The 144179-nt window shown below is 37.4% G+C and overlaps 1 protein-coding gene across 6 annotated transcripts; it reads left to right on the plus strand.

The window, feature by feature from the left end:
* The first annotated feature begins 22760 nt into the window (after positions 1-22760).
* On the plus strand, positions 22761-102279 carry GOLIM4 (golgi integral membrane protein 4). 6 transcript variants are annotated; one of them, XM_009201399.3, is made up of 16 exons: positions 22761-23632; positions 69024-69098; positions 70387-70436; positions 72248-72301; positions 73602-73752; positions 75620-75702; positions 76224-76307; positions 80128-80286; positions 83769-84101; positions 86577-86860; positions 87336-87418; positions 88820-88929; positions 91867-92034; positions 92368-92436; positions 100127-100207; positions 100536-102279. In XM_009201399.3, exons 1-16 carry the CDS (start codon positions 23446-23448, stop codon positions 100680-100682), a joined length of 2118 nt encoding a protein of 705 aa, XP_009199663.1. In that variant the 5' UTR covers positions 22761-23445; the 3' UTR covers positions 100683-102279. The 6 variants fall into 6 exon arrangements, with proteins under 6 accessions (XP_009199663.1, XP_003894911.1, XP_017811218.1 ...); XM_003894862.4 differs by having other exon boundaries at positions 87336-87415; XM_017955729.2 differs by lacking the exon at positions 76224-76307.
* The last annotated feature ends 41900 nt before the right edge of the window (positions 102280-144179 follow it).

Genomic DNA, 144179 nt, shown 5'->3' on the forward strand with positions numbered 1-144179 from the left:
AAAAGAAAGTTACAGAAAGTTTAAAAAGTTAAAAAAAATCTAAAACATAAACAAAAGATATAAATATCACAAACAAATTTTTCATTTCAAACCCCTAACTTCAATTATAAAATGTTACTGTTGAAAAACACACAAGAGATGATCTAATTCATTTTTCTCATTTCACAGGTGAGGAAACAAGGACAGGAAAGGCGAGATTACTCATTCAAGGCCACCAAGTGTACAGAGTTGGTTGGAGTTAGGCAGGCCAGATCCTGATGAGTCCGTGAATAGGACGAGAGCCTTGACATGGGTAAGCTTACGTTTCTGGAGAAAGTCCTTCCCTATTTCCTGACTTCTTCCTGTGGGCTAGGTACTTGTCAGCTTGCATATCACCAGCCCTTAGGTTCTCTCCATATGCTCTTACTGACAGTCCAAAGGGTCCACATTTGTTTGATTTCTAGAAACCAGATGGCCAACTAACAGGAAACCCTAGAAAACCTTTACTTATCTATGTGCATCCAACAATTGCAAAGATACGCTTCCTTTGTTTACAGTATTTGATTGCTTGATGAGAATCCAGAGGTTTTTAATTCCCTTTCGTTAGTATTTTCTTCTTGTCCAGTTAAAATTCTGCATTGTCCAAAAAGAAATGTACTTTAAAATGTATATGAAACAAACTGAGGTTTAATTTAATGAACTAGGTTCGTTTGATTTAACTGTCACCATTACGGTGGGTTTGTTTTCTAAGTGTTTATTTATTTATTTTTTTTCTATCTATTGCCCATAGCTATTTAAAAAAAAAAAAAAGTAAAGGATTTTTAAATTCAGCATCATCAATATGATAAAATAAGGGCACAGGCACAGGGCTGGTGTGTTTTGAGGACCCTGGCTTGATAGGTGTCTTGTCGTCTCACTTCTCCCGAGGCTTGGGCTTTGAAGAGAACAAAGTAGTTCTGGAGTTTCTCTCCCTTCCCCAGAGTCATTATTATGTGAAGAGCAAAGAAAATAAAGGAGAATGTTGCTTCACCGCAGCACTTCTCAATCTTTCGTGCTTGTTTCATCTTGTGGTAGTGGTGGCAATGTTCCAGGCTATGGGGAAAATAGGCTCTTACATGGTGTGCTTAAGCAAAGAGTAATTCATTAATACTAACACAGATGAGTACATAGGAACTAAAAGAAATAAACAAAAGGAAGAAGCCTTTTAGGCCTGCTAGCAACAATAAAGCTACTATTCCCTGAAGAACCACTCCTAAGAAACAGCATTCTCTCTCAGGTACCTTGTCCCTAAAATTTCACACCCTCTCTTGCTTTTTTCCCCAGCCTCAGTGTAATCGTAAGTGAACTAAAATCTTAAGTCACAACAGAAGATTAGAATAAGATGTACATAATATATGTTATTTACTGAACTCACATCAGATATAATTGCTTTATGGAGATTCTCAAATTTGAAACATGTTCAGCTTTTCAGGCTTGCATTACAAATTCAATATAAAAATTCCTATTTGGTGATTTTTATTCAGTCAGTCTTTAAGGAGAGAAGATTAGCAGCAGCTGTTTTTTTTTGTTTGTTTGTTTTGCTTTTTTTTTTTTTCTTTCTCAGATACCTGACAGTTACCCTTTCCACACAAAACTTTTCTTTAATTTTAACATTCTTTAAGTGGAAGTCTTTCTAAAGTGCATATAATAAGTTTCCATGACTCTACCAGTAGGGAAAACAAAATGTAATTTAATTCTTCACTCTTCTCATGATTATTAAAGCAGGTCCTGGTTCTCTATATGAAGACATTTCTTTGTCACAGAGCAGCATGGCTGTTGATAAGTGAATTGGGGCCAGACAAGCAGCTGCTAGGTAGAAGAGATCTTTCTGAGTCTCTGAGTCACTGGTCATCAACTACTTGGCATCAGGATGGACAAGTGGAGCCCTGATATGGCTGTTCTCAGAAGTTTTGGGAAGGAGCCCTATTTAACTCCTCCAGAGCAAAGGCTTGGCATGTGACCACGGCTACACCCAGAATTACAGATGGGGCTGTCTCATGATTTTGTGGTAAGTTTGCTTCTTTACTTGGCTGCTGCTTCACAGTGTGTCATTTACTAATCACAATGAAGTGAAAGAGGACTTCTCCTGGCTCCTTTCTAAGTGTGTGCATATAATGCAAAACCAAGTCTTCTGAGTGCCAAGTATGACTGGATAAAGGACAATGAAATAAGATAATCTATTTTCTAAAAATACCTGAATAATACAACCCAAAGAATGTGCTCTACCTTCAAGCCTATGGAAATTCCAAGTAAATGTAATAAACCCCACCCTTGAGTTAAATGGGTAAAGTTACAAACATATTTTAAAGTAGTAAAAAATGATCCAAACTTAGTCATAGCACTGATTGCTTTATGGTTTGGGGCAAAGGATTAATCTTTGAAGAATACAGATACTATAAATAATTAAAATCTTTACAAGGCAGACACTAATTTAAATTTCTTCATATTTGTGGATATAATTCTCTAGAAATATATTTTGTTACAGATGTTGATACTGATATCAATATCAGTAAGAAAATATTTATAAGAAAACATAAACAAAGGAGATTTGTTCATAACATTTACAAATGTTACAATTCACACTATCAAATCTTCCTTTCCCAAGTTCTGGAATTACATACTAGTTTCAATTTTATTTTTTCAATATTATGTGCATTTTACAATATTTTTTACCATTTTCCTATCTTGGCTCCTTTTTCCCTAATGAATGAACCTCATATGCCTTATCTTAGTGTTGTTAACCTTATCCATTCTTTGGCCCTAACTTATGTTTCTAACTTAATTTCTAATCCTCACTTTACAAAACCAAAATTCCCATATTATTAGACCTTTCATCATTTGTTGAGAAAGCTTTGCACTGTCCTTGCACCATTTCTAACGTCACCTTCTATATGGAGCCTCCGTGACCCCTCCAGGCAAAAGGGATTAGTCCTTTATCCAAATTTCCGTAACCTTTTGTACTTACCATGTGGCATCCATCATGTGTTGTGCTATGTTATTATTTGCACACATCCTATCGCATTAGATTGTAAGTAACTTGAGGGCAGAATATGGGCTATTTGCCCACATGGATGAGTATCATTCATGTTACCTAGCATAGTGCCTTCTACATACAAAATGCAAGATAATAGGATGATACTATATATGTATGAGTCAGATCCCTTTTAGTTGCAAAATAACAGAAATGCAGTCCAAGCTGGCTTAGTCTCTAAACGAGGAATATACTGGATCATATAAATGCATAGTTTAGGGATGCAGTTGATCTCAGGTATAAAAAGATTGAGGAGCTCAAAGAATGTCCTTACAGTTCCCTCTCTCTTCATCTCTCTACTCTTTCTATATCCATTTCACTTCATTTTTCAAGGAGATATTTTTCACATGGTGGTCAAGAAAGGCAAAAGCAGCCTCGTCTCTCATATTCCAAGAAAGACAATCATTGGCTCTGCTTGGATTTCATATAGTCATACCAGATAAAGAATGAGAGCCTAGTTTCCCATGAAATACAAATACAAATGATAATAGTTTATAGTTTTTGTAGTAAAAAACTAAAATTACACTATAAATTACAGATTAAATTAACTTTTTAAGGACCTTCACAGATTAACGTAAGAGTTACCTTTACAATTTTTTAAATCTCAGTGAAAATATCAAATCAACCAACATGTATTATATGGCTTTGTATTATGTTCAAGGGATACAACTGATAGAAAAGTCGATATTTCAACCACTGAGGACTCATGGTCTAGTTGGTGGTTGACAAAATGTAAGGCATAACGAATGAATGAATATAAGAAATGATATTGTCCAAGTGTTAAATATTTCAGCACAGATTATAACCTTAATAATAACTCAAGAAAGAAAGAATGATTGTGGAATAATAATCATTGAAGATTTTGTGGAGACAGTGAAAGCTGTTTTGATTAAAGAACGATGAATTGTTTTTGAATTGTTGGAAAATGTTGGGAAGAAAACATTGAAGGAAGGAAAGAGAATGAAGTCGTCTAGAGGTAAGCATTCTACCTGCAAAGACTTGATTGTAAGCTCACTTATAATGGATAATTTATGTTGAGAATAGGGTTAGATGGTTGCAGTAGGTAAGCTTAAAGAAGCCTTTGAATCCTGGGTTGATAAGTTTAAATTTGATATCGTTATTACAACTTTATTATATGCAGGTTTAAAAAAAAAATGGAAATAGCAATTCAGCTGCAGGTCATGATGTCAAAGGAGGACAGAAGCTATAATATTTCTGCTGTGAAATAGGGGACACTACTTACATTTCTACAGGTTGTGCAGTGCACAACCCTACTGGGCAGCAATCACATTGCAGCCTAATGGTTTCTCCTAATATTGTGCAGTGCCTGACTTTTTAAACAATATATGGCCCATCCATATGACTTTCAAGAAAAAAAGAACACACCAATTTGACCAATGTGGAAGATAGGTAGATGTTATGTAGAAGTTGGAGAGAAGGCTGAAAAGAAAAGTGAAGACTAGATTATAGAATACCTTGAATGTTAGGCTGAGAAATATGAACTTTATCTTCTGTTTAATGCAGGGCAGAGTTTGGGAAAGTCACTGGGAAATTGTAAATATAATAGTGAAGTTACAATTAGTGTTTCAAGAAAATTAAATTTAGGCTACAGTATTCAGGGTAGATTCTAGGGACAGAAATTGGCAAAGTAGAGAACTGTTAAAAGATTGTTAGAGTAGTGCAGAAAAAAGTGGGCCATAGGACAGAAAGCACAAGAGTGATTTGAAGGGTATTTTGAAGAAATAGAAGGAGAAAGAAAGGCAAAAAGAGTGAATGTCTTACAAAAGAAACACATAACCTGGGACCTATTATCACTATTTAGGTAGAGAGTAAAGGACAAAATTTCATATTTTTTCAAATCATTCTCAGTGACTATACTGCTGGAAGTTATATAACTCTTTACATTTTACAGCATTTTCAAATATATTATCCCATTTGGATATAGATAATTTTTGAAATCATGGAGTAAAGCAATTTCCTAAGCTTATATAAAAGGGTCACGTATCTAAAAAATAGAAATTGTTATCACCTACAATAGAATATTGTAATGACAAACTTACCTATGTTTATCTAGACAAAAAAAAAAAATGAATGGGTAGTGATCCCAGCATGTCTAAAACCCATCTTTTTATAAGCCCCGGATTTGATTCCTTATAACACTCCAGGGAGCTGTTCCTTGTCATTCCTCTTCCCATCACTGATCTTCCCCTCAGCACTTTCGAAAAGCTTTCTTTGACTCTATTTCCATCCTGTGTCATCTCTTTACTTCCCATCAATCTAAGCTGCTGACAGAGTAGTGTATGTTTCATGTCTCTATCTCCTCTGCACTAAGTCACTTCTCAGCCCTTTTTACCTCTGCAATTGCTCTCCCTGAATATAACATGAATCTTCTCTTTGCTATGTCTGTTGAACACTTTTGAGTATTTACCATGTATAACCTCTCTGCAGTGAATGATACAATTTTCCTTTGTCTCATTTTTGAAACTCCTACCTTGGCTTCCTGGTCTCATTCTGTCTTATTCGCCTCTGTGCCATTAACATTCTTTTCTTTTCATGTTAACAATTTTCCATAGCTCCATTATTCACCATCTATTCTTCTTATTGTGCATACTTTTTCTGATAAATTTTATCCACTCCCTCTAAAGCTTATATATTAAGAGCTCTCAATTCTGTATCTTTAATCCAGATCTAAAGCCATAGATGTATAATTGGATACCCTGTACAGGCTTCATAAAACATGCCTAGCACCTAACTTCTTAGATGTGCCTCAAATCTGTTCTTCCTTCCATATTCTTTTTAGAATGTATGGAGCCACCATTCATACAAGGATCTAAAGTAGAAAACAGAAAGCTGTCTTTGATGCTTTCTTTCATTTTTATCCTCCATGTGATGGTCAATTTTATGCGTCAATTTGACTGAGCCACAGGGTGTCCAGATATTTGATTAAACGTTTCTCTGGGTGTGTTTCTGCCTGACTCTCTTCAAACCAGAATATCAGTGTTCACATAAGACATCACTCTTCTGCCTTCAGACTTCGACTTAGACAGGAACTTGTACCATTAGCCCTCCTGATTCTCAAGCTTTTGAGCTCAGACTGGAACTATACCATCAGCTCTCTTGGGTATCCGACTTGCAGACTGCAGATCTTGGGCATTTCTGCCTCCACAGTCCCATGAGCCAATTCTTTCTAGTAAATGTATTTCTATAAGGAATAACATATATCCTATTTCTTCTGTTTCTTCGGAAAACCCAGACTAACACAGATTTTGGTATCAAGAGTGATTGTAGAGGCACTGAATTTTAAGAATGAGTTTTCTGAATTGGCTCTGGGTTTTCTGGAGTTGGCTCTTGCTATGGCCTGAATGTATCACCCCAAATGTTGAAACTTAATCCTCAGTGTAATAGTATCAAGAGGTAGGGACTTGAAAAAAGTGATTAAGTCATGAGGGCTCCACCCCTATCAATAGGATTAGTGCCCTCATGATACGAACTGAAAGGCACATGTTTTCTCCTACGTTATGTGAAGATGCAGCAAGAAGATGCCATCTTTAAAGGAGAGAGAAAGCCCTCACAAGAAACTGAATCTGTTGGTGCTTTGGTTTAGAACTTCCCAGTCTACAGAACTGTGAGCAATAAATTTCTGTTGTTTATAAATTACTCAGTCTAAGGTATTTTGTTATAGCAGCCTGAATGAACTAAAACAACTCTCTAATATTATTAGATTTAAATATTTTAATGACCATGTCCAGTAGTAAAGTAATCGATGATAGTTCACATGATCTGGCAACAGATACATGCAACATACCTCCATTGGATACTCCTAGTCAACTACTCATAAGAAGCAAGGAGCTAGGTGACTGTGTCTATGATGCTTACAAACATTTTGGAAATCTAACAGATATAATAAGGCTAACTGATTTTTTCCTAATGCAGCTGGACAAAGTGGTGAAAGAAAATGATGAGCTCAGGGATTCCAATGCTCAGCTCAGGTGCATTTATATGATCTGAAAAGCTTCTATGTGTGCCCTAAGGAGACTCTTATCTCAGTTCCAGGGCTGAGATTGCTGAAAATCAAATGCAGAATTTCATGCTGTGATTGGCTAAATGACAACACAAGTTGAACTCCCAGTCTTGAAGGGTGTCAACTGTTAAAGTGAGGGCATTGATTAGGAAAAACAGGGGTTCTATCAGTTGGAATGTGCATATGTGGAAAGAAGATCCTAATGAAGCTGGGGACATTGAGTCCCTAAATTCTGATAAATCTTCTCTTCAGAAGACTGTGGAAACAGCTTCTCTAGTAGAAGCGGCTTCCCCACCCTCAGGGGGTAGTGACTCCCACCCCTCATGTTTTTGGTCTTTCCACCTGAATCTGAAGGGATCAATCCTGCATTGCCTGAAGAAACTGAAACTCCGCTGCAGCAGCTACCATGAAAGATAATACTGACTCTCCTCAGGACCCCATCAACACCTCACTTTGTTTCTAGACTAGATTCAAGTCCTAGTAAGTCCCTAATAGGAAAATACCAGTTGTATCTCATGAGGAAGTATGCTACACTCCAAAAGAACTATTTTATATTTACACAACAAAAATCGGGGGAACATGTGTAGGAATGAATATTGAGGAAGTGGGATAATGATAATAGAAACATAAAGTTGGATCAGTATGAACTTATTTTGGTCTCACTAAGCAGAGAATCTCCATTTAATATTGCAGCCCATGGAGTGAGGAAAGGCTCTACCACCAGTGTGGCCCATTGGTTGTTTAAAACATGGACCAAAATGGGGCCCATCATGAGTGAAATAGAAATGCCAGACCTGCCTTAGTTTAATGTATTAGAAGGAATTCAAATGCTTAGGGAGATTGAAACAGTAGAGTGAATTTGTCATTTAATACCTACTCTCCCCACTGGAAGGGTCCAGAAGACAAACCTTTCACCACTACTCTGAGAAATGATTTCATAAAAGGAGCCCTGACATCCTGGAAGAGCTCTGTAATCATTCTTCTCTGTAGGCTGAACACTGTAGTGGGGACTGTGGTCACTAAATTGAAAAATCTAAATGCAACGGGAATAATTGAATCCCAGGGTGGCAGGAGCAAAGTGACAGCTCTCAACCACCAAAGGCAAAGTGGATATGGTTACTGTAATGAACAGCAGAGTCAAAGCAGCAATCAGAATAGTCTGACTTGCACAGACTATGACATTGGATAGTTAATCATGACGTTCCTAAAAATAAAATAGGAAACATACTAAATTATTATTTGATCTGTATAAGCCAAAAAGTTTTAGGACAGGTGGACAAGAATCTAACCTAACTAATAAAAGGAAAACTGCCAAAAATTTATACTGTTAATCTTCTCCCAGTCTTCACCAAAGGGATCTATGTCTTTTATTAGAGTAACTATTCATTGAGGAGAAGGAAATAATCAGACCTTTGGGGACTACTGGACACTGGCTCTGAATTGACACTAATTCTAGAAGACTCAAACATCGCTGTGGTCCACCAGTCACATTACAGGCCAATAGATGTCAGGTATTCAATAAACTTTTAGCTCAGGTTCATCTGAGTCTTCTCCTCTGTCAACTGATCATAGGAACTCTCTAGGATGCCACAGATACAGAGTAGGAGAGAGCAGGTAATGTGTCAGTTTGATTACACCGGCCTGCTTTCATTATGGAATGGGCAGCATTTTGTTCTTAGTGGAACAAAAACTTATTCTGGGTACATGTTTTTTCTTGCTTGCATGCAATGCTTCTGCCAAAACAGCAATTCATTAACTTAAAGAATGCCTTATCCATCATAATGGTCCTCCACACAGCATTTCTTATAATCAAGAAACTCAGTTCACAGGAAATGAACTGTGGCAATGACCCATGTTCATGAAATTCACTGGTCTTATCATGTTTCCCACCATTCTGAAGCAGTTTGTTTGATAGAACAGTGGAATGGCCTTTTGAATAATTAGTAATAGTGCTAGTTAGGTGGCAATAACTTGCAGGGATGCAGCGAGATTTTCCAGAAAGTTGTATATGATCTGAATCAGCTTCTCCCATAGCCAGGATTCCAAAGTCCGGGAATCAAGTCATGGAAAGGAAGTGGCACCACTCACCATTATCACTATTGGACTATTGGCAAAATTTTTGCTTCCTGTTCCCACACTTATGCTCTGCTGGCCTACAGGTCTTGGTTCCAAAGGGAGAAAATTTTCCACCAGGACACAAAACAATGATTGCATTGAACTGGAAGTTAGGATTGCTATCCGGCCAGTTTAAACTCATGCATCTGAACCAACAGTATAAGAAGGGAGTTTTTAGGCTGGCTGGGGTGATTGATCTTGACTACCAAAGGGAATTAGACTACTTCACAATGGAATTAAAAGTAAGAGAATGTCTGGAATACTGGAGATCCCTTGGGGCGTCCCTTAGAATTACTATGACTTGTGATTAAGGTTGATGGAAAACTATAATAACCCAGTCCAGGAAAGACTTCTAATGAATCAGATCTTTCAGAAATGAAGGTTTGGACCACTCTACCAGGTAAAGGACCATGATCAGCCTTGATGTTTGCTGAAAGCAAATAAAAAATACAGAATGGATAATGGAAATAGTCATAAATATAAGCAATGACCACATGACCAGTTATAGAAATGAGGACTGAAATTGTCCTTATGAGTGTTTCTACTTCTTTTGTTATGAATATGTTTGTGTGTATGAATATGCATATATACATAAACATGACATATATACACACACAAAAATATATACTAAACATTTTTATTTTCTTCTGTCTCTCATTCTTTTATCATGTAACATAAGTTGAATTGACTTTATGTCATAGTATTTAAGTATTTTTAATTTTATATTAATGTATTTAAGTTATGCAATACCAGGAGAAAAATAAACATCACTCAAGGACTTTACCCCCTCTTCTGGGGAAGAGGTTAGTGCGCTTTTGGTTGTTTACATGATAGTTGTATCATGTAAATGGAATTATAACCTTGTTATTATCTATACTTGGAGACTATGTTTAAAGAGATCCCTATGGGTGCCACATTGACAAGGTGTGAACTTGTGATGATTTATTTTTTGTGTCAACTTGGCTAGGTCACAGGCTTCCCAGATATTTGGTTAAACATATTTCTGGGTGTGTCAGGGAAGGTGCTTCCAGATGAGATTAACATTAGAATTGGCAAATTGGCAAACATAGAATTGGCAAAAGCAGACTGCCCTCCCTAACGTTTGTGGGCCTCATCCAAGTTGTAGAAGAACTGAATAGAAATAAAGACCCAGGGAGAAAGAATTCTTTCTCACTGCCTGACTTCTTCAAACAGACATCAATCTTCAGATAGACATGGGTCTTCTCTAGCATTTGGACTTGGACTCAGACTGGATTTTACACCGTCATCTATCCTAGTTTTCAGTCCTGTAGGTTTGAACTGGAAGTAAAATATCATCTCTATTGTGTCTCCGAACTTCCAACTGCAGATCTTGGATTTCTCATCTTCCATAACTGCATGAGCCAATTCCTTAGATTTTTTTCTGTTTCTCTGGAAAACACAGACTAATACATTCCACATAATGAACCATCAATTCAATTCTACCTGGAGTTTTTCTGGAATCTATACACACGTTTCATCTCAATTCTCACTGCCACCATCCTTATTAGTCATTGACAGTATAAGTTTAATGACGTTCTAATACCCACCCCGCCCCCGGTTTTGCCACTCTCAGATCTGGTGTTCACACCACTCTCAAGGGAAAGATTCTAAATTAAAGACATTATGTCCCTCCCTGTTTAATATTTGTCAATAACTTCCCAATGCTTTAAAGAAAAAATATAAACTTTTTAGGATGACTTCCATAAACTATATGTTCTTTATTATCTGGTTTACTTTACTTGACATAATTGTTTTGAGATACATTCATGTTATTTTGTGTATGAATATGTTCATCCCTTTTTATTGCTAAGCAATATTCCACTGTGTAGCTATACCAAACTTTGTTTATTGATTCACCTGATGAAGGACTTTTGGGTTATTTTAAGTTTTTGGCTATTACAAATAAAGTTGCTATAAATATTTGCATACAGTCTTTTCACGGGCATAAATCTTTGCTTTTTGTGTAAATACCCAGAAGAGAAATGGCTACGGCACATGGAAGGTATACTTCTTAAGAAACTAGGCTGAGTGCAGTGGCTTATGCCTGTAATCCTAGCACTTTGGGAGGCCGAGGCGGGTGGATCATTTGAGGATGGGAGTTCAAGACCAGCCTGGCCAACATGGCAAAACCCTGCCTCTACTAAAAATATAAAAATTAGTCAGGCATGGTGGCACACGCTTGTAATCCCAGCTACTTGGGAGGCTGAAGCAGGAGAATTGCTTGAGACTGAGAGACGGAAGTTGCAGTGAGCCAAGATTGTGTCACTGCACTCTAGCCTGGGCAACAGAGCGAGACTGTCTCAAATAAAGGAAAGAACAGAAACTGCTATTTTCCAAATTTGTTGCCATCATGTTACATACCCACCAACAGTGTATGAGAATTCCAGTTGCTCCACATCTTCACTAGCACTTGGTATGGTTTGAATATATTGGGACTCATTTAATGGCCTATAATATGGTCCATCTTGATAAAGGATCCATGTGCATTTTAAAAGAATGTGCATTCTGCTGTTGAGGAGAATGTTCTACAAATCTGATTTAGGTCATGTTAAGTGATAGTGTTTTCCAGTCTTTTATATCCTTACTGATTTTCTGGCTTATGTGTTTTACTACATAGAGAGAAAAATGTTATAAACTTCAACTGTAACTGTGGATTCAAGTATAAGCTTCAACTCTTAGTTCTATTGGTTTTTCCATCATTTATTCAGGAGTCCTGCTATTAGATTTATATACTTTTAGTATTATTATGTCCTTTTGATAAATAGATCCATTTATTGTTATGAAATGACCTTCTTTATTCTTGATAATATTATTTTCTCTACAATCTACCTTGATATTAATATAGCCACTCCATGTTTCTTTGAATTTGTGTTACCATGTGCCATTTTTTTCCTTTTCTTTGGGAAACTTTAAAAAACTTTAAAATTTTTAAAGTAATGTTAAACTTCCAGAAAAATTGCCGAAATAGTAGAGTTTCTGTATACCCTTCCTCCAGCTTCCCCTAATGCAAAATGCCTCCTTGTTCTCCCAGGTTATATCCTCTATTAGAGAGATTGCCATGCTCCACCTGGATTCCCCATCTAAATGCTGCATCCTCCTCTCCAGGAAGTAGGTAGAAAACAAACATAAGCTCTGCTGCTTTTGTTTCCTGTCTCTCTAGGATTACTTTTGCTTTTTGTCTAATGTTTGAAATCATTGTTTCATATGTTTGGTACAGTTTTTTAGTTGTTCCAAGCTGTAGTGTAAATCTGGTCCCCCTATATAGTATTTTGAACCTACTTTTTTTCTCAGCATTCAACATATTATTTAGTATTCATTGAAAGCATTGCTTCAGTGGATAATGTAAGCACTCCATGCATATTCACTTGAACACCTTTACCATTTTCCTGCACACAGGCTTTCAGTGTGCTTTCACTCTCAACAGCCAGTAACAGGCTTTTTTGGAGGACTACCCTCAGTCTGTTTCCACATAAACGGCAGGGAAGTTTCTGGGAATTTACTCCGTTTGCCCTATCCCTTAATCAATGACTTCAAGGAACAAGAACATAAATACTGCAGCTTCCTTGCTCCTAATGGGACCAACTCTGAGGTATGATCTATACTTTCTCTATAGCTCTTCTGAGAGATTGAGCAAAAGTTACTTTCTAAGGGATTTTGTTTGTTTGCCATCCCTCCCACCACCTTATTGTTTTTTAAAATAGGAATTCCTCTTAATAATCCTCTTTCACATTAATCATTTCTTTTGTCCATTTCTGAGGATCCCACACTAGAATAACCAGTTGAAATTGCCAGTTAATATTCTACTCTTTATAACTTTTCTTCCACAGTTCAACCTTTAGGTTGTTTCTATTTATTTTTCCTACAATAACTAGATTTGTAATGATAATCTTTGCATGAAAAATGTTTCTCTGAGATCCAGATTACTTTCTATGTATAGATTCCTAGAAGGGAAATTACTAAATAAGAGACTGAATGAATATTTTATGGTTCTTGATCGTATCGCCAATTTGCTTTCCAGAAAATGTGTATCAATCTATAGTTCTCTTTTCTGCATATCTTTTAAAATTTTTTACCATATTGAGTTATTTTTAATATAAACTTTTTAAACATTTTGCTAATTTTATTAGTGATAAAAGATTATTAGTAGTGTTTCCATTTCTTTAATTGCTAATGAGACTGAAAACTTTCTTACATAGTTTTCAGTTGTTTCTACTTTATGAATTATCTGTTTATGAACTTTGTAATTCTTTAATTATCTTAGTGTTTTCAACGATGTACACAAATTTATTTAAAGTTGTAATTTATGCAATCTATTTAATGTGTATAAATATTTCCCTATGTGTTCGCTTTTAAATTTTTCAGTATTGTTTGAAATTCAAAAGTTTAATTTTCAAGTAGTCTAATCTGTTTGTTTTCTGTTGCCATTTTTTCTAATGCTTCTCTACTTAGAAAGTTGCACTACATTTTAAATCAGATAAATGTTATCCTACATTTTCCTCTAGATCTTTTTTTCTTATCTCTCTTTCTAACGTTTATCTTATGAATTCCTCTGCTTTTTATTTTGACATATGGCAGGAGTGGAAAATAGATTCCATCTTGTGTGCCAAGTTGATTCACTTACTCAGTAAAAATTTATTCAGTGTTTACTATGTACCAGGCACAGTGCTAGACATGATTAGTAAAATAAATGTTGAGATGCCTATTTTTTAAAGTGTTTTAAAGAGATTTATTAGATGTTGTTTGTGAAGCTTTTTAAATTTCTCAAACAAAAATAAATACAAATAGAGCACATCATGCTAGTCACATCTGAGATCAACTAGAAAGTGCACTTAATTGATTACTGAAGATGGAGGAGAAAGAGGATGGGAGAAATGTGTGCAATGGCAGTTCCAGAGCTGGGAATCTTGCCCTCCTTTGATATGGTGTGATATCAACTCACTCCTCTTAGAAAACAGAGCTTATGATCATAGATATGCTCAACAATGTTAAAGACTGCAAATGAGTAAAAAGCATCATTATCCTGAAGAGAATAAATTGATTATCATGGGTTATTAAAAATACCTTTTTTCCTCTCTTCATCTAATTACCTAAAAGTAGTAAGATATAATAAAAGCTTTTCTATAAATATTTTAACATTCTTGTAGTTATATTGTTTATACCACTTTACATTCTATATCCATTTAACACTATGAAATATTTGCATATGTCATAAACTACTTAGTAAGCATCATATCTAACAATTAGCATAAAAAGAATTTTAATGGACCAATTACTCTTTTCAAAGAAGAAATAGTTTCTCTTCTTAAATATTATGCATAGGTATTGTCTTGCAGATTCTTTATTGGGGATATTATCATAAACTCATGCCCATTTTTTGAATGTACCCCATTTTAATCAAAGTAAATTAATACAAGCACACAAGACGTTAGGCCCTCAAACAAATTTCTTGTTCACTTATCTAGGCAATCTGTTCAAATTCCTTCTTTTTAGTAACTCTTCAGATCATTTGTTTAATAATTTATTGAGCCTTTAATATGGAAAATGAACTACTGTATGATAGGATATTGCCATAAGAAATAATGGTCCATACATTCTAATGACTGAGGCAGATCCTTCTTTGCTCCTAGAATCTATTCTTAAATGTAGCACTTCACATCTTTAACCTATCCCTCTCCACCAGTTCCTTTCCAAACACTGCTAAGTATATGCTATCCAAACAAGCCACAAACCAAAAATCAAATGAAGCCAAGACTCAAAACCAAAAAGCAAACTTTATTTTAACCTGGTTTCCTCTACTGAAGCTACACCCAATTTTATCTCCCTTCTCAGCCAAACATATTACCACCAAAGTTCACCCTTACCACACCTCTTTTCATATTTACTTTTACCCATTATCTGCCATACTCTTGCAATTTTCTACCTCATCCCTACTCTGTTATGGCCTATTTGGCTTTATTTTACTCACCTTCTCAGTGTCCTATCAGTAACATTCTCCTCTCTTGAAGAAATCTCTTCTGGATTCCGTTGGTTTCCTGGTCACTTTTCTCACATAACTGTTCTTCACCAACAATTCCTCCTTTTACCTTTCTAGTCATTTGAATGTATAGTAGAAGCAATTAATGTTACTTATGCAACTCACTGGATTAGAGGAGGCTCTCCTCTTCTCTGTCAATCAGATCATCAGAAGCCTCCCTGTCCTTCCCCTCCAGATTTCAGGGCTGAAGGCTCCTGGCATGTAAGCTAATCTCGAATAGGTATGTACATGTCAATTGAGCTGTGTGCTTAGCAGAGTCAAGTGGTTTATTCTAAGACTGTTCATGCAATTGTTCTTGCTGTTTTAATTATGCAGTTTAATCAAATATTATGCAAACTAAGAAATGTCAGGCTAAAATATGAGTTATTTCCATGAAAATTAAGCTGAATGATTTGGAAAAGTTCCATGATGGCTAATAGCTTAAAGAAAAATTGCAGTCAAATTAGGTGAACACCAAGACCAAGAAAAAAAAATTCTTTACATTTAGATGTATTTTACATTGAGATTACCTTACCATCCACCACTCAATGAAGCTGAAGCTGGAAACTGTGAGTGGTGTTCTATGGCTACAAGACAAACCTAAGCTCTAACTAACAACAGGTCCACACATAAAGCAGAAGCTTTGGTCCCACATTAAAAGAGAATTCCGTGAAAGTACATTAATATGTTTCTTATTTTATTCTTTATTATTTTTATTCGGATTTATTTATTTTGAGACAGGGTCTCGCTCTGTCACCCAGGCTGAAGGGCAGTGGCACCATCATGGCTCACTGCAGCCTGGACCTCCCTGGTTCAAGTGATCCTCCTGTCTCATTGTTCTAAGTAGCTGGGATTACAGCCATGAACCACAATGCCTGGCTAAGTTTTGTAGTTTTTTGTAGATACAGGGTTTTGCAATGTTGCTCAGGCTGGTCTCCAACTCCTGAGCTCAAGCAATCTGCCCGCTTTGGCCTCGCGAAGTGCTGGGATTATAGGCATGAGCCACTGCATATGGTCCATTTATATGTTTTAAGGTGTCTTCGCATCACTTTTATACTTTTTGACTTTAATTGACTTCACTGATTAACCAACCACTTGTCTTAATTGCCTCAAGAGGCCGTCTTCTCTAGGAATATCTTGACTGCATCCTTAGGCCTATTCTTTTCCTGTTCTGCTCTTTTTCCCTGAGCAATTAAATTTCCAACCAGAGCTTCAATATAGTCTTTAAACAAATAAATACAAAGTCTGCAAGCTCTTTGAAATGAGGATCCCTCATTTATTCATCACTACATCACCCATCTTGCACTCTGTCCTTGCACTGTGCCTTGCACACAGTAACTATTTTAAAATATGTTGAGATTTAAAGTGTATTTGAAAAATAGTTATCAATTATAACCCAAGAATTAGAAGCCAGTCTTGAATGAATGTGTCACAAGAAAATTTCTTATCCCTTCTCAGCAACTAAAGAAGCTCACTTGACAAGTATAATTGGAAAATTATCATTTTAAACTGGGTAGCTGAAGTTTAATTTTAAAAAGTAAATGGTAGTTTTTCTGAAAGGTTTGAAACTTTCTGAAGGTAAGCAAATGGTCCAATTCATTTTAGGTGGACAATGACAAGCACCACTACGGCACTGAGTTTTACGTAAAGTGTGAAGTTTTGCTTCTCAAGTGTTGTGGGTTAATTTCTTAAGCAATTTTCTCTGAATTTTGCAGGAGAACTATGGTTATCCTTTCCATTTTACATATGCAAGAATTAATGGTCCTAACAGTTACTTACTCTTGACTTTCCAGATCGTTTGTAACTTCAGTGGGATTTGTGCCTTGACGCTACACATCTTGAGTCATCTAAATTCTTCTAAGGTTGGTTAGAATTGGGCAGGAGAATCAGGGACAAACTAGCAAAAAGTCAAGCCACAATTGTCACTCATCTGCTCTGGAGGCAGTCTAGAATTATGCCATTGGAGTTCAGTCTTTTCATTTAACAGTTTCTCTCAAAATTGTTGGGTAGAATACTAAGTTAGTAATTCAGTTTTAATATCTTCCTGTTAGTTAACATATCGGGTTTTCTTTCCTCTGATTAAGCAGCTAGTCAAAGGAAAGGAAGAGTCATTTTAGATTAGGCTACTTTGTCTTGAAGAAGGCAAGTCCAAGTGTGTGTATGTGAGTGGGTGAGGAACGGGAGGTTGGGAGAGAAAGGTATAGTCATAGTCTAAGATTCTGGAAAACCAAGGGGGATAACTAAAATATTGAATGCCAGGAGTTCAAGAGTTGAACTAGAGAGCAGAATGAAAAAGAGCAAGAGTGATCCAAGACTAATGTTTCTATTTCACAATTTTAATTTGGGCAGAATTCAATGCTGTGATAACTCAATTCTTCTTACATTTTGTTTGAAAATTTGTTCCACTTTATTTCTACCTAAAACTATTGGTAGTCATTTTGTTTTGACTCAAAATATTCCTGAAAAGTATAGTTTAAATAACGTTATGAAGCAGATTATTATTTCCCTTAGGAATAATTCTAAAATTAAATGCTGAATTTCTGACCCAGGACTTGGCATTGGATACTTTATAAATATGACCAGCCACCCTCATCGCAATTAAAAAATTACTATATGGTATATCATATTAAAATTGTAATGCCAATTTTATAAAATGGTCATGAGTAAACCAAGTATAGCTTTCATAAAAATAAATCCAATAAACTATATTATTTTGGGAGAGAGGACATTAAAAATGTCACATTTTCCTGGCCACTGATCTTTTCTGTGGTCTCTCTGCTTATCTAAAGTCTTTGACTATTAAAGGCAGTGAGTTGGTGAGAAGTTGGATGAGCCATTGGAAGATTTAGGAAGTTCACTTCTGAGGCTCATATATGCTCCTTTTCCATTCTTTCTAACATCCTGTGAAATTAAACTGAAAAAAACCAATGTGGTAGTTAGCTTATTATATGCTAGCTGTAACAAACATTAAGCAACATATTCATAATGATTTCGTGTACTGCCTTAGAATTTGGAAAAATTTAAGGTTGGCTAGATATCCTGCTTTAGAATGTTGTTAGAGGTTTGAAATGATAGTTCCTCTTCCTTTAGACTAGCTACACATCCTGTGGCAAATAGGGACTTCTAAATCACGTACATTATTAGTAGTCTGTGTTCAAAAGGTATTTATTTATTTTTATTTTATTTTATTTATTTATTTTTTTGAGACGGAGTCTCGCTCTGTGGTGAGGCTGGAGTGCAGAGGCACAATCTCGACTCACTGCAACCTCCGCCTCCCGGGTTCAAGCTATTCTCCTGCCTCAGCCTCCTGAGCAGCTTGGGACTACAGGCACACGCCACCACGCCCAGCTAATTTTTGTATTTTTAGTAGAGATGGGGTTTCACCATGTTGGCCAGGATGGTCTCAATCTCTTGACCTTGTGATCTGCCCACCTCAGCCTCCCAAAGTGCTGGGATTACAGGCGTGAGCCACCGCACCTGGCCTCCAAAGGTATTTCTTAGTGATATTGATGGTAAGGTTTCTTTCACTGAAAAGCATTTTAACAAATAAGAGCTAATCATCTACTTTCTCCTCTGCCCTCCTCTTCGGACATAGTTGAAAATTACAAAGGTGGCAACTTAGTGACAGACGAAAGCTAGGCACAAAGATACATTGAGTGGGGTTCAGTTACTCAGTTATGCATTTAGCCACAGATCTACTTTTTTTTTTTTTTTTTTTTTTTTTTGAGACAGAGTCTCGTTCTGTCGCCCAGGCTGAAGTGCAGTGGTGAGGTCTCAGCTCACTGCAAGCTCCACCTCCTGGGTTCACGCCATTCTCCTGCCTCAGCCTCCAGAGTAGCTGGGACTACGGGTGCCCGACACTGAGCCCGGCTAGTTTTTTGTATTTTTAGTAGAGAACGGGTTTCACCGTGTTAGCCAGGATGGTCTTGATCTCCTGACCTCGTGATCCGCCCACCTCAGCCTCCCAAAGTGCTGGGATTACTGTGACCTACCACGCCTGGCCAGGCTGTGACCTACCACGCCTGGCCAGACCTATTTTTTAGTTTGTTAATCTTCTAACAATTACAACTAGGGCATTATCAAAATCCTATGAAAAAGGTGTCTCAAAACATCTCTCACAAAATGTTCAAAAAGACATAATACTTTGAATGTAACTTTCTTTACCTCTCAAAACAGCTCAGGTAAAGGTGGCAAGCAGCAAGGCAAGTGTATTCATTAGGGGACAGCAAACTGATGAACTGGTAAAAAGGTGAAGACATAATAGAGTGAAGATTGTTTTACAGGATAAATAACTTCTGTAATTGTCAGATGAAAAGGTTAAAATTAGTTTATTAATACTGAAAAGCTATTTTAAATTTTGTTTAATATTCATCACCTTTTCTTAGGTGGTGATTTCTCCTACAAATTACAAAATATTGAGTTCCATTTATAGTAAAGAAATTTAAATAAAAGATTTAGGCAATAGAAATTATTTACTCTAGGATCCTAAATATTATTAATTTAAAATCTTACTTTTAGAAATTATACGTCAGCTGTCTCTCTCAACTTTATATTTTTTCCTTTCCTTATTTTGAAAATGAACAAATTTGATTAAAATGACAAATTCTCTTAAGTTAGAGAGAATTAATATTCTCAAATGTTATCTTTGCCCTTCTCAAATGTAAGACTTGGAGTATCTTTCAGTTAATTTCTTCCTGCCTTAGAAATAAAATACTAAATCAGCAAAATTCTTCAGGGTTTACAATTTAAAATTTAATATATTGTTAAATATATGGAATATAGAAATATAATTATATATACTATTTTTAAAATAACAAAGAAGCAAAAATAGAATAAACAACACACCTTCCAAGACCAGTATAAACAGCTCATATGTTACAATTGCTACCCAAAGGCAATGTTATGTAAATTCAATTTCTAGGCCTTGGATAGCTTCCTCATGTTGGCTGTTCAAAAGTTCTATACTGATATTTTCAGGAAACTAGCAGTATACTTTACCTTGGAAATGTAATATTATAAAAATACCACCATTAGTGATTTTATGTACTTCTACATACCCTTCTCGAATTTGAAATAATCGATAAGTTCAGGTAATAATTTTTGCTCTTTCAAATTTTATGACTAAAGTATTGAGTAGTGTTTTATGGCCTGCATTTATTATGTTCTGTAGAGTCAGCCAGCAGCTGACTCTACAGGCAAAGAATAGGCAAAGAATATCATTGGCAAAGAATATCGTTGGAGTCTGGAATCACATGCAAAGGAATCAGAAGTTTAAGATGAATCATACATTCAGGAAACATAAGAATTTTCCAAAGATTCTAAAATACATATTGTGTAATATATGAGCAATGATTTTCCAACAACTTCTTTTTCTTTTGTGGCTAGGATAATTTTCTTTTCAAATACGGGGCAAGATTGTTGCCATAAACTCAATTTATTTATATATTTATTTATTTTGAGACAGAGTCTCACCTCTGTCACCCCGGCTGGAGTGCAGTGATGTGATCTTGGCTCACTGCAACCTGTACCTCCCAGGCTCAAGGGATACTCCCAACTCAGTTTCTGGAGTAGCTGGGACTATAGGTGAACTTCACCATGCCCAGCTACATTTTTATGTATATATATATTTTTTGTAGAGGCGGGGTTTTGCTGTGTTGCCCCGGCTGGTCTCGAACTCTCAAACTTAAGCCATCTGTTCTCCTTAACCTCCCAAAAGTGCTGGAATTATGAGTGAGCCACCATGCCCGGTCTAAATTTGGATAGTGTTTTTGGAGGAAGAGTTTGTTTAACAAAGTACTCTGACAACAGTAAGGAATGTTTAGTTATGAAGAATTTTAAAGGGATTCCAGTAATTATCTAATCTTAATTTCTGAGAGTCAAACTAGAAAAGAGGAATTTAAAGTGGTAGATTTAATAATAAGCAAGATTATGTAGTATTTACACAACAAAACTCCCAAACTCCTTTAGATTGTTTTCTTTTACAATCAGATTCTCATGTTAATGGAGATACAGTTTCTTACTGTAACGTGTATAATAGAATGAGAACATTGTTTCTATTGAAGAAAAAGAGAGCAGGATTTGGATCTGGATTCTAATCTTGCTGAGTAACTAACTTTATGCAAGACCTAAAAGGTCCTAGAGCTATCATAGTCACTTTGATAAACTTTGGCTTCTTTACCAACATGAAAGTCTGACACCCTGGCGGTGATCAGGGAGTCCGTGTATCTGTACACGAAAGTATTTTGAATAATATAATGCAAGTTATTATTTATTAAGGAAAAGCACATGCAAGACACACTTTATTTTTACAGTGGTATAAATGCCACAGACTAGCATCGTTATAAATTCAGTTTATTTTATGGCTTTAGCAACCTATAATTTCAGAGTCCACCTAAAAAAACTTTTGCACCAGGAACTGTCTTTCTGTTGAATTTAGCTAAAGAGATTTACCCCCATTTTGAGCACTCACGCCCGTTAGCAATGGTAACGACCAAAGTCCAGTTAGAATATAAAAATTATGCAGTGTATCATAAATTACACCACACTATTGAGACAGATAAAATTTACTTTTCTTAGAATTCAGATCAACAGCAGAAACAAACATTATCATTTCTGCATAACCTTAATTTTTCCCCTCAGGTACACAGAAAAAATAAATGCAGTATACATTTCTTCGAAGAGGTTTGTGGTTATTACCTTTCCTGTGCTGTACTAGTTTTTACATAGGGAACCTTTGTTGCCCTTTAAAATGTAATTTAGAAATGTAACTGATGTTTTGCCACCAATAAAACAAATATATATGACAAAATGAATGGATACTCATTTCAGTCTGTACGATTTGTTTTTAAATTATTCTATTTGCAGCTAGAGGAGAAATGTGAGATCATTTCTTTCCTTTCTGCCAATGGCAAGCTGATTTCCCCAGACCACGTGGACAACTGAACATTAAGTCTAGCGTGCTTCAAGTCTCCCGACTCCTGCCGGGCCATCTGTGGGCACACACACATCTAGGCTAATATACTGGATGGGGTAAGGCAGTCGACACAGCATCTCTGGTTTGACTACCGGGATTGTGCTATGTAGCTATCCCATGTGTCTGCCGCATCTGTTTATTGGACAGGGAAAGAAACTGTATTCAGCAGAGTGCACACAGTTACTGCCATCCATTCTTTCGTTCATACATACATTTTACTACGCTCTCCACGTGCGTTCCGAGAACTGGATCACAAACACACATACTCAAATACACACACACACACACACACACACGTGTTCACCGAACCTCACCCAGACTCAGGCCCGGACAAGTCCCCCGCCCACCCAAAGCTCCCCGCCCTTCCGCCTGCGTCTTCCCACCCTCTCCGACTCCACGTGGGCGCACCCCGGCGCCAGGCGGCAGCGCTGCCCAAAGAGCCCCTCTCCTGCCCCGGCACTGGGAGGGAAGGCGCGGCCCTGGGGTCGGACGGACAAAGCGGGCGTCCAATCGAGCCCGGCACTGCCTTCCCGAAGGGAGGGAGCGGCAGCTCGGACGGGCCCAATGAGCAAGGAGCCCGAGTGGGACTTCCTCCCGGAATCCCGTTGGCCAGAATAGCGGGGCCGTGGGTGACACGTAAGTTGGGCGGGAGGTGGCGGCGCGGCAGAGGCTCCAGCCGACCCGTCAGTGACACCGCTCTGCCGTCCCCAAAACCAGCCGAGGCAGCTGGCCCCCACCCTTCCACCCATTGGGCAGGCCGCGCCGGGGCGCGGCCCGGAGTCATGGTCCCTTTGTTGGGCGCGCACCCCCTCCCTTAGGTGGCAACAAAGTCGTGCAGTGGAAGCCGCCGCGAGGGGGCGGGGAGCTGCCAGGGCGGGACTCCAAGAGCTGCCCGGGGGCAGCGGGGCCAAAAAGTGGGAAGGAGGAAAAACGGCAGGAGGCATCTGGGGACAGGCGCGAAGGCAGCCGGCTCTGAAGTATGCGGAGGGCCCCCTCCCGGCCCCGGGCATTCGCGGAGAACGAGCGTCGCAGAAGTTTGGCTGCAGCTGCCCGGGCGGCGTCGATGGCTGCGCGCCCCGCGACGCGCGGGGGCTGAGCGGGCGCCACTTCCCCTCCGGGCCGGCTTTTGTGTCTGGCATCTCCTCCTCATGCTGCGTCTGGCCACCTCCTGCGGCGGCCGCTGCTGAGACGCTCGCTCGGACCAAGGGGAGGAGACGGCGGGGGCGGCCGCGGCGTTGGGTCCAGGCGGGACTATGGGAAACGGGATGTGCTCCCGAAAGCAGAAGCGGATTTTCCAGACACTGCTGCTGCTGACCGTGGTGTTCGGCTTTCTCTACGGCGCGATGCTCTACTACGAGCTGCAGACGCAGCTGCGGAAAGCCGAGGCGGTGGCGCTAAAGTACCAGCAGCACCAGGAGTCCCTCTCCGCCCAGTTACAAGGTACGGCTAACGGGACGCGCGCAGTCGGTGGCCAACTTTGCCCCGCGCCTCCACCCGGGCAGGAAAAGTGGCTTTGGGGAGCTCTTGGCACTGTGGTTGCCACCTCTGACCTTCACGGACGTCAGAGAAGAGCTTTTCAGGACTGCCGGCCCCAGAGTGTCAGGGGAGATGACATTCTCACCCTCCCGCTTCTTCCTCCCAGCGATTAGGTTTGAACTTGGTAGCACCAGCCCATCGTCCCGCTGGGCGTTTGGTGGGCGGGTGCAGAGAGTCCTTTACCCGAGGGCTTGTCAAAGGCCCAGCGAAACTAGGAGCCCTCCGCCGCTTCTGCCAGCCCTGCTCTAAGGAGCATTGTTCCGTCGATTCTAAGTATTTGCTTTCTTGTTGACTTTGTCAGTTGCTTAAAACATGGAGAGTTTGGCAGAGATTTCTCACACTGTTTTGTTTTTCAAGGGAAAATTAAGTCATGATCCAGCAGCTTAAAGTCATGGCCCAGTCGAATGGAACCTAGATCTGGACCTGCTAGTTTCTTATTTCTTATTCTTTTAATTTAATAGGATGTTTTCAGAGATGCTGGATGTGTGGGAAAAGTCCACACTATATACCATTCACCATCCTGCAGTAGTTTCTTTCAAAAAAGATTTGCTTGTCTTCCTCAGTAGCTTTTACTTTATCACAGAGCTGCATGTATGTATTTTACAGTTAGCTTGGGAAGTCAGAGGAGAAACACAGGTTTTCACTTTGCCATGCACAGCAAACCCAACTTGAGCAAGACCTGTAGAAGAACTTAAAGTTTGTGTCCTTCTATTTTAGAATCTGATTTAGTGTAATTTTCACAAACATAATTTACTTTTAATGTAAATTCAGAAACATTACCTCAAAGTCGGCACCATGTCGTCTTGTTAAGGATGTATCCTATACATATTTTTTTTTTGCAAGCTTTTACTTGTGGTTAGTTTTCAATACTTATGCAACTTTCTCCCCAACCAAAAAATAATGAATAGCTGTAAGCAGTGAAATGTTGGCAGCCTTTGCTGATGATGCAAATATAGCTTATTTAATATTGCTAGGTAGATAGATGCAAGCTAGAGGGATGTTTCTGTGTATGTGTGTGCAGATATAAAACAGATGCTTCTTCCTTGCTTCAGTTATTCTAAGTGTTTTCTAGTAAAAAATTTAAGATGAGAGAAAATGATACACATCTGATTGCTTGAACTTACTTGCTCTTCCCAGCTTAGAAGAAAGAAAAGTATTTTTAGCTTACTGAGGCTGCATAGCCACAGGCAATGAAAATACATGACTGGTCTTGGTTCAAAAGTAAAACCCGTTTTGATACACTCTTAGGTTCAAAAAAATTTCTTTAAACTCATTGAAATTTACCCATGAGTTATTGTTGGTATGAGAATATGGATATTTGTTTACTTATTTATTTAGAAGATATCAGTAGCTTCCCTGTGAAGTTCCATGATGTTAGACCAAGGGAAAAATTTGCTGTCTAATAGTACAACAGTACTGGATTTTCGTAAACATGGCTGGAAGGGCCATGTATGGTGGATTATATGAGGTTGTGTGTGCCTTGGTCTCTTAGGAGTCCCAAGAGGGCAAAGGCTGTCATTTTCACCATTACCTCCCCAGCACCACACTGTGCCTGACACTCATTAGGGGAATCAATGCGTGTTTATTCAAACAACAAACAAAAATTATTCGAAACTGTGGTGAGTAAGTTCATCCCAGGCACTTTTGTCTTTCTGAGACTTTGCTTCTGTGTCTTTGCTTTTTGAAAGCCAAATAAAACAACAAGAAAATATTTTGTTCAAGTAGCTCCTTTGCCTCAACGGCCTATGATGGACATTGTTGACTAAGGCCCTGATTTCTGAATAATGGCCTTTATTTGCAGTATTTCATTTTGAAATTTTAGAAATTTCTGTTCTAATTTGCCCTTTCTTTTTTTGGTGGTGGTGGTGGTAGTGGGGAAAAGAGGTGGTAAATGGTAATACAGGATCATTAAAATGTACAACTTTTGTTTTGCAGCAGATGGAAATGTTCTACTAATTTGAATAAATGGCTTCAAAGTTCATTTCTTAATTTATTCTTTTGTCATTTCCTCTTTAATTATGGTGCTGCAAAACTTGCAGTATGATTATGCATTCAGAATTTTTTCGCAAGCAGGCTACAGTTTTTTTGTTTGTTTTTGTTTTTTGTGGATTCACTTTTGACTTCTGTAGCATTTATTTTGGATTTCGCATGTGTAGGCCATTCAATGAACATTTTCTGATGGTATGCAACAACTTTTGCTTCCCTTTTCCAAGACAAATGACATTTTACTCAACAGCACCATGTGCCACCTGCATAGAGGGGCTTTTAGGACATCAGGCTCTCCAGTCTTAATACTTGTTTAGTTAGGTGGGATTGCATGACCTGCCTTGGATTCAGATCAGAATTAATTACTTTACAAAGAGTGGTCTTTTTAGAAATGACTCAAAATTTCAGTAGTTTGGTCCTATAACCTGGTGATGTGCATTTGTTAAGTGAGCATATTTAGGTCACCTTCAATTTAAGAATACATTATACTTCATAGATTCCTTTGAAAGTGTGTTACTTGTAACCCCAAGTTACAAGTTTTATTATAGAAGAGCCCCATAAATAGAAGATGGCGGGGATGGCATGCAGAAAGGTCAAAGACTAGGCAAACCCCTTCCACTTTAAAAATATCTATATCTGCCTGTTTATCTCTCCCTCTTAGCAATCAGTCATCTATTTATCTCCCATACCTTAATTATACTGAGGAGTAGGGCAGAGGTCACATACTGGTGGCAAAGGTAATAACAATCTTTGGACAGCACAGTGTTTATATAACCTTTAATTTTTTTAAACTGCTTTCAAGTGAGCCATGCTCCATTGTCTGTATCTATAAGCAGTGTTTCTCAGTCTAGACTGCCCATTAGTATCACCTGGTGGCTCCCAGACCAATTAAGTAACAGTCTATGGGGGGTGGAACCCAGGCTTCAATAGTCTTTAAAGCTCCCCTGGTGATTCCTGTGTGCAGCCAAGGTTGAGAGCCACACCTCTATAATCTTAAAACTGAGCCACTCCGTGCATTTACTTTACTTGTTTGACCCCAGAGACACTTGAATTTTTTTATCTGAGCATGTGATTTAAAGCAGATTGGTTTCTAGACTGTAATTCAAATTCTACTTCTAAAACCTTTTGTGTGAACCTCCACGTTTTTCTTATTTATAAAATGGAGATTAGAATAACCTATTTTATAGAGGTATTGTGAGGATTAATGAAGGTGATAGACTGTAGAGCTCTTAGAATGTACTTGGCATATAGTAGGTACTGCTCATTAAAAATTAACTGTTATCAGAATCCCTTTTGAGGTAAGCTGTTTTATCCCTTCTTCTCTTGCCAGGTTTGTCATGAGTAAAAATTTTGAAATTGGCCGAATTTGTTTATGTAGCTAACCACCTTCTTTTATTGTACCTTAAATGAACATCCAGGAATATGCAGACATCCAGTGTACCTTACTCAGAAGAAAGGACCTTCCTTGGCAATTTAAACTTGGACTAGGGTTACTGATTAACTGTGTTCTGGATCTTATCAGATTAGGAGAGGGTGTGACTGCTAAGGTAATAATTATGTGCTGTAAGATCTGGGAGAGAGATATAACTATTTAAATTTTTACAAAAGGCTTTTAGCATAGAGGCAAAGAGCCCGACATTCCTAAAACACAGTATTGCAATGCTTTTGGACTTACAGGGATAAGGAGAAACTATGAAGAAAAAGTTTTTGTCAGGTTTATATGTTCCTATTCCAGATGAATATGTTACAACTATTTAAAATTTAAAAAAAGGTCACAAATGTGGACCCGTAGAAGTGCAGAGTTACAAGTGTGGATTTCTTACATGCATATATTGAGTTGTGGTGAAGTCTGGGCTTTCAGTGCACCCAAAGAATGAACATGTTTACCCCACAGGAAAATTTCCAACTCTCACCCCCCTGCTAGCCTCCCACCTTTTGTAGTCTCCAGTTCCACTCTCTATGTCCATGTATGCCCATTGTATAGCTCCTACTTGTAAATGAAAACATGCTGTCTTCGACTTTTCTTTTTCTGAGTTATTTCCCTTAGGATAATGGCCTCCAGGTCCATCCATGTTGCTACAAAAGATATGACTTATTCCTTGTTATGGCTGAGTAGTATTCCATGGTGTATATATACCACATTTTCTTTACCAGTTCTCTGTTGATGGATGTTTAGGTTGATGCCATATCTTTGCTATTGTGAATAGTGCTGCAATAAACATACAAGTGCAGGTATCTTTTTTGTATAATTATTTATATCCCTTTGGGTATATACCTAGTATTGGGATTGCTGGACTGAATGGTAGCTCTATTTTTAGTTCTTTGAGAAATCCTGATACTGTTTTCCAGAAAGGTTGTACTAATTTGCATTCCCACCAACAGTGTATAAGCATTCCCGTTTCTTTGCATCTTTGCCAACATTTGTTGTTTTTTGACTTTTTAATAAAAGCCATTCTGACTAGTGTCAGATGGTATCTCGTTGTGATTTTAATTTGCGTTTCTCTCATACTTAGTGATGTTGAGCATTTTTTTCTGTTTGTTGTCTTCTTGTCTAGCTTCCTATTAAAAATGTCTTTTCATGTCCTCTGCCCGGTTTTTAATTTTATTTTTCTTGTCAAGCTGCTTGTGTTCCTTGTAGATTCTCGATATTAGCCCTTTGTCAGATGGATACTTTGCAGATATTTTTTCCTATTTTGTAGGCTGTCTGTTTACTCTGTCGTTTCTTTTGGTGTGCAAACATTTGTTATTTAAGTTAGTGTTTTTTGCGTTGGGCTCCTCTAACACTTAGGATGGCCCACTGGCCTAAGCATGAATACATCTTGTCATTGGTTATTTCTTTGCTTTCAACCTTCTCTAAATCTACTTTTAAAAAGGAAATGTTGGCCAGGCACCCTGGCTCTTGCCTGTAATCCCAGCACTTTGGGAGGCTGAGGCGGGTGGATCACTTGAGGTCAGGAGTTTGAGACCAGCCTGGCCAACATGGCTAAACCTCATCTCTACTAAAAATACAAAAATTAGCCAGGTGTGGTGGCACATGCTTATAATCCCAGCTACTCAGAAAGCTGAGGCATGAAAATTGCTTGAACCTGGGAGACAGAGGTTGCAGTGAGCCCAGTCACACCACTGCACTCCAGCCTGAGCAGCAGAGCAAGACTCTTTCAAAAAAAAAAAAAAAAAAAAAGAGAGAGAGAGAGAGAGAAACATCTCCTTCAGTACAGAACCAGGCTTTTTTTTTTTTTTTATTCCTTCATCTCCAGCATCTGGTGCCTGGCGTATAGTAGGTGCTCAATAAATAGTTTATACCTATGTAGTACTTATTCTTGGCCTATTAATGTGCATATATATGGTGATATTGTGGGCAGTGAGATGTAGTGGATACAGGCTGAGGCGTCAGAGCACTTGAATTTGATTTCCTGCTGTCTTATTTTACTAGTTGTGTGGTCATGGGCAAGTTATTTAACCTTTCGGTGACTCAGTCTCTTCATACGTAATAATCAGGATAATAGTACTTACAAAAGGTTATCATGAGGATCAATAGTGTTAGCTGATGTGCAATGCTTAGAAGGGTGTAGCTTGCATTTTGGATGATTGAGGAAGCATATATACAACAGAGTGGTTCATAGACCTCAGCAATTTAGACCACAAGTGTGGGCAGTGTGTGGTAGGTGTACTAATTTTCAAGTGCAACATTAGAACTTATGAAGTAGACATTGTCTGTTAAATGGACATCTTCACTGAAGTGCAACTTAGAGTTAAATGAAGAGACTATCATTTTTGCTTGATTCTGTAGAATATGGAACAAAAATACTCTAAAGTTCAGTAGTTTTTATGTGTATGTAAATTCATTCCCTGAATAAAAAAGATGAAAGCTTCCAAATACCTTTTGAAACTTTGATTCAGTGAAGCATTCTTTTGAATATATATGATTTGCACAGAATCTATAATCGATTTCACACATTGTGCCCACCTTAGTCATCCCTGTAATATGTAACATGCCAACTCTAATGAGAGTACTGGTGTCCAGGTAAATAATTGGTTGCTGTGTAAGAGAATTGCTTGTTATCTCGGAGGCTTTAGTTTAAGTTCCAAGTAGATTGGAAGCCTTGCCTTGATTTATTTTTATTCTTTCTTATCTTAGGAAGGACAGTTTCCAGAAGGACTGGGGTACAAGACCACATTACGGTGGCTGAAAGAATAAGTGAATTGGAGTTGGGGAAATGAATACTGACTAAATATGGTGTGAATCAAAGAGCAAAGGATTGGAGAGAAACCAGAAGAGGGCAGGGAGAGAAAAGGGGACACATATCACCTGGTGACTTTTCAAAGTACTGAGGAAGAGTTTTGTTCACACCTTTATGCCCTAAAAGAAAAGCAGCAGGAAATCGTGATGGGAGAGCTGGTTGGGGCATTAGATGTGGTTTCAGTGCAAGTCAGGCGTTTACCAGCAGGGTGACCTTGAGCGGGCAAGTAACCTCTCTGAACTTCACCCTCTTTGTATTTGAATTTGGGATAACAATGTCTAACTTGCAAACTTGTATGGTTTAGAAATAGTGCGCCTAAAGTGACTAGTGTGAGTCCTAGACAATATTACTACTACCATTTATTAGGTGACCAGAACTACTGTTGCTGAATTAACATTGGGCTTTTTTTTTTTTTTTTTTTGCCCAGCCTTTACTACATCCAGTAGGTAAGAGTGTTATTAGTGCTGGCCTAAAAGTGGCTCCTTTCACTGTGTACCCTACTTGGCTGAAACTTTTTGATTTAAGATATTCTTAGTCTGTCTTTTGCACCCTTTTGAGCCGTTTTTGGGGCCAAAAAACCCTGAAAATGCTTTACATGATAGCAACTAAGAGTTGTTTTTCATTTTGACAGCCAGGGGTTCTTCTTTTATCATTAAGGACAAAGTGGTTTTGCTACTTTTGCCAGTAGATGGTTTATGGGTTTTATAGCTTTGTTTTGAAGTGAAAGTTATGTATCATATAGATTTATTATAAAAGAAAAATGATAAACTATATTTTCTTTTTAGTGACTGTCCTTTGGAGTGAATTTATTTTGGTAGAATTTTGAAAATTTACTTGAAGAAATTAAGTTATTTTTAATCCATAACATTTATTGAGTACCTAGGGTTCTCAATATTCAATGCTAAGCTTATTACATGCATTATGTCATTTAACTGTGACACTAGCACTTTAATCTGAATGAGCAATCTGAGGCTTACAGAGGCTAATTAACTTCCCAGTGTCAAGATCTAGCCTAATGAAACTAAGCTTAGAACTCTAATGTAACTTTTTCCATGGTGCATCATTGCCCTCAAAATTATTTTAGTGTCTCTCATGACAGTATTAATGGTTTTAAGAAACTAGGTTAGGTGGGTCATATGGGGATTCCTGATAAAATTTAGAATAAAAAATAACAGGTGTACTATTTGATGCAGCATTTCCAGGGTACAAGAAATTTGCTGCTGGTATGAAAGATTATTTTTGTTGATACTGGAGTTGATTTTATGTGGCATGTAAATGTTACCTGAAATAACAGTGAATCACATAATGAAAAACTTATTTCCTTTCAATGCTTTCTTAACAAGTAATAGAGAAATTCTCAGTTTGATGCCAGAATCTCTCTCCAAGAGAGTTGCTTCTCTGTTTTTCCAAAGAGAATAGACGTTAGGCAGCCAAAGACTTAGCTAGAATTTAATAATTGTTTTGTTGTATTATTGTATTTAATTTTAAATTAAATCTATTACCAATCATTAATGCTATGTAAATCAGATTTTTCATTTATAAAGTAGTGGTGTAAAAGTTTCCTGTTTAAAGTTTATTTTAAGGAAAAATAAGCTTATTTAAATGAATATTTGGTAAAATCAAAAAAACTGTACAGGTTTTGCATGAGTGTGGTAAGAACTTGCCTGCATGTCTGAAGTTTAGGAATGCATTGACTGATCAAATTGGATACAGACACTGAATTTTATAGTTAGTTAACTGAATTCTAAGGTGGATAAGTCACTTACCAGGTGGCTTAAGCTAAACTGAGAGCCCACATATTCTGACTCCCAGTACAAGATAATATCCCTTCACTACCCTGTGCTATCTCTGTAGACCAGGACCCTCTTCTCTGTGAGGAGAAATGGGCATTGCTATTTTTAAACAATGCTGTGTATTTCTGAATGGTATATTTGTGTTCTTTGTTTTTATTGGCCCGTGAGTGCATATGCAGAAGACATGTCAGTCATTGTCCTTCACCGATAAGCTTTACTATGTAGGCTCATAGCCTGGAGGGATATGGGCATGAAATAAATTGCTCTCTATAGCCATATGACATTTTAAAAAATACTGCTTTAACTATTTTTCATATATAAAATGTCACAATATGATAGTGAATAGAAAATTAAGATGTGCTGTCATTCTGAAGGATAGGCATTATAGAACATTGAAATGATATTTTTACTTTTCTTTGAGAGTGCATGAATTTAAAAAAATTATCATTTTAGGAGAGTCAAACATTTCATTTTCCAGTTCACATCTCATTTAAAATGGCTCCTTTAATTGGAATCTTTGTTATAAACAGAAAACAAAATCTGCAAATCAAGATATTTAGGACAGCTTTGACGTTGCTTATGTGTTCTCTTGATAATAGCTATGATGCTCTAAAATAAATATTATAAACATAGATTAAAATTTGGCAGTTGATAATTGATTAATTTGGTTTAGAGAAGTTTATCAAGTTTTATGTTAGTGAGATTTATTATTAATAAATAATATTAATATTATAAATCTATGATCCTTGCCCTTCTGCATCAATAGCTCAATCTTTTAACAGAAAATGTTTTAAAGTATTTTATATTTTATTTAGAGGTTTGGATGCTATAAAACAAGTTAAATTGTATTGATATCAAACATCACTTTTATTAAAATATGAAAAATAATTTTTTTTACTGTATAGACGGTCATCAGCTCAAAATCTAGATGCCATCCAAATTTGATCCAGGTGTGGGTGAGGCCCCTTAGGTATCCATACAATCTTTAACTATAATTCTTCACGTATGCTTCCTCTTTATCTGTAGATCTGTGAAACCAGAGTCAAATTACCTGCCCTCAACACAGCCAACATATAGTGGTAGGACAGGCATAAAATACCTAGATATTCCTGTTAAAAAAAGGCAGAAATGTGAGAAAAATAGGAGTCACCTGTCCATAGGAATTTTGAAATCTGTTGAGGCAACTGCTCCTGTAGTAGGTCTCAAAGCCTGGGAATAGTTCTCCATGGTTCTTGACTGTACCGTTTGGTTCTTGGTTCCACTCTGAGTCATCTTTCCTTTTTCGTGAAAGGTAGCATATGTTTGCAGCTGAGTGGTTTTTCCAGCCTGCTTCCTACCAGTAGAATTTTAAGGACCCGTGGCCTTTTTAAATTTAGTAGTGCTTCTAACCCTTTTGGCCCAAATAGGCAGTGATCCTGCTGATATAATCTTCTCAAAAAGTTTGTGGGTCTCCTGTGAAACTTCTTTGAATTTTCTCCATTAGACAAAAGCCACATTCATGTATCTCCTGGAGATAAGTCTTCTCTACTTTGGGCTTGTGTCAAGATCAGGGAGAGACAATGCATGCCCTTAAATTTCCCAAAGGCTCATTATGAGGATCTGAGGAACCCTTAGGAGGTCCTGTGATCTGATTAAATAGTACTCTGAGATACCACTTTTGATCTTTCCAAGATTTTAACAAACCGATTTTATAAGACATCCTCAGCTTTTGTCTTTAGACCATTGTTTTCTGGTTGTGTCTTGGAATTGATCTTTTCTTAAAAGCTGTTTCTTAATTTCAGCATTATTTGCTGTCTAGAGAAGCTAAGAATTTTTGTAACTAATCAAGTCCTGCCTCCTTTTTGTTTAGCGGTCCTTCCCTCAATGTATCTCTTTCTTGTCATAGTTTCCTATGAAGACAGTAAGAAGAAACCAGGTGACGTCTTCAGCACTTTGCTGGTAAATGGCCTTAACTGGATAACTCAGTTCATCTGGCACATTTTATTTTTTTAATTCCCATATAACTGTAAGTGACTGCTGGTCATGTAGCTACATCTAAGTGTGGGTATTGCTAAACCTTAGCCACTACGTAATTTTTAGTTTCCACAAACATTTTCTCACTTTCATTTAAGCCCTTCCATCAACGTTCTTGAATTCCAGAATTCTGTGTATGGTGTGTTCGAGGCACATTCTCACTAATACTTTTCTTAAGGTTCACTACACAGTTCCAAAGCCACTTGCGCCTTTAGATTTTTATGACAGAACCCCACTTCAAAATCTGTATTAGTTATCATGTTGCATAGCAAATTATCTCAAAACTTAACTGTCTTAGAACAATGAACATTATCTTACAACTTCTGTGGGAAAGGAATCGGCTCAACTGGGCGACTCTGCCATGGTCACTCACAAGGTTGCTGTCAAGCTGCTGATCAGTGTTTAGTCATTTTAAAACTTGATTGGGATTGAAGGATCTGCTTCAAAATTCACTCAGGTGGTTGTTGATAGGCCTTAGAAAATCCATTTCCAATCACACTCATCTGGGGCCTACCGCAGGAATATGTCACAATATCATAACTGGTTACCCCCAGGGCAAGTGTATTAGTGTGTTCTCACATTGCTAGAAAGAACTACCTGAGACTGGGTAGTTTATAAAGAAAAGAAGCTTAATTGGCTCACAATTCCACAGGCTGTATAGGAAGCATGGCTGGGAGGCTTCAGGAAACCTACAATAATGGCGGAGGGCAAAGGGGAAGCAAGCCCTTACTCTGTCTTACTCTGAGTAATGTCTTACTCTGATGGAGCAGGAGAGAGAGGGTGAAGGGGGAAGTGCCATACACCTTTAAACCATCAGTTCTTGTGAGAACTCACTCACTATCACGAGAACAGCAAGGGGGAAATCCACCCCGATGATCCAGTCACCTCCCACCAGGCCCCTCCCCCAACACTGGAAATTACAACTCAGAGCCAAACCATATCAGCAAGAAATCCAAGAGATTGAGAAACAGTGTAAGCGCTGAAGATAAAAGTGAAAGTATTTTAATAACCTAATCTTGGAAGTGGTATCCCATCACTTCTACCATATTATCTTCATTAGATTTGAATCTCTACATTCAGCACATGCCGAATTCAGCACAAGGGAAGGCCTTAGTGAGGTTGTGAATTACAGATAGTGGAGATCCTTGGGATGCCTTAGTAGCGGCCTACCATAAGGTAAGTATAGTTATCTGAATATTATTATTGTCATTGTTGGGAACATCATTATTCCCAAAGTTGTTATAAGCTAACATTCATTGAGCACTTGCTGGGTACCAACCACTGTTCTAAATCATTTTCTTGGATTATCTGACTCAATACTTTTGTAAAAGTGTTTTACTACATTCTAAGATGTGACTTACCATTAAATTGGAAATATATTAGCAAGAAGTGGCATTTAAAATTATAGCTTCACAGGGAAATTACCTGGTGTTTAAACCGTCTGACCTGGGAACATTAAAAATCCACGTGACTCTCTGAAGTATAAACCCAGTTGGTAGCTCATTAAGGAAAATACCCACGTGGGAGACATCATGTCTTTGGGGAGTTTCAAAACCCATTGATAATATGCAGACCGTGTCTTTGGCAAGTAGATAGGAATACACTGCAGCGTGTTCCTTTTGACTTTATAGACTGCAGTCCTTGGTGAAGTTTTCTTTTATTTGACAGGAGATTTTTTTTTGATACTTTTACTGGTCTTAGCAAGATATTTTTGATTTAAAGAAAGCATTAATTGTAACTGGTAATTTCAGTTTGTTCATTCACTCCTACTTTGAAAGTCATTTAAAAAATTACAATATATGAGTATTCTTTTGTGCTATTAATAAAGTCAAAAGTAGAATATAAGAACATGTTGTGAAAGGTCATTAAATGTGTTCTGAAGTTATAATTCCACGTTATAGTATGTCTTCATTCACCTAAACATAGTTTAGTTATTACGAATACATGAGAAAAATATTCTTTTTATTTGACTTCCATTGTACTTTCCAAAACATATTTCTATGAGAGATTGGATTGGGAAGTGGGTAGATTATATTTTGTCAAAATGTGTTTGAGGCTGTATTTCATTCAAGAATTAAAGATTGTTCTGCTCTTGTCAGTAAGAAGTTGTTGTTGAATTTCTGTAGAACCAGTGTTTCTCTTCCTACCCCATTGCTATGTGTATGGGTGCCAGGTTTCTGCCATGATATTCACTGGCATTCTAAGTTGCTGCGAACTCCTGCTCTTGGTGGTATTCATATTGACACCGTCACCCTCTCCCTAACATGTATTCTCTTCTCTATTCTCTTTGCCAAAACCAAAATGAGGAAAACTCCCTGTGTGTACTGTAATGTATTGATAATGTGCCATGTCGTTCTTAGAGAGACATATTGTTCTTTCTCTCATATCGTTTGCTCTGAGTTCGAGTAGGGTCCATGTGGACTGAGCCTAGAGTATACTCCCTTGTGTTGAAACTGTCCAGGGAAGCAGAAGCTACTAGTTACCTATAATGGTAGTATTTGAGAGTACATATGTGGCCCTTTGTAAAGACACTCTAAGACGTCTTCATCTGAGAGTCTCACAGTAACAATATTTTGAGTAGGGGCTGAACTTGAAAGAAAGTCAGCTTTGTCTTTACTGTTGGCTTCTAGTTCTTCTCAGAACTGCCTCCTATCCAGCACCAGCTCATTGCCTAAGACCGCACTGAATATTTTTCCTGTGATCCTGTCTTCCCTAAGGGTGGCATTTTCAATGTGGGATCCTTGGGGGGGGTGGTTCATGAACACCCTGAAACTATATGTCAATTTTGTATATGTGTCTTTTTCCAAGACAGAAGCCATAGTGTTAATCAGTTCCTCAAAGCATCAGTGACCTGAAAAAGGTTAAGAACCACTGCTTTAGGGCAAATTCCTCCTGAGGTCTTTTCAAGTCCATCTTGGAATTTGACCTCCCTTAGTCCCACTCCATGAACCCCCTCTAGACATGACTGTAAGTGGCAGAGTTTGTAATGGAGTAGTCAGTGTATTTGCTGCTGTTCCGCCTAAGCCCTGACCGTTAACCCCCTCACCCTCCCATCCCCAAATTAAATAATAATTCTGATTGGAGACTTAAATGGCTTTTAATAAATTGCATTCCTAGAAGCCATTAGTAATTTCTTAGTAAATAATGAAAAGGTCTAGCAATTACATGAGAAATGTGTACTTTCTAATTGCCTTGTATTCATGATATTATTTGATCCTGAAAACAACCCTGTGTTACAGAGTAAAGCAATATACTGTATTATTGCCATTTTAAATTTAAGGAAACAGAAGTCATACAGCAAGACAGTGACATATGTGGGATTAATGCTTAATTTACTTGGATCCTAATTCCGGGCTCTTACTCACACAATCCTCAGTTTCCAAGGCTTCCTCACCCTGGAGCTAAACATAGGTTTAACAGGAGTTACAAAACTGAGTTTCTGACTTTGCCACCTCTGAGGGCACTCTACCTTTTTTTAGATTCTACCAGATAGCTAAGAATATTCCAGTCCATCTGCTACCCGTTACACCCTTCCCAACCCTGCCTACTATGTCCATAGAAGATGCTGATGGTTGCTCAAGCTACTAATTTCTGCTTCACCTCTGCAGCTTTCCACTGTCAGTCTCACATGCCCTGGAGGATCCAGGCAGGCTCCATAAGGATTGGGTCCCAGGGTAACAAGGGTGATAGTCACTGGGGAGAGTTCAGCTTCACTACCCTTTCTTTCTGTTAATATCTCTGGCACATTGTCCTTGATCTAGAATTAGGGGATTGGACTGTCCCTTCCCTTAGTATGATTTCTTTTCAGTCTTCTGCATTCAGGAATGTAAATAGGACTTCATCTCATACTGGAATCCTGCTAACATTCACCACCAACTGCTACCTGGTAGCATCTTTAGCTTATCATGACTTCACAGTGGGGTGGTTTGATGCTCACCACTCAACCGAGTCTCCAGCTGTGTGTTTTAGATTCCAGGTGTCAAAGTCAAATCACTCCTATAAATAAATCAGAGATTGGTTAAAGCAGGAAAGAAAGTTCTTAGAGCCCAGGTTGCAAATACCAGCATATGGGTATGTTTTGGTTTGGCCCACACAGTGCTTTGAAAAATTTCACAGTAGTTTATATGGAAAAAGAAAAATATTTTATATAAACATCTAGATTTCCAACACTGTGGGAAAAGTCCTATTGCAGCACTGGAGCTGCATTTCTGTGTCAGGTGAATGACTTGCTAACTATTTGGAATGGGGCATGTGGGCTTCAGTTGGCCAAAATTCCCACTGCCATTGCTTTGGTCATTTATATTACTGCTCTGGCCTGTATAAGCACCTAAGTTTGAAATTCTTTATCTTGACTAACATTTTTAGTTTATCAATGAAGAAAGTAAGCCTCAAAGAGGTGGAATGACTTGACAACTGTGCTATCTAATATGGTGGCCACTAGGGTCATGGGTAGAAATGTGACTCCTAGCGTGACTGAGGAGATGAATCTTAAATTTTAGTTAATTTTCATTAATTTAAATATCAATTTTAAAACTATGGAATATGAAATGTTTTTCTGTTAAACACAACTTTCATTTTAATTGTGTTGTGTCTTACAAGATATGACTGATATATTACAGAACACATTTACTTTCTACTTCTCAAAATGGGGCTACCGGGTATTTAAGAGGTACAGACATTTCAGAGTGTATTTCTGTTGGACAGCAGTGACCTGACAGAAAGTCCCCTAGCTTGTTAATGGCAGGTCTGGAATTTGTCAGCAGATCTCCACAGGTCTAATCATATTTTTTTCTCCATTATTAAAATGTTACCCAACTGTTCTAATTCTTGAAACTTTTTGTTATTATATGCTTCTATAGAAATTTGTTTTTCCTCATTTTTACATAGTACATGATAGAAAAGAGATTTTATGTAAAGGAAAATTTAGCATCATGTATTAGCAACAATGATGCAAAGATAATTTTAGAGATTAATTTTAAATTTAATATTCATGACAAAGACTTTTTTTTACTTTAAGTGACTGACAATTTTCTCTGAACTACTTATTTAAGAAAACAATTTCAGCATGTTCAAAATGGCATTGTGTTTGATTTTGGAACAGGTATATATTAAAATATAGTGTAAAATCAATGATACATTTTATTGTAGCTTTAAAACGAGACAGAAATTGCTATTACATTTAATATATTGAGTTATTATATTTTATACTTAAGAAAACTTTCCCTTTTTAAAATTTTATATTTTTAATTATCTAAATAAGATAAAAAGATTAAAACCCTTAACAAAGTATTGGGCATGTGTATAGCCCAACCAAATATAACAATTTAGATAAAATTATTTTGACAATTTACTTATTCAGCTTTGAATTGTAACTTATCTACATAAAAGTGCACATATTGTAAGCAAACAACTTGATGAGACTTCACAAACGCAACTGTATAACCAGCAATCAGATCAAAACACATGGCAAGACCAGCACTCCAGAAACTCTCTTGCACTCATCTCATTCAAAAATTGTCTTCCAACCTCAAAGAATAAGCACCATGGATGAGTTTCACCTGTTTTTGTACTTCGTGTAAATAAAATCGAACAATATATACTCTTTTGTCTGGCTTCTTTTGCTTAACATTGTGAGATCCATCCAAACTGTTACGTGTAGTTGTAGGTTGCTCATTTCTATTATTATATTGTTACCATTGTGTAAGCCTATCAAAACTTACCCAATTTACTGCTGATTCACATTTGGGTATTGGTTGCTGCCACTATGAATGGTCTAGTTCTTTTAACTTTTTTTTTTTTTTTAAGGTACTAGCAGCTTTTTGATATGCTTGATGACTATTTTAAGATAATGCAACATAACGACTATTTTGAGTGCATTTACAAAATTTAATATTGCTCCTTTCCTAGTGTTATTTAATATCCTCGTACAACCCAACTATAAGTCCTGATCCGTTAGTGCAAATTTTTAAATATGACCGAAAGTAAAAACAACTAAAACTTAAATGTTTAAAACACAAGCATTTGTAACATTGTTAAGCCAGGGGATAAGCTGCCCAGAGGACTGCTTAGACATATAAGCTGGCTTGTCTGTTCTTTGTTAACCATTATTTACGCTTACTGGGCACGTGCTTTTTCTCTTTCTATATTCTAAAGGGGTCATTTTAAAAATGATTATTTATTTATAAAAATACAAAACAGCAGACCCACCAATTGCCTTTTGTTAGATCCGTTTCCTGAAACAAGTTCACAAAACCCTGGTTTAGAAATACTACCTCTCACTGGAAAAATTCAGAATATAACTGAGCAATTGAGAGGAATATTATAGAGTTAACACAGATATCTAGTGAGTCGTTAGACTAGCTGTAAAAGTGCTTCTAAGTTAAAATTTTATGATTTTTAAATTCTGATATGCTAGCTGAAGTGAATAGTGATGAAAATAAGAATTACTTGTAGTGACTCATATTCAGCAATTTATTACATACATTGTTTTCTCAGTAGTTTTGCTTTATTACATATAAATGGCAAAAAGGCAATGGTGATCTTTGATGTATAAAAATCTAATTTTACTTTTATTACTTGTGATAATTTAACTTGCATTAGGCTAAAGTTTGCTACCATACAAATTGATAGAAAAAACTAACAAAATATTTGTATAAACAAAAATATGTCCTATTTAATTTTTTATTAAAATAATAGTGTTCTAAATTACTTAATAACATAAAAAGGAAAAATCTATTCATTATATGCAAATAATTAACAGGAGATTCCTATCTAGTAATTGAGACAGCCCCTAAAAATATTGGTGTTCAAAAGTGATAAGTTATACCTTGTGACATTTTTAAAATTCAAGATTCATACTGGTTTCACCTCCCAATACTAGTTATACTTGCGAAGTTTGGAGGTAAACTGCTAATAAATAAATAAATAAATAAATAAATAAATAAATGTATCTAGAGTATATCAAACATTTTAGGGAGGTGTGTTACTTTCATTTGAAAGACTGTACATTGTAGAAACATTTAAGGACACCAAGTTATAAGTTGGGTTTAAGTATAGCTTGTTCTGTATATTATAGTTTATTTTTGGAAATTAGGCCTTAGCAATAGAATGAATTTCTTTCTGTGACAACTTAAATCTTTATTTAAAAAATTCTCATTCTGTTTTCTGAAATACAGTATAACCAAAGAAAATTATTATTAGTTGAGGAGAGATAAATTTAAAAGGTTTAGTTTGATGCAACTCATGTTACATTAGTAGCCATATAAAGATACGGAGTCAATATATTCATTTTTGTTGTATGACAATTTCAGAATCTTAGTGGCCTGTAAAAAACTTACAATAATGAGTATAATCATGTTCACAGGCCTACAGTTTGGCTGTGGTTTGGTGATGGTGGGCAGGGCTTGGCTGGGTCTGATTTGTCTGGGCCTGGATACCAGGTCTTTGGTCAGTTTCAGGTCAGCTCCACATGCTTCCATTTTACAACCTGGGCTGAAAGGATTGCATTACCTGAAGATGCTCTTCAGATGGCGGGTCATAGGAACACAAAAGGGCAACTATTAACACACTTGGGAATAGGCACACCATTATTTCTGTCCACATTCCATTGGCCAAACATTAATGGGATGGTGAAGAATTCTATGCCCCTATAAGTGGTAAGCACTGCAGAATGCTTGGCAGAATGTGGATGTATCATTACAGTAGTGAGGGATGAAGAATTTGGCATCATCTACCACAGCCAACTTCAAGATAGGTACAGTGTGAAATAAAAGAAGAAAACTTCCTTATTTGAAGAATCATTTTATAAGGATTATAGACTTTTAAAATACTAACATCAACCTAATTTTAGTCACATTTGTGTACTTTTAGGCAGAGGCTATGAGTTAATGAATAAGCACTTAGCATAAATTCTAAACAAAAGGCAATAAGTAAATATGTCCTTTAATTCAGCAAACTTCCTGAAGCACCTAGTGTCCATAGCTTTCTGGGATAATATAAATTTGGTTATTCAAGTGCTGCCATCAAGTAATAGAATGTAAATAATCTGTTAAAAGCTTTCATACTGAATTTTTATGACTGTTCTTTTAGTGACATAGAATAAGTAGAACATTTTTACTTAAGTATTTTGACATTTAATGTGTTGATTTTTGCAGCAGATGATATGATTAACCATAGGATTGATTGATTGACTGATTAATTGAGATGGAGTCTCACTCTGTCACCCAGGCTGGAGTTCAGTGGCGCAATCTCAGCTCACTGCAACCTCTGCCTCCTGGGTTCAAGCGATTCTTCTGCCTCAGCCTCCTGAGTGGCTGGGACTACAGGTGTGCGCCACCACATCCGGCTAATTTTTGTATTTTTAGTAGAGACAGGGTTTCACCATGTTGGCCAGGATGGTCTCAATTTCTTGACCTCGTGATACTCCCACCTCTGCCTCCCAAAGTGCTGGGATTACAGGCATGAGCCACCACACCCGGCCAGGATTTTTTAGATACTAATTTATGTGATTTAAAACAAAACATAAAAACCAGAACAAGTTAGAGCTTGACCCGACAGATAGGCTTGAGCATTTTAAATTTTATGTAAACTTCTGGTGAGCATATGTAATGCTTTGCTTTTAAAAAATTAGCATATTCACCTAGATTCTTTTATTTAAAAATTAAGTGAAAAATATGTCAGTAATATTTAAAGATTTAGCACCTATTATGGCAACTATAAATGTTCATACCCAAGGCTTTGGGAAAAGGTTGTGGAAAATTTATAAAGGCAGATGTCCTCTCTCTCTTTTTAAGAAGATATCTGATTGTAAGCATTTCTTTCAAACACTCCTTTCAAGTTGCACATTCATTAATTTCTTCCATTTAATGTGAGGTGTGTGTGTGTATATATATGTATGTGTATATGATCATATATGTATGTTTGTGTATATGTGAGAGTAAGTGACTAGTCGCTTATTATATTGACCACCTTTAGAAGATCACTGAATAGCAATTTGTTTATATTTTGTCTTTTAAAACTTGATTCTCCATGTCCCCTTAAGAATGTCAGAAACTGAAAACTGGTCTTTAGGTTCATAAACATAGACTTGATTTCTCAGTGGCTATTTACCGTGAGTCATCTTGACATGCTTTTTGTGCATATGATAGAAGAAGCAATCAGAAAAGCAGGTGTGTTTTGACATGATCTTTTTGTGAACAGTGCTTGCTCAGAAAATTTCCAGAGTAGGAACATGTAGATTCTTGTTAAGGCCTAATAAATGAAGCTCTAAAGGCTCTATAAAACTAGTGAATTGTCCACCAATTACCAGTGTATTTGTTTTCTAACTTAAAGAAATACTTCTTGTCATTGACTTTGTCCCTTTAGAAATATGTTTATGTGGAAAGAAAATTAGCTTTATTTTTGTTTTTTCTCATCTCTGTTTTATTACTTTTTTTTAAAAAAACTTCACTAGTTGATTGTTTAAGCACTTACTTTAACAGTCTGGTTGGCACCAATCAGAACAAAAGGAACATTTCTACTGACTACTTAATTCTTTCATAAAAGGAAAAGTCCTCCTTTCTAGGCTCCACAGCATTTTAATGACAAGAGGTTATAATTTTTAACTGCAACACTTACAAATTATTTATTGAATTTTGATTTATGTCTCGATAGATCACATCTAATTTCCCCTCTGTGTTGGACTATTCCAGTGGTAACTGGGTCACTAAAAACCAGAACCTATTGGCATGATGTGGGCCACATGGATAAGTTTTTCATATAATCGTGTTCACTCTTTTCCAAATACATATCTAGGATCATCTCAAGTTGTAATATTTCTAACATCTTTGTCTGCATTACTAGAGATGACAGCTGTCATCTCTTGGCTGGACTAATGTAGTAGGCTGTCGCTTGGTTTTCCTGCTTTCACCCCAGCCTTCCACATAGTAGCCCAGTAGGTTGCAAAGATGATTTTTTGTAACATATAAATTAAGTAATGTTACTTCCCATCTCTCTTTGAAGGAAATTTTAACTCTTCTCTTACTACTTTGTTATACTTCAGTAACAAGATTGTAGTGATGTGGGCTTTTTAGCTGTTCCCAAGCTCATGCCTTTCTCATGATCTTTATAACCGCCCTTCTTTTTGTCTGGAATGTTCTTCCCTGATGTCCATTCATCACTGGTTCCTCTTTATTCAGGCCTCTGCTCAGATTTCAGCTATTTAGAAAGGCTCTTTCCTGAAAAGTTGACTAGTTATTTGTTGTATAACAAATAACTCCAAAAATCTAGCGCCTTTAATCAACAGACATAAACACTTCATATTCCACACAGTTTCCTGAGAGTCATGAATCCAGAAGCAGCTTATCTGGATGGTTCTAGTCCTGGGTTTTTCAGGAAGTTATAATCATGCTGCAGTCTCCAGGGAGGATCCACTTCCAAGCTCATTCACGTGGCTGTTCCTCACTATTGGCCAGATACCTGTTTCTTCCCTTGTGCGTCCCTCCTTGGGTTGCGTACATGTCCTCATAACATGGCAGCTGGTTTCTCACAGAATGAGGAATCCTGACAGGAGGAGCCCAACATGGAAGCCACAGACTTTTTTATAACCTCATCTTGATAGTGATGTAACAGCACTTGGGACATATGCTGTTGGTCAACCAGCCCCACTATGGTAGAGTGTAGGAGGGGAGTACACAGGGTGTGAGTACCGGGTGCTAGACGTCATTTGGTTGGGACAATCTGGAAGGTTAGCTTCTATGGCAGCCCTGCCATCCCTGGAGATCTCACAGCTGCTTTTAAGAAGCCTATGCCTTCTCTATTTTCACCTTTGAACAATCTATACAAGTTATACTTCTTCCTTTGTGTATAAGAAAATTATTAAGCATAAAAATGGTAATAGTCCATCTACCCAAGTACTGTCTATCCCATTATCCTACATCATTTTCTTATTTGCACTTATTAGCTGAAATCTCATTTTGTATTTCCTTGTTTATTATATATCTTATTTATCTTCCACCATGAGATTGTAAGGACCTTTAATACAAAAACCGGTACTTCATGTCCATGCCCACTATTCTAATCTTTGAACTGAAAACAATGCCTGAAATGCAGTAGGTAATCAATTATTTGATAAATGGATAAAATAATTGGCCTTTTCAAGCCCCAGAAGTTTTATTTTAGACATTTTATATGGATGTGTTTCCACATGCATTCCTATATTCTGAGTTTACTAAACATAAATGTTATTAGTTTAACTCGTATTTACTGGTTTACCTTATATAGAAGGCACTATGCTAGGTACTCTGAAGTTACAAACACAAAGAAGACATGGTCCCTACCCTCAAGAAGTCCTGTTGGTAAGGAATGGCAGACTATGATATGCATCATATGAGAACAAGTAAAATTGCAAGGCTGGGGAAGTGTGAAACTTTTTAACAGTCACCTCACTGAAATGACTAAAAATCCATGAAACTGTATTTCATTATATGTGATCATATATAGAGCAGTTTGCTCATACACTAAGTAGCTCTAGATCAGTGTGTCTTTAGAATAAGTTCTCAGAGTAGTGATTGTTTTTTATAGTATTATTTGCTGTTGTTAGCTTCTATTGTATTAACTCTGCCTTCCTCTTCTTAAAGTTGCTTCATCTAATTTTTCTGTGAACTTGAAAGCCAAATAAGCAACCTGTATAAAATTATATATAATAAGAATATATAAGACACCCCCTCCAAAAAGTTTTCTTTTCAATTAAGGTTTAGGGAGGTTTTATTTCTAGTTTAGCTATTTATGGCCCATTTTTACATCTGTCTGATATTCCCCTATGCTTTTAACAACTTTTCTTAACAGAGTGTTATTTTACTTAAGTTTTCTATTGAACTTTTTGCCTCTGTTCAATATATTGTAGTTGGCTTTGGAGTCAGAATGCCTCATAGCTCTGCCAAGTTTTAATTTTATGTCCTCAAGCAAGTTGTTGAATCTTTCAGAAACTTTTTGTTTGTTTGTTTGTTTTTTGTTTTTTGTTTTTTTTAATCACATCTTCCTTACAAAGTTGGTATACAAAGGCAATGAATATGTTAAAGGCTAGAATGTTACTTGGCAGTCTGTTTCTTTCCCCATTCTCCACCACGTTGAATTTGCTTCCCACCCCATCACTGAGTGACCAGTGACAAATGCCTTGGTGAGCAGCATCCGTAATGGATACCAGTTTCACAGAAATGTCAACGGTATATCTCCTGCAATGTAGGGCTGGCCCAAGACCACTCCTGCAGGCACTTTTGTTTCCTAAGATCATCAGTGCAATTTGGGGCATGATCCAAGTTGAGTTTCACCACAGAGTGGTGCCAGAATTTGGCCGTATGGGAAATCCAGAGTCCAAGACTGGCCATAAAATTAAACGTTTTCTCTAGGTATCCTTCAGAGATTTGATGCCCAGAAGCAGGTTTAAGTGCTATGTTGTATTTCACTCCCTGCCTGGAGTTAATAACAGGAGAACTCCGTCACAGGCATTTCAGCCTTTGAAAAGAGTAAGGTGATGGGAATTTCATAGGGGGATGTATCAGTTACGGTAGACACTTAAAGTTAACAAAACATTCAGAGTAAGGAATTTTTTAATTAAAGTAAGTTCTACAGCATCCATTAATTACCTACATTTTTCCACTCCCTCACATATTTTCTCAAGTTACCCACCCTTGTGACTCATTCAGTAGCAAAATCAGTGAAGTCGGCATTCTCTTTTAGTCATCAAGCAAAAATGGGGTCATCTCCCTGGCCTACTATGATTGTCTGGTCTGTCCCAGACAATCTCTTTTCAGTTTGGCCCTCTTTCTGTTACCATGTTGCCTTGCTTTTCCTGGAGGTAGCGGGGTGCTGGCGAAAGTGGGGGACAGTTTCCACCTACCATCAAGAACTTGCCGTGACAGCCAGCTTCTTCACTCCAGATGGCTCTCTTCTTAATGTTGTATTTATTGTATTCATTTATCATCCCTGCCTTGAGAGCAGTGCTAAGATTCTGCCCTTGTCTTCTTTTAAATTCAGCTGAAATTCGTTGAGTATCTATTATGTGCCATGCCCCGAATTAGGCCCTTTTATTTAACATTATGGATTTAAAAAAATGAGGCTAAGAAAGATTATGTGTCCAAAATGACAAAGGTAGTAAAAGATAGAAGGAATTTGAATGCAAATCTGTTGGCTCAAAATTCAGTTTTCTCTCTGCTTTAGCATGACTCCCGTTTCCTCCACGCATGCCAAGAGGTTAAAAATCACTGATGATGGGATGTGAGCTGGAAGCCTTTATTAAGTCATGCTTGAGCCTGTGCCACTGATATCCTCCCTCCTAGGCTCAGGTGACTGCTGTAATCAGTGTGCCCCAGGTACTATTCTCTGGGTCCATTTTGACTCTGAATTTCCAGCCCCTGGCTTGTAGAATGGAAAAAAAAAAAAAAGCTATCACCTTTGAATTAAAAAGGACTAGTCTTAGAATAGATTTAGCAATTTAGAATAGAAAACCCCCACTAACAAATAAGAGTGAACTTACTATTAAATGTATAGAAGTTGAGGAACTCACCTCTGATTTGTTTTTTAAGATATGGATTTGATCTTTAATCAGAAACGCGTTGCATTGAATAAATAGTCTTTCCCTGTCAGGCTAAAAAGCAACAACCATCTTCTAGGAAGTGCGTGGAATTTAATATTTCTTACTTTTTAGTTTGAGTTTCTTTAATAACTTTAATGAAAATTAAGGCAGTTTTCATGGGTTGAAACCATTGGCAATTATTGATTAATTGTATTATTGGAAGAGAATAGTAAAAACAATTCATTTGGGTTTTATAATGTATAATTTTACTTTATCTTTGAGTCTCTGTTTCACCAGATAGAAGATTACTTTAGAGACTTTAAAGATGCCGCAATGTGAACACCCAGCTCAGGAAGCTGAAGAAGCTATGTATTTTCCCAATTTGGAATGGTGTAGACCTGAGTTCAGGTCTATAAAATTTGTTTTTTTTTTTTCTTTTTCTTTTTTTTGAGATGGAGTCTCGCTACGTTGCCCAGGCTGGAGTGCAGTGGTGCAACAATCTTGGCTCACTGCAAGCTCCACCTCCCGGGTTCAAGCGATTCTCCTGCCCCGGCCTGCTGAGTACCTGGGACTACAGGTGCATGCCACCATGCCAGTCTGATTGTTTGTATTTTTCGTAGAGACAGGGCACCATGTTAGCTAGTGTGGTCTTGATCTCCTGACCTTGTGATCCACCCACCTAGGCCTCCCAAAGTGCTGGGATTACAGGCGGGAGCCACCGCGCCCGGCCTGGATTTTATGGTTAAATACCTGGATGACCTTTGGTAAGTTACTACCTAGCTACTTGGCCTTTGTCATTGCCTGGTAAAATAAGGATTATGTTTTCTGGAGTTATGTATGTAATGATATGTTACAACTTCTAAAGTATTTACCTTACTAATGGTGAATTAGTAACACCATCTTTCTATACACAGACTTCATAGTTGAAAATTAACTATATTAATGATTTTTATGTAACATTAAGGAAATAAAAATAGAAGTGACATAAATCACTAATGATCCCCTTTTAAGATTTCCTTTAAGGAAAGTTTAGCATATTACAAGATATTTTTTAACAGGCACTTTTATTTCTCTTATGCAGTGTATTTTGAATGCTCTTTGAAAGGCTGCTGTTTCCATAGTTAATTCATTTTATTCAAAGACAGAACATCAAAGCAGCAAAACTCAATTAAGTGGAATAGTCAGGAAATGAAATATTCTGGTGAATTTAGGTGGCAATGTTAAATAGAAAACTTATTACCTTCTCTACCCATATGGCTTCTGGTCTCTGTATTTAAATCATTCCACTGAATTTGAGTTTTTATTGAAAGCTCTGCTAATTTTTGTCCTAGAAAAATGAAGGAAAATCAATTAAAGAAAATTCTTGTTTCGAATTATGTTACTGAAAAGCATTTCAAACTATATCAATTGGTTGACATCATTAGTAAAAATGTTCATCATTGGAAACATCAATTCTCTTCCAGTACTGGTAATATAGATCAGATAGGAAGATTCAGCTAAATGTGTTGTCCCTTGGACCTAGCAATGTTCTATACATTTTTATCTTTCGCTTTCTTCCAAAAATTGAGTATGAAATAAAACTCCACTTATTTGAAATGAGCATCATTTAGTGAAGAGAGAATCAGCATATTAATTGATATGATATAAACTTAAACAAATGGTTTGTGTAGCAATTTTAAAAAGTGCAGGCCGCGCATCATGGCTCAGGCCTGTAATCCCAGCAGTTTGAGAGGCCGAGCTGGGTGGATCACCTGATATCAGGATTTCAAGACCAGCCTGGCCAACATGGTGAAACCCCATCTCTACTAATAATACAAAAGTTAGTCGGACGTAGTGGCATTCTCGTGTAATCCCAGCTACTCAGGAGGCTGAGGCAGGAGAATCACTTGAACCTGGGAGGTGGAGGTTTTGGTGAGCCGAGATCGCGCCATTGAGCTTCAGCCTGGGCAACAAGAGTGAAACTCCGTCTCAAAAAAAAAAAAAAAAAAAAAAAAAAGTTTAAAATGCAGAAAATTTTTAGGAGGTAAAATAAGGCATTCATAATTTTGGTAAACAAAGAAATCTCTATAAAATTTTAGTGTTCTTTATTTATAGAATCAATGGCAAATGGATATGCAACTCTTTTTTAAAATCTAAGTTGTTTTGTTTTGCTTTTTATGTACTTATTTCCACTTTAAATTTTAGAGAAATAAGAAAAAAATAGATGAACAGATATGAAACTTCCCTTTTTAGTATTAAAAAAAAAACTATCCTTAAGTTAACATTGCGGTATCTTAGTGGATATGCAGAAAAAAAGAACAGGTTGTTTTTAAACATATTTTTATCCTGCATTAAGTTGACATATAAATAGTAAGTTGCATACCTGTTTTTTTAAATTCAGAAAAAAATTGCTTTAAAAAAATGTGACTATTCATAAGCCACATTTTAAGAGATTTTTAAAAAATTTTATTTTCTTACACAAAGTGTTGAATGAGCAGTGTTAGTCACAATGATTTTTGTGTTGGTTTGCTTTCAGTTATTTTTATCACAGTAAGGAATGCAAGCCTAACAGAAAAATGCATCCATGAATTTTCAATATTTGTTTTATCTTACATAGATTACTTACTAATCTATGTTTTGTTTAAATATTGTGAAAGTTATTTTAATTCTGTAGTGCAGTAGTATCACATATATATTTTTACCAAATATATAGTGATAGTGTACCCATTAATTTAAATTTAGAATGAGAAGTTAAGCTCCTAGCATTTTTTAAATTTTTCAGTTCTGAAGTTAAAAATGTGTAAAATTATTTTGTGTATTCCTAGTGAAACACCAGCCCGGAAAATATTAATATACTCTGGTTATATTTTGTTTCTGTTCAGATTCATTTAAAAAAAAAAAAAAAACTGTGAAAGAAAAGATGATGGAAATACTTTCTGCTCCACACAATAAATATCTTGTATATTTTGCATATCAGTAATATAGGGTTGTTGTTCTTTCTGCCTTATGGGAATTTTTAATGAATCCTGGCCTTGTTTTTGTTTTTTAAATGGCTATGTTGTAGTCTCTGATGCGTTTAATATGGGTATGATTTGCTGAGTTCTGTCAGAACTTTGGCAACTACATTCGTTCATTCATTCATTTGTATTCTCTATAATTACTTTTATTAACTCTAACATTTAGTATGTTTCAGTTTTGAGAAATGTTGATTTTTAAATAAACAATGAAAAACAAAATACATAGAATAAAATACTCCATTCTATCTCATGAAATTTTTTTTTTAGAAAAATACAGTTTTTGTGTGTGTGTGTTTTTTTTTTTTTAATTAAAGGCAACTACTTTTAGATCAGAAGAGATTTTGTTGTTTTTTGCTCTTTTTGTATTGTGGGGTGTATGTGTGTGTGTGTGTGTGTGTGTGTGTGTGTGTGTTTGGTGGCCTTTGAGGAAAAGCTAATAACCTCTCTATTTTTTGTTTCCCTGCATATACTGCTAATTATGTATCCATTTAGATAACTGCTTAATGTGTATTCCTAAGTGTATTGCTTTGAGTCAAGGGCTAGAATTCTTCATTCATAAATTTGTGGTATTGAAGAGATGGACTAATTGTAAGTATGGTAGTTTTTATTCCATCATTGAATAACTAATAAAGTAGTCACAAAATTATGCTCATTAAGAGTGGCATTTAATAGTGGGCACTTTAAATTTTTAAACAAAAATATTTATCCAGTGTGTTTTCAAGATTCTAAAGCAGAAGTGAAAGAACTAAGCATGAATACTGACTAAAAATTGTCTTAATTATCTTAGTTACTTAGTTTATGCAGCTTTATGGACGTGGGATGTTATGTTGTATAAAGGATTTGAAAGTAAATTTCAAGATAATAGTGTGTTTCTCATAGTGTCTTAAGTGACACTCACAAAAACTACTATGTTAAGTGATTTATTTTTCTTATGAAGTGACTCTTCAGAAATTCAGAACATTGAAAGAAGACCATACTAAATCACCAAAAAAGTTTAATGTTTTGTAAGTTAATGCATTTTAAGCACTGTACATGTAAGGTAAACTACGACTACAAAAAGGTCACTAGATCTTCTAATGAATAGATACTAGTAATTTTTAATCAGCACCTCACTTGTTCACCCACAAAGTACATGTGAATTGGATGTATAAGTTATTTGTGTATAAACTGTAAAGGACTATAAAAGCATAGTTTGTTATGATTGATACTAAAGTAGGTATTAAAGAACACTTTTTTCCTGAATATATGAACATTCATCTACAGGTATATTTTACCTCATAGTGATAGGTTTTTCTGCAAGGTGACAAAAGATAGAACCAAGATCTTTAGTGGGATAACTATTCTCCCTGAGAAATTCTGATTTACGTTTTGTCAATGAAAAAATAACAGCAAATAAAGGTAAAATGTCTTCTATACTAATGGGTCTTACTTGAAAAGGATAGTTATAGTTTTATTCTCTATTGCTTGAAAATGAATACATAATATAATAATAAACAGCTACTCGTGTTCAAAGTACTATGAATACTGAAATATTGGTGGAATCTGGAAGTAGTGAGGTTATTCTGTGCCTGAACTTCCTGTTTTCACCTACTTCCCAATTACTTGCAGCTGTCAAAATAATTTAAATCATTTTCAGATACTTTGCAGGAAAAAAAAAAAAAAGATCTTAAGCCCTTCGGCCATAAGTCTTCAGCTAAAAAGATGTTACCCCTTCTCTTCTTGTCTTCTTTTGTATCCCTGCTGAGTCCTTCTGTCTAGTCAGGTCAGTGCTCTTTCTGAACATCACTATTATGTTCTAAGATCTTAAACATTTATTCAGGTCATTCACAATTCCGATTCTGTATCCTTGTCTTCTAAACCAGATCAGAGAATCAGAGGATGTTAGAGCAGAAAGAGGCTTTAGAAAGCAGTTGATAAGCTCTTTTATTTTACTAATGATGAAATATTAGGTATGAAATACTTTTCAGATTAAAAATTAAACCAAATCTCAGAATCTCTAGCCTCTGAGCGGTTTTTCTATGGCATGTTGTTTACAGAAACATGCAAGCAGACATGCAGAGCTCTGCTTAGTCCACGGAGGGACCTAAAGGTTGGATTCTCCCACCTCTGTGCCTAGGTTGTCCACCAAATATGCTTGTTTATTTCCCAGTATGTGGAAGAGTTACTATGGGAAAAATGAATATAAAGTCATATACAAGACAAGGAAAACCAAGCAAGCATCTCATTAGGCCCAATTGCAATTAGAGTGGCAGTTGTATGCATTTACTGTCTTATTATTTATTCAGTGTCAGAAAAGGATAATGTGTTCGCATTTTACACAGTCATACATACAGAAAAAGAGAGCCTCACTGTAGGACACCTTAAGCATGGGGCAGGGTCTTAGTTTATGTATAGTATTTTTCAAGTTATTGAAAATCATAGGTGACAGATAAATAAAAAATAGTCTTCTTCTGCCAAAAGGCTTTTCCTGAAAAATCGGAGCCTTTCTTAGCATTGTGCTAAACTGAATCTTTCCTCTTTTACTTAAACTTAAGTCGCTGAGAGTATTCAAAACCAATTTAAAATGAATTATGTATAGCTGATGCCACTACTCTTCTCCTTTACTATAAACATGAATATTTAAAATCATAGAATTTTAACATCAGGAAGACATTGGTGACTTAACTCTACAACAGCTTCATTTTATTACTGAGGAAAAAGATGGTGAAGTTTCTTAGTTGTGAACACTGAATTGGTTAGTGTCAGGCAGCCGGGAGGTCAGGATTCTTGGGCCTGTGTTATTTTCCCCAAACTACTTGAAAATCCTCATTAAATTATCTCTTGGCACCATCTGTTTCTCTTTGTCTTTTTTTCTCTCCTTTTTTTTTTTTCCTTCTGGGCTAAACCATGTCAGTCCTATTTAAGTTGTATTCAATAGCTTTAATCTAAATTCTATGAAATGGGGTTGAAAAGAAAAATCTGGAAGTCTAATTAGAATACTTACATGTCTCATCAAAGATTTCTTTTTCTTTCTTCTCTTTAGCATCCAGTCATGCACCTTTCCACAGATCTGGACTATTTATTGATTTTACTGTGCTTTAAAAATTTCCCATGAAGCCAGGCATGGCTTTTGCCTGTAGTCCCAGCGATTCAGGAGGGCGAGCTGGGACATCCAGCGACATCCACACTGCCTGGGGAAGCCTCCCAGGACCATGGTGAAGGCAGATGCCAATCTCACCTTTACCATCTAGGGTGATATTATTCACATGATGCAGGGCAGTATAATGGAAGTATCTCAAGGCCTGCTCGCCAGAATAAACTTTCACAAAATCCTCCAAATCCTCTTTATGTCACATCATCCTCAGAAGTCTCCTGCTCGCCCCCTAAAACCCACACTTCCATAAATACTGTGCCCCTTTTTTTTTCCTTCAACTTTTAGGTTCGGGGGTACATGTACAGGATGTGTAGGTTTGTTACCTAGGTAAACGTGTGCCATGGTGGTTTGCTGTACAGATCAACTCATCACCTGGGCATTAAGTCCATCATCCATTAGCTATGCTTCCTGATGCTCTCTTACCCCCTCCCCCACTCCCCTGCACTTTCTTAAAGGATAAAGAAAGGATAAGTCTTATATTTGACCTTTGAGGGTCTTACCCAGTGATCTCAGCCTTCTACTCTTGAAGGCTTTTACATGCTATGCAGTGATAGTGATTAAAATGTTCCCTCTTCTCCCAAATCAGGCAGTGCCCAATATCTTAGTGGGGAAGATACCCTATTCAGAGTCACATGTATTCTTCATAGCAAATCACCAGGAAAATATTCATTTTCTGTAGCCAGTATAAAGAAAGGAAGTATATGGGCAAATCTCTGTACCTTTCTTTCAATTTTACTGTAAACCTAAAAGTGCTATTTAAAAAAAAAAATCTTAAAAAAGTATACTTTCACTTTCATCCCAAAGGAGAGCTTGAAGTATCTGAAAGTGAAAAGAAAATGTAGGCTATCACTAAGAATTCTAATCAAACTGGGGAAGCAGAGTTTAGATATCTAGTGTTGACCTTATCCCCAGTGTTGACTTTGTCTTCATGGTCTTTTAGGAGTAAATCTTTTTAAGTTTCCTCAGTGGCAAATGTAAGAAGTTAAGTAGGTTGGTGGTGGTGGGAAATAAAATTCTAGGAAGAGTTAGAGGTGGCAGTGGTAGGTGGGCAGGGGTTTATTTCGGAGGAGAACTTGTGTTAGGCCTTAGACATGCAGGTGGTGGTGAAAGCAGGCCTTCCAGCTGTGACGTGTAGGTACCAGCAACCTGTTTCTTAGATTAAATGGTTCTGTTTCGATCTTGATAACTCTGTCAAACATTAGATATGTCTAAAATGGAAGGCACAGTGGATTCACTCCCTCCGCCTTGGATCTGGATCCACATTTCACACAGTAGCTAAGCCAGAAATATCGGCACCATCCTTAGAGCTACTTCCATAGTACACTTTGAATCAGTCACTCAGGCATTTTTATTCTGTTTCCTAAATATAGTTTGCTTCAGTGCATTCCTCACCCTCTGTCAATGATTACCACGTGTGCTTGAGTATGAGGTGAGGTCACCCTTTTCCTGCAAAATTACTCCTCAGAGAAGAGGGAGTCTTGAGGTGGAGTCAGTGCAAAGCCTCTGCTATTACTGAGTGCTTTCTGCAAGGCTTTATTTTAAATAGAGCATTTGTGAGGAGGACACATTAGCCCCACATGACCCTGTTTAATGCGGTTAGGTATTATGGAGGACATCTGACAAAATCTTTTTTAAAAAGGGTATGGCAGCTTTGAAAATAGTGTGGGAATTTATTCTTAGGAATGTGTCCTCACAGTTGTAAATACAGAGTATCTTTATAAACAAACCTTTCCACTAAGAAAAAAAAAAAAAGCCCCAATACACTCAAATTAGGGATATAGAAAACATGAACGTGTTCCTACATTACAAATGGAAATGGCAACCATCCTGATTTTTACCAAATCCTATCTCAGGCTTAGGACAAAATTTCCAGTGATGGCACCAGAGAGAGATTCCACTAATGCTTTACCTCTGGTGAAGATGGATATGCTTCAGAAAACTGTCAGAGGCTAAAAACCTAACTTGAGTTGACACAGACACAGATGTCAGCCATGCATGTGCAGAGTTTGGACCAAAGTGTTTTTGGGAGATGTGGATATAGAAAAAAGTGACATATCTAAATTTCTTGTATATTTCACTATTTATTTTATTTATATCACTAAAAATAACAAATGCATGACATGATATAAACAGGTGGCTCTTTCATACAGTCTGTAAGTTTTGGTAAATGTTATTGAATTATACATTCACAGAAGTACACGAATCATAAGTAAACAGCTCAATGAATTTTCACAAAGCAAACAGTGTAGCGAGCTCTTAGACCAAGAATCAGAACACCACCAGCATGAGAATGAGAGCATCACTGACACTCAAAAATGCTCCCTCTTACTCTCTTCCAGTTATTGCCTGACCGCTGCCCCCACATGTACAGTGTAAATAGTATCTTGTCTTCTATCATCAGAGATTAGTTTTGCTTGTGCTTGTTTTTGAACTTTCTATAAATGTAATCATTCAGTAAGTACCACTTTGCTGTCTGGCTCCTTTCCTCAATATTATGTTTGTGAAATTCATCTATGAATTATTTAGTTTGTTCACATTGATGAATGATATTTTACATTTTGAACAACCACAACTTATCCATTCTACTATGATAAATATTTGTGGTGATTTCAGTTTGGGGCTGTTATGAGTAATGCTGCAATTAAAACTCTCCTGTATGACTTTTGGTGAATAAATGTCAAGTACTGGGTTGGGTACATACCTAGGAGTGGGATTTATAGGTCTTAAGATATGCCTTCGTCAGCTTTAGTTAACACTATCAAACACTTTTCTAAAATGGCTGTACCTTTTTCACATCCATTAGCAAAGTAGAAGAGTTCCTTCCTCCACATTCTTGCCAACTATTGGTATTTTGTGTCTTTTTCTCTATTAGCTGTTTTGATGGGAGAATAGTATATTGCACTATGATTATAATTTGCATTTCCCTGATAACTAATTTAGTTGAGCACTTTTTCATATATTTCATGGCCAGTAGGATATATATAAGTGGCTGTCCCTATTCTTTGCCCCATTTTTGTTCTTGTTTTTTTTTTTTTTTTTTGCTTCTCTAAAATCTTGTATATTTGGAAAAAAAAAAAAAAAAATCAACTCTTTAATATGCTTGCTTTATTGGCAAAACTGAAGATCATCTTATATTCAAACAATATGTAAGTTTAACCTCCATCATGCTGTTTTTTAGGTTGCTGTGATGACCTGCTAATGAGTCCATTAACCTCTACTCTCTCTGAGATGCTATCTTCTACACATACAAAGTTAATTTTACAATCATGCAGATGTGATTAAGTTCTTTTTAGCCCTGTCTCATTCATTCTTCCCTGCTGTGATTATCCACCTTTCCATCAATCCTATGCTAAACATAGTATTGACAAAACTCCCCTATAAAAGCCCATGGGGAGTGCGTGAGGCACTCTTACTAAACTTTCAGATTGCCAGTAAATTCGGAATCAGTAGATTTGAGTTGGGTCCTGGGAATCTGTGCTAGTAACAAGCACTCCACATTCTTATTTTAGGAAAGTTTGAAGAATACCATGGATTATTTTTGATTTTGTTTCAGTGTTCCCGCACATTCCCTCTCCACTGTCTGGATTTTTTTCTATCCTTCCTCCATTGTCATCTGTCAATAGCCATCCACATGTAACCTCTGGGAGTCTAACTTGACTCTTCCAGGCTGAGCACATCACACTATAATCAGATCTTACTTCTGATCTTCCTCACAAAACTATTACGTCATTGGCCTTCCCCATCGCAGCTGATAACATGCAGTAGTTTGATCTTCAGTATAAATGTGGAATCTGAATATTATATGACCTCCACAGCATGTACACTGGTCCTCTTCTTCCATTACCCTCATGCCTCAATTATTGCAGAACTAGTTTCCCTGCTTGCATCTTGTACCCATGCAGTCTGACTAGAGGGATCAATATTTCAAAACCTAAGTCAACATCATTTCTACTCAGATCTCTGCACTGGAGCTGGCATGGTGGTATGCACCTGTAGTCCCAGCTACTTGGGAGGCCGAGGCAGGAGGATTGCTGAAGCCTCAGAATTCAAGTCCAGCCTAGGCAACATAGTGAGACCCCATCTCTAAAAGAAAAAAAAAAAAAAACCTCTCTCATGGTTCCCAATTTCTCTGAGAGTAAAACCCCAAGTTCTCAGTGGGCCCTATGAGACCCACTGCACTCTGCCCCCTCCCCTTACCTTATGCTTGACCTTCCAGGCTCACCCTACCTCAGTCACTCTAGCCTGCCTGCTTCTCTTAGGACATCCCAGTGTGCTTGCACTGTACAGCTTTCCTATGGGCTACTCCCTCTATCTTGGAGCAGTCTCCCCCTAGATATCTGTAGTACTGACTGACCCCTTCAGTCTTTCAAGTCTTGGCTCACATGTCCCCACTGAAATATCCTTCTCAGGGAGGCCTACCCTCATCACTCTATTTTAAAATGAAGCCTGGCCCGTTCTCCCCACACCTCCAGTCTCTTTCGATCTCTTTTACTCTACTTTTTTGTTTTGTGGCAATAATTAACTGCTAGTATATTATTTATTCTATTTATTATTTATCATCTTGATCTCTCTGTCAGAATAAAATCCTCCAAAGGCAAGTTATTTTTTTGCTGTTTTACTTACAGAATGTCCCCAAATATCTGAGCAGTGTTTGGCATATAGTAGGGGCCCAATTAATATTTGTTTGATTTGTTGAATGAAATATTTGGGATGCAGTAGTAACCTTAAATAAGACTAAGAGATATTAAATAGCATCTTTTTACAAGCCTTACTTTTATGAAATCTTTTCCAAGATATGTCACATATTTTAATTTTGAAGTAGAAATTGGAAGTTTGAATGAAGGTGGATTAACTTGTGTATGCTGCTACATTGATTTGAAGGAGAGGCTCATTCCAACCTAGTTGAGGGTATTCTCTGCAATATGACATAAAACGTTTAGGGGTTGATACTTGAGTACTGGATTTTAGGTTGTTTCCTTTTTGCTAGCATTACTTGCAGTGTCCATTAAGGCAAGTTCCTATTAAAAAATCAGACAACTTATGGAAATTAGATGTCTTTTAGGTTTGTTTCAAGCACATCGATTTTGAAAACTATTCATAGTTCCATTTTAAAAGCAGTGTGCTTTTGCATATTTTATCCATCTTAAGGGCATTCTTACACATGTTTGCATCAAATTTGGGAGCAAGAAACAACCTCCTCTTCTCTCGCTTCCCCTCCATGTCTTTTTCTCTTATGCATAATTTTCTGAAATACTATGATGCTGTCCAGCTGCAATCTGACTGCTGGGTAAGAGGAATAGTACTGTTCAGGTTCTATTTATAGACATCTAATTTTAGAATAACTTTTATTTCTATTACTGTGAGTCCTTACGTTTCCAGTATATATGTATATACACTTATACATGTCTCTGAGAGTATAATATTTGCTTTGTAGAGTGCAGTCTTTTTATGGAAGAGAAGGATATTATTCCTCTCAGCTTTCAAAGAGATTCTGTTTGAAAATCTGCTGGCTCAGCAGTTCATTATGTCATCCTAGCCTGACTAACCTTTGGTGATCTCTAATTGTCTTATGTTTTACCTGTCTTAGCCTCTTTTCACAACCTGTATTTATTCATTATAAGCTTTTGTATAAGAGTAACTCCTATACTTTGGTGTTTCCCAAGGTGCCTAGACCACTGCTGGGTTATATAACATAATAGCTCAGGGCAGCTAAGAGAAGAATCCTTTCATGAGAAGTGAATAGACTTCATCTGATAATGAGAATGATTATTAGTAGCTTAGCACTTGAAAGAATGCCAAAAAGAACAGCATGAAGAAATGTATCTTAAGTCAGCTCATACAATACTTATTTGAAAAAGCCAAATCTCAATTAGTGGCATGAGGAAAAGCCTGGATATAGTTTTATCCACAAAAGAAAAGGCAGTTAAGAACCAATTCAAGTCATGGTTAAAATTTCAATATAAACTACTTTACTAACTGTATGCATTAGCAAACTCAAAAGTAGACACTTTTGTGAACTGTTACAGGAACTTTATTGTACAGTTAAAAAATACAGCAATAGCCAGGCAGTAGAAAAATACTTAATCTGACTGTTCTTTTTTCTCTCAGCATTCTGAAAGTGTCTGTATTTCAGTACTATTATTTAACTAATGATAATAGTGTGAGCCTGCACATCAACAGATAAATTTAATCTCTATTCTGTTATCTGTCTGTTTTCTGGGACATGTGGTGCTAATGAGCCTACATATTTGGGAATTTAGTTTAAAAAGTGCTAGGGCATAAAAGATGGCAGGCAAAGGAGGAAAAGAATGAAATATCTTCCAAATGCATTCAATCATTGAAGAAGTGCTGTCGAAAATCACTAGATATTAGGAACTGAGGAATTGAGACTGAAGTGGTAGTGAGGGGCTGGGATATAGATGAAAAGGAAAAAGGTGGCTAGTCCCAGTCTTCAAGGTACTTAGTTGTTCATCACTCACTCACTCACTCATTAATTTATTCATGCAGTATCTATTGAAAACCTTGATATGGTTTGGCTCTGTGTCCCCACCCAAATCTCATCTAGAATTGTAACCCCCATGTGTCGAGGGACGGCCCTGTGGGAGGTGATTGGATTATGGGGGTGGTTTCCCCGTGCTGTTCTCATAATAGTGAGGGAGTTCTTACAAGATCCGATGGTTTAAAAGTGGCACTTGCCCCTTGTAAGAGATGCCTTGCTTCCTCTTCATGGAAGCACCATGATTGTAAATTTCCTGAGGCCTCCCTAGCCATGTGGAACTGTGAGTCAATTAAACCTCTTTTGTTCATAAGTTACCCAGTCTCAGGTAGAATCTGTATAGCAGTATGAGAATGGACTAATACATGCCTACAATTCAGTGTACCCGGGTGTATTATTTCATTTTCATGCTGCTGATAAAGACATACCCAAGACTGGGCAATTTACAAAAGAAAGAGGTTTATTGGACTTATAGTTCCTCATGGCTGGGGAGGCCTCACAATCATGGTAGAAGGTGAAAGGCACATCTCACATGGCAGCAGACAGGAGAACTTGTGCAGGGAAACTCCCCTTTTTAAAACCATCAGCTCTTGTTAGACTTATTCACTGTCATGAGAACAGCACAGGAAAGACCTGCCACATGGTTCAGTTACCTCCCACTGGGTCCCTCCCACAACATACGAGAATTAAAGATGAGATTTGGGTGGGGGACAAAACCAAACCATATCATTCCACCCCTGACCCCTTCTACATCTCATGCCCTCACATTTCAAAACGTATTATGTCTTCCCAACAGTCCCCCAAAGTCTTATCTCATTTCAGCATTGACTCAGAAGTCCACAGTCCAAAGTCTTATCTGAGACAAGGCAAGTCCTTTCTGTTTATGAAGTTGTAAAATCAAAAGCAAGTTAATTACTTCCTAGATACAATGAGAGTACAAGCATTGAGTAAATACAGTCATTCCAAATAGGAGAAATTGGCCAAAACAAAAGGGTTGTGGGTCCCACCCAAGTCCAAAATCCAACAGGACAGTCAAACCTTAAAGCTCCAAAACTATCTCCTTTGATTCCATGTCTCACATCTAGGTCATGCTGAGGCAAGAGGTGGGTTCACATGGTCTTGGGCAGCTCCGCCCCTTTGGCTTTGCAGGGTACAGCCTCCCTTCTGGCTGCTTTCATGGGCTCGTGTTAAGTGCCTGTGGCTTTTCCAGGTGCATGGTACAAGCTGTTGGTGGATCTACCGTTCTAGGGTCTGGAGGACAGTGGTCCTCTTCTCATAGCTCCACTAGGCAGTGCCCCAGTAGGGACTCTGTGTGGGAGCGCCAACTCCACATTTCCCTTCCACACTGCCCTAGCAGAAGTTCTCCATGAGAACCCTGCCCCTGCAGCAAACTTCTGCCTGGGCATCCAGGCATTTCCATACATCTTCTGAAATCTAGGTGGAGGTTCTCAAACCTCAATTCTTGACTTCTGTGCACCCGCAGGCTCAGCACGCTGTGGAAGCTGCCAAGGCTTGGGAATTGCACTCTCTGAAGCCACAGCCCAAGCTCTATGTTGGTGCCTTTCAGCCATGGCTGGAGCAGCTGGGACACTGGGCACCAAGTCCCTAGGATGCACACTGCACGGGGACCCTGGGCCTGGCCCATGAAACCACTTTTTCCTCCTAGGCCTCTGGGCCTGTGATAGGAGGGGCTGCTGTGAAGACCTCTGACATGCCCTGGAGACATTTTCCCAATTGTTTTGGGGACTAACATTCAGCTCCTAGTTATTTTTGCCAATTTCTGCAGCCAGCTTGGATTTCTCCTCAGAAAATGGAATTTTCTTTTCTGTCACATCGTCAGGCTGCAAATTTTGTGAACTTTTATGCTCTGCTTCCTTGTTAATACTGAATGCCTTTAACAGCAGCCAAGTCACCTCTTGAATGCTTTGCTACTTAGAAATTTCTTCCACCAGATACCCTAAATCATCTTTCTCACGTTCAAAGTTCCACAAACCTCTAGGTTAGAAGCAAAATGCTGTCAATCTCTTTTTTGCTAAAACATAACAAAAGCCACCTTTGCTCCGGTTCCCAACAAGTTTCTCATCTCCATTTGAGACCAGCTCAGACTGGATTTCACTGTCCATATCATTGTGAGCATTTTGCTCAAAGCCATTAACAAGTCTCTAGGGAGTTCCAAACTGTCCCACATCTTTCTGTCTTCTTCTGAACCTCCAAACTGTTCCAACCTCTGCTTGTTACCCAGTTCCAAAGTCATTTCTACATTTTTGGGTATCTTTTCAGCAGCACCCCACTCTACTGGTACCAGTTTACTGTGTTAGTTTGTTTTCACGCTGCTGAAAAAAACATACTCCAGACTGGGCAAGTTACAAAAGAAAGCAGTTTATTGGACTTACAGTTTCACATGGCTGCTCGGGAGGCCTTACGATCATGGCAGAAGGTGAAAGGTACGTCTCACATGGCAGCAGACAAAGGAAGAGCACTTGAGCAGGGAAACTCCCCTTTTTAAAACCATCAGATCCCTTGAAACCTATTCACTCTCACAAGAACAGTACAGGAAAGACCTGCCCCATGATTCAATTATCTCCCACCGGGTCCCTCCCACAACGTGTGAGAAATCAAGATGAGATTTGGGTGGGGACACAGCCAAAGCATATCACAGTGATACAATAATGAAATAAAGTAATTCAGAAATTCTCACCCCCAATCGAGGTTCTGTTCTTTTGTGATAGACAGGGAATTAATAAGTAAAAATCAAGTAGTCCATGATGATCCGCACTAAAGAGAAGAATAACGTAGGAAAGGAGACTGGAACTATTGAGGGCAGGAAGCTAGTTGCAATTTTAGACAGGATGTTCTCGGCGTGAACACATCTTTCTAGTGAGGATCTGAAGGAAGTAAGGAAGCTAGTTGTTCAGATACCTGGAGAAAGAGCAGTGAGGCTTAAGGAAAGGCAGTAGGAGGGGCTGAGGGGAAAATGTGCCTGACATGTTCAGGCCTAACAGGGAGGCTGCTGGGGATGGGCAGGTTGAACGATGGGGTAAGGCCGTGTGAGGGCCTTGTGGGGTTTCACTCCCAATGTGGTGAGAAGCCACTGGGAGGTTTTGCCCCCCAGGCCTGGATCTTAAATGTGTAGGAAAGGGTTAATTAAAAATTAAATTCAGCCATAAATGATGAAGCTGACTCAAAAGATTCAATTTTATTGAAGGAATGAAACTGGAATTGAGTGAGAAGTAAAATCTGGGCTTTATGGTTTGGGAGTCATCTGTGAGAAGTTGTAGTTAAATTTTGAAGATGGATGCAGAATTCTGAGGAGACATTTTTGAAGGAAACGAGAGGAGGAACCAAAGTCTGTGCCCTAGCAATGCTCTTCCCTGCTCCTGGGCACTGGAGGGAGAGTCCTGTGTGAGCCTTAAAATGGTAATAGTGGTCCACTTCCTTTTTCTTTTTATTGTTTTCTTTTATGGGGTTGTTTTCTAGGAGATCTCCAGTATTCTTTCGTAGACTTCTTGTAAGGTAAAATTATGGAAGAAGGAAGGAAAAGTAACTGAAAGAATGTATGATGTTGACTTTGTGTTGACCCACCAACTCATTCTTTTATGGAGGAAAGGGGTGGGCAAGTGGCTGGCTTCTACCCCACCTCTATGATTTAGAATTACAAGCAAAAACTGTTATATAAAGACTCTAATTTCTATGACGTTAGCCCTAAAGAAACCCTCAAGAGTATTAAAGTCTGAGACCTATATTAATTTCAATTTATTCTCCTTTTCGTATCATCTTTCTTACTATTATGCTTAAACATTCTTCAGTCACAGTTATCAAAAGCATACTTTGTTCCTTTTAATTTTTGTTTTTTGTATAAGAAGATAGAGGTACTTGCAAATCTAAATGTTTTCACAAGTTGAATTGTGTGACTTTCATACCAAGCCTCTGTTGTTTGTTGTTTGTTTTTCAAAAATAAAACATTATGTTATAGCCAGGACCAAAACCAAAATTTCACAGGCTATTTCTTCTGCCAAAGAAACATTGCCCTCTCTTAGTTTAAGATGTCAAAACACTTAGCAATGTTTTCTGCCTAATTTTGGAATGTTGCTTTCTGATTCTGAATTGGAACAGTTTGCCCTGAAATTGCATAGATATGCATTTTGCCCATAAGTGAATGTATACAGCTGATTTCTCGTGTGACTTTCAGATGGAAGTCAGAGTTAAAATGGAAAATTTTTGCTGTAGGAAGCTGGCACGTTTTTAAATTCCTGAGTGGTTTTGGGGGGAATAAAACCTCTTTCCATTCCGGGCTGCATGGAAAATATTAAACTCCTTTTAAGTAAGCGGGAGATGAGATGAGTATTATGGATTTTCATCTTTTTCTCCTGAGTTCTTGTGATTCAAATCCTATTCCTGTTGCAGTGTTATTCTGCATTAAAGATCTTGACTGCTGAGATTGAACCATTATTTTCTTACTTATTTTACCTTAAACTTGTTTGGTGCTATGAGAATATTCAATATATAGCTTTTTGTTGCAGAGATTTTAGCAGCATTAGTTCGTCTTGACTGATGCCCTTGACTTCAGAGTATAAATAGAAAAATAGAGATAGGTGACAAGGATTGATTAGCTATCCTCATTCTAAGTGAAACAGTAAACCTAGCTAGATAAATCACAGCTCAAAAGCCTGGAGAATGCATGGTAAAAGAAATAAAGGTAGTGCGTATATGTGTGTATGTGCTTAATAGTGAAGTTTTCTAAAAGAGGTACAAGCACAAAAATTCTGTCTGGTCTGTTCTACTGTCTTTCAGTTTTTATTTTTAAACACTTAAGGGTTTAAATAACCTATGCAATTATTATTTGCTTTTTCTTTTATTTAAAGAAATTTTTTAAGTAAAAGAAAACTGAGACCAATGTCATTGCCTTTTTAAGTCAGATATATGTGTGTGTATATACATCTGTGTGTGAGAGTGTGTGTGTGTATGTATGTATGTATGTATATATGCACGTATATGCATATACACACATATTACTTTATTAGACTTTAATTGTAGGATTGGAAGGGCTCAGGGGAGATCACCTGATTTTTTTTCTCTGGCACTTTTAAGCTATTTAAGCATTTTAATAGTGTTTACTCTGTGCCAGGCAGTGTTCTAAGCACTTGATATATATGAACTCATTTAACTCTGACATTCAGCCAAAGAGATACATCTATTATTATCCCCACACACCGTACAAGGAAATTGAAGTTCACAGAAGTTCAGCAGCTCACTCCATGAGAAATGAAGCTGGGATTTTAACCCAGGCATCAAGGCTGTGCCTTCAGCCCTTATATTAGCACCTGCCCCTCTCCCTCTCCTCCTCTTCTTTCTAGACTTTTCAGTTCAAAGGGTCAGTTTTCACTCTGACTTCCCTTTACGTGATGTGGTTTCTTCAGCCTATAGTTTAAGGCTTTTTCAGTTTGTTTTCCTTTATTCTTTTCTTGAACCTGGTGAAGAACAACCCTTCTCCACATCTCCATCCGTCACTGCTGCTCCATTCTTTCACCCTCCTCCTCCTTGGTTATATTCTCCAGCCTTCAAACCATTTCTGAATTCTTAAGTTATATTACATCAGGATTAGAAGCTGCTGTTATAATGATGGCTTGTCCAGTTCTGAGTAAGATAGTATTAATAGCACAATTAACCTCATAGTTTCTACATATATATATATATATATATATATATATACACATATATATACACACACATATATATGTATAAACTTGATTCCTGTTTGCCACATCTTTTTTCTCCTGTATTTGCAAAGATACATTCTTCTTGCATTAAAAGTTGCTATTAGTGATGCCATGCTGTGCAGTCATGAATATTTCTCAGCTTTTCCAAGACCTTTGAATTTTAACAATAATTCATAAACACGCTTGCCTTTCTGTGGACATTTTATAGGATTTATTGAGGTTATTTATGAAAGTTTATAACTGTGTCCTAGGATCTCCTGGCTCTTGAGACACATTGCTGTTAATATGTTGAATGTGTAAATTTCCATTTAGTGTGGAACTGTCAAAGACAGTTGTATGATTCAATCTGATAAATGGGTACTTTGGGCCAGCTGTCGGGGCATTATCTTTCCAACTGAATCCCAGGTAAGAGAATAAAGAATGGAATACCATCCTGCACCCAGCACTCTTCACCCATATCCCCCACACTCCCTCTCTACTTGGTTTCATCTAGCAGAGCCTCCATTCTCTTACTGAAGATGAAATCATGCTGATGAGTTCTATCCTTCCTAAGCCAAAGATAATTATTACCTGATTATCTGGTACCACACAATATTAAGTTTGTAAAAGTGAGTTTACCTTGATTGCTGCTGCATTTTATAGAGTAAACAACAATTCCACCAGATTGTAATTTGCAAATTCAGCTTTTTTCCCCTCTATCTTTAACCTTCTACAATAATGTTTAACATTTAGTCTGAGGTGACTGGGGTGGGTAATGAACAGTCTGCCTTGTCTGTTTTTCTTGACTATGCTGCTGGGTTTTATTATTATTACAGGTGTTGCTAGGTTAGAATTATTTCTGCCTATACTGGGGACTTGCTGCTTTAGGATCTTGGATAGTTCACCTGTTCCTTTCTTTGAAAACTTTGCATGATTGCTGAAATTCAATCTATAGTATGTCCATTAGTGCAATATTTTAACTGGCATATTTATGCCTTTATAACTTTCTACCCAGACTGTGAGAACTTTGGCCAGTGGATTGGCGGTAAAGGGAGTGTTTTTCCTTCCAGCTGGGGAACTTACATGTTCACTGCAAGCATCCGCCTCCTGGGTTCACGCCATTCTCCGGCCTCAGCCTCCCGAGTAGCTGGGACTACAGGCGCCCGCCACCTCGCCCGGCTAGTTTTTTGTATTTCTTAATAGAGACGGGGTTTCACCGTGTTAGCCAGGATTCTTGCCTCTGTTTTATCATGATAGTATTGTAATTTAGCTCTTTCTCTATATGTCTCCCCCACCTCAAGGAAATTCTCAAAGACTGTGAGTGCGCAGTCCAGGGCTTGGCTTTGTGATGTTCTATAGGGCTAATCTTACACTCTCCCTTTTTTATTCCAAACTTAATTTAAGATAGGGCTATTAGTTGTAATCCAAGGAACCTCTTAGTTTTGAAAGGATTTTAATGATTGTCCAAGGGGCTTATATTCCATACATGTATATGTTTGAAAAAATACTACTACTTAGCAGTGGACTCGCAACCAAACTTTTTAGAACACAACTACTTTTAGCCCAGTTTTACACTTCTGTCCAGATACATAGTAGAGATGCCATAAATACAGAGTTTTATTGAATTCCTTTATAATAATAATGCAGGGGAAAAGGATTATCTGGTAGAGGAAGGGGATGAGGCAAGGATTATTGCAATGACAGCCTATGGATGAGGGGAAAGTTGAGATTGAGGTAGGCATGTCATCAGAGGACCACACCATACCAATTTGAGTGGTCACAGGCATTCTAGGAGTTAGAGCCGGAGATGTTAGCAGAGGTGTGAATAGAGGTAGGGCCTATGATGATAATAGATGGAGTCCTGAGAATGGAAGTTTTATATGGGATGACAAGGAAAGACACAGTATGGGGAGAAGGTGTAGAACTCAGGAGATAATGGCCAGCCTGGAAGGAGAACAGTGGTAGTTGGTTGTTGGCCACCATAGCAATGGAGAAAGGGCAAGAAGAGAGGCAGTCCCTTAAGCAGCAAGGGGTTGTTGCAGGGATGGGGAAAGGGAGTGTTCTGGGACCCTGATGACTTTGGCAGCAGCCGGTAGTGTTGGGGCTGTTCTGTGAATTGTTATATGGTCAACCAGTGATTGATGCTTAAATTGTATGTAGTCATGGGGAACTTGTAACTGGCCAAAGAATGGAGTAACACGTTTGGCTTAGCTTGCCAAGAATGAGATCATATTTGACCATAATGCTGAACAAACAGGATTCAAAGGGTAGATCAGAATTTTAATTTACTCCGTTCTCCTCTCCTTCAGTGCCTATTCAAACCATTCTGTGGAGCTGAGTTTTCTGTTCCTGGATGAAATCTTAGACAAACTTGTTTGCTTCACTAACTTCTCTCAGATTAAAAGCAAAAAATAGTTCAAAACTTGTATTCGTAAACACACAGTCTTGGTTCATTAATTGTTCTGCCTGGTCTAGTCCAGGACAGTTCATTCAAAGGTAAGGCTTCTCCCTCCCGTCCAGTTTGCTGTAGGTGTGGAGCCTGCAGTGGGAAGGAGAGTTGTGGTAGGCCTCTTCTCCCCAGTTCTCTCCCGAACACATCTACTCTTCATCCCTTCTCACCAGGCAACTCTGGATTCTTCAGAGTAGACTGGGTGGGGAGGAAGGATAAAGGGCAGAAAGGTCTTACAGAACTGAACGTCGGTTTGCGCTGGGTTCTTCTGGCTGTGGCTGATGGTGAACCTGACTGGTTCTTTTGTGGACCCTTTTATAAATTCTTTGGAGGGTCCCTCCCTTCTCTGTTTCTGTGCTTCTCTAGTCTGTTTTCCTTGACGTGGGAGGAGGAAGAAGATACAGCTCCTGTTTCATCCCAGGAGTATGCTGCTGAGGTCTCCTTATGGATCCAGACAGCCTTAATTCAGATGCAGATCATGTTGACTTTGTAGTCCTTAGGGAATATTTAGGAGAAAATACGCTTCTAGGGTCTGAGAGAGAAGCCAGAGGTGGAAGTATAGATGGAGGGGTAACTGCTGTGCAGATGATGGTTGAAAGTCATGAGATTGAACAGGGTTGCCCAGGAAGACAGGAAAAAAAAAATCTCAAACAGACACTTGCATTTAGGAGGCCTAGAAGGAAAGGGAGCAGGCAAAGAAGGAGGAAGCATCATTCAGAGTACTGGCTTTAGAAAAGGGCAGGCTGGATGGGAGTCAGCCCAGAATTATGCCTATTAGTATGTCTGTTCTTTACCTGGAAAGGGGAACTTAAAATACAGATGTTTTTATTTAAATTGTGTAAGGACTCTACACCATTTTCTTCCTGTTGTAGAAATTGATGTTAATTTTACTTTTAAATTTCTAATTCTTTGAAGACAAAAACTTTAACTCTTTTTTTTCCAGTTGTTTATGAACACAGATCAAGATTAGAGAAATCCTTGCAAAAGGAAAGACTTGAACATAAAAAAGCAAAAGAAGGTAAGTAAATAAATACTTCATGCTCTGTTTTTCCAGTACTCTTCTTTGACGTGTCATATACTTGGTTTACTGTTGTTTTTTTTTTTTGGCTAAGATATTTCTCAAATCAACCCAAAGTCAGATAGGTGGACAGAGAAAAACATGTCAAGTAATATGTTATGCATTGTGCAATAATCCTTATACAGGATTGGATTTAGAATATTCTATTCAGTTTATGCCACCATGTGATAGCTCATATATTGGTTATACTTATTATTTCAGGAATAACATAATTTTTCATCTGAGTATTAAACAGGTATATTACTTACACCTGGAACTTCTGTCCACAGATATCCAGGGGGCGGGGGGCGGGGGAAATTAACAGCATGCATTGTCCAGAATATGACAAATTTTATACACACACGCATGTATGTATACCATAATGAATTGATCCCATTGTCCATTATATTTTAAGTTATGCACTTGTTTTTTACCTTGTGAAAGTTTTTATTGACACATCACTTGATTCAGTTTGAAAGTTAACATTTAGGTCAGCCACTAGGCAATGCTGTCAGTTTTTAATCAGAATTTTTCCATAAAACACAGGCCTTATACAGCTGATGATTTGAAGTTATCTGCATTCTGATATTTATTTATTCATGTTTTATGATACGTCTTGAAATTTAAGTGAAGTATTCTGTCTGCCTACCTTGGTGGGAAGGAAGAGGATAGCAGAGGAGGGGCAGTATTGGTTAGGACCTTTTACTTGGATTGAGCCTGTGTGAAGAATAGAAATTCAACATCATTAAAATGTTTTGATAAGGTTTGGATTCTCCTTGTCTTCAAATGCAGAGTGATTTTATAGAGCCATCTAGTGGATAATAAAGTTTTCAAAGCATTAAAGATGGCTTGGCTGGCTTGATGTCTGTTTTCAGGAACTGAATGATTTTAGTGTGCCATCTAGTGGATAGCGATAAATCACCTCTGTCTTCAGATGTGCTCCGTTTTTTCCCTCCTAAATTTCAAGGAGAGTTATCACAGAGATATTTTAAAAGCACTTTTAATCTATTGGCTATAATTTGGATTTTGTGGATGCAAGATTTACAGCTGTAAGGTAAAGAGGAAGATGTATGTTTTTTGCAATTCTTTCTAAACCAAAGAGCCAAAATAAAGTATGTAAATCACCAAGTAGATTGTTTTAAACCTAAAACACTTTTGCAAGCCTGAGTAAAATTTGCCTTTATTTCTTTAGATGTTTAGAATCTGTATAGTGAATTATCACTGTTTTTTTCCATCTTGTATTTTCTAGATTTTCTTGTTTATAAGTTAGAAGCACAAGAAACGTTAAATAAAGGAAGGGTAAGTTTTGGGGTTTTTTTGTTGTTTTCCTTAATTTGTTTTCATAAAACTTGAAAGAGAGAGAAATATAGTTGCAAACTCTTTTACTTTGTTGATCCTTGGGGTTATCGGACTGACATACTTTTTATTTATTTGTATTTTTTGGCTGACTTTAAAAATTGTTTTAAAACTTACCTTTACTTATCACATTATTGATAATAGGGATAAACTGGGATTAACCTTAATGTTCAACTATAAAAAGAAGATTATTTCATTTATTTGTTTGCAGTCTCTCTTTTTTATAGAATATAAGATTTATTTCAGTTTGCCTTCACATGTGTAGCATCCAACACAGGACCTGGCCTAGAGTTTGCATTTAAGAATGTTTGTGGAATGGGTGAAGGGATGAATGATATTGGCATTTAAAAATATTTTAAAGTCCAAATTAACTGGGTAAAAGATAGTCTTTTTCTTACTCTGAGAAAAGTATATAAGCATTAATTGAAAAACATTGATATTTTGAGGTATTAAAACTAAGAAGAAGCCAAGCGAGTTGGCTCACTTCTGTAATCCCGAAACTTTGGGAGGCTGAGGCAGGGGGATTGCCTGAGATCAGGAGTTTGAGACCAGCCTGTGCAAAATAGCAAGACTTCAAAGTACAAAATATTAGTTGGACATGATGGTACACATGCCTCTATTCCCAGCTACTTGAGAGCTGAGGCAGAAGATCACTTGAGCTTAGGAGTTTAAAACTTCAATGAGCTACGATCCCACCACTGTACTCCAGCCTGGGCAACAGGCCAGACCCTATCTCAAAATAAAAAAACTGAGAAGAGTCACTTCCTTTGGTAGCCCAGGAGGCCATCAGCTTTCAACTCTTACTTGCTTTTAAAAGCACTAACCAAAACTGTGTGCACTTGTAATTTCCTTACAAATTAAAGCAGTAAAGTGAGGTAGCAAAAATGCAGTTCATTTTAGAAGTTATAAAAATATGAAAAAATGGCATGAGTGTATACTTGTGCTGGCAGGGTAAAGTGAGGGATATGGTACCTAAACATAAACAACATAGCATAGGGAGGGAAAACAATCAGGTGTCTTTTGCATACTGACTGGTTATGGCTACCCGGGACTATCGGGTCCATATGTGAAGATGCCCTTCAGGAACACAAAGATATACTCCTGGAACCTGGAGCTCAGGACATGTAGTTAAGCCAGAGACTTAGGCTCAAGTTTCAATCCTGGGTCTGCTACTTGATGAAATGTTTGCTCTTGGCGGGTTCCTAATCTTTACTCAGTTTCTCACTCTGTAAAATAGAGCCTCACTGGGGTAAAATCATGTATGTAGAATTTCTTACCCGCTGAAGTTCAGGGTAAGACAGTGCCTTTTCTCTTCCCCCTTAAAGGCATGCTCAGCTTGTGAGGCCCGCTCCTCATTGGTTTATTTCTTCTTCCCTCTTACCTCAAGCACCCAGCACATATAGTAGCCCTGCGCGGTGACTCGGTGACTCTGTGTCTCAGGACAAGTTTGTGTGTCTGGGCTCCAGTTCTTCTGAATATGAAAGTGGAAGGAAATCATCTCTAAGGGCTCTGTCAAGCTACCGTTTTATGATTTCATATCCTGCTTTTTTATTCTAAAATCTAGCAAACTAAGGGGAATGTTAAAACTTCATTTCTCTGTTAAATCGATGGCTCCAGCGACATCTTGGTTCAAGTGTAGAATTCATTTTACTGTAGGCAAGTGAAATAAATGAAGTTATATTTTAAAGTACTTTAAGCTGTGTTTAACAAGAGAGCCATATTTATCTTTGTGCTTTCTTTTTTTTTATTTACAGCAAGATTCCAATAGCAGGTACAGTGCACTGAATGTCCAACATCAGATGTTGAAAGTGAGTAATCTAAAGTTGTTATTTATGAATAAAAGAAAGGATTAACTAATACTTGAACTGACTATTGGCCTTTAAAGTGATTAAAGATAAAGTTTACAGAAGTTGATTTGTATTGTAATGTGGCATATTAAAATCATATTTGGCTAAAAATTGTATATAGTTGTAATGGCTCATCATATTTATCACTTGATTACATAGAACATTTTAAAATCATTACATATTTTCTTATAAATCAGGCTCTCGGTTACCTCATTTTTAATTTTCTTCTTCTCTCTATCCATTAGGGTTTTATGTTCATTTACTTTCTCACAGTGGTTTTCCTTAGACATTTTATTTTATCTTACACAGACTGGAGGCTGTAGAACTATTAAAATGCTTCCTTTTTGTTACTAATATTTAATAAATGTCCTTTTACTTACCACGGGAACATAATTTATTATTTAAAGATTCTCCTTCCTTGGTCCTTGAGTAAAACTCATTATTGTGTGTCAGGAAGAGAATCATTGTTTCTGTCAAGCTGGAAGAGACAGGCAGCGTGCAGTTATGCCCTTCACAGCATGCACTTCATGCCAGCATCTCCACCCCACCATGCCTTCGCCTCGCTCTCTGTTTGCTCTTATCTTTCCCTCTAATATCGGTAGGGCATGCACTTTTTATTGAAACCGGAATCTTTTCTTATTATCAAGAGAGCAGTAAATGAATTAAAGCAAAGCATGCTTTCACATTAAGCACTTGGAGACTGTAGCGTTTATCTGGATCATGATTACATTGTAGGATTATAATCAGAAATAAGGTAAATAAAAGTCAATTCTCTAAACAGTTGATTACTATTTCCAAAGGGAAAAGTCTCATTTACTCTCTCTCTTTTAAACTGAGTTACCAGAAAGGCTGAAATACCAAAGAAGAAAAATTAAAGGCATTGCTGGGAAAACATCAGATCAAAAGAGGAAATCCATAATACCCAGGGAGGGATAATTTTGCCATTAGCCTTACCTTGTTTCCACAGTAATTTGTGTCCCTGGGAATTTTCCCACATTTTTCCCTTTTCCATCTCTCATGCTAACTTCTTAAAAATTAAGAGGAAAATTATCTTTGGCTGTGATCCCAACTGTTCATTTGAAATCCAGGGTAAATGGAGGGAAGCTGCACAAATTAAAGCAACTTGAGAAAAACGAAGCCTATTTCTTCATTTGTTCATGCTTTCTTGCTTTCATTTGTTTTTGTTTACTGTGCTGTCAAGAAATAAACTCTCATATACTTCAGAGAATGTATATTTCTACTCAAGTTTTCATCTTTGCAGAGCCAACACGAGGAGCTAAAGAAACAGCACAGTGACTTGGAAGAGGAACATCGCAAACAAGGGGAAGACTTCAGTAGAACATTTAATGACCATAAGCAAAAATACTTGCAGCTGCAGCAAGAAAAAGAACAAGAACTTTCTAAGCTAAAAGGTATTTGGAAATCTAATTAGCTAGTTTATCTCTACATAAGTACTGATATTAATGTTTCAGTGCAACTGTATACTGTTGTTTTGAGTGGTGATTGATATACATTTATCATGTGGTCCTTTATCAGCCACTTTTTCTTTGTAACATTTCACATGTGTCTTCATCTATTTGGGTTTGTTTAGGGAAACAGAATAGACTATGTAGTGTATTCTGTTATATCGTAGATTATTCTGTTGTATCTCAGTGGGGCACGTGGCCCTGTTGAGTAAGACAATTTTTCTCTTAACTGAGTTGTGAGACATATAGCATCTCTGATCCTTACCCACTAAATGCTATAATGTTTCTCAGTTACTGCCACAATCAAAACTTGCTCCATATATTTCTAAAAATCTCCAAGGGAGCAGAGACTTACTGTTGATTGCCAATAGTAACTGAAAAAAGCTCAAGTTCTACAGTCAGACTGCACAGGTGAATCTTGGCTTCTTTACTAGCTGTGTGACCATGGGTTAGGTTGTGTGACAACTGTGGGCTTCATTGTCTTACCTGTAAAACTGGGATAATCATAAAAATATCAACCTTGTGGAACTGGTGTGAGAAATAATTTACATAAAGCATCTAGAATCGTTGCTCATAAATTTGCTACCCATCAACATCTGTGTTAGATATTTTCATAGTAATATGGAACAAAATATATCACTTTTCTGAGTGCATGTGAGTCCTGGAGAAAGAAACCAGTGCATTCTACAATGAAATATTTAGGTGAACTCCAGATTAATCACAAGACACACGTCGTCTTCCCCACTTTCTACTGGGCACGGTGGCTCACGCCTGTGATCCTAGCACTTAGGCGGGCAGATCACTTGAGGTCAGGAGTTAAAGACCAGCCTGGCCAACATGACAAAACTCCGTCTCTACTAAAAATACAAAAATTAGCCGGGCATGGTGGCGCATGCCTGTAATCTCAGCTATTTGGGAGGCCAAGGCAGGAGAATCGCTTGAACCCAGGAGATGGAGGTTCTTTCAGTGAGCCAAGATTGCACTAAAATTAAATACATTGCTGGGGCATTGCACTGCACTCTGACCTGGGCAACAGAGAGAGACTGTCAGAAAAAAAAAAAAAAAAAAAGGGTGCTAAATGAGTTTAAAGTGAGATAATTGGTTTTCAGAGGCGTATGGTGCATGCAAAAACAGTGGTCACGTCCAAATAATGTTTGTAGTTTAGTTCATTGTAGTGACCCAGTTTCCTGGTTTTGGTAATGTACTATATTTATATAAGATGTCATCATGATGGGAAGCTGGGTGTTGGGTCCTTAGGACCACTCTATACGTTTTTTGCAATGTTTCTCTATAAGCATTTCAAAAGAAGTAAGTTACAACAAAAAGACATGCAGGAGTTAGTCATGAGGCAGTACTACAAAGGGTTAAGGGTCTATGCTTTCTGATTATTTTTATGTATCTTTAAAATTTTAAATTACTTTAAAAAATTTGACTGAAATGCTGAAGGTTTGTTTTTAATTTGTGAAGAGATTCAAATCTGAATACACCTACCCATTACATTTTATTCCTAAGGGTTTGCTTATTAACATAAACATCTCATATTTAATTCCTAGGTAACGAAAATTCCTTATCTTTTGTCTGTAATGCAAAAGTTACTTAAAAGCATTTAAAGTACTGAACCAGAATGGATTGAGATGTCCAGCTAAAAACATGCTACATCCCAATACAATTTTTGTTGATTTTGAATATTATGTTGTCTGAGTTCAAAGTAAATTCTAAAATAAGTTATAGGTGGCTTTAGATATGAAAATAATAGAAACAGAATCCTGGAAGTTTCAAGACTTTATGTGTGATCCTTCTTTTTCTAAAATAGAAACTGTATACAATTTGAGAGAAGAGAATAGACAACTAAGGAAAGCACACCAAGACATACATACACAGCTTCAAGATGTCAAGGTAAAAGCCAAACGTTTCAGTATTTAGTGTTTGTCTGCTGTACTTGGTAGAATGACTTTAAAAGTCATTCCCTAATTGGCCTGCTTTACAAATCCACGTTGTTGTTGTGGGCTTTGCATTAACTAGAGTGTACCTAATATTTTTACCACTTCAGCATTGTAAGCTAAAAGATGTTCTGAAAATCTAAATGTTCTCATTAATACTGAAATTATTATCATGCTAAATAGTTACACTTTAATAAGCTTTTTATTTATAAAAGTTTACTAATAATGAGAGGTTTGTTTCTTTGGTTTTGATTTAATTATAAATAAATAATTATGGTATTTGGGTAGCACATTTTAGATTTTGGAATACTACATAAAGTGTGGTGTTCTCTCTACAATGATTTTTAAACTTAACACATGCTGCTACAACAACAAATAAATAAGCAAGTAACGTTTGGGTAGCCATATCACGATCAGCCAAAGAAGAATTTGTCATAGAATGTTAAAGCTCAACATGTAAAATTCTTTTTTGTGTAGCAACAACATAAGAATTTACTCTCGGAGCATGAACAACTTGTAGTGACTTTGGAAGACCACAAGAGTGCACTAGCTGCTGCACAGGTTAGAAGGGTAGCAGCCTCTGTGGGTTCTTTTTACAAGTCTGCTTAACATTTCTCAATTCCTTTATGCATGTAGTCTCTTACAAGCCAATCTTCAGTGAGTTCCTTAGGACAGAGCTATCCTAATCCTGAGAACCATGCATGCTTTCAAAGTTCAGTTAATAAAACATTAAATAAACTTTTGATTATTTTTTGCACTGGTTGTGCAGTACATTTATGATCATTTCTTTTCACTGCAGTCCCTACGTGCAGTCGTCTCATACTTGTTTAAATCACAGAAATGATCTCACATATATGGTCTTTTGCAACTATCTGATCTGTGTTGACTCTTGGTGTTGTATCTGTAGGATTTTATGCTGCTAGCTACCGAAATAAACTGTTGTCAGACTTTTTCTTCTGTGTCTGCCTTGCTCCCAGCATTCTAGCCTGCACACCCTCCTTTTGGAACGAGGCTTATGTGTTGTCGGTCAAATTACAGAAAAGAAGAGTCAACAGAGAAGGAAAAACAAGAGTCATAAGCTCCATTTGTTCAAACCTAGAACAGCCCCCTGGCACAAGGCAGGCCCTCAATATATATTTACTGAATGAACAGGGGAACAAATACAAGTGTTGGAGAGCTTATTAAAGCCATTTCATGCTAAGTGTTATGCGGCTTTCTAGTAGAAGCAAGGAAACAGGAATGGCTAGTTTAGTTGCTGCTGTAAACTAGATCTTCACTTTTATTCCTACTGGAGGAATTATGATAAAAGAGCAAAGGTAAACTATCTGTGCTCATCAGGAAACCCATGTTGGTTTTCTTTTCTTTATAAAATTATTAAAAGGTACAATTTTCTGTCCCTGACCCATCTCAGAGGCTGTAGCATCTGTGTTTGTGAGATTCCTTTTCTAGACAGTCATTGATTAGGTATCTCCTCCTAACCTGTAGTTGTGTAGTGATTTTTTTACATGTGTATAAATGAAATTGACATCAGGGATCATTTCATTTCACATCTTTTTTATAAAAAATTTTGTCAAGTGTTATTTTATATAGGCTGTTCTTCTTACTATAAATGTGACAAACTGATTTGAGTGCTCTGTGTGCTGTAATGGCCATAAATGTTAGACTGAGCAACAATTTGAAAATCCATAAAAAGATAAGTAAAATCATTTATTTGATGACCAAAACCAAATTCTGGAGTAGCACCCTGACAATATTACTGACAGGGTTTTATAATAGAAAAAAAAAATTTGGCCGGGCACGGTGGCTCATGCGTGTAATCCCAGCACTTTGGGAGGCTGAGGCGGGCGGATCACCTGAGGTCAGGAGTTTGAGACCAGCCTGGCCAACATGGTGAAACCCCGTCTCTACTAAAAATACAAAAATTAGCCAGGCATGGTGGTGTGCGCCTGTAATCTCAGCTACCCAGGAGGCTGAGACAGAGTCACTGGAACCCAGCGGGGCAGAGGCTGCAGTGAGCCGAGATTGCGCCACTGTGCTCCAGCCTGGGTGACAGAGCAAGACTCCATCTCAAAAAAAAAAAAAAAAAAAAAAAAAAAAATTTCTTTTTAACTTAACCTATGGTTATAATATTCTATTTATTGACATATCTGTGTTTGGGAGAATGCTGAAGGTTTGTCCTGCCTTAAAAAAAGGTGTCAGAACTAGGTGCAATCCTTAATTAGAGTCATATGTGTTAGTCACTTGGGACTGCTATAACAAAACACCCTAGACTGGTTGGCTTATAAACTGTGGAAATGTATTTCTCACAGTTCTGGAGGCTGGAAGTCCTAGATCAGGATGCCAGCATGGTCAGACTCTGGTGAGGGCCCTCTTCTTCCAGGTTGCAGACTGTTGAATTCTCCTTGTATCTTCACATGGCAGAAAGTAGACCAAGAAAACTCTCCTGGATCCCTTTACAAGGGCTCTAATCCCATTCTGGAGGGCTTCACCCTTGTGACCTCATTACCTGCCAAAGGCCCTGCCTCCTGATCCATCACATTGGAGCTTTGGATTTTAACATATGAATTTTGAGAGGACACAAACATTCCGTCTGTAACACCATATTACGTATTAAGACTTACCCCAAATCTCCTTAAAAAAACAAATGCTGTTTCAGGCACCTGCATTTCTCATGTAAATCATCTTAGGAGATTCTGCCTTGACAACTTGATTTTTAAATGTAGTTGAGCATTTTATTTAATCCTCACAACCTTGTGAGTTATATAATATTGTACCCTTTTATAACTAAATAAACTGAGATGAAAAGGGAAGTAAAGTAGCGGCCCAAAATCAATGACCAGAACCGAGGCTGAAGTTCAGGTTATCCTGACTTTGAAATCACGCTCAACTCTTAAGTGGTATTTTTTGAGACTTCCTGCATCACAGGTACCTGGGCTTTGCCCTAGACCTGTTGAATTATAATTTCAAGAGTAGGGGACCAGGAGCCTACATTTTTAATATGGTCCCTAATTGTGCAACACACAATTACTGCCTTCAAAGATTATGTATCTAGGAGAAAGAAGGAGTAGAATTAAGTTTTGTGGATTGCTCCATATTTATCTTAAAATATTAAAAGCATTGCTATGTGGATGTCATTTATTTTTTACCACGAAAGTTGGTTTGCAAATATTTAGATTTCTCAGATAAAAGCCATTGCTAGTCATATGGTGCAGTTTTGTACAAAATTATTAAAAGGCAGTGCCCTGGGAATTATTTAGCAAGCAGATTTCATTACCCTAGTGTACATTAGAAAAAAGCAAAAAAGCACCTCTGTCAGGGTGGAAGAGCAGTGTGCCATGCTGCATAGCCATGGCAGCAGGAATGCTGGTGGGTTCTGGCCCCACTCACCTGCTGTGCCCCGCACACTGAGGAGGTGGCCCTGTCTGGGAAGCTTGTTGAGAAAAAGACTTCTGTGTTCTCTGCGTGTGTTTATATGCCTGTTTACACACATGATATTTGTTTTCAGGATAACAGTATTGGTGTATAAATGAGCAAAGTATACACAGTGTCTCTTGATTTTGTTAATTAATTTATTTTTTTCTAATTTTCTAGCTCCTTGTATTAAAAATATTACACAGATATCCACACATCCCACCCCATATACACACAGATGCAGCTGTATGAGCAGATTCTAGTCCTATACCTATGTTAGTACCTTTGTCACTTTAGAAGAAAAGATCATTCAGAATCGAGGATAAAAATCCAGTCTGTATCACAGCTGTGCCACTGTTTTCCAGAAACCACTGAGCACAGTGTAGGAAACATTCTGGCAAATAAGGGATTCTATCTGAGCACGAATTAACTGAGGGGGAAAATGGTAGCCTGAGTAATTTATACGTGTGTGTGTGTGTGTGTATGTGCGTGGTTGTATTTAAAATTTATTTTAAACCTATGACTCCTTTCTACTGAAAGATTTTACTCAGATCATATTGGTAAAAAGTATCTGCACTTGTATTTTTATTATTGTGTGAGTTTTTAATGGATTTTTTAATATGATAAAACATCACATGGCGGTCTTACTTTTAATAGTGATATTTATATTAGTAAGTTATTTACAAAAGTTCTGACTTCAGTGTAGTATGGGAAACTAACATCTGTCTTAGACATTTTTTCTGTTTCCTTCAGCTCTATTTCTAATTTGCATGTGCTCAAAAATGATTAACATGCCCAAGTAAGAATAGTTAATGCATGGAAACAATCTGCCTGTTTTTCTAACTTGTATTTAGGTACAATATTTTTGTCTAGTTTTACAGTGTACCCAAATGCCCATCTATGAATGGGCATTCATAGAGTCCCTCCTCAAATTGTGCAATTTGTATCCAATTGTGCAATTTATATGCAGACTCAAGTTGCAGAATATAAACAACTGAAAGATACTCTGAATAGGATTCCAAGCCTTCGAAAACCTGATCCAGCAGAACAGCAAAATGTGACCCAGGTGGCACATTCTCCACAAGGTTACAGCACAGCAAGGGAGAAGCCAACCCGAGAGGTACAGGAGGTAAGAGGCATGAACTGGTGATCTATGGTTAGGTCACTTTCTCTGTCAAGCTGCCAAGAGGGGACCTGCTCTTAATATTGCCAGCTTTTCTCAGAGAGCAGTAGTTCTCAAATTTTGGTGTATACCAGAATCGTCAGTAGGGCTTGATACAACACAGATTACTGGGCCCCAGGCCCAGAGTTTCTGATTTAGTTAATTTGGAGTGAGGCCTAAAGATTTGCATTTCTAACTGATTCAGCTGGTCTGAGTAGCACACTTTGAGAACTGCTGCTAGTGTTTTTTTTTTTTTTTTTTTTTTTTTTTTACCCCGAGATGGAGTCTTGTTGCATCGCGTAGGCTGGAGTGCAGTGGTGCAATCTTGGCTCACTGCAACTTGTGCCTCCCAGGTTCAAGCAGTTCTCCCTGCCTCAGCCTCCTGAGTAGCTGGGATTACAGGCGTCCACCACCATACCTGGCTAATTTTTGTATTTTTAGTAGAGATGGGGTTTTGCCATGTTGGCCAGGCTGGTCTTGAACTCCTGACCTCAGGTGATCCGCCTGCCTCAGCCTCCCAAAGTGCTGGGATTACAGGTGTGAGCCACCGCGCCCGGCCACTGCTAGTATTTTCTGAGAAAGACTTTAATGTCTTTGTCTTTATTCATGTAGGTTTATTTGTCTTCAAGGAGCTGTAGTATCTGAGTTTTTCAAGGTTGGGGATTTTGAGGGGGTTAAGGTGAGAAGGTTAAATGATCATGAGGATTTTATGTGATAGTCAACCCGCTCAAATATTAAAGTTAGTAATATATTTGAACTTGGAGCAGTGCTAGGTCTACACAGAGCATGTCAAAATTTGAATTAAATGACCTGTTTGACACTCCTCCAGTATGAGTGCTAGTCAAGTATTACACTTTTTTATATTCTTGTTCTTTATAAAAATTAAGCCTTACTTAAGAATATCTCATAAGTGAGACATCAGAAGTAGTTACCATTATCATTAATTTCTACAAAATTTTTTTTTAATCATCTATAATAAAAAAAAGGCAAATATGATTATCTTTCTGACAAAGTGGTTGTTTTTAAATTTTTTAAGTTCAGGGGTGCGTGAGCAGATTTGTTATGTAGGTAAACTGTCATGGGAGTTTGTTGTAAAGATTATTTTATCACCCAGCTATTTAGCCTAGTACCCATTAATTATATTCCTGTTCCTCTCCCTCCACCCTCTGATAGACCCTCCAACCTCTGATAGTATTCCATGGTGTATATGTATCACATTTTTCTTTATTGAAGTCTGTAATTGATGGGCATTTAGGTTGATTCCATGTCTTTACTGCTGTGAATAGTGTTGCAATGGACATACACATGCATGTGTCTTTATAGTAGAGTGATTTCTATTCCTCTGGGCATATACCCAGTAATGGGATTGCTGAGTCAAATGGTATTTATATCTTTAGGTCTTGGAGCAGTCTCCACACTGTCTTTCATGATGGTTGAACTAATTTACACTCCCACCAACAGTGTATTAGCACTCCTTTTTCTTCATAACCTTGCCAGAATCTGTTATTTTTGACTTTTTAATAATAGCTCTTCTGATTGGTGTGAGATAATATCTCATTGTGGTTTTGATTTGCATTTCTCTAATGATCAGTGATGTTGAACTTTTTTTTTCATATGATTATTGGCCACATATATGTTTGTGTTAGTCCGTTTTCATGCTGCTGATAAAGACATACCTGAGACTGGGTAATTTAAAAAAGAAAGAAGTTTAATTGGACTTACAGTTCCATGTGACTGGGGAAGCCTCACAATCATGGTGGAAAGCAAGGAGGAGCAAGTCCCATCTTACATGGATGGCAGCAGGCAGAGAGAGCGAGCTTGTGCAGGGTAACTCCTCTTTTTAAAATGGTCAGATCTCGTGAGACTTATTCACTATTGCGAGAGCAGCATGGGAAAGACGTGACCCTATTGACTGAGTTACCTCCAACCGGGTTCCTCCCACAACATGTGGGAATTCAAGATGAGATTTGGGTGGGGACACAGCCAAACCATATCAGTGTCTTCTTTTGAAAAGTGTCTGTTCATGTCCTTGGCTCACAAAGTGGTTTCTAACATTAAAGAGAAGACTGAGAAAACTTTCCACCAAGTTATGGTAATAATTAAATTGATGTTCAGGGTATTCCTTCAACAGACAGGTTCAATATCCTCATGGACTCTTGTTCTTTCTCAGGCTCTTATGTTAATGACTAAAGAAAGCGTGACCAGATCACTGGCCTGGTAGTTGGTTCTATTCTCTGCTCTTGTCAGACTACCAGTTTACTGGATTAATCTTCCAGTGACTCAGAGCTTCAGTTTTTCCAACTCTGAGATGGAGATAGAAGTTATCTGCAGTAACCTTCCTTGCTAGGATCTTGTGAAGATAAATGACAAATGTTTGAAAGTACTTAGAGCTCTTTAGAGAAATATTTTTCTGTAAAGCTGGGACAGTATTAAGTCAAACTTGCCAGATATGTGAGGATGTCGCTAGAATGTGCAACTCCAGTTGTCCTCAAATGTCTGAGAAAGGACTTTTCTCCCCAGTTTATTAATACAGTCCAGTGTCTCACATTTGATAATTATATCTCTGCTAATTTAAGAATAGGGTTTCACCATTTGTTTCAATTTTGGGAGAGCAATCTGACCAAAGAAGGTTTTGGTTTTTTTTTTTTTCCCCCCTGATCCTGAAGGTTAAAGAGAAAAAAAAAAGAGTGACATTTGTTTCTGTTGATACTTTATTCTCTTTCTTCCTCACTTTCTAGGTAGTGCAAATCATATAGAGATCGCTGAAACTTATAGGGAGAACTGATTTGAGTCAACTAGTTTTAGAGGAGGGATATTCTGAAAAGACATTTCTTTTTTTTTTTTTCTCCTCAGGGTTTTCAATATTAGCAATAAAAATATTTACAAAAGACTCCTGCTGGTTTGCAAAGAAGAATTACTACTTTAATACATTAAAAATATTTTACTGTGTCTTGTTTAACAGGCACTATGTTGAACTAACATGGATGTTCATTAGTAATGGCATTCTTTTTTAAATTAGTAAACCAAACTAATAAAAACTAAACCCAACTCCTCAATTTTATCTTACCCTTCTCTTTTCAAATAGTTATTGAAAACAAAATTTACATTGAAGAAAATTATGTAAATATTTCATCACTTGAAGCTTTTTATTCTAAGGGAAAATAGGAATTAGTTTACTTCTGAGATATTGGTTACATGGAGGTTTTATTTTCCAGGTTATTTACTGTATTCTTCACAGATGAAGCTTTGCTTATATTATCTATCTTATAAGTGAGATTACATAGTAAGAAAATTAAGTGACTCCATTGCAGCCATAAAGCCAGGACTGTATATATTTCTAGACACCTTCTTATGTTGTAGCCGCATGCCCCATAGACATGGAAATAAAGAAATTATATCATTACTTTTGAAATGGAAGAGTGTCATTCCCAGTGATGTGCTTGGCCTAGGTGTCTCGAAATAGTGATGTGTGGCAGAACCATGAAGCAATTCCTGGAAGAGCAGAAGACACAAAACTCTATGCTACCACCCATAAGGAGACAGAATTTCAGGCTCCCCCAGAACCAGTCCAACAAGAAGTGGAACGCAGAGAGCCTGAGGAGCATCAGGTAGAAGAGGAGCACAGAAAGGCCCTGGAGGAGGAAGAAATGGAGCAGGTCGGGCAGGCAGAACATCTTGAGGAGGAACACGATCCATCACCAGAGGAGCAGGATCGGGAGTGGAAAGAGCAGCATGAGCAGCGAGAAGCAGCCAACCTCCTGGAAGGCCACGCGCGTGCTGAGGTATGAGGTCACCCGCTTCTGGTATGGTATACTGGGATGGAAAACCTGGTGTTATTTTTACATGTTAAGGTAATATATCACAATCTCTAAAATAAAAATGAGAGTGATTCTACTAAACATTGTGTGCTCATATTTAAATTTTCTCTTGTAATGTTAATAGCAGAGCTGTTTGCATACCTCGGAAAGGTGGTTGGTGATCAGAGAGCACAACTGTTGTACATGTGCATTCTTCTTTTTGTCAGTTGTATACAGTCAGAGATTCATTCTCACATCACCTTAATAGAGTAGAACAGGTGAGCACCCAATGGAGCACCTTCCCAGTTTGTACCAAATTTTGCCTTGAGCATCTTGAGGCAGAGAAAAGTCTCATTTTCTATGATCAGGCGTCCTCCTCTCTCTGTTCATTTATTGTCAGTATGTTGCCTTTTGCATTCACCTTCAAGGTGGTTATTTAATTATCAAAAATCTGATTTTGTTACTTGGAGATATTCTACTGGGTAAGCATATCTAAACAGCCTCTGCTCAGGATCCCTTACTGGACACACCACTTACACGTAAGACTTTTCCCTTTCTTAAAAAAAAAAAAATGGCCAGGATTATTATAAATGATGCTTTAAAAGAAAACTCTACCCTTTCTTCTTTTAAACCAACACTTATTGCAGCTAGATGCCTTTCTTTTACTGCCTCTAAACTGAGTCTCAATAGTAAGTTACCTGGCCTTTACATGGATGCTGATCACCTTCTATTTATAACTCAAGTTTTATTTGGCCTCAGATTTTCTGAGACTTCAAGCTGCTTGAGGCTTTAGGCTAAGCAGGTGTGAAGACCTCTGTAGTTGCCCTCTTGGGTAGTTGCAAACTTAACCTCAGAAAGCTTCTTCCAGTCTTGTGTCCTTCCCCAATAGGGGAAGTAATTCCCCACCAGCTTTGCTTTCCAGCCCTCAACTTTCTTTGCTTTGGTGAGAATTGTGTGTGCTTTTGTTAGTTGGAGTATGGCAGTGAGGATGGGGAGTAGCTCAATGGAATACAGACATTTTTTATTGATGCATGACATGTGTGTATATTTTCAGAGTATGTACAATATTTTGAAACATTCATATAATGTATAGTGATCAAATCTAGATAATTGGGATATCCACCACATCAAACATTTATCTCTTTTTTATTTTGGGAACATTCAAATTCTTCTCTTGTAGCTATTTTGAAATATAAGATAGATTATTGTTAACCGTAGTCACCCTACTGAACTACCAAACGTTAGGTCTTATTCCTTCTCTCTAACTATGTTTGTACCATTCATCAGTCTCTCTTCATCCCCCTTCCCAACTCTGGTAACCATCAATCCACTCTCTGTCTTATCAAGATCCTTTCTTTAAGCTCCCACATGGATGAGAACATGCAATATGTGACTTTCTGTGCTTGGATTTTTTCATTTAACATAAGGACCTCCAGTTCCATCCATGTCGCTGCATATGACAGGATTTCATTCTTTTTTATGACTGTGCCTATGTACCACATTTTCTTTATCCATTCATCCGTTGATGTATGCTTAGGTTGATTTCATGTTTTAGCCATTGTGAGTAATGCTGCAATAAACCTGAGAGTGCAGGTATCTCAATATAGCAATTTCCTTTCTTTTGGATATGTGCCCAGTAATAGGATTGCTGGATCATATGGTGGTTCTATTTTTAGCTTTTTGAGAAACCTCCATACTGCTTTTCATATTGGCTATACTAATTTACATTCTCACCGACAGTGTATGAGGGTTCCCCTTTCTCCACATCCTCACTAGCATTCATTGTTGCCTTTTTGATAAAAGCCATTATAACTGGGGTGAGATAGTATCTCAGGGAAGCAGAGTTTTAAGAATTGCTCTATCAGATTTCCCTTTTATCAGAAGGCACCATCTTCTCAGCCATTCTTAGTTTCTTTGGAAAAAAAGTTGAATATCTGCTTTTCCACTATAATCTGGACTGTGGCTTTTTTTTTTTTTTTTTTTTTTGGCTATGCTTTGCCTGGGATTGGTATATACATTACTAGAGTTAATTAGCATCCCTCAGTCTTAAACTGTTCATGGAAAAAGCCGTAGGCATAGCATCAGGTCACAGATTGCCCGGTTAACGTGAAGTTACCAAAGTTACCAACTACTTGTTTGTATCAGAGCCTTGTGAACATAAATTTTACAGTTTGAAACTGATATCTTCTGTTGTGCCTTCTGTTCCATTTGAGAAGGGAGCACATTGAAAATCTGCCTTAATACCAGCAGTTGGAAACATCTGCTGCTAAAGAAGCCAAGGGTGATTCAGAGAAAGTTGGGAAATAGGAGTTTTTGGACTTTATGTATAATCACAGTTCACCTGACAAATAGGCGTTAATAAGCCAGCCCTGCCTCCCGAGTTTGTCAGGAGAAACAAATGAAGAGAAAACCCAGAGGAAGTAACCCCTCTTGCTCTGCACCAATTCCTTTTCATCCCAGGTGTACCCTTCAGCCAAGCCAATGATCAAATTCCGATCACCCTATGAGGAGCAGTTGGAACAGCAGAGACTGGCAGTGCAGCAGGCGGAGGAGGCCCAGCGGCTGCGGGAACACCAGGAAGCTTTGCACCAGCAGAGGCTGCAGGGGCACTTACTACGGCAGCAGGAACAGCAGCAGCAGCAGCAACAGCAGCAGCAGCAGCAGCAGCAGCTGGCGAGAGAGATGGCCCTGCAGAGGCAGGCCAAGCTTGAGGAGGGCCGGCCGCAGCACCAAGAGCAGCTCCGGTAGCCTTCCCCTTCCTCAGTGAGCGAAGACAGCCCCTGCTCCAGTTTGCATACGCAGATTCAAAACAGTTTTGTGCATTTGTGATTCATGAAGTTAAGGGGCTCATATTACTCAAATAGCCAAGGCAGGACAGCTACTTGAAAATTAAATACCAAATATTTAATTTTAAAAATAATATTTTTTTCTGCTTAAAAGTGGTAGGTTAGGTCTCCAAATAGCCTTACAGGCTTTGTGCCAACTTTATTTTATTTTATCATTAAAAGATATTTTATCTTTTTAAGATACCTTTTGAAAGTGTATCTGGAATTTTTATTCTACCTAATTGCATACATAAGAGGTTTTTGAAAAGTTTTTATGGCTTCTTAAAAATGTTGAGAAATTTTGCTTTTTACTGTCTTTAAAGATAAATGACCTATGTCAAATTATGCCTCTGAATTTGTCTCACTGGATTTATCATGTTTGTGTCTCTCGTAGGCAGCAAGCTCATTATGATGCTATGGATAATGATATCGTTCAGGGAGCAGAGGACCAGGGAATCCAAGAAGAGGAAGGAGGTGGTGAGACTTCTTAGATGATGAATATTTTAATAAATTACTTGATAACATTGTGTATTACCAATGAGCCAATATTATATAACATCAATGAGCTATATGCATACCTGAGTAAGTGCAAAGGAGATTTGTGAATCATGTGTCTTTTTCTTAATCCTCTTAAGCAGTGCACACTGGTAGTGAAAAATGCTCAAGATAATCTGTTTCCTCTCTGTCATTTTGCCTGTAGTTTAAGCTTTTTATATACTAAATATAATATTTCTGACAAATTATTATAGTATTATTATGCTTTGGGAAACATCTACATTTTCTCCTTACCTTGGAAGTCCTTACGTCATTGCCTTAAAATGTTTTAAAATTCAGTCAATAGTAGCTTTCATTTATGGTAAGCACTTAATATATAACTTATCAAATATTGCTTACTGTTATAGTAGAACCAGAATGTAACTAACTTTCTCTTTGGCGCCACTAACACTTAGATGTGTATCCTTTTCTAAAAAGTCAAAAAAGAAAGTGATTACATACAACCTCCCTTAATAGCCTGTTGTGATATTTTACAGCTCTTACACAGTCAAGAAATTGTTTTCCTTGTGTCCCCTATGTGGCACTTTAAGCTTTTTTGTTCCAATATCAGTAAGACTAGAGAATGGTTTGTCCTCTTCTCTAAGTAGTAAATCCCTTTGTGCACTTGAAGCCTGATGGTAAGTTACCTTGTATCATTATTTTCTCTAGGCTTAGTACACTGCATATACTTAAACTTTCCTCTTCTATCTTAATTGTTTTAAGAAGTTTGCTTTTTTTTTTCTTCTCTTTCTTTTGTTCTTCTCTTTTTGTGCTCATACAATTCTCTTTATCTAAATATTTTTTCAAAAAGCAGCAAGTAAATGTCTGAGTATGAATGTGTGCTGTTCTTTGCTGTGGCAGTCGTCGTCATTACTGTATCAGAAAATATGTGATGGGCTATATTTGTTTCTGAGCTCCACAGATGGGGTTGTTCTTCCTTGCATTTCCTGAAACTATCAATTTCTTCTTTTGGAGCCCAGCTATTTCCTCGGATACTATCAAAATTAGTTGATTTCTTCCGCAGTGTCCAATCAACTGGGCTTTTTTTATTGAGAAAGTTTTGATTGTTGTTGTTTTCTTGCATATGGGGGAAAAATTACAGCCCCTGTGAAAAGTATTTATTTTAGAAGAAAAGTGTCTGACCCATATCATCTCTTTGGACGCACAGTCTGTGAAAAGAACATAACTTTATTTGGAAAAGCCAAGACATAGGCCTTATGTTGAGTTAACAGAGGTGGAGGTAATATGGTCTGTAGGAAAGTCCACTGGTGGCTTTTCTTTGAGTTGAAAGGGAAATCATGTTTGATTCATTTGGGGCTGATTTTAGTTTCTTTCATTTGCTAGCCTATGAAAGAGACAACCAGCACCAAGATGAAGCAGAAGGAGACCCAGGTAATAGACATGAGCCTCGTGAACAAGGACCCCGAGAAGTCGACCCAGAATCTGAGGCAGATGTAAGTACCCTCTCTTCTGCCCCTGACACATGGAAACTCATAAGGTGGGAAACAGAGTTGAAAATTTGCCTGATGCCAGCCTTCAGCCCCAGATATTTCTGTTACATCCTCAGCACAGAAGAAAAGTGGCTTGCATAATTATGTATGGGCAGTGTTTTTAACTGTAAACCATGGTGGACGTGTATGTGATGAGCTGGTTTAAAGAGTGCTCTAGGGAAAAAAACAGAATTTATTTTTTCTGATGACTTTTACATTAATTGAACTAAAACCTAGAAAAGCAAAATTGAGAGACATTGAAATGGCAGTAACTCTGAAAGATAGGGGGAGTAAAAGGCAAGTGTGGAAGTTGGAGATGGGACCAGAGAAAGGAAACTAACCCTTCCTGAGCGTGTCGAGCAGTCTGCTAGGGTGTTAGGTATGTTGTGTGGCTCTGTGTAACCTCTCAGCAGTCTAGTGACCGTTTTAATAAATATATGGATGAGGATGTGTGGTTTGAGACATGAAGGATTTGTTGGGTACAGGCCTTGGCACAAGAAAATTTTTTTTTTTTTTTTTTTGAGGCAGTCTGGCGCTGTATCACCAGGCTGGAGTGCAGTGGCGCGATCTGACTCACTGCAAGCTCCATCCCAGGTTCAGGCCATTCTCCTGCCTCAGCCTCGGTAGCTGGGGCCCCGGCCACGCCACTGCGCCAGCTAGTTTTGTATTTTACTAGTAGAGGCGAGGGTTTCACCATGTTAGCCAGGGTGGTCGATCTCCTGACCTGCGTGGTCCAGCCACGCCTGCGGCCTCCCAAAGTGGGGATTACAGGCTTGAGCCACAGCATGACCAGAAAATTTATAATATAAGTAGGTAGACATCTAATAACCAGCATTGTTATTTGTGTTTACCAAAAACGACTGAGACCTCCAGTTCAGCCAGGTGGGCTAGATCCTTGGCCCTGCCTACAAGCGAAGCAAGCAAATGTTTAGTGAGCCCGTTCCTGTGTGTATGTGTAGATGACTTTTACAACTTATTTTAACTGCCCGGTCATCTTTTGCTAATAGATATAAACTACCATGTTTATAGCAGTCAGTCTTTGCTATCACGTGGCTCTGTTTATATCGATCCAGTGGATTAAGAGGAGAACCCATGTCCTTGATAATCATCAAGAAAGTCTTCCTGCTAGCTCCTTGAAGGCCTCTTGATGGAAACAGCTTTTCCACTTAACTTGCACCAAGATGTGGCAGAACACCTTTCCCTGGCATTCCTTGCATCAAGATTTCTGAAAATATGCTTAAGGGAACCTAGTCTTGAAATATTTTCAGGAAAGAGCAAATACTTGAGAGCAGAAACAAATGAGAGAGCAAGAGACTATGAAAGAGGAAGAAAGCAAGTGTACAAAGGCCTGCAAATGTGCATGGGGTGGTAGGAAGGGTATCTCAGTCACTTGTTTGGGAACTGCTGTAGGCTTTGATTACTTGATTATATGATCCTTTACTTTCCTATCATCTGTTTATTTGTTCTGGGGAACATGCTGGGAAACACTGGCGTTTGTACCATTCTTACTTTTAATTAGAAATGGTTAATCCCACTTGTTCCTCTCTTTTTCTATTTTATTTGAATATAACAACTGTGCCTGCTAATTCATACCTGTTACTTGGTCAGAGTTGAGCTAGTCAATTTTATGAACTTTTGCAAAAGATATTTGGTACTTTCTTCTGAAATGAATGTTACATTTTTCCTGTATTTCCATACAACTTTTTGATAGTGCACTAAAGAAAATCCATATGACAAGAGATTGTGGAGTAATTAGAGTTTAGTGTGAAGGTGGCAATTTGTTAGTCTCTACATTCCCAAGAATAGTGTCATTTGCACTGGAATAGCATGGCCAGGGATGTGCAGATAATAGATCAGCTGAGACTGCAATGAACTCTCAAACATGTTCAAGACTCTGAAGTGAATTGAAGTAGAATCTTGTCTGGAGAAGACTGATAGAGACCAAATCCTACTCTGTGGCTTTACTGTCTCTTAGAAGCATTTACAGCTTTAGTAAGTGTCCTGTTGATGACCTGGGAGTGTTTGGGGCACCTCATGACAAGCATCACCGTTCTTGCCCATCTCAGGCTCTAAAATCTAAATCTTTATGAGAATGTGTATTATTTGGAAGGTGCTTTGGGAGCTTAAGTGGAAAATTGAAATAATTCTAAAGTTGATAATATGAAGGGCCTTTGTTGAGCACAGTAACTTGGGAGATGATTTAGGGAGGACATTTTTCATAATATATTGCCCTGTTGGGCAGTTGGGTAGCTCAGACCTCTTTAACTCCCATCTCTTGCCGGTTTGACAGCTCTCTATTTCATGGGAGTGATTGTTAATAAAGACATTGGATCCATACTAGAAAATGACCGTTTCCTTTTGAGTTAGCCTTTTTCTTGTCTTGTCTCCTTTTCACATCCTTTTTATAGATCCTTTCTGGTATGGGCCTTTTTTCCCATCAACCACTTTTCACCTCTGACATGTTAAACATTGCTTGCACAGGGAAGTTAGTATAAAAATCAACATAGCAGTGAAATGAGTTAATTGCCCATCTAAATCCCCCCACCTAAATTAGTATTTTTTTTCTCACGTGGTCCTCTGACTTTTATTAATTATTTTCTTGTTTATTCAGTTCTGTTCACAGTACTTGTGTCAGTAGAGTTTTGAGGACTATTTTGAAATCACTTGCAGGGAAGAAGTGCTATTTGTACCTCATTCTGGTTCATCAAGCCTCTGACAAGTAAAGCAGGAGTTTTCTCTTTTGACAGTGCGATGCTTGATTCTTGTGAGTCTTGGCAAGGATAGATCTGAACAATTCAGGGAAGGACGATTTCATTTTCTACCAGTGTGTAGCCTTTCAAATGAAATTAAACTTGATCCTCAGTTTTGAAGTGATAGTTGCTTTTTATTAAAATTTTACAGAGGGCAGCTGTAGAGGATATAAACCCAGCAGATGACCCTAATAATCAAGGTGAGGATGAATTTGAAGAAGCTGAACAAGTGAGAGAAGAAAATTTGCCAGATGAAAATGAAGAGCAAAAACAAAGTAATCAAAAGCAAGAGAATACAGAAGTGGAGGAACATTTGGTGGTAAGCAGATGCCACGAGGAAAGGCTGGATTTAACTGGGGTATTTTAACAAACATCTGGTTTATGTAAAAGGCTAGTCATAATCTACAGTGACGGAAGGTTTGCCACTTTGGTGGTTTTTAGGCCACTTTATCACATGATATGCCTGTACTCTGAGAGAGAGGGTAACAGACATCCTGGGCTTTGTATTGGAAATGATTACTCATCATTTCCTGGCCCCAGATGCTTTGAAAGTGCCCTTTTCATGGTGGCATGCTTGTTCTTTGTCCCAGAGTACTGTGTAAAAGGCATCTCTGATGTACAGTAACATGAACCTCCCCTTTTGTTTCAACAGATGGCAGGAAATCCAGACCAGCAGGAGGATAATGTTGATGAACAGTACCAAGAAGAGGCAGAAGAGGAGGTAGTAAGAATTGAATCCCAGAGACTGATCAGATGGGTCTATCACATACACTAACTTTAAACAAACCTCAGCACTATTGACTTTGACATGCCTTCCGTAGAAATGTTCAGAAAGATTTAAGCAGGATAAGAAAGGGTTGTTTAAAGCAAAAATGGATCATGGCACTGGAGACGTTTGGTTAGAAGATAACAAATGCAGGGTAATAGAATCCATCTCTTTGGTTCTCACCTGAAATTTTGAATTAAGAAAGTATTTAACTTTTCAGGAATGGTGGACTTAGATTTGTGTGATCTTTTGTAAAAGAATATTTTCTCCTGTCTCCCTCTGCACATTCAGGGAATCCAAACTGGCCCCGGAACTTTCTCTTCAGGCATCTCCCTGGTGCCTACCTCACAGCAATACCCCAGAGTGTCTATCGGAATCCACTTAACACCCTCCAAACATTTTTGTACATTTTACAGTCTCTCCTTCTGGCCTATTCCCTATAAGAATTCAGTATCTTAATTAAATTTAACAATAAAGAGGGAAGAAAAAGGTGTAAAGAGCTCAGTTGAATAAAATGCAAAGATAGAGTTTCTTAATATTTTATTTTAGTTTGCTTTTCATTGTAAACTTCGGGCATCTTGTTAATTAGATATAAGTAGCATTTATTGTGGTGCTACTTATGGTGTAATTGATTTATTATGGTGCTGCATGTGGTGTAATTGGTGAATGCTGTTTGTTGTAGCCATTTTATCACAGCATTCTGCTGTATAAACAACTGCAATATTTTAGAGTCTGATACAAATTAGGCCAAAACCCTGTATTTAGTCTCATTATGGACCAGTAAGTAGTTCCCAAATTAAAACCCTGGTTCAGAGCTGCTTCTCAGCCAGGTGTCTTGCAAATGTGTGGTTTTTATCCCTAAGGGGAACTCCATGGGAGGATGGACATATGGCAGGCTAAACAGACACACCCCACCACTGGAGATCCTGTGCAGACTTCATGAGCTGTGCTCTCACACACACAGTTCCTTCGAATAGGTCTGCTTTCTTATTCTTACTGATTTTCTAAGCTTTTCAGAGCTGATGAGAAAATTTGTGCTTATACCAGGAAAACAGAAAAGGATGTTGCTCTTTAGGGTCACTGGCAACATCTCTAATAACATGCACTTTTCTGGCTTGATCTTTTTGTTCTTTGGTTTATCATCCTAATCAAGACCCTTGGCTGTCTTGTCAGAAAGAGAGCAGCAGAGAAAATAGTGACCTTGAATATTAAGACATTAGGCAAGGAAAAGATACTCATCCAGGCTTCTCATATAACAGGATGTCTAGAGTAATACCACTTTGTTTTATTATGTCCAATACTAGGAATCTTTGAGGGATTAAAAGAGAAAAGGTTCACCTTGGCCTCTTTTTAAAAATTCAGAAGGTTAAACATAAAATTTTAATCAGTGTTTACTGATTCCTTTTCAATTTTATTTTATGATCAGTTAAGATGGAGGAGAGAAATCCTGAGATCCAAGAGGAATCAAGAGTAGAAAGAGAAGAAAGACAGAGGCAAGAGGGAAGGAGAATGGTGCTAAGACAGAGGAGGTTGCTCTGGCTGAGTGCTGCCTAACCTCAGCAACTGCTCCTCATCCTGCCAATCATCCCCTTCAGATCTACTGGACTGACAGGACTCTTTCTCTTGCACCTGGCCCCAGGTCCTAATTCTGTTTCCCTGGTTCCCTGCCAAAAATTCTTTAAGCAGTGTTCAGGCCTCCTCCGGCATGTGCTCCAGGTTGCCACCCTGTCACTGAGAACTGTTGCTCCATGTGCCCCTAGAGGAAGTCCCACATGCCTTTTATTCTTCCCAGTGTAACTTTCCTCTCTGCCCCTCGAGTGTCCCTTGTTCATGCTGTGATGTATTTTTGTGGTTATGAGATGATTAATGTTTGTATCTTCCCACCTCTGTCCATGGTTCCCAGGTCTTCCCTTGAGAGAGGAGAAGAGTGGTTCCCAAACACCATTTAGGCACTGGTGATAGAGACAAAGTTCTTGTCAGACTATGGCAAAATGAGAAAAATAAAGCGGAACATAGAATATGGAAACACATATTGCATTGTTTATAAGTGCCTATGTGTGTGAAACCTCATTGGTGGAAGCACTCTGAAAACCATGAAATGTTATGGAACTGTGCATTTTTTTTTTGTTTTTTTGTTTTTTCAAATCTCCATTAAACCTTAGAGTCTTGCAGCTGCCCCAGCTAACCACTAGAATGCAAGGCCTGTGGCTGCCATCGCTTCCCTTCCCCTCCAGCGTACAGACTTGTTTCTGTCAGCATTTCCTCCTGGGGAAGAATTGCATCTTGCCTGGGCCACACCTGTTCAGAGGTATAGCCCATCAAACTTATAGACTTGGCCTCTAAGAGTAGAGGACCCAAAAGAAGTATGATTTTAGGAAATTTATACTACTCTGCCTTCTTTTATCTTAGTGCAGTAGTATTATCTTTCCAAGACATAAAAATTATTATTACTTACAAACATTTCTTGTGTCTTGTTTGGGATTGTTTGAGTGGAAGGCATGATCCTTTCCTCACATTGCTTACATTCCAAATGTTTTATCACCTTGTAAGCAGACAAGACAATTTATGGCATTGTCAAAAAGTGCTATGTACGCTTTAAAATTATTTACATGTTCAAAAATATATAGATTAAATGACAAAAAATCAGAATACTTTAATTTCCCTCAATGTAACTGAAAACAGATTAATCTAAACATGCAGAAGAGAACAAGTACAAGGCATTTGTTCACCTTCACTGGCCGAATGAATATGTGCATACAACATGAGACTGCCAGCCTGTAAATCACCATGTCAAGAAGCTTTTCTTTTTTTGTTATTTTTTGTTTTTTGAGATAGAGTCTCACTGTCTCCCAGGCTAGAGTGCAATGACGTGATCTTGGCTCACTGCAACTTTTGCCTTCTGGGTTCAAGTAGTTCTCCTGCCTCAGCCTCCCGAGTAGCTGGGATTACAGACATCTGCCCCCACACCGGCTAATTTTTGTATTTTTAATAGAGATGGGATTTTGCCATGCTGGCCAGGCTGGTCTTGAACTCCTGACCTCAGGTGATCCTCCCACCTCTGCCTCCCAAAATGCTGGGATTACAGACGTGAGCCACCATGCCCGGCTAAGAAGCTCTTCAATTGGAAAAAACTCTCTTGTTAAAGCAGGGTGTTCGTCACTATAGCTAATGTTGCTGAAGGCCTTTTGTTCATCACATTCTGTTTATTTCTTTGGATCCTACTGTTCTTACCTACTTGAGGCTCAGCTTTCTGCCCTTGCACACCCATAATATCTTCAATATGTGAAAGAAAGGTGTTAATAGACACCAGGAGAGGGTATCTAGCCAAAGCCCATTTCAGACACTTTTCAGTGGACCTGTTTTATTTTGGATTTGGCTGTTTGTTAAACTTTGTGTCATCAGATAAGGCTCATTTCTAAAATGCCTAAAACATAGTAGATAAAAATGAGTAACAAGAAGCATTGTTTGGGAAATATGACAAAGCATTTTGACAGCTTTAGCAGGATGCTAAGAGGGCCAGTTGTGGGAGACATAATCTGTATGTCTACACTATAAAAGAATAACATTTGGCTTCTGCTTATTATTCTAGGCATATTTTAAAGATCAGTTAGAACCTCCATATCATTTTGTTCCTTTTCATTACCGAGAAGCCTTACTTAAAGGCATTACTGCATTACTGCCTTTAAGATGAGTTTACATTGCTTTTGCCCCAAATATCAGTAATATATTACTACAATAATAATGTGTGTCTAACTAAGAGTCTGTTCTCTATATGTCTAGAAGGTTACAGCATTTTCATTTGTGGGTTCCCTAAAGAGTGGTTGAAATCAGTGGTCTCTAAATAAGATTATATTGACAACTGGTAAACAAGCTAAATTTTCTATAGCCTATCTCCAGAGACTAATGAGATAACCTAGCATCCGTTGTTACTCAAGGAAATAGTTCTTTGTCTTTGCTGTGAATAAGGATCACCTTGAGTTTGTGGCATATACAGATTTTGGACCAGGCCCTTACCCTTGAGATTTTGATCTTATCTGTTATGGAACCTAGGAAGCAGAGTTCTTCATAAGTGCCCCTTCACCCACCCGCCACCAGCTGATTCGGATGGCTCAGGATCATACTGTTTGGAGAAATAGTCCTAGGGCAGACAGTTGTGGATGGCATTTGGGAAGTCTGAAACTCCTATCTGTGTATATATGCCCATTTGCTAAAGACTTTCTAACCAAAGTCTTAAAAGGGTGCATGACTCCCCAACCACACATACGTACAGGAAATTAAGGATCATTGAATTTTCACCCAATGCTTTCATTTTACATGTAAGAAACTTGGGCTTCAGAGGGGTTAGTTAAAAATTTGAAGGTTGCATAGCTTTTATTTATTGCCGGAAACATGATTAGAGCTCACCTAGGTCTGATTTTAAAGGCTAACATAATTAAGTGTACCATGCACAGTAACTATATAGTTGATATGGGGAAGTTCTTTATAGAAATAAGTGAATATAGACAGAATGATGGAAATAGAAAGTGACCATTTTTTTGTAACCCCTAATTGAAGCAAATGATCTAAGCAACAATCATCAGTGAATGATGTCACTAGATGAACAGAGGTCAGGGAACTTCACCATGAAGGGATCAGGCTGTTACCAACTGAGCTCACTGGCCAACCTTAGCATTACTAAAAGTGGGACAAATAAATGTGTGTGTCTCCTGATGTGATTAAAAAAATAGGAAATGTACACCATCACCTCGGAAATACCCTTGTTTTTAAAATCGAACCTGAGTTCCTTCAAACTTTTATGCTAACATCCATTTATAGGAAATGTTGGGACTAGAGAAATGAGTTAAGTGATATAAAGAAGCAGATAAATTCAGAATGTGGGTCATTTTACAGGACTGCAAATCCATAGCAGTAGGGAAAAAAGAGGGGAGTGAATCCCGTGTTATTGTGCTGTTCCTTTAAATCATGATTAGAACAAACCAACTGTAAACAGACATTAAGACAATCATAAAAATGTAAGTGTGGATGAGACATCAGATGCTACTATGGAATTATTTTATCAGGTGTGATAATCACATTATGATTATGTAAGTCTATTGTTTTTAGATATATATATATATATATACTGTGATATGTGAGGGTGAAATTACATGACATCTAGAATTTTTAAGAATAATTCACTGTAAAAAATAGAAAAGTGATAGATGATGCAGGTGTTGCAATATTGAGATAGCTTTTGAACATTGGTGGTGGCTGTAAGGGGTTTATTGAATAATTTTCTTTGTTTGCATGTGCCTGAAGATTTTCATAACCAAAACGATTGACCTTATGATTTATACAGTTAGAAATGCTGCAAAGCCAAGGCTTTAGTCAAGGTCTTTCTCACTCCATAGTATGTGTTAGGAGTTGGCAAACTACAGGCTGCAGCCTAGTTCGTAAGTGAAGTTTTATTGGAACACAAACATGTCTGTTTACATATTGTCTATAGTTTTTTGTTTTCTTTTTTTGTGTGTGTATGTGCTAAATAGAGTGGTCAAGTTGTATTGTTGTGAGAGAGATCTTATGGCCCAGAAAGCCTAAATATTTACTATCTGGCCCTTCACACAAAAAGTTTGCTGATCCCTGATTTAGATATTCTTCCTACCATATGGCATAGACTCAAGGCTGTTTTTTCCCCCACTCTCAGCTGCAACATTTTAATGTTTATAAATAATACATTTTCATTATTAAGGCTATAGAAGACATGTCTTTGTTAATCAAAATTAACAGGGACACTTCAGCAATTTAATGACGTTTCAATTAGACCTTAAGACAGCCTGAAGTAAGTGCTTCATTGTTTTCATCCCAATGTCTTGTGGAATGTTACTATGAGGTTCTATGACTATGGGCACAGGCGATGTTATGGACCACTGATAGAAACGTAGGGTGAGACAAGATAGGTGTCTTTAGCTCGTTCCACCAGGAAATATGAATACAATAGATACTCAGTGCCTTTGTCCTCAAAATGTATTTCTTTGGTACCAGGTTAGTTTAGGAGGTGTGAGTTAAACTAGCGCTGGACTGGTTAGAAGAGATTCACAAATGTTTGGCTCTGCCCAGGGTATCTTTAGAGAGTCACCTTTGTAGGCTCTCGACAGGCCAAGTTTTGTCCAAAGCTCTTCTGCTGCAATTCATTCTTGTCTCACCTGAGCTGCACACATTCAGGCAGCACATAATTTGTTTCTCTTGAATTATAGCATCTGTATACTTTTCTTCCTTTGTTCATTCCTTAGATTTTTCAACAGCCCCCTCCACTCCCCCCACCAAAATATGTGATTTTTGTGTTATTCAAGGATCTTATACTCTGATCCTGGAAGAGATCGGACTTTCTTTGGTATTAGGAGACTGCATTATACTTAACCGATGTTCAGCAGTTTTTTTGAAATGTATTCAAGTGACTTAAACATTTTGGCATATGTATAGTTTTCAAAATAGTTAACAAGTTAGAAAATGCCCTACCCTGTTTTTCTGTGAGATACGATCATTAAATAGAGACTGTTTAGCACAAATATTTGGATACTTGCTTTAGTTTACGTTTTGAGATAAATATTGGGATCATGTACACAGTGATAATAGTGCACATAAAGGAAAACTACTTAAAACAGAAAGGTTGTATTAGAACACTAAAGAGAGAGGAATTTTTGAGGCAGGTCAATAGATGATTTCATAAAGAAATTGAAATGATTGTATTTTATTTTCTAGATATTTTAGCCAGAGAAATATATTCTTAAGTATAGAATAGATACATAAAATTTCTGCTACATTGTATGTAGGCAGTGGTGTCTACTTTTTGTGCCTTTACAGAGGATTTACAGAGGCTGTGGGTTGGACAAGCTTGATCTAGATAGTGACTTGAATAAGACAGGCAGTTCCTGCCTCCATAGAACTTACATTGTGTCACAGCTCTCAGATTTCTACAGTTCTCCCATATGGAGAAATGGGAATTTTAATTTTATTATTTTATTTTTGAGAAGACAGGGTCTTGCCCTGTCACCGAGGCTGTTGTGCAGTGGCACAAACATAGCTTACTGCAACTTTGACCTCCAGATCTCAAGTGATCCTCTGCCTCAGCCTCCTGCATAGCTGAGACTACAGGCATGCACCACTATGCCCAGCTAATTTTATAAATTTTTTTTTTTTTTTTTTTTGTAGAGACAGGGTCTCACTTTGTTTTCCAGGACTCAAATTCCTGGGCTCAAGTGATCTCTTGCCTCAGTCCCACAAAGTGCTGGGATTACAGGTGTGAGCCACCACGCCTGGCCAGAATTTTTTGTTTTAAAAGCTAAATATCTTCGGGTGTTTTATATTTGGAATTTTAACCATTATTCAAATAAATCAAAAATTCAGACACAAAAGTCCTACATTCAGGATCAATCACATTGATTTTTGTAACAGGTGTATTATACATTTCTTCACACCTAGTAGATAAATCCTTGACATATTTTTTCAGTTGTATATTGAGTTTAGTTTTGCTTCTGCTATTTTGAATGAACTTTTTGGAAATCAAAATATATTATTGCAAGTGTTTAAGTGATAACAGTGTCAAAATATATTATTGCAAGTGCCTAAAAGACTAAAGTGTTTAAATGATACCTGTGGTTTGTTTTAGGTTCAGGAAGATTTGACTGAAGAGAAAAAAAGGGAACTGGAGCATAATGCTGAAGAGACCTATGGTGAAAATGATGAAAATGTATGTCTCGGATACATATTTCTATTGAGCACTTGAGTGTTTGTGGGTGTGCATGTGTATAGGAGAGATACATGTATTTGGGATAGGTACCAGTGGGTAATGGTGTCTCTGAGTTACCACTGAATTTAACAGGCCCACCTGAAATTAGGAAAAGTTGTGACAACATGAAAAGTAGGAGAGACAGCAGCCCTGTTGCTTACGTACCATTTTTTCTTCCTTGTTTTTTTCCTCCAAAAATGAGTAACTTTTCATCCTGTTTTTAGAGAGAATTATTTATCACTAACTCTACACTATCTCTTAGTTTTTCTTTTTTCTTTTTAATTTTAAGGCTGATGATAAAAATGATGGAGAAGAGCAAGAAGTTCGAGATGACAACCGCCCCAAGGGCCGAGAGGAACACTACGAGGAGGAAGAAGAGGAGGAAGAAGACGGGGCTGCAGTTGCTGAGAAATCGCATCGAAGAGCTGAAATGTAGCTGTGCCCAGTTTCTAGACAATGCTCAGCCAACGGATTCTTTTCAAGCTGCTCAAACATAAATCTGCCTACTGAACTCTAGGATATTTAATTACAAAAATCAAGAACTTAGACTTTTTTAAAACTTTTGTATTAGAAATATGCATACATTTATATGAATATATTTTGATAACATAGGTCTAGAGCTTCTTTTATATTCAAGCTAAACATGAAAAAGAAGAAAAACAATAAGGTAAACCTGAGCCCCCATGTCCCAATTTTTTTAATAGATTATGTGATGTTGGAAAGGTCATTGATTTTGTGTATGTTTCAGCGTGTTACCTTTCTGGCTTCCAGTTTCCAGGTGTTCTTTGCCTTTGATAAAATACAGGATTTAAGAACAGAGAGTACTGCAAAATGCCATGCAAACTTTAAAGAGAATGGCCCGTTTACTAATTGCTGCCCTTCTGATGTCTTTATGTATAGTTCTGATAGAATTTTCACCAGTCTGTGTATCTCTGGAGTGAGATCTGTGTGCAAAGTGACATACAACTGGAAAGCCTTTTTTGTTGTAAAGACATTGTTTTTCCGACTTTTCCGATCAGTTAGAAAAATGTTTGTCATTGCTTTAAAATCATAGCTGTTCTGCTTAAGAGGAATTGAATTTAAAAATGAGAGAGTATTAAAACGCACGTGGCAGTATCCTGGTCTTAATCAGATATTGCAGTGTTCAAACGAGGTATGGACACATCAACATATTCACCTTTTTGAAGGACTAGTGACTTGTTTAAAAACTAGTGAGTGTTTGTGTGTGGTGTTTTCTATGTGAGCACCCATTCTCAATTTTTTTTTTTTTTCTGAAGCCTTTGATTGATATTCTTGTTTCAGTATCTGGTTCCCTACAAGTAAAATATATTTCCTCTTTAAGCTCTGTGCCTCAATATGCAATCACTATGATAATAAATATGAATATGAAGACATACCAAACTGCAAATAGGATTATTTTTGAAAACTATATGGTGAAACATATGGTGATATGATAGACTCTTCTGATTTTTCTGTTTGCTGGGATTGGGTCTGCTTTTTGCCTATGTGTAAGGCATTTTAATGATTGTGAATATAATAGATTCCTTAAAATAAGAAAATTAAAAATCAGAAACTTCCCTTGGAGTAGAGACATTTCAGTTGCAAGTATAAAGATTTTTAAATATATAGCACTAAGTTATATAATTCATATGTGTGTGGTTTTGTATTAATACTCAAAATTAATAAAAACAAATTTCATTTTCTATCATTATTGTATGAATGTAATTTTATTTTTTAATAACCACACTCATAGATGGTTTTGATTGTTCCAGTTGAGTGATTGTGTATGTATGCATAGGAATGTTTTGTTCAGATGTACTTTGTATTTCCAATAATCAGAAATCTTACCTTTATGTATAAAAACCCATTATGTAATGTAAAATGTATAATATTGTACATAATATTCAGAATACAATTATTTTGGTAAATTAGGTTGTATTTTTAATGTCCCAGTTGCAGTATTTAATTATTTGAACCATACTGAAAGTTGGTAATAGTCAATAAAGCTAAAAAAAGGTGGCAAATCTTTTAAACTATGTGGTTTCTTACTAGTTTATGACCTTCTAGCATTCTTCAGTTCTTTTTCATAAAAATAAAAATTTTAAGAGATGCCAATATAAATTAATGAATTATAAAGTGCCTTTTCCCACCTGCTTCTGTTTTCTGTATCTTTCTCTACTTTGATTGGCATGTGATTTTTCCCCCTTTTTCTAAAGAAAGAGCTAAAGATGTTTATTTTATTTGAGCTGATTCTGAGGGAAGAAAAAAGAGGGGCAGAAAGCATGAGAGTGTCATGTGCATGCACACACACAAAATAAACAAAAAACTATTAAATCCCCCTAGGAAAGCAACAATCACAAACCCTTCTACTCTCTGTATGACACCAAGTTATAGGACCATTCTAACGAATGTCTAGAGGAGAACTAATCAGCCTGAGCTGATCTCCATTAATGAAGTGACAAGAAATAAAACATCACCTGTATTTATCCTGCCAATTAGTCTGTGACTTTGGTACAACCAGTAAATCAAAGGATTTGGTACCAGGAATATAGTCGGGGTTGGGGGTGGGGGTTGTTGGGGGAAGGCACGTTTATTAGCAATGAGTATAACTGGGCACAACAAAACTAGTACACATGCAATGACTGGTTATTTGCAAGAGTGATTTGGAAGAGATCTAGGAGTAAGAGCATAATCTTAGCCACATGTGCCAGTGACTGACTTTTACAAAGGAAAACTATTGATGTGTATTGAATACCTTCATAGTCTAAGAAGTATGTGAATAGGATCCACTTTAATCGCCACAGTATTCTGTAAGTTTAATGGAATCCCCTTCTCACAACTGAAGAACCTTGTCTTCCAAAGCACTTAACATTTAACTTCTTTTAATGCTTAGTTTTGTTTTTAGTTCTATTATGTTGTGGTACATCTATACTATGGCATCTTACACAGCCATTAAAAAGAGTGAGTTAATTCTATTTCTGAATCACCTTCTGTGGCTTCCGTTTTACTGTCTTTTCCTAGTTTTTTTCCTAGCATACTGACTACATTCTCCATCTTTTTTTATAGGTTCCTCTTCTTATGCCTGCTCTTTCAATATTAATGCTCCTCAGGTTTTGTGCTAGAGTTATTTTTTCTGTTTAATCCTCTTCCCACCCGTTGTTATACAAATGTCTTGAATCTATTTCCTTAGCCTAGCTTTCTGTGTCCCATCCTATGTAAAATTTGTAAGTTTCAAAACAATTTGCCTTGTTAAAACCTGCTTCTCTTTCTAGGCTTTCTGTCTCAACTCATGATGTTTCCCTAAACAAAAACATGAAGTTTGTCCTTGATTCTGTCTCCTCTCCTTTTGACCGCTATCAAAATATCCTCAGATTTGCCCACCTCCATACTCACTATTTTGGTTCAGACCCCTGTTATCTTTTACATGGACTGGTATAACTGTTCCCTAACTCATTTCTTCATTTACTCTCTATTGCCAATCCCTAAAATCTGTACCAGCGTGATTTTTCTAAGAATATCACACCTACCCTGTTATAAAATTTAACAAATTGCTATTGCTCATAGGAAAAAATCCAAACTAATTAACATAACCTACATAATTCTTTATGATCTGGCCCCATCTTATCGCTTCTAATACTGAATCATAATAAACGGGATTCATCTTTGTCAAGCACATTCCTCTCCTAATGTCTTGGTGTCCGACCTTAACCCATGTGTGGATGGAAACTTGACTTTTGCAGAGCTGGTAATACTATCCCGTCTCCTTGGACAAAGTGCTTGATAGAGGACAGGCACTGGACCTAAAATACATCAATTCAATTCCTTCCCTGGGATTTTTTGTTGGAAGGCCATCCCTCCATGGCGTTTCTATGCAGGTTGTGACAGCTTTTATCCTAGACTGTGTTTTCAATGATACATGCACAGCAAAAAGCCTTGGAAGCTAGAGACAGTATCTCCTTCCAGGTCAGAGGGCAGATTTGTTTCTTGACTGGAGTAATAAAGATGATGTCTTCCTTTAGGAAAAAGTTTAGACAGGTTTGACAACAGCTTCTTTGTAAAATGAGGGTTTTCTAAGATCAGGGATCCTCAGCTCTGACAGAAGCCCACTGTGTGTGCAACATCCACTTGGGCTGCTCCACATTGACCTCATGACACCTGGAGACTCAGGGGAACTGACGTGAACATGAAGCTCACGACTGCTGCTGGATCATGAGAAATGGAGTCCTTTATCTCTGACCCAGCAGTGGAGTTCCTTCTGCCAACATCCATGAAACTGTAGCAGGCAAACTTGTTAGTTGTAAGGTAGATGAAATCTCATAGTAGTTTTACTACTGTGTAATGAATTCAGGGCTTCTCATGTTCATTTACTTTGTTGTGTGGAAAAAATAGTTTATAAAAGTAGAGAACAAATTTAACCTATAAAGAGATGCAAAAGTCAGAGGCAGAGTTGAAGAGACGGTTGTGGCATTTTTTCCAGTCCCTATATCTTGCCATCCTTGATGCCAACCAAGTCTCTCTACAGGTTAGTTAATGATCTAATAAAATCTACTTTTTCACTTGACCTAGTTGCATTTCTGTCACTTGCCACCTGAAGATTTTTGACTAATTACCTCAATTACATTGAATTCCTTTAAATCATCATGTTCTCTTATATCATGGTATATTTGCCACCTATCCTCCCCAGAAACACTGTTCAACCCTTATTGGCTCTCCTCTCCTTTGCCTGGCTGGTTGCTTTGGGTCTCATCTTAGACACCAATTCCTCTGGGAAGAGTCTACCTCCCACTCATCTGACTCCTAAGTCTGGGATGCATACCCTTCTGTTCTATAGCACCCATGTTATCCATATCATATCACATTGCATGGAAGCGGTCTATACATTTGTCTATACTCTCTTTGACATGTATGTTCTGAGAGTAGAGTCCATATTTCTCTTCTCATTGTTGCATCCCAAGCACTGGCATATAGTAAATTTTCAACGAATATTTTTTAAATTGATAGAGTCCTCATCTGTAAAAAGGAAATACTATTTCAAGACTATATGACACATATTAATAAATGGCAGAGCTAGGAATTCTTCCCAACTCAATCTGATTCCACTGTTAATTTCAAATATATCAAGGATTGTTTAGATCATTGTCCATTGTCACATTCTGAGTTTCGTATGTTAAATTCTGCAATAACAAGTACTAAGAGGGTCGAAAAATGAATGAAGTCTCAGCCACAGGCTCTGGAGGAAGAACCAAGAAACTGGAATTACTTGATCTAAGAAAGCGATAGAGGAAGAAATAACATTGTATGTCTGTCTTCATTGAAGCATCAACTGTAGCATAAAGAATTTCTTGAGAAATAGGTGAATGAATCCGTGAAATCTAGAGAGGTTTTCAGATTAGAATATATTTAATAATTAATTATGATCGCTAAGAGGCCTGCCTAAGCTGAGGAATAGGTGCTATATTCTGTGACACATTCCGTGGGTCTCGTGACTGTGATGGGAGGGCCAGTTGTTATGGTGGAATAGGATATGTGCTCATCCACTGGTTGGCCTTTCGTCTCCACACTATCACTTCTGCCCCTCATTTGTAGCAGGTCCTGTAACCACAGGAGTGGACCAAAACCTGAGCTGGATCAATCTTTGTACCCCATCTTCTAGGCCATAGTGGTTGATGGAGGAAAGCAAGCATGTTCCAAAGTAGCCCTGCAATTTCTCAGTCTGAGATTTCTGTACTGAGGCTGAATAAGAGAAATGCTGTCTAGATGCTTTGGAGATGGAGTGAAACACATACACAAGGAGATTGCAGGAGTCATAGTCCTCGTCACGTGGAGAAAACCAAGTTTCAGTAAAAAAAAGAATGATGCCAATACATTAAAAAGGAGTAGCAGTGGAGGGGAGGAGGAGACGGGAGAGGGCAGGAAAAGGAGTCAGAGAAAGGTGCAAAGAAAGTAAAGGGTGTTCAAATTCCCATGTTTCACCTTCCTTTGATTTTATTTGCCAACAAATCTCCCTCCCCTTTATATCTTAACTAGTTAGAGGATCTTAAACTGGTCAAACTAAAGAAAACTGACTGACTTCAGCATTATATATTTTATGAAGCAGAACAATATTAGTGTGACAAAGGAAATATTTGATTAACGTCTAGTCCTTTGGCCCCCAGGGTAGTAAGTTTTAATAAATAATGACATGGTTTGTTTTTTTTTTTAAACCAATCTTTTTTCTTCTTGGATCTGTCTTGGAGGCACAGAGGATCTGTGATAAAAGCTTAAGGATTATCATAATGAAGGTATGAGTACTCTTGTATCCCCATTGTTTTCGTCTACATCAAAAAGTGGCAAACTTTTTCTGTAAAAGGCAAACAGTGAATATCTTAGTTTTTTTCAGGCCATAAAGCCTTTTTTGAAATTACTTGGTTCTGCCTTTGTACTATGAAAGCAGTCAGAAACAATACATAAAGCAATGAGCATGGCTGTGTTCCAGTAAAACTTTATTTACATAAACAGAAAGCAGGTCAGATTTGGTCTTCAGGCTGTAAACACCTGGTCTATATGGTCCAAATATTTGTTGTAAAAACAATTATTTCTATAGATAATAGAAGATTTTGAGATCATCAGCTGTTAAGGCTTTCTGGTTCTTTGTTATAATTCCTTCTATTTTAAATTGGCAAGCATGCAACATCGTTTTTGTTGCTACATTTGTACACTATTTTAAGTAATTGGAAATGAAATCCTTTTGTCCTTTACCATCTTGGCTGACCTTGTTCACCCCATTCCCTGTATGTTACTAATGGAGCTTGAAATTAAGTGTCATTTCTGTTTATCTGTTATTAACACATACATAGCATATCTCATAAAGTACGTATCTTTTAAAGAACTGGTTCATTGGAACATGGGCTTGTACCAGATGAGATGACATCTTTTGATCTGGTGTGTCCTTTCTTCTTTCACAGTTTAAAGTATGGATACAAATTATAATTAATACATTAAATTCAAATTTGTGTTCTTAGCTCTGAGTGTTTTGGGTTCTGTGGGTATCTAATTCCTGTTAAGTTTATATACCCTAGTAGAATTAGACTCTATTTCATAAAGAGAGTCAAAATACATTTTGTATTCCGTGAAACCTGGTCAATTATCTTCTGTAATGGTTTTAAAATTTGTTCACAAAATCTTTGATAGTCTTCCCTTCAAGACACAGAGCTTAGTTCCCTTTCCCTTGAGTGTAGGCTAGACTTAGTTTCTGGCTTCAAACAAATAAAATTGAAGGAAAGTGACCATGTATGACGCAGAGATTCAGTCATAAAAGCCAATTTAGTTTCCTCCATGTTATCTCTCTTGGATCACTGGCTCTGAAGGAAGCCAGCTACCATGTCATAAGGCTATTCAAACAGCTTTGTAATGTGACCTTCATTCATGTGGCAAGGAATTGAGGCCTTTGGCCAACAGCCTGTGAGGAGCTGAGGCTTCCTGCCAACAGCCATGAGTGAGCGTGGAGCAGATCCTCCAACCCCAATCAAGCCTTCAGATGACTGCAACAGGACTGCAATCACTTTAGAAACCCTGGGCCAGAACCACCCAGATAAGTTATGCTAGACTTCTGGCTCACACAAACTATGTGAAAATGAATGTTTATTCTTTTAGGTTTGGGACTAATTGGTTACACAACAATAGATAACTAATACATCTTCTAGGCAGAGTTTATGACTCAAAAGGGAGAGGTCAGGGGTAAAGATGATCTGCAGCTGCATGGTGTTACTGGGCAGCTAGCCAGCTGCTCTGCTAGAAGACAGGTTTCGATGTGTTGGTGAGGGAAGATGGAATTCAGCTTAATGAGCCGAATAAATTTAAGCCAATTTATATGTTCAAAATTATTAGATAATATTTTGGCAGATATTAGTAACCTTTCAACCTTGGCTACAAACCTGGAGAGTTTTAAAATAATGATGCCTGGATCCCATTCCCAGAGACACCGAATTAATTGCTCTGTGTTGAAGTCTGAGCATCAGGATTTTTAAATTTCCCTAGGTGATTTTAATGCGCAGCCAAGATTGAGAACTACTGCTTTGTAAGTTGGGAGTTGGAAAGAATAACCTTCCCGCCTCAACATTTCTCTACCAGATGGCAAATTACAATGAAAGCAAGTCTCAGACCAAATCTGCAAAGCAAATATTTACAGGCAAGTCAAAACAGACATCTAAACTTTTCTGAAGGCCCAATGAAATTATAGTTCCCAATCCTTTCAGGCATTCTAGACAGGCATCAGCCATGAAGGATTAGCTCAGGACAAATCCTATAATATTTCAGGAACAGAATTCTGTTAAACCTCTAGTTATATCCTGTGCCCAAGCCTTCCCTAAAGAGGCATATGTTCTTCTGCAATGGCTGTTGGAGTTATCACATCCTCATACCTCTTGGTCAGAGGGTAGAGGTGCCTGTACCATACTTCCTACAACTCATTCACATATTTTGAACACTATTTTCTCAGTGAAAAGAAGTCTTTAATATCCATAGTGTTGGCCAGCAAAAGACTTACTGCTGAATTGCGATAAAGATAGTGGAAGCATTTACGGTAGCAGCCTTCAGAATGTGGACTTCGATGACAGCACCAGTTTCCCAACCCTGGCTGTGTATTACATTTTTTAAAAAGACCTCCAGACCCCACCCCAGTCTAATTAAATCAGAAGCTCTGAGAGCAGAGCTTGACATTAATATTTTTTAAAAGCTTCTCAATAAATTATGATTGATAGGGATAATAGTCATGAGAAGATTGGGACTCTGAAGGGCTAGAACACACGGGAATTTTTTGGGGTAGTAAAACTGTGTTTGGGTTGTGGGGGTGGTTGTATGAATCTATACATGTATTAAAACTCATTGAACTGTACAACAAAAGAAATATACTGTACAACAAAATAAAATATTCAATTGTACAACAAATAAAATATTGATTTTATTGTATGATAATTTAAAAATGAAATAGTATAACTGCTAAAATATTTTTGAAAGCCCTCTGATGATCTTAATGTGGAGCCAGGATTGAGTCACTGTATTAGATTATTTTAAGAGCTGGTCAACCATTGCTGGGGTATGTATTCACAATTAGGCACCGCCAGTATTAACCTCCTAAGTTGACTATCCTCTAACCACTAACCACACACATGCTCATACCCTTGTTTGTAGGCACGCCACATTGTCTATGGTGAAGTAGTTTTTTAATAATTACAAATATTATATAAAAGTGAGATACAGCTGTCTTTCACAGATTCGCACTGAGGAATTTTAGAGTATGGCAAGGGAAATTGCATGAGTCAGTAGTTTTATTCATCTCTGCTCTTGGAGAAAAAACCACTAGTGTAGTTGCTCTCCCTCAAAACAATGTTTCTCAAACCTATTAACTCTGGCTCTTATAGAATAACCAAGAATCCCAATAGGAGAGCTGTTTGGCAGTTTAATTAGTTTCATTTCTAACTGAGACCACAGGAAGATATAAATGTATCATGAAACAATGTGTATGAATATATGTGTATATATTGTACAAATAAAATAAAAGTTTCAAGAAACATAGGCAGGCCTTTCCTATTTTATTATATTTCAATGGAGTGTTGATCATGATATCATGATGCCCTGATGGTGAGCCAATTACAGTTGACTGGACAGTAGAACCAGGTTCTACTATGGAACAATAGACCCAGGCATTTATGCTTCTCCCTGCTGTGACATAAGGAGACAGATAGAAATTTGACCCACGGCTATGCCATTCACTCACTTCCGGAAGTTAGACGAGCTTCTTGATCTTTCTGTGTCTCCACTTTCTCACTTGCAAATAAGAATAATTGCAGCAATGTTCAGGTTGTTGTTGGAATCACTGGATCATCTGTCTCCATCAACTCTAAGTTCCTCTTCTTCTTTTCTTCCTTTACATTTAAGTTAAGACCCAATGAGAAAGAGAATGGAAATGGAAGCTCTGTACTATTTCTTACGTTGGAGGCTAGACACTAAATCGGGATTTATCATCTTTTCTTGTTTAATGATGTCATATGGTAGCTAGGACATATCAGAACTTTCAATATATGAAATATTTAGTGATCTCAGCCACAGTAAACATTCTTTAATCTTCAGTGATTTGGACACTCTGGCTGGAGACAGAATAATACATTAAGCAGTTGCTCTGGCCAAAGAAGGTTGAGTAATAATCCAAACTGAGCTGACCATCCACAGCCTTACTTTAAGCAGGAAAGTTTCACTTTTATGGATTTAATTAGCAAAAAATTAATAATACATTAGGAAAATAAGATGACTATGCTAGCTAAGAAAACAGTTATGCAGTCTCTACGGAGAGTTGGTTAGGCCATACCATAGCCAGGGTTGGAAGCATCTTTGTCTGGAAAGTCCTGGGAACCACCTCCTCATCCTCTCTAAGCCTTACCAGTGCAATATTTCACAGGCTTGTTATAAAAATCAATGAGCCATAGCAGGTGTTCCCCAGTTGTTCTCCCTCCCCACTTTTTATTTCCTGTTTAGTTTTTCTTGTTTTTATTTAAACAAACGTTTGCTAACCGGCCTACCAATATTTGAAATTTTCTTAACTGAACACTAAGACTCGAAGACTTGAAGTCTTCAATCAGGGATGAACGTGTTGACATAGTGTGCTGTCTGGATGAGGCAGGTTATTCATCTCCACAGAAACTCAGGTAACTAAAATGCCTATCATTGAACCACTGTAACTTGGAGCTAGGGTGCCTCTGGGTACAGGGCCAGAGGATCCTGGCTGCCAAGAAGTGGGAGAATGAAGACAGAGGACTGAAGACTCATGTGCCTAAAGCTGCTAACCCTGTTTGCCGTTACCTATGAGTAAAGTAATAAAAATATTTCACATTACAGTTTAAAGATTATGGTTCTTTGCAAACTCTCTTACTTTCATCCCAACAGATTGTTGACCCTGATTTTTCAAATGCTTTCGAAACTTTATTCTGCATCCCTACTTTGGAGTGGGTATTAACAGCGCCTGGGAGTTTCTGCTATCCTCCCTCTTCCTAGCATCTTGGCTTCCATTTCCTCAGAGCTGTTACAAGGCACATGGGCACAGTAGAGGTTAATAGAATGGAGACTGTGATTCCCATCCTTCTCCTCTACTTTTTCCTCTTTTAGCCCCACACCTGAAAATATTCCTGGTTTTTGAGGACAGAACAGTTGAATTAATAAATACCTGTTTGTATGCACATAGAACAGAGGAATATATGCACTTTAATCCTTTTGGTGTTTCCCTGTGGCTGTGCTCAGGTCTTGAATTGATGTGTGCTACCTATGGATAGATAAGCTTGGCTTTGCTCCCTTCCTCCTCACTCTACCATTCATTCTCCTTGCACTATCAGGCTGGTGACATCAAGATGCTGTGAGCCAAGGTTCAATGTGGAGGATCAACTAGCTATGATAGAATTTTCTCATTTAGCATAGAGTGTTCAATAGCCATTAAATAATGTCATAGGCATTACTAATGGAAACTGAATGGTATAGTACAAATTTGATGTGTAGCTGAGACTCTGATATGAACGTATGGTCAGTTTTAATGAAGTAACTGAGCTGAGTAGCCTCATCCATATATGGAACTGATGAATTAAGAGGGACTACAACATTTACTTGTACATGTTTCCCAGCCCGACATTTGAAAAGGAATCATGAGATTTTACACTGCCTTTTTTATTTTGTTTTATTTTATTTTTTTATTTTATTTATTATTTTTGAGATAGAGTCTCGCTCTGTCACCCAGGCTGGAGTACAGTGGCGCGATCTCCGCTCACTACAACCTCAGCCTGCCGGGTTCACGCCATTCTCCTGCCTCAGTCTCCTGAGTAGCTGGGACTATAGGCACCCACCACCAAGCCCGGCTAATTTTTTTTTTTTTTTTTTTTTTTTTTTGTATTTGTAGTAGAGGCGGGTTTTCACCGTGTTGGCCAGGATGGTCTCCTGACCTCGTGATCTGCCCGCCTCGGCCTCCCGAAGTTCTGGGATTATAGGCGTGAGCCACCGCGCCCGGCTATACTGCCTCTTTAAGCACATTTTTTTTTTTCGGGTTAGAAACTATGATCGTATCTTTACCTTACATATGAAAAATTAATAAACTGCCATTTGTATTTTGATGACTAGAATAAAGAACTCGTCAGCACCTTCAACTCACATTCTCCTCTCATTTCTTTTTCTCTGTTATTTCACTAAGGATACAGTTCTGGTGTATCTTTAAATCTGTAAATGATACCAAAGAGCCAGAAGCTTTTCCAGTGATTCAAACACACTTAAGTCCCAAATGCAAAATTTGGAAAAAAGTTCCAAAGATAAATATTACTTTTGTACCAACTGAAAATCCCATATTTCTTCCTGTCACTTGGAAATACACTTAGCCTCTTAAGTGATATTTCTTAGAAAACCAAGAAATTGCTATAATTAAAACATTACTTATAGCTCTAGATTCCAATTAACATTGTCGTTATTTAAAGTTTCTTTGAGTTATATTTTCAGAATTTAATGCAGTTGACGAGTGGCATCAAAAGCAAAACCTAAGTATGAATAATATTTTTTGTCCTTGTTTCAAAGTAAACATTCTCAGGGTGACAAAAAAGGAAGGGTTGCTGTGAGCAAATAAAACAAATTATTTGTTATACAAAACAAATTTTGTATAATTGCAAAAACGGCTTAATATGATTAGAATTGGCTTTAGTAATGTTTTGTCAACTTAAAAAATAGTTGACAAATTTATTATTCACAGTTAATTAATGACTATTTTAGACATAGTTTTTGAAATTATTTCCGAAGCTATGGTATTATCTTCATGAATAACCAAGAAGGCAAGGAAGGTTATATGTTTTGAAAAGACAATGGAAGTAGGTTTGAATTGCCCTTTACCAAGGTCTCCATGAAATTAACTGTACAATATGAGAATCTTAAAACATTACCTATGAGGTAGAAATAAAATAAACCATAATAGATGTTAATGGAGAAAATAAAACTCTAGTTTCATATCACTATATAGCAATAATCATTAACTGGTGGAGATTAAGCTTATTTAAAAGCTTAAGGAAGATATTTAAACACTGCTTTGAAAAGTGATTGTTTTAGACAAATTTAAATATATATACTTAAAATAAAAACAAAGAATAATATTTATAGAATATGTTTTCTTGCTGATGTCTAGGCAATTGAAGTATCAGCAAATTTCTATCTAACAACGAGCAAACATTAGAATTTTACATTAGTGGCTACATTAGTTTCCCAGGGCTGCCATAACAACTTACCACAAACTTGGTAGCTTAAAACAATAAGAATTTATACTCTTACAGTTCTGGGGACTAGAAGGCTGAAAGCAATGTGTGAGCAAGATTGATTCCTTTTGGAGGACTGAACGGAGAATGTGTCCCATGCCTCTCCCCTGGCACTGGTAGTTGCTGACAACACTTAATGTTCCTTGACTTGCATCTGAGTCACTTCAATCTCTGTCTCTATTATCACGTGGTGTGGTGTTCTCTCTGTATGTCTCTGTGTCTCTGTGTTGGCACAGAGCCTCCTTTTTTTTTTTTTTTTTTAAGATGAAGTCTCTCGCTCAGTCACCCAGGCTGGAGTGCAGTGGCGTGATCTTGGCTCACTGCAACTTCTACCTCCTGGGTTCAAGCAATTCTCTACCTCAGCCTCCCGAGTAGCTGGGATTACAGGCACCTGCCACCACGCCCGACAAATTTTTGTATTTTTAGTGGGGAAGGGGGTTTCACCATGTTGCCAGGCTGGTCTTGAACTCCTGACTTTGTGATCCACCCGCCTCAGCCTCTCAAAGTGCTGGGATTACAGGCGTGAGCCACCATGCCCAGCTGAGCCTTCCAATTAGCACAGCAGTCATGGGGTTTAGGGTCCAATTGAATCCAGTATGATGTCATCTTAACTAATTACATCTGCAGATACCCTATTTCCAAATAAGATTGTAGTTTGAGTGTCTGGGTGAACACAAATTTTGGGGGACACTATTCAACACAGCACAATGTTTTATTTTTTGCAAAGAAAAATTGACTGTTTAAAAAACTGCCCAAAATACATTTTTGGTGTTCATACTGTGAACTGGCAGTTAAGCAATTACATTTGGGAAATATGTTGTTTAATTTTTGTTAAATTTTATCAAACTAAAGAAGTGGGGAATAATAATAATTGATATTTTAGAAAATGTTTGCATAGTCTTCATATACCTGAGCAGAAAGAATCAACAAATATTTATTGAACATTTGCTATGCCCAAGGCACTTCATAGAATATTGGTCTTTTGTTTATCTAAAACAAGATTACTATTGATAGAAATATTTATCATATCCATTTTTGATTGCTTGCCATACCCAAAGAAGGGCATGAGATATTGAAAATAGAAACACAAACAAGAAATAGTACTTTTCCTCAAAAGCTTTAAAATAAAAATATACTACGTTTTTGTAAAATATAAAGAGAAAGAGGCAGTTGGTGAGGAAAAGACAAACTGCTACTTATTAGCCAGATAACCATGGGCAGGTTAGTAAATTTCTCTGCATCTTGGTTTCCTCATCTGTAAGTGGAGTCAGTAATATTTATACTTATCGCAGAACATTGCTAGGAGGATTAAATGAGTATATGCATGAAGTGTGTTTAGAATGGTACCTAGATGCATAAACCTTTGTGTGATAGCTGTTTCTACGAGGGAAATTAATGCATATAGATATTTAATAATTGTGTGGGACAATATTAAAAATCTTTTAAAATTTAAGTAATCTCCAGAAAATGGTTTCCAATAAACACTGGGTAACTTTATAACTGGGTAGTTAATTTGAGATAGCAATTGCTTTTTTTAATTGGCAGAAATCATTTGTCTATTTCAGTGTAACAACTGGTTTTTACTTGGAGAGTGTAATGATTTATTCTGGTGTTGAGTTTGCTGTTAAATGTAAATCAGGTGGAAAAACTTAAGATATTTGAAGAATATGAATGCTATTCGTGTGTTTTTGACCTATGTGGGTTTGAATGGTTCCCCTGTGAGGTCCTGTGACAATGGTTATGAAAATTTCTCTCTTGCATCCCGTAAGAAAAGATACATAGAAGAGATGGAATAATCACCTTGAACACACCTTGGTCTCACATTCATTCCTGTCTCCAAAGAGGAGTCCCCTGCCGCTGTTGACTTCTCAGTTCAACCACACTTCCTTGGATATCTACCGCCACAGACAAAACCATACCACGGGAAGCAGTTGAATTACTCTGATTCTGATGTTTTCTTTCCCCAAGCCAACCAAGGTTAGTGTGGCAATTGAATGGAGGCTGGATAATCACAAAGCTTCCGTGAGTACAACTTCACCACTGGCTACTGGGCGGTACTTTTTTTATTTTTCGGCACAGATGAATGATATTTTAAGGGGGCTAATAGGTTGTAGATAGTGGGAGGAAAAAATACATTTGGTTAATTAAGTTGGGGACCTGAAGAAACCTGTAGCTGTATTCTACCAGTGTATTTGTTATGGTTCAGCTGAGTTGGGAAACCTGTAATATGCCTGGTTCCACCACTCACTGTTCCATAGCTACAATTTAACAATGTCCTCAACCTGAAAAAGTAGAGCACACCCTGCATTCTTTTTCCCACATGCCTCAATGTGTCTTCATTTTCTTCTACCCCCATCTGCTTCCTGTAAGTTACTTTTACAGTTGCTACCCAAAAAGGGAGAAGAATAAATTTTTGTAAATTTAAATTAATGTCAGATATTAAGTATTAAGTAGGAAATCTGTAATAGTGTTTCCCTGGGAAGTTGATAAGTGCTACGGGAGAAGCGGCTTCCACAGAAAAGTAAGGCTGGGAAATGTTAAGTTGTACTATGCTAAACTAAAATTGGTAGGGTAACCACATGATTTATTGCCCACACTAGAATAATTGAGAGAAAGAAAAAGGGAGCGCTATTGATATTATGCCAGGGGAAGCATTAATCAGATTGCCCCAGGCAACTATGGAAGTATGGTCACCCAATTCATTGTGTGTCATGTTAGAATCTTTAAAATGATAATAAACATTTGCTTGGGAAGGAAATAATACATAGCATCTCCCCAAAATATATGTGAAATATGTCGAAGGTCTGTGTTTAAAAGTGTTTGTGAAATGTTGGTTTGGACTTAGAAATCATAGATTTCATACACTCTCCCTCATTTCAAATTTTAAAGGAAACCACATAAAAATCAAAAGAAGGCATTATCATTTCCATATAAATTCAAATGTCTATGGATGATGTTAAATTCTTTAATGAGGACCTTAATTATGTAATATACATCCTTGGGATTAAAGATTTTTAAGGATGGCTGATATCTCATTAACTTTTTAATAATGTTATAATACCCCAGGAGAAAATTAGGTCTGCCCCTAAATATCATTACAACAGTCTGCCTATTTTGCCTACATCTTCATCATGGGGACTTTTGATTTTAAGAGTCTTTAATGGTTGTTTCAGGAAAATGCTTTATTGTAAGTCTTATTCATTTATGGACATAAGATCATTTAAGTACAGATTCCCCTGTTGCTGGGGAATGTTTCCTACTTCGTAAAATGAAAATGAGAGTTTAATGGTTCACTTCACCCCCAAGGAAAAATGGTTTCCAGTACATTTGAGATATAGAGACTTCACTTTCTCTGGAAAGACAAAAACCAAAATTGACCCCAGTTTTCAAGCTTCAATCCTCCAATGGTTAATAGGATATTATTATTAGCATTCATTAATCTGTTTTCAAGAGGCCCCAAACTCACTGATGAAAATCTAGCAAGGGAAAGAAAAGAGATGAGAATCGTGAAATAAAGTGTGAAGATGGCAGGACACCATACGTTAACAGTCGTTAATAGACTTGTGTTATTTGCTGATCTAAAGCACTGGCGTAAATCAGGGTAGGTTAAAAAAGGTTGAGGTGGTGAGAGATAGGAGGGTGAGAAAAGGTACAGGTTGCTCGGGCGGAGTAAATGTTAAAAGGAAAGCTCAATTTACCTTAGAATAACAGCTGGAACATTGTAGGAACTCAACAAACCAGTCACTATTCAATGAGTAGTTGTTAAATGAATCAATGGCTCACAGTAATCAGATCTGAAATGCTGTTTCAATATAGAGATAAAACGAGAATTTAGAACACTTTTTTTCTAATTTTTTAAAATCATAAAACGAAAAGAGGAGAAAAGTGTAGATACTCTTCCTTTTCCCTTGAGCAAATCATTGAGATTCAGATTCTAATTTTAGTTTATAATATTTACCCTCCTCACTTAACTGTTTGAGGATATAGTTAATATGGATGTCTTATGCAATCATACTGGATTATTACCCTTTGAGGGAATATCAATAATTTCCTTTAGAAAGCTTTTCCTTACCGAACAAGTGAGCATGTATCTACATGGAGGAGATGATGTAATGTGGAGATACCTGGCTGCTGCATACGTATATACTACTAATGAAACAGCATGGATCAGTGATTCTGAATGTCTTAATGTGCTTTAGATTCACCTGGGCAGCTTTTACAGCACACCTGTGTCTGTGCCTTGCTCCAAGAAATTCTGATTTAATTAGTCTGGATGAGGCTTAGGAATTGGTATGTTTTTAAAGCTCCCCAGATGATTCTATATGTTGGTGGAATTGAGAACTACTATTATAGACCAAAGTTGGGGATGAGGAGAAAGGAAAGAGGAGAAAGGAAAGTGGGAGGGAGACAGAGCCTACAATTTTTCCTATATCTCTTTAGTAAATATTTCATGAATATTCTTTATGTGCCAGACACTGTGCTAGGCACCAGGCATATATTAATGATTAATGTCAATAAAATTCCTACTTTCCTTGACCTTACATTCTAGTTGAAAAAGGCAATAAACAAATATATATTTTATTGATTTTTTTCCAGCTTTATTAAGATTTAATTGACAAATACACATTTTATATAAACAGTGTACAATGTGATCTGATATATTATACATTTATGCAATAATTAGGTCGCTAATTAACAGATACTTCACCTCACATATAGTAATTTTTTTGTGGTGGACGGCTAAGTCCTGTCTTATGGTTTTCAAGTGTACGGTATTAATGCGCTAGTCACCATGCTATACAATAGATCTCCAGAACTAGTCACCGTGCTATACAATAGATCTCCAGAACTAGTCACCGTGCTATACAATAGATCCAGAACTTACTCCTCTTGTCTGACTGAAACTTTGTAACTGATCAACATATCCACATCACCCCCTTTCTTCCAGCACAGCCCCTGGGCACTCGCCATTTCACTCTCTGCTAAAGTTCAACTTTTTGATTCCATATATAAGTGAAATCATGCAGTGTTTCTCTTTCTGTGCCTGGCTTATTTCACTGAGCATAATGTCCTCCAAGTTCATTCATGTCGTTCAAATGGTAGGATTTCCTTATTGTTTAATAGCTGAGTAGTATTCCATTGTATATAGAGAGCACATTTTCTTTATCCATTCATACATTGATGGACATTTAGGTTGACTCCATATTTTGGCTATTGTAAATAATGCTGCAGTGAACATGGGAGTGTTCATATGTGCAGATATCTCTTTGACATGCTGACTTCACTTCCTTTGAATATATATCTAGAAGTAGAAATGCTAGATCATATGGTAGTTCTATTTTTAGTTTTATAGAAATCTCTATGCTGTTTTCTATATGGCTGTACTAATTTACATTTTCACTAACAATGTACAAGAGTTTCCTTATCTCTGCATCCTCAACAACAGGTACCTTTTATCTTTTTGACAACAACCATTCTAACAGATGTGACGTGATATCTCATTGTGGTTTTAATTGGCATTTCCCTGATGTTTAGTGATGTTGAGTATTTTTTATATTCCCATTGGCCATATGAATGTCTTCTTTTATATTTAATTGATTTGAAGACATATATTTCATAATTTAATGTCTGCAAAGTATACATTTTACATTGAATGTGATAAAGTATTGCAACGTTTAGTTATTAGACAATTTTTTCTTAGTGGTAAATAGAATAACGGTACACATTATATCTATGAGATCTTAGATTCAATGAAATATAATTTCAGATAGAATCAAGGAAATTAACCTCTCCATAGTAAGTAAGGCTTCAAATCACATAATCCATAAGTTACAAATCTCAATTAACAAAGCAATCGTTAACAAATTACTACCCTGAATAAACACTGTGTCCCTTCATCAGTGTTTTACTTCCCTGGACCAACACTGTAACTTTTCTACAGATCCTACATATTTAATTGAACAAATACCATGCATCTTTAAATTGTATGTTACCAGTTTTTGGACACAATTCTCCATGAGTCTGCTTTACTTCTCCACATTTTGAGAACTGACTGCCCTTTGTATCAACTGTCTATTCAAGGATGTTTGTGTAACCAACAGTCTTGGAAGACTGAGATAGTATTCTCCCCCAGAGCAAAGGGCGGGCATGCTTATTGCCCATTGTAAAAGACTCAGGTCCATCAGGAAATATTCCCATGTAACAAATCTGCACATGTACCCTCTGTATCTAAAATAAAAGTTGAAATTTTAAAAAATACTCATGTTTGCTGAACTCTGCTGCATGTTCGGGTACTATCTAATGCTTTTCACATTGCCCTTTGGGAACTGGGGGGCTTTGGGAACTAGCTACAAAGTAGCAACATAATGCCTCTATTATAGTGGATATGGCTGAAGGGCCGGGTAATAAATAAACTCTTGGCCCTTGGCCCAGGTCCTGCCTTGTAGTGATCCAGAGAACCACAAGTGGTCGTTTCCCATTCCTAAATGAATAATTATAATAGACATACAGAGTAGTTGGCAAATCCTCCACAGTGGTTCCTTGGTCTGTGGAATAAGAGTTAAAGCTGCTCCCCTACCCATCCCAAAACAGTAAATTACTACAATTTTATGTCCCATCGGGACTAGCAGGTATTAGAGTTGCCCTTAAATAACTAAAGAATGCAGAATTGGTGATTCCCACCATATTCTCTTTCAACCAGACAAATCCCGAAGGATGAGCGTGGACTGTGTTCAAGTGTTATCTTTGCCAAAGCAGAATTACTGGTCTGAGGTGTGTAGTATGCTGCCAGTGACCTGGCGATACATTGTTTTCCAGCCCTATTTGGAAGACAATCAAAATTGTTTGCATTCACTTGGGATGGGGAAGAGCATATATTTTTTCATCTTACTCCAAAGCTATCTTACCTTTCCCTTCTGTCATAATATAGTTAAAGGAACCTGCGCTATTGAGATGAACAGCAGAACATTACATTGGTCCATTCAATCAATGATATTTCAGTTGGACCATCTGAGCAACAACTGACAAGGACATTAAAGGCTTTGTTAAGGTGCTGCATTCCAGAAAGGGAAGAAATAAACCCTATGATGATTCAGAGACTTGTCCTCATCAGTATAGGCTATAATACTCCAGTAGTCTGAAGCATGTTGGGCTATCCTCTCAGAAACAGAGAACAAGTTATGGCATGTTGTACCTCACACCATTAGAAGAAATTACAAGGACTGATAGGCTACTTCAGGTTATCAAAACAGTATATTCCCAGGCTGGAAAAATGATTCTAACTGATTTACCAGGTGATAAAAAAGGCTGCCAGCATTGATTGAGAAATGGCATAAGGAAGGTTTCTATAGCACCCATCTGTAGTACAAGGAACTTGGCTGCTTGAGCTACATCACCCAGAAGCCTCTTTAGTATTAGACGTATCATCTGTGGGCAAAGATGCATGAGTTTCTGGAAATCTTAGGAAAAATTTATCTTTAAAAAATGAGTACTAGGAGGAAGAGAGGTATGCAAACAAAAAAAAGAAGAGGAAGAGTTTCTAATACTTAGATGTTTCTCACAGTATTATTTTTATTACAAAAAAAAAGTTAAAACAGCTTAAATGCCAAGGAAAAGAATGAGTAAGCAAATTACTTTATATTCAGACTCCGGAATACTATATAGAAGGAACAATGATGTTCAGGAAAAAATGCTCAGGTGTGTGTGTGTAACACTCTATGTATACAGTAGGAACATAAATCATTATCATCATATTCATGATAGCAGGAAATACATTATACATTTATTAATTTGGTAAATAATGTATTGAGAACACAGTGTCTAGACACTGTCAATACAATGTTCATGAGAGCAGAGCTTTTTCATACTCTTTTCCGTATTCCCAAAACCTTAAATAGTGCCTGACATATTTTTAGGATCTCAATAAATATTTATTAAGTTATTTCATTGAGTCTTTATGACAGCATATGAGATAGTTTTTAAATGTCCCAAATTTTCTTTAAAATGCTTTATCATAGACAATGAGATATAAATGTGTGTATATTAGTTTTTATATATAACCTAAAGACATTTAGTCAACAATTCAAGTATTCTAATCAGAAATTCTCAGTCAGGGGTGATTAGTTCATATTGAAAGGCATTGATTAGGAATCTAGATTTCAGAGATGTCTATACCAGTGTTTCAAGTATCACTATGATTTCTCATTATTGAGTTCATTAATTATCACAGGGACATTTAGTGGAGATTTCTTACTGTTGAAATAAGTGATATCCTAAATATGTTGACTAGGAATTATTTTATACATACCTACAAACTTGCTTGAATGGTATATTTGAACCTAGAAAGTCCAATAACCTAATGTCTTTGGATCAATACTTTAGATTTCATTATCTGTTCCAACTATGATAGCTGATCCTCACCTTGGAATCATTAACGTCGTAGTCTCTAAGTAACACTTCCAAGAAAACTTCTGTGGGATTATGTAAAGATAAAGAACTGGCATCCCTGATTGCCATGGAATGCTTGTATGTTTGGCAGAAGTCAGTCTGAGCCTTGCTTTCATTGCTATGGGTCCCCTGACAGAGAAGTAGCAGCGGAGGAGTCCTAATTATTGCAGGTCACCACTATCCACCAAAAAAACCTGGTAATTGTGAAGACCAGTATTCGCTTAGGTCCAACAGGGATTGATAAATGCCATTGTTATCCCCATTTTATAGATGAGAAATCTAAGGCTTAGAGAAATAAATAATTTATCAATGTGATAAAGACAGAGACAGAACTGGAATGGAAATCTGAGTATTATTCTAATATCCCTTTCCATGCACTTAAAGCAGGTGAAAAAAAAAGAAGATACCAAAATGTATTCTTTTAACCATGGGAGACAAAATAAACCGCCTAAGCAAACATTGTGCATTAAGGAAAACATAAAATAGAAATTACTTATCGTCTGTGGGATTATGAGCAACTGTTTTTCTCCCTACTTTTCTGTATTATTCAAAAGTTCTCCATCTAGCATGTATACATTTATAAAGAAAAAAACTCCAAAATGTTATTTGATTTCTTTTTTAAACATTTCTGGCTGAAGCAAACTGTTCTCTGAATGTTCCTCAAAATAGGATATGTAGAGATAAATATACCTTCATAGGCCAAACAAAATTCATCATGTGTCATATCCCTCAAATACATTTATGCTGTTGATTCAGAAGTTTTGACATACAAAGAATCTCAGCCAATGCATTATTTTCCTATTATACATATTTTAAAATTTTCTATAATCTATTTTGTAACAACAGAATATTGGTTTTATTGACTGAAATAAAGTGTTACCATTATTTCAAAGTCACATCAGAAGAAATGTTGAAAAGGAATAGAAATATATCAAACTTTTATGTTCTACTTTAACTTGCCCTTTGCATAGTTTATGTGAATATAATAATAAAATGCATTGCAAGCCTTGCTAAGCATATACCGGATGAAAGAGGAGGTTATATTTATGTTTCCTTGTTAGTAATAGGAGAGCTCTAGTATGCTTTACTTGTATACTGTCTGAGTTTTTTAAGCTGATGAATTGGAATATGATAAATATCTATATGGCTGACACTATGGATGAACATTTTTAGTATGGTGATACTCTTTTCCCAAACTTGTTTTCATTAGAGCAATTGTTCATTGAGTTTTGTATTAAGTCACTTTTCAGTGTGTAAGATATTTTAGAATGTTGGTTTTTGGTGATGCTAAGAAAAAAGTAAGCCAATTTAATAGAAGGATTTTGTTTGTAAAGTAAGAGGTGGCAGGATCACAAACTCTTTGCCTCTCTGATTCTTCTATCTACACTTACATATGTGTATAATTTTTATGTTTAAGTAATATTTTTGATCATATTTATTTATTTCAATAAGTATAATGCCTAAACTTTGAGACATATTCTGATCTTGGTAACAAAAAACAAAACTAACAATGTTATCATGCCAATTGCTAGAATTGCATTGTACTATTCAGGCAGTGTCATCTGGATTATTTGTATTTCTTCAATACAAAAGTAAAACAATACATTGCTATGTTGTTGACCTAACATATTAACAAATGTATGAAGACTTGTGTGTGTGTGGTGGGGTGTAGGGGGCACTGGACCAGCTCATTTAAAGCTGACAGAGAAATGGATAAAATTTCTTTGAGCACTGTCAAGCAAAGAGACTATCCTCAGTGGCGTTCCTAGTGACTGATGAAGAGGGAAGGTCTGGCTAAGATGGAGCACTGATCTCCACCAGAGGTTAGATTCCAGAGATTTTTTTAAGCCACCTGTTCTAGAACATAGAGATACAAGACAGGGAAGAGGCAGTCTTTGGTCTAAGTGAAAAATGTGTCCTGGACTGCCAAGGATTCTAAACAGCTTTTCATCACTTAAATATAGCATCCTGTTTTGAAACTCTTCCATATAAAGCAAACATTATCTTATAAATATTGTCATAGAACACATAGAGTCCATTAAAAGGTTGCCTTAATACTTTTCCAAGGTAAAAACAAACAGAAAATTTTATTTGATGGTGTAAGTTTTTATATTATATTGAAATTTGGCCAATTTTTGCTTAAATAATTAGAGAAAAAAGTCACTTAGGCTGGGCGCGGTGGCTCACGCCTGTAATCCCAGTGCTTTGGGAGGCTGAGGCAGGCAGATCACGAGGTCAGGAGATGGAGACCATTCTGGCTAACATGGTGAAACCCTGTCTCTACTAAAAATACAAAAATTAGCCGGGCATGGTGGCGGGAGCCTGTAGTCCCAGCTACTCCGGAGGCTGAGGAAGGAGAATGGCGTGAACCCAGGAGACAGAGCTTGCAGTGAGCCGCAATCACGCCACTGCACTCCAGCCTGGGCGACAGAGTGAGACCCGTCCCCCTGCCTCCCCCAAAAAAAAGAAGAAAAAGAAAAAAAAGTCACGATCTTTTTTTAATTTTTAATTTTAATTTTTGTGGGTATGTAGTAAGTGTAACTATGAGGCACATGAGATATTGTGATACAGTCATGCAGTGCATAATGATCACGTCATGTAAAATGTGGGTATCCAACCTCTTAAGCATTTATCTTTTGTGCTGCAAACAATCCAGTTATACTCTTAGTGATTTCAAAATGTACAATTAAATTATTATTGGCTATAGTCACCCTGTCGTGCTATCAAACACTAGGTCTTATTCATTCTTTCAATTATATTTTGTACCCATTGACCATTCCCATCCCACCCCCAACCCCCGGCTACCCTTCCTAGCCTCTGGTAACCACCCTTTCACTATCTATCTTCAAGCGTTCAATTGTTTTGATTTTTAGAGACCACTAATAAGTGAAAACATGTGATATTTGTCTTTCTGTGCCCAGCTCTTTCACTTAGCATAAGGGCCTCCAGTTCCATCCAAGTTATTGCAAATGACTAGATCTCATTCTTTTTATGGCTGAATAGTACTCCATTGGATATAAGTACAATTTTTTTTTTTTTTTTTATCCACTCGTGTTGATGAACACCTTAGGCTGTTTCCAAATCTTGACTATTGAGAATAGTGCTGCAACAAACGTGGGAGTGCAGATATCTCTTCAATATACTGATTTCCTTTCTTTTGGGAATATACCCAGCAGTGGGATTGATGGATCATATGGTAGCTCTATTTTTAGGTTTTTGAGGAGGCTTCAAATGGTTCTCCATAGTGGTTGTACTAATTTACATTGCTACCAAGAGTGTACAAAGGTTCCCTTTTCTCCACATCCTCACCAGCATTATTAGCTGTCTTTGGATAAAAGCCATTTTAACTGGGGTGAGATGATATCTCATTGTAGTTTTGATTTGCATTTATCTGATGATCAGTGATGTCGAGCACCTTTTCATTTGCTTATTTCCTATTTGTATGTCTTTTGAGAATGTTTGTTCAGACCTTTTGCCTATTTTAAAATCAGATCATTAGATTTTTTTCCTATACAGTTGTTTGAACTCCTTACATATTCTAGTTATTATTCCTCTGTCAGATGGTAGTTGACAAATATTTTTTTCCCATCTGTGGATTGTCTCTTCACTTTGTTGATTATTTCCTTTAATTAGAAGCTTTTTAACCTGATGTGATCCCATTTGTCCATTTTTGCTTGGGTTGCCTGGGCTTGTGGGGTATTACTCAATAAATTTTTTTCCCAGATCAATGTCCTGGAGAATTTCCCCAATGTTTTCTTGTAGTAGTTTCATAGCATAAGTCTTAGATTTCAGTCATTCATTTTAATATAACTTTTGTATGTGGTGAGAGATAGAGGTCTAGTTTTATTGTTCTGTATATAAATATCCAATGTTCCCAGCACCATTTACTGAAGAGATTGTCTTTTCCCCAGTGTATATTCTTGGCACTTTTCTTGAAAATGAGTTCACTGTAATATGTAGATTTGCTTCTGGGTTATCTATTTTGTTGTACTGCTCTAAGTGTTTGTCTTTATACCAGGACCATGCTGTTTTGGTTACTATAGCTCTGTAGTACAATTTGAAGTCAGGTAATGTGAATTCTTCAGTTTTGTTCTTTTGACCTAAGATAGCTTTTAGGATTCTTTTTTTCTATTCCTGTGAAGAATGCCATTGATATTTCGACAGAGATTGCATTGAGTCTGTAGTGTGCTTTGGGTAGTGTGGACATTTTAACAATATTGATTCTTTCAATCCTTGACTCTGAAATATCTTTCCATTTTCAGTGTCCTCCTCAATTCCTTTCATCAGTGTTTTACAGTTTTCATTACAGAGATCTTCCACTTCTTTGGTTAAGTTAATTCCTAGGTATTTAATTTTCTGTGTGGCTATTGTAAATAGGATTTTTCTGATTTCATTTTTAGATTGTTCACTGTTGGCATATATAAATTCTATGGCTTTTTGTATGCTGATTTTGTATCCTGTAACTAATGAATTTAACAGTTCTAATAGGTTTTGTGGAGTCCTTAGGTTTTTCCAAATACAATATTATATCATCTGCAAACAAGAATAATTTGACTTCTTTCTTCTTAATTTGAATTCCCTTTATTTCTTTCTCTTGTCTGATTGCCCTAACTAGGACTTTCAGTACTATGTTGAATGACAGTAGTGAAAGTGGGCATCCTTGTCATGTTCCAGATATTAGAGGTAAGGCTTTCAGTTTTTCCCCATTTGGTATGATACTAGCTGTGGGTCTGTAGTATACGGCTTTTTAAATGTTGAGGTATGTTCCTTCAATACTCAATTTTTTGAGTTTTTTTTTTTTAATCATGAAGGGATGTTGAATTTTATCAAATGTTATTTCAGCATCAGTTAAAATGATTTTTGTTCTTCATTCTACTGATATATGTATTGTGTTGATTGATTTGCTTATGTTGAACCATCCTTGCATCCCAGGGATAAATCCCACTAGGCGAATGATCATTTTAATATGTTGTTGAATTTGATTTGCTATTATTTTTTGAGGATGTTTGTGTCAATATTCATTAGAGATATTGGCTTGTAGTTGTGTTTTTGTTTTGTTTTGTTTTGTGTTTTTATGTGTCTTTGTCTCATTTTTGTAGTAGGGAAATATTGGCTTCATAGAATGAGTTTGGAACTCTATTTTTTAAAATAGTTTAAGTGGGATTGGTATTGTTTCCACTTTAAATATTTGGTAGAATTCAGCAGTGAAGGCATTGGGTCCCAGGCTTTTATTTACTGGGAGACTTTATTAGGGCTTCTATCTCACTACTTGTTATTGGTCTGTTCAGGTTTCGAATTTAAACCTTGGTAGATTGTACATGTCTAGGAATTTGTCCATCCTATCTAGATTTTCCAATTTATTGTTATATAGTTGCTCATGTTGGCCAATAATGATCCTTTGAGTTTATGTGCTGTCAGTTATAATGTCCCTTTTCATCTATAAATTTATTTCTTTGGGCCTTCTCTCTTTTTTTCTTAGTCTGGCTAAAGGTTTGTCAATTTTGTTTAGTTTTTTAAAAAGCAAATTTTTATTTCATTGATTGTATTATCTTCTTCATTTCAATTTCATTGATTTCTGCTCTAATCTTTATTATTCATTTTCTTCTACTGATTTTGGATTTGGTTTGCTCTTGCTTTTCTAATTTTTTAAGAGGCATCATTAGGTTGTTTACTTAAAATCTTTCTTCTTTTTTGCTGTAGGCACTTATAGCTATAAACTCCCCTCTTAGTACTGCTTTTGCTGTATCCCATAAGTTTTGGTATGTTGTGTTTCTTCTATCATTTGATTTAAGAAATTTTTCAATCTCCTTCTCAATTTCTTCATTTACCCACTTGTCATTCAGGAGCATATTGTTTAATTTCCATGTATTTGTATAATTTCCATAATTCCTCTTATTGATTTCTAGTTTTAGTCCATTGTGGTTAGAAAAGATGCTTGGTGTTATTTCATTTTTTTCAAATGTTTTAAGATTTGTTTTGTAACCTAACATATAATCTATCCTTGAGAATGATCCACATGCTGAGGAAAAGAATGCATATTCTGCAGCCATTGGATGAAATGTTCTGCTAATATTTATTAGGTTCATTTGGCCTATAGTGCAGATTAAGTCCAATGTTTCTTTGTTTTTTCTGTCTGAAAGATCTGTCCAATGCCGGAAGTAGGGTGTTGAAGTCTCCAGTTATTATTGTATCGAGGTTTATCTATCTCTTTAGCTCTAATAAATATTATTATATTTCTGGGTGCTCCAGTGTTGGGTGTGTATATATTTACAGTGGTCACATCCTCTTGCTGAATTGACACCATTATCATTATATAGTGAAACTTCTTTGTCTCTTCCTATTGTTTTTGTCTTGAAATCTATTTTGTCTGATATAAGTATAGCTTCTCCTTTCCTTTTTTGGTTTTCTTTGGTGTGGAATATCTTTTTTCATTCCTTTATTTTCAGTCTATGTGTGTTTTTGTAGGTGAAGTGAATTTCTTCTAGGCAGCAGATCATTGAGTCTTATTATTGTATACATTCTGCCACTCTACATCCTTTGGTTGGAGAGTTTAGTTCATTTACATTCAATATGATTGATAAACAGGGACTTATTCCGGCATTTTGTCATTTTGTTTTCTAGTTGTTTTGTGATCATCTCTTCCTTCTTCTTTCCTTCCTGTCTCCCTTCTAGTGAAGGTTATTTTCTCTGTTGATATGATTTTGTTTCTTGCTTTTTATTTTGTGTGGTGTGTACCTATTGTATATTTTTTGGCTTCAAGGTCTGCTAAAACCACTCCCTGGCTAGGACCTATGTTTACTCAAGGCCATGGGGCTCTACAATCAGCAGATGGCAAAGCCAGTCAGGCCCCTGTTTCCTTTTTTCCTGGGTGGGAAGTTCCTTGAGGTCCCAGGTGAGTCCAGAGAGTTCACCCAAGAGCCGCTGAGTGGGGTCAAAATCCTTACGAGTCTGCCTGATATTCTATTGTACTGCAGCTGAGCTGGCACTCAAATTACAAGATGCTGTCCTTCCCACTCTTTCTTCTCCTTTCCAGAGGCAGAGGAGCCTCACCTCATGGCACCACCACTACAATACCATAGGGAGTACTGATGACTACTGGTGATGTTCCCTTAAGGCTTAAGGGTTCTTCAGTAAGCTTGTGGTGAATTTTGCCTGGCCTAGCACTCACACTTCAGTACACTGGGCTCCTATCTGGCCCAGGGCAGGTCCAGAAAGCCTGTCTAAGAGCCAAATCATCTAATTTGGGACCCCAGGTGCCTGCTTGGTACTTTACTCCACTGTGGACCAGATGATACCCACAGTCAGCAAGTCTCAGAGGCTCACCCAAGGCCCTCAACATAATATCTGGTTATCGCTGCTGGCTATTCAGGACCCAAGGACTTTTCAGTTAGCAGGTGAATGCTGCCAGGACTGGGCTGTTTCCTTAAAGGCAGGAGGTTCCCTTCTGGCCCAGGGTGTGTCTAGAAATGTCATCTGGGAGCCAGGGCATGGAAAGGGGACCCCACAACTCTGACCAATGTCCTATCCTGCTGCAACTGAGCTGGTATCCAACTTGCAAAACAAACTGTTCCCTGTTCTGCTGTCTCCTCTCCTCAAGTGGAGGGAAGTGGTCTCTTTTGGAGCCATGAGCAGTGTAGCCTGGGGTTGATGGAGGGGAGAGGCCAGCACTCCTTTAGTTGCCCTGGCTGGTGCCTCAGTAGGTCATGTGTTCCCTGCCCAGTGGCTATGGGCCACGTTCAGCACTAGGACTCACCTAGGAGTTGTAGTCCTTGTGGCATAGACTGCCTTTCAAGTTTATTTATGGTCCCAGTGTACTTCAGTCTGCAGTAATAAGGCTTGTGAGAGCTCAGGTTTGGACCACTAGGATCACTGATTTCCCTCTGGCTAGGGCTAGTTTAAATATTCCTTCCCTGGGCAGGCATCAGCTGAATTTGGTCCAATTTTGTTTTCTGCTATAACAAGGCAGCACTGAGTTCAGTGTCTCACCATTGCTGTGCTCTCCCCCTCTCTAGCATACAGGAATGCTCTCCAGATACCACTGTTGCTGGGGGGTGTGGCAGGGATTGTGTTGGTGATCTGAAACTGTTTTCTTTAACTCTTCAGTGCCTCTTTCAGCAATATGAAGTCAAAACCAGGTACTGTGAGTGCTCACCTGCATTTTGGTTATTACAAAGGTGCTTTCTTCTGTATAGATAGCTGTTAAATTAGTGTTCTTGTTGGCAGGGGGTGGTCAGTGGAGCCATCTGTTTTGCCATCTTGCTCCTCCCCTCCTTGCTTTGATCTTTTAGATATAAATTTATCTCATTAGTTTTCACACCAATAATAACAATGTACTTTGTTTTCGGTTTTATTAAAGTTGGAAGAAATTTCAAATTACACATAATCTGCATCTTGAGCTTTCTTTTAGTAAAATTAATAACAACATTTAAAAAATGTTTATGTTTCTTTAGTTTGCTTTCAAATTAGTTTTACTTGTGTGTGTTGCATTATTTGTTTTAAACGAAGATAAATCTTCTGTTTCCCAAGCATTTCTTAAAGTGTATTGTGTCATAATTAGTAGTTGCATTTTTTCTGAATATGTTTTAAATCTTTGAGGGGAGAAAGTATTTACAAATTTTCTAACCTTTATAATGCTAATGATAGAGTCTTGTACATAGCTGAACTTTAATCTTATTAAATTGAATTGAATTTACACATTAAAAAGGAAAGGAGAAGGGATAACAGAAACAAAGGGCACAGAACCCTAAGGGTTTAAATTGGGAGCAGCTCATACACAGGAGAGCCACAACTGAGGTATTTAGCAGGGAAGGAAATGCCCTTTTAGAAAAGATCAAAGTGAATTCTTTTTGGAACTCCAAACTTGGTGCTTAAATGCTCAAAATTTAGCCATGAGTCATAGGATCCTGCATCCTGTAGAATCAGGACATGAAAGGTAAATAGGGATTTCTTTGTGTAGAATTTCTAGAGATAGAGTAGAAAAGTTGAGCAGAAGAGACTTCCATAGTTGTAATGACTTTAGTGACCATCTGGTTCTCCCCTCTCCCATTACAATGTGCCCATTAGAATCCTGAGAGCTTAGAAAACATGAACAAAACGAACAGTTATTTAGTGCCAGAGCTGAACCCCTACCCTGGCTGCCTGCCATGTAGTCCAGGAATCTTTCTTTAGGGAGAGGCAGAGCCCAGATTGTGGAAGGCAGACAGGGCTAGATTTAAACCCTGTTTCCATCTCTCATTACTATGTGAACTAAGTTGTAGCCAGAGATAAATTTAATTGCCTCATGGGTTTGTTTGGATGACAAAATACTATAGTATAGTGGTTAAGAACATGATAAATGTCTTAAACATTCTGTCTTGATACCCTCATACCTAATTGGAAGATAATAAGTGCCTATTCACAGCCTTGTTGTAAGGATTAAATTGAATAAGCCCTTAAAAAACTGTTAATCCATGGAAGTGTTTAGGGCAGTGACTGACACACAATTCCTGCTTCCTAGACACTTGTTAGTAGAACCATCATTAAGAATGGAGCAGGATCTACGGGTTTGAATCCTCCTTCCATCACATCTTATCTATGTGTCCTTGGCAAACTTCTCTGTGCCTCAGTTTCTTCATCTGTAAAATGCAATTAAAAAATACCAGCTTAATAGGGTTATTGTGACAAAGAACGAACGAACCTAGGACATGTTTGATATATACTGTGCACTCTTTAACTCAGCTAGCTGTTTTTCATTATATGAGAATGACCAAAAGATTGGTTCGTGGTTGGTTTATTTATTTATTTAGAGACACAGAGTCTCACTCTGTTGCCCAGGCTGGAGTGCAATGACATGGTCTCGGTTCACTGCAACCTCCGCCTCCCAAGTTTAAGTGATTCTCCTGCCTCAGCCTCCTGAGTAGCTGGGATTACAGGTGCCTGCCACCACGCCCTAATTTTTCCATTTACTTTAGTAGAGACAGGGTTTCACCATGTTGGCCAGGCTGATCTCGAACTCTTGACCTCGTGATCCACCCGCCTTGGCCTCCCAAAGTGCTTGGATTACAGGCGTGAGCCACTGCACCTGGCCCGTGGTTGTTATTTTATATGCAAGTGATATAATTTTACAGAATCTACACAAAACTATAGAATGACATGTTTAGTATGTTTTAATGTAAACATTGAGATGAACAAAAGAAAAAAAGTCAACCCACAAAAATCTGAGTGAGGAATGATGAAAATTCCAACTATGACTATGTTTAGAGAGATGGCATTTTTTGAAAACATTACACAGATATATTTCAATTCTAGTCAACAGTTATTGCTTACTCTGGAGAACTAAGATTGCTTCTCTTTGACCTAAAGCCCTTCTCTCTTTAAAGCTGAAGCAATCTTAGCTTTAGGAAGAATATAGAAAATCCAAAGAATAAAAAAGCAATTGCTTTTTAGAGTATAAAGTAATTTTTGAATATAATTATATAATTTTTATATAAGATTTAAGGAAAAGGGTAGATTTTTAAAAATTAAATGTATTTTTTAAGATTAAAAATGCATGTATAAGTATTTATAGGTTTTACATTCACATGGTTCAAAATTCAAGATGTATAAAAGAATATCTGGTGAAAATTCTCCTTTCCTCTTCTGAACCTTATTCACCTACTTTTCTGCACAGACAACCAATGTTATTGGTTTTGGTTTAACGCTCCAGACATATCTCAGAAATTGTACAAATCAGTGCATAAAGAGCCACTTCACTGTTTTTTTATGCCTTCATAATATTCTGTTGTATGAATTCACTATAATTTTTATTTAATCTCATATTGATGGACATTTGGTTTATCCAGTCTTTCACTATTACAAACAGTCCCTCAATGAATAACCTCATAAAAAGGCCATTTTGTGAGAGTATGATTTTATTTGTAGTATAAATTCCTAAAGTTGGGCTTGTTGTTTAAGGCCATGTGTATTTAAAATTTGTTAAATATTGCCAAATTAAAATATTGCCAAATTACCCGCCATAGGGGTGGCAGTAATATACACTCCCAACTGGAAATATATCAGAATTCTTCAACCCAGAGTTTTTAGAGTCTGTTAAAATTCTGGAAAGGGGAGGGGTGAGAACAGTGGAATTATCACTATCACTCAGACAGAATATCAGGTCTGGTGCTCACTACTGGCCATTTTCTGCCAAGATGACAAGTCTCCAGAGAGTTCCCAATTTGACATGGCTGTCTGCATTCCACATGGCATGGGGGCAGGGGCAGTGAGAGGTTCCCGGGCTATGGGTTTCAGGGTGGCTTTGAAGGGTGGAAGAAGCACCTGAGAATTTCTGGGCCCACACAAGGCTTGGAAACGCTGAGAGGGGCAGTGGAAAAGAAGAAAACTAGGTTTAGGACCAGGAGGTCACAGAAGGCAGAGACCTTGTAATCAACAGGGGTAGCCAAATCAGATATTATCAGTAGTAAATTATACCCACAATACCATATGTGACCTTACAGATAGTTGTGTAGAATGTCTTTTCCTGAGCCAAGCAAGGGAGAGAGAGAGAGGCTGTAGCAGGATGAGACACCCTGGCCAGAGACCAACTAGGACTGACATTCTTCTCCTCCCTAATGTCAGAAGAGTATATAAACTTGTATCACACCGAGGGGTAGAACAAGGACCCTGCACTCTCTTACTTCACCACCTCCACTTGGATAAGTTTTTTTCCCCAATTTGTCCAATGCCTTACCTTGGATCTCTTATTTTTCTGTTGCCTTAGGTAATTTACTCCTAGTTGCAAAGCACAACATCTTATGTAAACATAATGTAAACTAATGTAAACATAAAGAGACTCATAAAACATGGAGAAACTCAATTCCAGTTCCAGGGAACTGGTTCGGAATCAAAACGTCTTTTTAGTAAACTCTGAGAAATTATTTAAGGGTTTGGGGCATTAGGAATGGGGCATTATTTCATTTTCATAAAACAAGTCTTTTAAAAGAAATCAAAAGAAAAAATCAAAAGAATAAATCAAAAGAAATAATAATAATAAAAAAAACCACAATTTTTAAAAGACATTTTGATTCCCAGTCCTAGTTCCAGGGAACTAGGCCGAGGTATAAAACCAGCAGCAATGCAGCCAGCAGAAAAGTCCAGTGGAAACCACAGTCACCATGGCTCATCAGTGGATTCCTGATGCTGGGCAAGGGAGGCTAGAAACTCTGCCACAGCTATTCCAGAAGAACCATACCTGCCCATCTGGAAATACTTGTCCTTGTGACTGCCAACTACCTTTGTTGCTCACTTTCACATTCAACTTGCACAAGACTTGATGGGACCAGGCCACATGTAGAGCTCACTTGGAAACGTGCCTGGAAAATGACTTTGTTAGGGTTTTCATCTACGGTACAAGAAGACTAACATAATATGTGTCAGAATGAATGTTGCATGAACCAAATGAGAGTATCTGCTTCACCCCATGTTTCAATCTGTGCCCTTTACATTGAAGAGTGCCACATATATGTGTGCTGCGCCTCCGATCTGTATATTTTCAACTTCCTGCTAGACAGAGAAAATGACTTGCTCACAGTGTGGAAGCAACACTTCTTTTAAATTAACATAAATTTTTTTCTTTTTTTTTTAAAGGGATTATTTTTCCTAAACGAACCTTGTCCTCTATATTTAACATCCTTAACTGAGGTCCGTAGATACATGTTCTCGCCACCCTGTCTTCTGAGTTGTTATTTTGAACAGGTCTCCCAGTCTTTCTACTGAATACCAGTGACATGATTATTGTGCTTCAGCTGCAAATTAGTGAAAGAATAAACAATTTTTAAAAGACATTTTGATTCCAAACCACCGTGCTAAACACAAGATGATTGACCATGCAATGCTCTCCTTCCCACTAAACACAGATGTATTTCTTGTCATGTTTTTTCTGTCTAGGTAGATATACAACTTGGAAGTCTTTTGACAACACACACAGCAGCGACTATCACCTGATCAGATCACTTTTCTAGAATACCCTGTTCACAGTCCTGTTCTATAAGTCATTTCTTGGTTTGCCATGTAACTTTGCTTCTTCTTCCGTTTCCTCACTCTTTTCATTCATAAGTGTACAAACTTTCCTTCTATCCATCGTTTACTGTTCTGCTGTCTTATCTGGTACAAACAAAATTATCTGCCTCACCCTACATTTTAACGGTGAACTTTAGATAGTAGAATTACTCATTTATATGTATCTGAGCCTCAGATCTGTGTTTTCAGCTTCCTGCTTCTATGAATATTTCAATTGGTTCGAGTTGTGATTCAATTTTACAAACAAGGATTTTTATGCACAAAGGGAGGTAGACACATTAACTTACTAATCAAAAGGAATCTTGTGTAATTGGTGAGTAAATGTGAGCTTTGCTCTTGTCCTGAGGGCTAGACTATAGATTTCCAGAGTCAGTGTGCCCAAAAACATGATTAAGAGAACCAACAGGCAGGGTTTTATCCCAGGCATATAGCAAAATGCTTTTAGATGCAAGACACGCATAACTTAGCTTATGTTAGCCAGATGCTGAAGTACAAGAAAGAACAAACAACCCATCAAAAGTGGGCAAAGGATATGAACGAGACAGTTCTCAAAAGAGAACATTCCATACAATAACAGATACATGAAAAAATGCTCCATCATCACTTTTATACCATCAGAGAAATGCAAATCAAAACCACAATGAGCTACCATCTCACACCAGTTAGAATGCTTGAAATCATTAAAAGTCAGGGAAACAACAGGTGCTGGAGAGGATGTGGAGAAGTAGAAACACTTTTACCTATTGGTGGGATTGTAAACTAGTTCAACCATTATGGAAAACAGTATAGAAGCGATTCCTCAAGGATCTAGGCAGATGTACCATATGACCCAATAAATGTCCATTACTGGAGTATATACAAGGATTATAAATTATGCCTATAAAGACACATGCACACGTATGTTTATTGCGGCTTTATTCCTAATAGCAAAGACTTGAATCAACCCAAATGTCCATCCAGTGACAGACTGGATTGAAAATGGCACATATACACACTTGGTATACCTATACAGCCATAAAAAAAGGATGACTTTGTGTGTCCTTTGTAGGGACATGGATGCAGCTGGAAACCATCATTCTTAGCAAACTATCACAGAACAGAGAGCCAAACACCGCATGTTCTCACTCTGTAGGTGGGAACTGAACAATGAGATCACTTGGACTCAGGAAGGGAACATCACACACGGGGGGCCCTGTATCATGGGGGTGGGGAGGAGTGAGGGATTACACTGGGAGTTATACCTGATGTAAAGGACGGAGTTAGGTGATTTGAGCAGTTTGTTGGGTGCATCACATAACATGGCACAGAGCCTTCTGCGCCCTCTGCTGAGCCTGCACGTTATGCACATATACCCTAGAACTTAAAAGAGTATAATAATAAAAAAAAAAAAAAAAAGGCAGCAGTCTTACAGAAACCTCAAATAAAGGCTAAATCAGAGGTTTAGGGGACACAAAGTAAAGGCTAGTAGTGGTGATTATAAACAGTTGACTTTTCCTTCTTTATATTTCACTTTATTTCCTTTAAAGAAAAGAGTTCGTATCTTTTCTTATTGCCTGTAGTTTTTGAAAGCTTATTTAAACAACTCCATTGGCATTTTGCCTGTATGAGATCTTCAAGTGAAATAATACTTTATGAAACCCAGACACACTCCCTTTTAAAAGTTTTGTTGGCTAAAATGAGCTTCTGTTTTGTCTATTTAATAAACTCTGAGAAATTATTTAAGACTTTGGGGCATTAGGAATGGGATATTGTTTCATTTTCATGAAACAAGTCTTTTAAAAGAACAGACCATGAATAATTTCCACTTTTTTTTTTTTTAAGTTCTCTAGAAAATGCCCCTTCTCCTTATGCATAAAAATTTGTTGCTTAAAGCTACAGGTTGAATGATTTTATTTTCACTAGGAGTTGCTCCTTCAAAAGCCAGATATTGATTCTTTTGTTAGACATAAAGTCATTTTTTAAAAAAAATTGTTCCTTCTTTTTCTTGAAGACGAGCATTTTAAATGCATGCTCCTGAACTTTCTGATAAATCGCTGACTACTTAAGTTCTCCACATCATTTCAGGCTTTTGTGTGTGTGTGTGGCAATAATGAGATAGAAAGGGAGTTTGAAGAAGTGAATATAAAAAAGATTTCTCTTGTGTCAAATTTAATGATTTTTTTTTCCCTAAGAGTTTTGAGTAAAGCCATTTTGCACAAGTCACTCCTACTGAGAATAAAGAAGTTGTAGAAGATATTTTTAGTTGAAGAAGATTTTTCACTTAAAGAAACAATGGCATCCTGTATCCATCTTGTATTTATTGAGGAATAATAGAAAACATTATTTCTCTCTAACACATAAGGGCACTTTATATTGACTGTTTGATAAAAAGGTTATGCATTTAATTATAAATGTTTACTTCATACACTGCATAATTATATATTTCCAAAGTTATTAACTCTCATCCCCACTTACAGGGGAGAAACAGATTTAGGGTGCATCTCCTGCACCTACCCATAACCTTCTCCTTTCCAACCCACACTTTGTAAGTGCTCTTTGCTAGCTTAAGTGTACACATACGGTCACATATCTAATTTTTAAAAATGCAATCATTTGTACTCCTCATGTAATACATTTCCAAAAGGTTCACTATCCCTTTCTGTTCCTCAAATCCATGAAGACCTGGCTTACTCAATTCAAAGAACGCCAATCTTGCTTCCAAATGCCTCAAGGAAAAGCAACGGTAGACACTGATCAATCCATTAAATAGTTGGCCCCAATTTGAGGATACCATTACTTCTGGTGTTGCCACACTATGTCACTGTTAAAACTAGTTATCTGCAATGTAATACATCCTTGTCCACTCCTACAACAATGCTTGTGTTAATCAGACCCATGCCTAGAGAGAGTTGTACCATTTTGGGCTTCCAAAATTAAAATTATTTTATTTTTACTTTGAAGTAAAAGCTGTCGGTATCCTATATATCTTTTACAAGGCTGGCGTGCCTGCCCCACAGCTAGTGTGAGTACTGACTGCTAAGAACTCACGGTCTTAGTCTTCTTTAAGTATTGACTTTGGGAAAACAGGAGCTTCTTGTTTGGGAAGTTACACTTGCACCATCTTGCACCTTTTTTTTGGTTTGTTTGTTTAATGTGGAGTCTCACTCTGTCTCCCAGCCTGGAGTGCAGTGGCATGATTTCTGCTCACTACAAGCTCCGCCTCCCAGGTTCACGCCATTCTCCTGCCTCAGCCTCCCGAGTAGCTGGGACTACAGGTGCCTGCCACCGCACCCGGTTAATTTTTTTTTTTTGGATTTTTTAGTAGAGACGGGGTTTCACCATGTTAACCAGGATGGTCTCGATCTGCTGGCCTCGTGATCCACCTGCATCGGCCTCCCAAAATCCTGGGATTACAGGCATGAGCCGCCGCGCCCAGCCCTAACACTTGCACTTTTCAACCTGGGAAAAACCCATAGCGAATCATTGGCTGATATTAGAATGAAGAAGAACAGCCTCCTTGCCTCAACATGGGCCAATTCTGCAGCTGGCATACAGCCTAGAATATAATAGAGATTCAATAAATACATATTGAATGATTGAATAAATAGATAAACACTTGAATATACATTATGGAACATACAAAGCAAATATTTTCTGAAAAGATATTAATATTTTCTTTTTTGGTTTTTAAGTTGTAAATCATGGTCAAAAAAGACTTTCCCACTCAAAACTAATGAAGGATTTTGCTCATGGATTCTTCAACTACTTTTTAAGACTTTTTTTCTTATGATCAATACACATTTGAGTTTTTCACTACTGTGACTAACATAGGTCATTGCACCACCTTAGTTTTACATTTATTTAGGCTGTTGTATCCTCCAAATTTGGAGCCAGCTTGTGCACAACTTAAATTGACAGCTTTTTAAATTTTTTTGTCCTGGAGGTGGAATGGGAGCAGTAGTGGCTGGCAGCAGATATGGTTCCTCATATCAAAACTCCTCCAGAAAAGAATAGAATTTAGGTGAAGATCAATTTGAACCTAAAATGATCCCAAATTTTAAGAAGGGGAGGGAGGCCAAAGTAGGAATTTTTAGTTAGAGGGAATAGCATTATATTGGCTCTGAGCTGGGGAGGAGCTACAAACAGTTGAGAAGCCAAAAGAAGGCCACAACTCTTAGCGGAGATGATAAGAAGTTTGAGATGAAACTTGTAAAACAAGCAGGGGTCAAATTACACAAAACCAAAGTCTGGAGCTTACACGTGCCTATTTGAATCTTGTAAAGATCATTCTAGCTGTTTTGCAAAGAATGAACTAGAGTAAGAAGAGCTAATGGCCTGAGTCAGGGAAGTCGCGGTGAGAATGGAGGATGAATGGAAGAGATACATCGCCAAGTCTGGGCAACCCATTCGTTGCTGTGGACAAGGAAGGAGGGTAGTAAAAGGCAACTGAGATTTAGAGCATGAGATGGCCATAAAAACAAAGGCAGGAGGAGAGGCAGTATAAGTACATTTGGGGGCACATGATGTTTGTGGGGCCTGTGAAATGTCCGGGCAATTTGAAATGTGTGGCTATAATTCAGAAGGAGAAGACAGAAATCTGGGAGCCACTTGATAGATATTGTCCTATGCTGGCAATGAGGTGAAATAAGTTCCACAAAAGAGAGAGAATATAGAGAAAAAAGAGAGAAGTCTTCAAACACATTCTTCGGAATCTTTTGTAAGCAGTTGTAGGTTGGGGTTTCTGTGCCATTTCTTGTGTGAGTAAGTCATAATGTCTGAATACTTGCTTTCCAGCTGTGCAATTTAAGCAGAAGAATAAAATAATTGTTTTAGGGTGCTTACAGTTTGAAATACGATTAGAAATTAAATAGTATATTTATGAGATATGAATCTTTTGAGAAATGCAGAAAGTAGGTCAGATAAAATAAATATTGCTACAAATAAGCACATCCAATAGGCAATTCCAAAGCATCCTGATTTTGTATAGCAAGCCATCAACCTTCTAATACTTTTCGCAAGAGAGAGGAGGTTATGGCCAAATGAAAATTGTAAAGAACAGATGGCAGTCCTCAGGTGACAAATGTTTAACATGAGGCACACAGACATTTCTCAGTGGGTTGAAAAGATCTTAATGACTGAAAATTTATTTTCACTTTCTCTGCTTCAATGAAAGGGAATACAAACTTTCCAGCCTCCTCAGGCAGTTTATTGTTATAGCTATGCCTTTGAAGACAAAATATTGACCTATGCTATCTTGACAAGGTGAAAGAGGGCTGCAAGGCAGAGTCACCAAACTTTGTCTGTTCAGGTGGCCCTTGGTGTTTATTATTCCACAGCATCCCAGACCAAAAGAAATATCTGACACTTCAGTATAGTAAATAGTTAGTTCCAAACAACTTAATAAGTATTTATGTACTAGCAAATTATTAATAGTAGCTGCTTAAAGTAATACACATAAATTTAAAGAGAAAATATTTTATATCATTCTTGAATAACCACAATTACTTCCTAATGAGAAGCATGCACTCATTGGGCACTGCACAGCTTCTCAAACCTTGGACTCAGTTGGGACACCACTACCCTCAGTTCGTGTTCCACATTGCTTTTTGTGCAGTCTTTGCTTTTTATTACATCATCTGTGAAAAACCCAGCTTCTAAAAGATATGATGGTATGCCGGGGAATGGTATGCAATCTGCGAATTACCTTCAGATTGTAATTAATTCATGGAACATCTGACAGGTGCTAAAGACCACTGTGTTTCCCTTAAAAAATATAAAGCATCTCACAGTCCTCTCTATGGATTTTCTGCCTCACCCTGAGGTGCTTTGGCACATAGTTGGGAAACTGCAGCTTTACAGAGTTTGAGGGTAATCAGAAATCAAAATGGGATCAGGGAACAGACAGACATTTAGGAGATTATCTCTTTGACTAACCATGTGAATTCCTCACTATAAAAACCTAAGTTTCATTGAGGTTTTAAGAGGCCTCATCATTTGTTCCCAGTTATGCATCAGCATGCGTTTGCATGATGTCCTTTCTAAATAATGGAATTAGTTTTCAGGATAAAGCTATAACCTTTTTTCCCAAGATACCATCAGATTTCTTGAGTGAAAAAAAAAAAAAAAAAAGGTTAGGCTATGTTACTACTTCAGTGGGCAGAATCTCAAAATAATGTAGGTCTGACAGGGTGTGATTTGTTTTCCTCTTGGAGTATATTGAACTGTTTCTTTGATACTTTCTTAAAGGACACAGTGTCAGAGCTATTATCTATGAGAGGGGACAGGAGATGACTCTGCATATAATCACTAGCAAGCCTAGATATTTTATTAGACAAATGAAATATTAGGTTCCTACATCACCTTAATTGTGTTTCAAATTGATCTCAAAATTAAATCCTGGTTTCCTGTCTCTTACTGCTTAACTTGCTTGCTTTTTTTTTTTTTTTTTTTTTATCGCTATGACAACATATTCATTGTAAGTTACAATTTATCAGCTGTCTATAAGATAACCGTTGAGTAGAACAAGATTACCTTTAGCTCCTAGGACAATTATGAAGAAAACTTATCTGTCTTTTCCCATTTCTCACAGAATCAACCTGATTCTACAATATGTCATTTGTGAAAGGAAGAAGAAGAAAAAAAAATTACAGTACTTTTTTTTTCTAGTGCTTATTGTGTGCTATGCAGTTCACCTGCCTTAATGAATTTGGAGCTCACAAAATCTCTGTCGAGTAGATAAAACGGTCTTCTTTTTCTTTTTTTTTCTTTTCTGATGTGTAAAACATTCCTCGGAATTAGTAAGTGTTAGGGTAGGAATTCAAACCCTGCCATCCATGTTCTTTTTACTATATGCTATCTCCTCTCTCTAGGACATTAGGACAATGCAACCACACAATGCAAAGCCCACATCTCATCTGTGTCCCTTCATTTCCGTATCACGAAAACAGGATCAAGCCAAGTTAGAGTTAGCATTAGGGCCATCGATGGGGAATGTCCCACCAGCTGATGTGCAGAGAAATCATTCATGGTGTGTTTCCTTAGATTACCAAGTTGAGATCATGAGGCTTACAAACCCTTAAAAACTTCACCAAGAAGTCCAAAGAAATATGGTCCCGAGAAACATTGGTACTGGGAGAGACCTTAGAGATTAGTTAGTTTAATTCCATATTATAGATAAGGAAAGAAGGACCAGAGTAGTTTAGTCACCATATCAAATTAATGAGGAGCTGCTTTAGAACCCAGGTCACCTGACACCAAATCTAGAGTTCTTTCTACTATGTCACAAAGCCTTTCTTCCATCATGTGCCTTTTTCTTAATTAAACAATACAACAATATATATCTTTATAGAAACTTCTCTTAAGACTTCTGCTAAATGTCTTTCCATCCACATATATTCATGTACATTTTTCTTTTTAATTTTATGGGTATGTAGTGTATATATTTATGGGGTACATGAAATAATTTAATACAGGCATGCCATGTATAATAATTGCATCAGAGTAAATAGGGTATCCATCACCTCAAGCATTTATCATTTATCTGTGTTGCAAACATTCCAATTCTATTTTTTAAATTATTTTAAAATGTACAATAAATTATTTTTGCTCAACCTGTTGTGCGATCAAATACTAGTTCTTCTTTATTCTATCTAACTATATTTTTGTACCCCTTAACAATCCCCATTTCCTGCCCGCACATCCTTCCTAGCCTCTGGTAACCATCGTTCTAATTTATCTCTATGAGTTCAGTGTTTTAAATTTTAGCTCCCACAGTAAGTGAGAACACAGAAAGCATGTGTTTCTGGGTCTGGTTTATTTTATTTAACATAATATCCTCCAGTTCCATCCATGTTGTTGCAAATGACTGGATCTCATTTTTAAAATAGCAGAAAAATACTACATTGGGAGTATGTATGTGTACCACATTTTCTTTATCCATTCATCTGTTGATGAATAATTACGTTGCTTTCAAATCTTGGCTATTGTGAATAGTGCTGCAATAAACACAGGAATGCAGATATCTCTTTGATGTATTAGTGTCCTTTATTTTGGGTATATACCTAGCAATGGGATTGCTGGATCATATGGTAGTTCTATTTTTAGTTTTTTGAGAAACCTCCATACTATTGTCTATAGTGGCTATACTAATTTACATTTCACCAATAGTGGGAGGAGCCCCTTTTCTCTGCATCCTCATCAGCATTTAATATTGCCTGTCTTTTGATTAAAACAAGTTTTAACTATGGTGAGGTGCTATCTCATTGTGGCTTTCATTTGCATTTTTCCAGTGATCAGTGATGTTTAGCATGTTTTCATGTATCTATTTGTCATTTGTGGGTCTTCTTTTGAGAAGTGTCTGTTCAGATTTTTGCACATTCTTAAATTAGATTAGTAGATTTTTTTCCTATAGAGTTGTTTGAGCTCCTTGTATATTCTGGTTGTTAATTCCTTGCTAGATGGATAGTTTGAAAATATTTTCTCCAATTCTGTTGATTAGATCTTCACTTTCGTATTGTTTCCTTTGCTGTGCAGAAACTTACGAAGTTGATGTGATCCCATTTGTCTATTTTTGCTTTGGTTGCCTGTTCTTGTGGGGTATTACACAATAAGCCCTTGTCCAGACCAATTTCTGGGAAACTTCTCCAGTGTTTTCTTTTGGTAGTTTCACAGTTTAAGGTCTTGTATTTAAGTCATTAATCTATTTTTATTTGATTTTTGTATTTGATGAGAGATAGGGGTCTAGTGTTATTCTTCTGCATATGGATATCAGTTTTTAAAACACCATTTATTGAAGAGATTTTCCTTTCCCCAATGTGTGTTCTTGGCACCATTGTCTAAAATAAGTTCATTGTAGGTGTATGGATTTATTTCTGTGTTCTCTACTCTGTTCCACTGGTTTATGTGTCTGTTTTTATGCCAGGGCCATGCTGTTTTTGTTATTATAGCTCTGTAATATAATTTGAAGTCGAGTAATGTGATTACTCCAGTTTTGATCTTTTTGCTCGGGATAGCTCTGGCTATTCTGGGTCTTTTGTGGTTCCATATAAATTTTAGGATTATTTTCTCTATTTCTGTGAAGAATGTCACTGGAATTTTTTATAGAGATTGCATTGAATCTGTAGATTGCTTTAGGTAGTATAGACTTTTAACAATATTACTTTTTGGAATTCATG

The sequence above is a fragment of the Papio anubis genome, chromosome 2, assembly GCF_008728515.1.
Source record: "Papio anubis isolate 15944 chromosome 2, Panubis1.0, whole genome shotgun sequence".
Classification (NCBI taxonomy): Eukaryota; Metazoa; Chordata; class Mammalia; order Primates; family Cercopithecidae; genus Papio; species Papio anubis.

Coding starts and splice junctions, on each gene's coding strand:
- GOLIM4 (XM_009201399.3), top strand. CDS start 23,446: ATGGGAAACGGGATGTGCTCCCGAAAGCAGAAGCGGATTTTCCAGACA. Junction 70,437..72,247: donor AAACGTTAAATAAAGGAAGG/GTAAGTTTTGGG, acceptor TTTTATTTACAG/CAAGATTCCAATAGCAGGTA. Junction 84,102..86,576: donor AAGGCCACGCGCGTGCTGAG/GTATGAGGTCAC, acceptor TTTTCATCCCAG/GTGTACCCTTCAGCCAAGCC.